Here is a 144,179-nt window from a genome sequence, read left to right on the forward strand (position 1 = left end):
GTAATTAATGTCATAAAAAAAAATGGCAAAAAATATAAAAGTAGGGCCCATCTCTGTAAACCATAATGTGCTAGCAGTTTCTTAATAGAAGAAAATCCCTTACTACCTCTAACGTAAGGTGGGTTTTTTATCTAATTAATAATATCTAATTAAAACTTTTTATATTTATATTTACTAATATAACCTTATATTAATTATTTAATATTATAGACTATAATAATAAATAGAATAATATTAACTATATTAATGGTTAATACTTGTTAGAATATGAAGGACAAAAGAGAAAGAGCTGAACCTTCATGCCTAATTAATTCACGGCAGGATGTTAGAAATGAGTTGACTTGTTGACCTAGTTGACTATCGATATGCTAACTAATTCAGCTGCTCTTTAAGTGCCACTTTGTTAGTCTGTTATTCATTTGCTATTGTTGTTACAATTCTGTTAGTCTGTTATTCAGCTGCTATTGCAGTTACAATTCTGTTAGCTGGTTACTTAGTTGCATATATAAAGTCTGCAACTGTCTTATTTCTGTAATGAAGTATAATACACACTTTCTTATCCCTGATTTTCTTATGTATTTTCTTCCCTCTTTTCTCTCTGTTTACATTGTTGCTCTTAAACTTGGTGTTAGAGCCATTGACAAACGTCACGTATGGCTGATTCCTCAATCTCTTCTCCTCTTAACAAATTTGATAAGAATTCCAGCTTCAAAACTTTATCATATGCTAGTATTCTTACTAATCCTTCTTCAATGGCTTCGTCCACTCTTCCAACCATCTCACCAAAATTGACGCAAGACAACCATTGGTTTTGGAAGTCTTAAATTCTGTTCGTTGTAGGAGCTCACGATCTTGAAGAGCACCTAACAGGATTGATCTCATGTCCTGCCCCCTTCATCAAAGTACAATCGAAAGGTTCAAACTCAGAGGTAATCAAGAAACCTAACCCTGAGCATGTTATTTGGAAGAAAACCGATAAACTCTTAGTTAGTTGGCTGCTTTCATCCATTTCCGAATCAATGTTTGCTGTTATCTCTAAATGTCAATTTGCTACAGACATTTAGCTCACTTTAGAAAAGGAATTTCTCACTGAATCTAGGGCAAAGACACTGCATGTTAACAGTTTGTTGCAAAACACTAAGGAAAACATGAGCATACATGATTATTTCTTAAAAATGAAAGGCTTTGTTAAGAATTTATCAGCAAGTGGTGTTATCATAACTGATGAAGAATTGCTCAATTATATTCTGGATGGGCTTGACTCAAAATATGATGCAGCTGTAGTAAACATAACAACTAGATTAGAATCAAAACTGGATCCTATATCTGTTTAGGAGGCGCAAATTGTGCTACAAAAACTAGAACTCGGATTGGAAAGAGCAAATAATCCAATAAATTCTACTGTTCATGGTGAATTTCATGGTGGTTTGGTCAATGTTGCTACTCTATCAATTGACAGTGAAAACAAAAAACCACAACAGTCTGGTTAGTCTTCTTCATTCTCTATACAGCAGCCTTCCACACTTAATCCTTCCAACTACCAAGCCTCTAATGTTGGTCACTCTTTATTTGATTCCAATCAAAATCAAGCCATGCACTTCTTGCCTCAGAATCAATCTTACAGTCAAAACTTTACTGGAGGATATTCAAGTGGAAGAGGTAGAGGCAGAAGAGGAGGTAGAGGGAAATTTATCTGCCAAGTGTGTGGAAAAACATGTCACTTGGCCTTAAACTGCTGTCACGGGTTCGATGTGAATTACACTAGGAATGGTCCATTTTTTTGAAACAATTTTCAAGCTCCTGACACCTCTGAGTTTATTAGATCATCCAATTTTAACTCTGGAAATCATTATCCCTCTGCTGCTATTCACCAGTATACACTAGATTCACATTCAAAGACCATTAATGTCACCCCAAAGTGCACTTTCCTTTCAACACTTTCCTTTAGCACTTGGATCTACAACTGCTAACACTAATAATCAGATAGTCTCCGCTGCTGCTAACTTTCAAAATCAAATTCTGATGGCATAGTCTTAATCACCCAGTCAGATCCTTGCAGCCATAAACTACATTGCTACACCATCTACTATGCAGGATGCAGCTTGGTACATGGACTTTGGAGCCACAGACCATGTTACCTCAGACCTCTCCCAACTTTCAAGCAGAACAAACTACTTCGGGAGTGAACAACTCCGAGTAGGAAATGGTGAGCTTCTTCCCATTACTCATACTGGTTTCATTTCCTTATTTTGTCCATTTAAAATGCTGTAAATTAAAAATGTCCTATGTGTTCCTCATATCACAAAGAACTTACTTAGCATCTCAAAACTTACTAAAGATAATGATATTTCTGTTGAATTTTTTGTTGATTCTTGTGTGATTAAGGACAAGTCCTTCAAAGCAATTCTACTCAAAGTAATGCTTAAAGGTGGGTTATATCAACTCCAAGTTCCAGTCTATTCTCTCCATGCTTCTGCTGAAGCTTTGGACACTTCTGTCAACTCCAAGTCAAAAAATTACTCTACTTACTCATCTGTTGTATCGTGTGTCAAGTCCAGTAGTTCATTACTTCCTAATCAAATGTTGCCCTCTACTGTTTGCAATACATATAAAATGTTGTGCAATATTCCTGTTAATCAAGTTTTGAGTTCAAATAATAGACCTTCTGTATCAAATGTTGTATCCCATATTGATGATGCACCTGTTTTCAATTCAATAAATGATATTCAGTCTTTTCCTGTGCAAAAAACCAATGTTATGTTATGGCACAAAAGGTTAGGTCATCCTAACATTACCATACTTAGGAAGGTTCTTACTTATTTAAAAATTTTTCTACAAGTTGAAAATGATATTACATTCTGCTCTGCCTGCCAATTTGGCAAGTTACACCAGTCCACATTTCCTCAATCTGCACTTCATGCCTCTAAACCCCTAGAGTTAGTATATTCTAATCTATGAGGACCATCTCCCATACCATCCCTCGAAGGTGACAAATACTATGTTCAATTTCTTGATGATTATAGTAAATTTGCTTGGATATTCCCATTAAAAGCCAAATATGAAACATTTGTAGTTTTCAAACAATTTCACACCTTAGTTGAAAAACAATTCAATGCCACTTTAAAGTGTGTTCAAACCGATTGGGGAGGTGAGTATAGGAAACCAGTCCCTTACCTTCAAGACCATGCCATCATGTTTAGACATCATGCCCTCACCAACAAAATGGTAGAGTTGAGCGAAAGCATAGACAAATTGTTGAGCAAGGGCTCACTCTACTTGCACAAGCTAACATGTCACTTAAATTTTGGTGGTTTGCCTTTCAAACTGCAGTCTACCTCACCAACAAACTCCCCACACCTGTCTTATCAAATATCTCACCATTCCAAATGTTGTTCAAAACAGTTCCAAATTTTGCAGCTGTCAAAGTTTTTGAATGTGTAGTTTATCCTTAGGCCATATAGCAGTCACAAATTTAATTTTCACACAACCACATACACCTTTGTTGGATATAGTCTTCATCATAAGGGATACAAATGTTTAGATACTTCAGGTCGAATTTATATCTGTCAAAGTGTGAAGTTTGATGAAATTGACTTTCCTTTTCACTCACTCACTAGCATTGTTTCAAAATCCTCGCCTGAGATAGTATAACCTCAGTCCTCTCCTCATTCTTTCCCTTCAATATGGAATGTCCCTATTTCTACTTGCGGTCCAATTCATAATCAAGAGTTTGCTTCTGCACCTCCTACTAGTTCTAATTCAAAATATTGTTCAGTTGTTCCCAATAGTCCTGCTTTAAAGTCTGGTACTGATCCCTTTTTACCGAAGACTAAATCTGCAGTTCCTAATTGTCCTATCACACTGGATTAGTCAAAGTCTCAGAATTTATCATCCTCTAGTCCACTTACAAATTCCCAAACGCACTTACTATCTCATTCATCTTCAAAGATATCCACCACACCAGTGCTATCCTCTTAGTCCATTCCACCTCAATCCCCTATAACCATACCCTCGAATGAATCCTATGACACCATTCCTCTCATAGTTGAGTTACCTTTAACTAAACCTGCAACCCTTGACTCAAGCACACTTAATACCCCATCACTGTCCTCTCAACTCACCTTACCTCAGCCACCTGTCTCCATACCATCTAATGAGTCTTATGACTCTCTTCCACTCACGGTTGACTTGCCTTTACCCAAACATGTACCCTCTGTATCCAACACACATCCTATGCAAACCAACTTGCAACCCTTGACTCAAGCACACTTAATACCCCATCACTGTCCTCTCAACTCACCTTACCTCAACCACCTATCTCCATACCATCTAATGAGTCTTATGACTCTCTTCCACTCACGGTTGATTAGCTTTTACCCAAACATGTACCCTTTGTATCCAACGCACATCCTATGCAAACCAGATCCAAGACAAAAGCTCATAACACCATTTTACTAGGCTCTTCATCCCTTGACAATAAAGAACCAGACACTGTCACAGAAGCACTTTCTCACCCTACTTGGAAGGCTGCCATACAGTCAGAGTTTGATGCACTTATGGCCAATCATACCTGGGAATTAACTCTGGCTGCATCAAATATGCACTCAATTGGCTGGAAATGGGTATTTAGAAACAAATACAATCCTGATGGGTCCATTCAAATGTTCAAGGCCAGGTTAGTTGCTAAGGGCTTTCAACAAACTCCTGGTATTGACTACTTAGAAACTTTCAACCCTGTGGTAAAGTCCCCTACTGTTCGAGTGATGTTGAGTTTAGCAACGAACAAAGGCTGGGACATCCAGCAAGTTGACATCAATAATGCCTTCTTAAATGGAGATCTCATGGAAAAAGTCTTTATGACTCAACCTGAAGGATTTGTGAACTCTCAATTTCCTCATCATGTTTGCAGATTAACAAAGGCTCTCTATGGCTTAAAACAGGCCCCAAGAGCCTGGTTTGACAAACTTAAGACAGCTTTCTTGTAGTGGGGTTTCATACATTCAGTGGCGGACTCAAGTCTCTTCATTTATCAACATCAAGGTCAAGTCATGTATGTGCTTATATACGTTGATGACATACTCCTTACTAGAAGTGATCCTAAGTTGGTTCAAGAAATAGTTCACAAGTTGAATACATAGTTTGCCTTAAAGATTTTGGGTTCTCTCAAGTACTTCCTCGGTTTTGAAATAACTAGGACTGAATCATGAATTTATATAAACCAGGAAAAGTATGTCAACGATCTCCTTGTCAAAACTAATATGCAAGATTGCAAGCCTTGTACAAAACCAATGGCTATTGGAACAAAACCAACTCTTGCTGATAGTAATCTTTATGAAAATGTTGCACTTTACAGGAGCACAATAGGAGCTTTGCAATACTTAATCTTGTCAAGACCAAACATTGCTTTTAGTGTAAACAAATTAAGTCAATTCCTCAAAGCTCCCACACAGCAACACTGGCAGGCTCGTAAACGACTACTTCGGTATCTCAAAGGAACTCCAAACTTTGGCTTGCACTTCACTAAAAGTAATAGACTTAATCTAGAATGCTACACCGATGTCGATTGGGCTGGTAGCCTTGAGAATAGAATATCAACCAACGGTTGCTGTGTCTTCCTAGGTTCTAACCTGATTCAATGGACTTTTAGGAAACAAAAAGTTGTTGCATTATCTTCCACTGAAGCTGAGTATAGAGCTCTTGCTCAAGGGGCTATAGAGTTGGCATGGTTCTGCAGTTTATTCTCTGAAATTGGTGTCACTTTATCTGAAATTCCAGTCATTTGGTGTGACAACCAAAGTGCTGGCTCACTTGCATCCAATCTTGTTTTTCATGGGAGAACAAAGCATATTGAGCTTGATACTCATTATGTAAGAGAACAAGTTACTTCCAACAATCTTAAAGTTCAATATGTGCCAACCGAGTATCAAAAAGTTGATATCTTTACTAAGGCTTTATCAGTCTCCAAATTTGTTGAACTAAGAGATAAACTCACTGTAAAAGCCTCAGCCTCTACTCCTGTTCAATAACTTGATTGTCCTCACTATAAAAGCCTCAGCCTCTGCTCATGTTCAGTAACTTGATTGTCTGAGACTTGATTGTTTGAGCTGCTCTCTTGCGAAGGTTGATATCATCATGGAGAGCAACTTGATATTTAAGCTGCTCTTGCAAATTTTGATATCATCATAATGAGGCTTAATTCACAACAGGATGTTAGAATATGAAGGACAAAAGAGAAAAAGTTGAACCTGCATGCCCAAAAGAATATGAAGAGGCTTAATTCATGGCAGGATGTTAGAAATGAGTTGACTTGTTGACCTAGTTGACTATCAATATGCTAACTAATTCAGCTGCTCTCTAACTGCCACTGTGTTAGTCTGTTATTCAGTGGCTATTGCTGTTACAATTCTATTAGTCTGTTATTCAGCTGCTATTGCTGTTACAATTCTGTTAGTTTGTTACTTAGTTGCATATATAAAGACTACAACTGTCTTATTTCTATAATGAAGTATAATACACACTTTCTTATCCCTGATTTTCTTCTATATTTTCTTCCCTCTTTTCTCTCTGTTTACTGCGATCATTGTTGCTCTTAAACTATACTTAATAGTATTTCTCAAAGAGAGAATTTTAGTTAACCGGCCACTAACCTTCAACAACTAATAACCGAAAAATTCATCAGTACATAAAAGCAGTAAAATCAATATTAAAATGATCATCTTTGAACGATCTATCTGTAAAAATATAGGATCGTTTTTTAATAAGAAAACTCATATATTTCATTAAGAAAATGGAGGAATATATACAATTTCTACATCCTGTGAGGATCTCATTTACANCTTATAACACCATTTTACTAGGCTCTTCATCCCTTGACAATAAAGAACCAGACACTGTCACAGAAGCACTTTCTCACCCTACTTGGAAGGCTACCATACAGTCAGAGTTTGATGCACTTATGGCCAATCACGCCTGGGAATTAACTCCTGCTACACCAGATATGCACTCAGTTGGCTGCAAATGTGTATTTAGAAACACATACAATCCTGATGGTTCTATTCAAATGTTCAAGGCCAAGTCAGTTGCTAAGGGTTTTCAACAAACTCCTAGTATTGACTACCTAGAAACTTTCAACCCTGTGGTAAAGTCCCCTACTGTTCGAGTGATGTTCAGTTTAGCAATGAACAAAGGTTGGGACATCCAGCAAGTTGACATCAATAATGCCTTCTTAAATAGAGATCTCATGGAAAAAGTCTTTATGACTCAACCTAAAGGATTTGTGAACTCTCAATTTCCTCATCATGTTTGCAGATTAACAAAGGCTCTCTATGGCTTAAAACAAGCCCCAAGAGCCTGGTTTGACAAACTTAAGACAACTTTCTTGCAGTGGGGTTTCATACATTCAGTGGCGGACTCAAGTCTCTTCATTTATCAACATCAAGGTCAAGTCATGTATGTGCTTGTATACGTTGATGACATACTCCTTACTGGAAGTGATCCTAAGTTGGTTCAAGAAACAGTTCACAAGTTGAATACACAGTTTGCCTTAAAGATTTTGGGTTCTCTCAAGTACTTCCTCGGTTTTGAAGTAACTAGGACTGAATCATGAATTTATATGAACTAGGAAAAGTATGTCAATGATCTCCTTGTCAAAACTAATATGCAAGATTGCAAGCCTTGTACAACACCAATGGCTGTTGGAACAAAACTAACTCTTGCTGATAGTAATCCCTATGAAAATGTTGCACTTTACAAGAGCACAATAGGAGCTTTGCAATACTTAATCTTGTCAAGACTAGACATTGCTTTCAGTGTAAACAAATTAAGTCAATTCCTCAAAGCTCTCATACAGCAACACTGGCAGGCTTGTAAACGACTACTTCGGTATCTCAAAGGAACTCTAAACTTTGGCTTGCACTTCACTAAAAGTAATAGACTTAATCTAGAATGCTACACCGATGTCGATTGGGTTGGTAGCCTTGAAGATAGAAGATCAACCAACAGTTGTTGTGTCTTCCTAGGTTCTAACCTGATTCAATGGACTTTTAGGAAGCAAAAAGTTGTTGCATTATCTTTCACTGAAGTTGATAGAGAGCTCTTGCTCAAGCGGCTACAGAGTTGGCATGGTTCTGCAGTTTATTCTCTGAAATTGGTGTCACTTTATCTGAAATTCCAGTCATTTGGTGTGACAACCAAAGTGCTGGCTCACTTGCATCCAATCTTGTTTTTCATGGGAGAATAAAACATATTGAGCTTGATACTCATTATGTAAGAGAACAAGTTACTTCCAACAATCTTAAAGTTCAATATGTGCCAACCGAGTATCAAAAAGCTGATATCTTTACTAAGGCTTTATCAGTCTCCAAATTTGTTGAACTAAGAGATAAACTCACTGTAAAAGCCTCAGCCTCTACTCCTGTTCAATAACTTGATTGTCCTCAGTATAAAAGCCTCAGCCTCTGCTCTTGTTCAGTAGCTTGATTATCTGAGACTTGATTGTTTGAGCTGCTCTCTTGCTAAGGTTAATATCATCATGGAGAGCAACTTGATTGTTTAAGCTACTCTTGCAAATTTTGATATCATCATAATGAGGCTTAATTCACAGCAAGATGTTAGAATATGAAGGACAAAAGAGAAAAAGTTGAACCTGCATGCCCAAAAGAATATGAAGAGGCGTAATTCACAGCAGGATGTTAGAAATGAGTTCACTTGTTGACGTAGTTGACTATCGATATGCTAACTAATTCAGTTGCTCTCTAACTGCCATTTTGTTAGTCTGTTATTCAGTTGCTATTGTTGATACAATTCTATTAGTCTGTTATTCAGCTGCTATTGCTATTACAATTCTGTTAGTTTGTTACTTAGTTGCATATATAAAGACTGCAACTGTCTTATTTCTATAATGAAGTATAACACACACTTTCTTATCCCTGATTTTCTTCCCTCTTTTCTCTCTGTTTACTGCGATCATTGTTGCTCTTAAACTATACTTAATAGTATTTCTCAAAGAGAGAATTTTAGTTAACCGGCCACTAACCTTCAACAACTAATAACCGAAAAATTCATCAGTACATAAAAGCAGTAAAATCAATATTAAAATGATCATCTTTGAACGATCTATCTGTAAAAATATAGGATCGTTTTTTAATAAGAAAACTCATATATTTCATTAAGAAAATGGAGGAATATATACAATTTCTACATCCTGTGAGGATCTCATTTACATTAAAAAATTCCAAGAAAAATGTTTAGCTGATAAAGAGTTTCCTTACAAAAGTTTTCCAAACATGAAATTTCTAGATTTTGCTATTTGGAATCATGACTAGTGCGATAATTAGGAATGCTATCCAATTTGGGATACCCACAAATTTTGTAATAGCCTCCCTTAGGCCTGTGCGAGTTCAGACTCCACCATGATTGCCGTTGATATTATGGGTATCTACCTTGTGCCTCCCTCAAGGTGGTGAAGAGTGAATTCCGATACGAGACAAAAACAAGTTAAATGTTGCTACACTAAGTCCCTTTGTCAGCAAGTCTACGAGCTGATTGTGGGAGGGAACGAAACTAAGAGCCAAAAGCTTTCGTTGTACATGATCTTTAATAAAATGATGATCCAACTCGATGTGCTTGTTTCGTTCATGGAATACCGGATTCAATGCAATGTGTATGGTTGATTTTTTGTCATGGAATAGGGGAATAGGTTCTGTGATAGAAAATGACAAGTCTTTCAAGACATTTCGCAACCACACCAGTTCCGTAGTTGTCAATGCCATTGATCGATATTCAACTTCGGCGAATGAACGAGATATTGTTTGTTGCTTCTTCGATTTCCAACTGATAAGAGTGTCTCTTAGAAAGATAAGCATTCCTGAAACTGAGTGTCCACTAGTTGAGCAATTAGCCGAATCTGGGTCACAATATGCCTTCAAATCAAGTGATTTCATATTGGAAAAGAAAAGACCTTGTTCAATAGATTTCTTGATATATAGCGCCATTCTTTTTGCCATAGCAAGATGAGGAGATCTCAATGTCTGCATGAATTGACTTCAAACTTGTTCAGCATATGAGATCACTGATCGAGTTACTGTCAAATAGATGAGTCTCCCCACAAGTCTTTGATATGTAGTCACATCTTCAAGCAAGTTCCCAATCTTACTTGATAAATTGTATTGTTGTGGAATAGGTGTTTGTGCCACCTTTGCATCTTCTAGACCAACTTCTCTTATGATATCTCCTACATATTTTTGTTGATTTACATAAATTCCATCTTGTCTCCTTTTAACCTCTAACCCCAAGAAATAGTGTAAGGGTCCTAGTCCTTTATTTTGGAGCAAGTCTGGAAATATTTCTTAAATAGGATACATTTATCTCCATTGTTCCCAGCGAGTATAAGGTCATCCACATAGATTAATATTGCCAAGAAATTATCTCCATCTGAAAGAGTGAACAACGAGTGATCCCATGAACTTTGCTTAAACCCATAGTTGAGAAGAGAAGTTGAGAGTTTCTTGAACCATTGTCGTGGAGCTTGTTTGAGCCCGTACGAGGATTTATGCATCTTGCAAACCAATGAATCATTAGATACTTTCATACCTTGAGGAGGTTTCATGAACACTTCCTCATCAAGTTCTCCGTGTAAAAATGTGTTGTCAACATCCATTTGATGTAGTTCCCATCCTTTAATTGTTGAAATAGCTAACAAGCATCGAACTATGGTGAACTTAGCAACAAGCGCAAAACTTTCATTATAGTCTAGTCCCTCAACTTGAAAATAACCTTTCGCAACTAAACGGGCTTTGTACCTCTCAATCGTTCCATCTGCATTTCATTTAATCTTGAATACTCATTTGCTCCCAATCGCTCTTTTCCCTTTCGATAAGGAAACTAGACTCCAGGTGTTGTTTGAGTGGAGTGCTTTCTACTCTTGATTCATAGCTTCTTCCCATACTGGTTTTCCAATAGCATCTTCATATGTATCATGTTCAACATCATGTCCTGCATTATTAGTAGAAGATGCCATGAGATTATTAGAAAGAAATGAGTATTGAGAAACCTTACCATCCAATCGATTGATTGAAGAAGTAGATTTGGTAGGGGGTTCTATGGTCTTTTTGCATGCCATTACATAATCTTCAAATCTTTGTGGCATTCTTTTTTCCCTTTGTGGTCTTGAATTCTCAACTACCATTTCTCTCTCAGTTGCCTCATTTTCTATTTTCAGGTCAAATTCTCCTATGTCTTCTTCTTCCAATTCTCTGTTTTCTTCTAACCTGGTAGTGTCTTCTCTATCTCCAAGTTGGTTTTGGGCGTGTGTTGACTCCTTAGATTCAATCACATTTGGCATTGGCTGTACTTGTACACTTTCTAAAGGTTGTATATCTTTACAAGGAAAAGAATCCTCATAAAATATGACATCCCAAGATTCAAATAACTTTCTAGTATTGAGTTCCATTACCTTGTAGCCCTGCTTTCCAGAGATATAGCCTAGAATCACACATTTTCTTTATCTTGCAGTAAACTTATCATTTGGCTTAGGTTTAACATAGACATAGCACAAACATCCAAACACTCTAAGATAATCATATGAGGGTTTTTCTTTAAATAAGATCTCATATGGAGATTTTCCATTGAGTATTGGTGTTGGATGGAGATTTATCAAACGCGCTGTTGTCAATACACATTCTCCCCAATATCCCAAGGGTAGATTAGCCTGAAATTGGAGTGCTCTTGCAACCTCTATAAGTACCTGTGCTTTCTTTCCACCACCCCATTTTGTTGGGGTGTGTATGGAAAACTAGCTTGGTGTATAATTCCTTTGTCTAAGACTAGTTTCTTGAAATTTCCATACACAATCTCTTGGGCATTATCTGACTAAACAGATTTCACTTATACATCAAACTGAGTTTGCACCATTTTAAAAAATTGTTCAAAAAGAAATGGGGCTTCACTTTTATTTTTCATCAAATGAACCCAAGTACCTCTTGAGCAATCATCAACGATAGTAAGAAAATAGTGAGCTCTAGAGTCTACTAGTAGCATAAGGTCCCTAAGTATCAATATGGACTAATTCAAATAATTTTCTTGATTTATTTCTACTACTAGGATATGACAATTGAGTTTGTTTTGCTCTGTGACATGCATCATATGGGAAGAGACTTTTATTATTTTCAAATGAAACATCAAATAAACTCTTTAATCTAGAAAATGGGATATGTCCCAACCTCCTGTGTAACAATCCTGGTTGATTCTTTGATCTCACAGCATTTGCCAATGTTTGATTTTTCTCTTCAAAAAGGTAGAGCCCCCCTTCCAATCTACCCTCTCCAATCACCCTCTTGGTAACAAGGTCCTGCACAACACATCCATTTGCAAAGAATGTTATTGAACAATTTAAATCTCAAGTATTTCTACTAATTGAAATTAGATTGCAGTTGAAAGTTGGTAAGAGAAGAACATCTTTTAGAACTATATTATGATTTAGTTGAATATTTCCAACACAATCAACTTGTGACTTTCTTCCATCTGGTAGAGTAACCTGTAGAGTTGAACTCTTGGATTTTTTTCATTTTAATAGTTTTGAATCTGATACAATGTGGTCAGATGCTCTATTGTCCAAAATCCAATTCTGAGAACAAGAAATTTTACCAAATAAGTTTACGTTAGGTGTCCCTTGTTTGTCTCCGCTAAGTACAGCCATCAGTTGATCAAACTGGGTTTGTGATAACCCGAATGGGTTTAAAACAATCTGTTGTTGGTGTGATTGTTGCTGGGAATATGCCTCCTTCATCTTAGTTTTAGATACTACTGCATTAATGGTTGTCTTTGCTGAAAAACTCTTTTTCTTCCCTTGCCAATTTGGAGGATATCCGACAATCTCGAAACAATTCTCCCTTGTGTGGCCTGTCTTTTCAATGTTCACACTTTGGTCTCTTGTTTGGATCTCGATTCCTTTCCCCATCATGTATTTTGAATGCTGTTGCCTCCATAATTGGCCTTGCCATCGTCACCTCCTCTGAACTCAATAAAGAATAAATTTTTGTTAAGGATCGTAGTGGATCTTTACAGAGAATGCTCGATCTTAAAACACCATAGGAATCATTCAATCCCATTAGAAACTAGTGTAGTTTCTCTTCTTCTTTTTCCTTGGCCTAGATACCACATGTACAACTTGCACATCCTTGTCCACAGGACTTGGAGAAACTATCAAGTTGATCCTAAAGCCCCTTCATTTTTGTATAATAAGTAGAGATCGTCAACTCACCTTGTCTGGTGTTAACGATTTCTCTTTTCAACTCTTGAATACGAGGTCCACTTCACTGTGAAAACCTCATTTCTAGATCTTTCCAAATGTCATTAGCAATGTCATGGTATGCAACACTGTTATGTAACTCTCCATTGAGTGAGTTTAACAGCCACGCGGTGACCATAGAATTACAAGTCAACCAATCATTCTCTCTCAGATCTCCTTCTGCTAGCTTCGATAATATATTAGATGTAAGGGGTATTAATGTAATTTATTCTTGCTAAGCTAAGTTAGTTTAGAATGAGTGAGTTAGTTCACTCTTCAGCTCAATAAGTAATTGAGCTACTATGTTGTATATAAAGAACAGTAACACCTTAGTAAAGACACGAATTTTCCCCAAAACTCAACTACATTTCTTTATTTCCTCGTTTATTAACATGGTATCAGAGCGACAGAATCTCCAGCCCTAATCTGAGGACGAGTCGATTTGAGTGAACCTCTTTAATTCAGATAAGTTCATTTAGCTTAAACACTTGATTTCTTTACTTCATCCTTTGAATTTTTTTAGTTCGAAAGCTTGAATTTTAGCTCGAAATCTTGAATTATTATTATTATTATTTATTTTTATTTTTTTCAACCTAAATTCTTAGCCGATTCAACTTGAATTTGATTCTAGATCAATCAATTTGATAATTAGTTAATCAAATATGCCAACATCAATAGAAGAACTTACCATTCAGTCGATTGACTCCAACTCACCCCTGTATGTCCACCCATCAGATACACCAGACTCTATTCTGGTTTCTGAATAGCTCGTTGGAGCTAAAAATTACAGCATCTGGAGTTGAGCCATGACGGTCTCTTTCTGTGCCAAAAATAAACTTGGATTTGTTAATGGTACTTGCACAAAATCGACTGTACATTCTAGCTTGGCTCCACAATGGGAGAGATGTAATTCATTGGTGCTTGCATGGATCTTTAATTCAGTCTCGAAAGAGATCTTCAATGGTATAGTTTACTCTACAAGTGCTGCACAAGTCTGGCAAGATTTGAAAGAACAATACAACAAAGTGAGGGGCACTAAAGTGTTTGGGTTGCATCAGGAAATCGTTAACCTAATTCAAGGAACTACCTCTGTAGCCAGCTACTACAGTAAATTGAAGTCACTATGGGATGAGTTGAATTCCCTAGTTAGTCTTCCTGCACCTGATAGTGCCTCGGCAAAAGCATATTTAGAGCATTTGAATCCGCAGAAATTACTGCAGTTTTTTATGGGATTAAATGAATCCTATTCCATGGTTTGAAGCCAAATCTTGCTAACGAATCCTCTACCAAATGTCAAGCAAGCTTATTTAGTTGTCAATCAACATGAAAGTCAAGAAATCTTGGCAGGGATGAGTTTGAATTCAGAAGTAACTATAGTACTTTATGCCAATCATTCTGAAAATGGTAAAGGTCAGAATCAACGCCAAAAATATAAGGGGAAGAAGCCCTACATTGAATGTGAATTTTGTCACATTCCTGGACACAAACGAGAAACTTGTTACAAGTTGCATGGGTATCCACCTGACCATCAATTCACTAAAGGGAAAGCAAACTCTAAGTCAAAAGTTACTGCCAATTAGGTGCATACTTCAGAGTCATTGGATATGGGAAATTCGGGATCAATGGTTAGCACTGGAAACTTAGATTCAGTAGTTGGTCCTGTTCTGACTACAGAGCAGTATAATCACATCCTCCAATTTCTAGGAAAGGAGAATATTTCTCCTCCCACTACTAACTTGGCAGGTAATTCCATTTCCTTGATGTCTTACCTTGATAAAAATAGTTAGATAATTGATACTAGAGCATCTAACCATATGACATTTGATTATTCTGTCATACAATTACCTACTGCTATAGAACCTTCTGCAAAATACCTTGTAGGGTTACCAAATGGAACAAGAACATATGTTAAACATAAAGGGTCAGTAGTTCTAGACAATAATTTACATCTACCAAATGTCCTGCATGTTCCAGATTTCCATCACAATTTACTTTCAGTCTCCAAACTTGCTACTTCTAACAACTGTTTTGTTACCTTTTCTCGTAATTTTTGTCTCATTCAAGATCTTTGCAATGGCAAATTTAAGGGGATTGGTAAGTGTAAGCAAGGTCTTTATTTCTTTAATCCCAATTTGAAACTTTCCACTTTTGTATTAGACTTAGGACAATTAAATAAGGTTGATTGCCATACTGTTGATTGCCATACTGTAGAATCATCACAGGTTGTACCTTTTGAGATGAATTTGAATAAAATGCTTATTTCCATGTTGTCATTATCTTCGTCTCATGATTCTGCATTATGGCATCAAAGATTAGGACATGCCTCTTGTTCATCCCAGTTTGTCAAGGTCTAGTGCACAAAGTAGTTTACACTCTATGCATTGTCATGTCTGTCCTCTAGCTAAACATACCAGGTTACCCTTCCCTAATAGTACATCTCAAACACAAAAAAACTTTGATTTACTACATATGGATGTATGGGGTCCTTATAAAACACCGACACCTAGGAATGCTAGATACTTTCTCACTATGGTAGTGATTTCTCTAGGGTTACTTGGTTGTTCCTTGTGCAATTCAAGTCAGACACTTACTCTACCATTAAACACTTCCTTCGCATGGTCCATACATAATATAGTTTGACTCCTAAGTGCATTAGGACTGATAATGGTTTAAAGTTTTTTAACAAAGATTGTCATGATCTCCTAAGTAATCAGGGTATCATTCATCAAAGTTCATGTGATTATTCTCCTCAACAAAATGGTATTGTTGAGAGAAAGCACATGCACATCTTAAGTTTGCTAGGGCTTTAAAACTTTAGTCCAATATTCCTACTCATTTCTGGGGGTACTATGTACAAACTGCTGTCTACATCATTAACAGACTACCTACTGCAGTCCTTAAAGGTCGGTCACCTTTTAAGAAATTTTTTGCCAAACCACCTTTCTTAAATCATTTAAAGGTCTTTGGATGTTTGGCCTATGCTACAATCTTACCTTCTAAGGACACATTGCATCCTAGAGCTACTCCTTCATTTTTCTTGGGTTACTCTCTTACCTAAAAGGGCTATATTTTACACAATTTATCTACTCATTCTGTGTTTGTCACCAGGGATGTCATTTTCTATGAAAATGTTTCCCCTTTTGCCTTGTCAACATCTTCCTTGGATCTTTTCCTATTGATTCAAAGTTCCTTGTTTTAGAGTCAATTCCAACTCCTTCTACATATTTTATTTCACCTCATTTTACTGCTAATTCTCTTGTGATCCAGTCTACAGAATCTATTGTTTCTCATAATTCTGTTCCTAATCATTCCACTCCTTCTACGCCTAGTATTACTCCTGTTTCACCTCCTGCTCCTAGAAGATCCAGTAGACATACCAATCCTTCTATTTGGGCACAAGACTTTGTTTGTCCTACACTACATCATAATCCTGCAGCCAATACTTCACACTATCCCATTACCAATTTTGTTTCTTATGCTAATTTATCCCCTTCTTATAAAGCATTCTTGTCCAATCTCTCCTTAGTTGAACCCACTACTTTTACACAAGCCTCTAAAGATCAGAATTGGGTCACTACTATGTAGAAAGAAATTCAGGCATTAGAAAACAGTCAAACCTGGTCCTTAGTACCTCTGCCCCTTGGTAAGACTCCCATTGGTTGCAAGGAGGTATATAAACTTAAGTATAAGGCTGATGGCACCCTAGACGGATACAAGGCATGCTTGGTTGCTAAGGGTTATACACAGCAGGCTGGGATTGATTATGAAGAGACTTTCTCTCTAGTTGTAAAGATTGTTACTATTAGAACAGTTTTGGCTTTAGCTTCTATGAACAATTGGCCCCTCTATTAGCTTGATGTGGACAATGCTTTCTTGCAAGGGGACTTGCAAGAGGAAATTTACATGACATTGCCTCAAGGTTTTCCAAGGCAAAGGGGGGCAGAATCTGGTATGCAAGCTCCATAAATCCTTATATGGATTGAAACAGGCTTCTACAAGCTGGAATTATAAGCTGACTACAGCTCTTTTGAATTGTGGTTTCCAGCAGTCTTGGTCAGATTATTCCTTGTTTCTCAAAAGAAGTCAATCTCACATTGTCTAGATTCTTGTGTATGTAGATGACATTGTGATAACAGGTGATTTTCCAACCTTAATCCGCCACACTAAACAACTGCTACACCACAATTTTAAGTTGAAGGATTTATGTGTACTGCAGTATTTTCTAGGCTTTGAAGTGGCCATGTCCTCTAAGGGAATTAGCCTCTGTCAATGCAAGTATGCATTGGAATTGATCTCAGAATCAAGTCTTTTAGGTTCTAAGCCATCTTTGGTTCCCATGGAGTCCAATTTGAAGCTCACTTCCGCAGCATTTGATCATCGGTTCCCTTCTGACAACACTAAGAATGATCCTTTACTTCCTGATCTTGTGGTTTATCAACGATTAGTTGGCAAACTGATCTACCTATTTATGACCAGGCCAAACCTTAGTTACTTAGTCGGTTTATTGAGTCAATTTATGCACCAACCCAAGCAGTCACATATGGCAGTAGCTCTCAAATTGATCATATATGTGAAGTCAGTTCCTAGACTTGGTTTATTCTTTCCTGCTCATAATACTTTGTCTTTATCTGCCTATAGTGACTCTGATTGGGATTCTTGCTTGATGACAAAGAAGTCCATCACTGGTTCTATATTTTTCTTGGCTCTTCTCTTCTTTCCTGGAAATCCAAGCGCCAAGCTACCATTTCCAAGTCTTTCTCCGAGGCTGAATATAGAGCTATGGCCTCTACTGTATGTGAGGTAATTTTGTTAGTTCAATTGCTCACGGATCTTGGTTTCCCTACTCAACTTCCTGTTACTCTTCATTGTGACAACCAGACTGCCAACCACATTGCTTCCAATCCTATGTTCCATGAGAGGACCAAACATATTGACATTGATTGTCATATTGTGCGGGAGCAACTGAAGAATCGTCTAATCACTACTGCCCATATTTCTTCATGTGAGCAACTTGCTGATATTCTTACTAAAGCACTTGGCAAGACTCTTCATCATCACATGCTGCACAAGTTGGGTGTGCTAGATCTTTACCACCCTCCAACTTGAGGGGGGTATTAGATGTAAAGGGTATTAATGTAATTTATTCTTGCTAAGCTGAGTTAATTTAGAATGAGTGAGTTAGTTCACTCTAAAGCTCAATAAGTAACTGAGCTACTATGCTGTATATAAAGAACAGTAACACTTTAGTAAAGACGCGAATTCATTTTCCCAAAACTCAGCTACATTTATTTACTTCCTTGTTTATTAACATTTTCCATTCACGAATACCAGTTTGTGTTTCGATCGCAGTGCATTGGCAATAGCTCTTTTCCACGATGAATAGTTGGTGGTCCCCTTATAGTGGATGAGACACCAACTAGTCACCTAGTCTATCTGAATTACTCAAATGATAATGGGATGGTTTCTCATTCATGGTTTTGGCAACAATTTTTGTTTGGGTTTCTGCAGGTTCTTTCTCCATAGGATCTGAAAAAGATTTCAGTATTCACAAAAAGAGAAACATGGCTCTGATACTATGTAAAAATATAAAGAATCGTTTTTTTAAATAAGAAAACTAATATATTTCATTAAGAAAATGGAGGAATATATACAATTTCTACATCCCGTGAGGATCTCATTTACAATAAAAAAAAATCCCTAGAATAATGCTTAGCTAATAAGAGTTTCATTATAGAGATTTTCCCTAGATTTTGCTATTAGGAATCATGACTAGTGCGATAATTAGGAATACTATCCAATTTAGGATGCCCATAGATTCTATAACACTATCTATCTGTCTATATAAATTTTAATTGAAATAAAGGTGTCGTTTGGTTAGGATATGATACAAAAAGTGTATTAAGTCAAACTTTCTTTGTCAGATCCCATCTATTGTAGTAAAAAAAAAATGATAATATAAAATAAAATTTAGGGATAGATAGTGTAGTAAAATATGATTATTTTGATGCCAACATTATTATAAACACTGCCGAAAAAAAATTTCTAGCCACCGCTGGTGTCCGGTGACCAATGAAATGCATTAATAGTAATTAATATAATTTAATTTAAAAGCATTTTAAATATAATAAATTAAAGTCTTTAACATTTTTATTTAAGTTTAAATTTATTATAATATAAGGGTATTTTAGGTGATTATATTTATGTATCTATAAAAAGTATCCAGATTTTAGAATTAAGACACAATTTTCTGTTAAGTAAAAATTGTTATAAATAAGATTCAAATTCTAATTTGACTTAAGATTCAAGTGTTATAAACAAACACACCCAGTGTGATCAAAGGTGTAATACTTATTATCCAAGAATTACACCTTTAGTCAAAGTGTAATAATCTTTCTAGAATTCAAAGGTTTACTCTTTCAAGTATCTAAAGGTCGTTCTAGCTCAATTGACGGTGTTCATAATTGTGGGCTCACTGGAAACAAATTTTCAGACCACTATTATTTGACATTTTGAATTTTTTTTTTTTTTAATAACTGAAGTCTGAGTTAGTTTACGCACACTTCGATTAATCTTCAGAAGAAGTATCCTGCAGTAACCCATTATCTTAGCTCTCCAAGTAAATCATGAGCAAAGATTCTACCTTTTTGCCTAATGGAAAATCAAACTTAGAACTATAAGTTGAAATCATGCACAGACGTAGCCTCCTTGGTTTGCCGTTATGATTGGGCTTATCCATGAGGGTTATTTCAAATTTATTAGAACCAACAAAATCTTCCATGTACATCTAACTATATTATAACATTTGGCATTGGCCTCTGTTACCCTTTTTGTCTCAAAATTATTGGTAGAGATGCATTTTCAGTTTTTTTTTTTTTTTTAAATTTTAATTTTATTTTATTTTTTTGGAGGGGCCATTCGGGACACAAATTCTTAAATTGATGCTTTAGATCTTCAATTGTCTGCCACTAACAACAAATGTGTGAACACATTCTCTTGTTCATATTTAATTTTTGGGCATGGTTATCTTTTGTGTGGGCTATCTTTTTTCTTGCTTTTTCACCATGATTTCAAACTTTCTTGTCATGACATTGGGTGGAAAGATTTGACAATAATTAGCCAAGTTCACATTTATTACTTTATGTTTTTTTGGCAGCGACTTTGGGTTGTGGAGAAAGTTCTAGAGTTCTTTTGACATGATCAATAAAGTTTTTATTTATTTATGATATATAATACATAAATAAGTTAAAAAGGCTCTGAAAAGTGATTTTAGATTTTCCTACGAAAATGTAGATTCAAATAAATTGTTTTCTTCAAAATTTCTTCTAAAAGATTTAATGATAAAAGATCGTTTAATATGCATGAACAAATGTCAATTTTTTCTGCTATTTAAAAATTGTAAGTTGGAAACCAGGAGCTGTGATCTGATTGGTAACTAAGCTCCCAATGAATGCTTACAAAACAAGTGTTGGAGACTCTAAATTATAATAAATAAATAAATAAATTTTGTCTTGACTGTAGATCATTGATACGAGCATTATTTTGTGGAATTAATTATTTATTGTTTTGTTGAACTAAGTGATCACCAATTTTCCTTTTTAATAAAGAAACATGGAACACTGGATGTAACCTTGAGGATTCTGGTAATTCCAACTTATAAGCCACCTTACCAATCCGTTGCAGCACCTTGAAAGGCCCATAGAACTTAGCAGATAGTTTCAGATTTTGTCTCCTAGGTAATGACAATTGTCTATAAGGCTGTAGTGTAAGTAACACCTAATCACCTTCTGAAAATTCTCTCTCTTGATGCTTTGAGTCATACATCTGCTTCATTCTAGCTTGCGCCTTTTTGATGTTATCCCGGGCAGCCTGGATAGCTTGATCATGACTCTTTAAGTTCTTCTTCCACTGCTGCTACTCTTGCTGTACCAGGAACATAAGTCAAAAGAGAAGGAGGAGGCCTGCCATAAACCACTTCAAAGGGGGTGGTTTTGATAGATGAGTACCAGTTGGTGTTGTAACAAAATTCTGCCCATGAAAGCCATCTAGTCCAATGCTTGGGTTGTGAGCTCATGAAACATCGTAAATACATCTCCAATGTTGTATTCACCACTTCAGTTTGGTCATCAGTTTGAGGGTAGTAACTAGAACTGAAATTGAAATTGGTTCCTTGAAGACGAAACACCTCTTGCCAGAATAAACTTGTGAATAATGAATCCCTATCACAAACAATTGACGAGGCATACCATGCAACTTGAAAACTTGGTCAAAAAATATTGTAGCAACCCTAACAGTTGTATATGGATGGGACAGGGCAATAAAGTGGGCATATTTCGATAAACGATCAACTACAACAAAAATAGTCAATTTACCATTAGACGTTGGAAGTTCATCAAAGAAGTCCATGGAGATGTCTTCCCAAATTTGCTCTGGAATGGGGAGAGGTTGAAGAAGTCCAGCAAGTGCCAAATGCTCCACTTTATTTCTTTGGCAGGTGTCACAATTTTTGATGAAGTCTTTAATTCTTGGACTTATGCCAACCCAATAAAAATTCAAACGGATTCTTTGCAGGGTCTTGACAAATCCTTCATGTGTATTGCCATGGAATTGATCAAGGATGGTAGGAATTAAAGAGGAATTGGCTGCCAGGTACATTCGATCCTTGAAGAACATGATATCATCTTGAAATCTCCACGGTCCTNTGTACGAGTGGCCAACTTCCTCATCTATCTCTCGACCTCTCTCCACTTCCACACATCAAGCCTATGTCACAACCACCACCAATAAAGCATCCTTAAATCAATGGCATCATCGCCTCGGTCACCCTAGTCAACGCATTCTCAGTTATGTAGTCTCAAGTCAATCCCTTCCAGTATCTAAGTCATCATTGGAAAGTTGTAACTCTTGTTTGTCTAATAAAAGCCATCAACTTCCGTTCGGTGTTTCATCTGTTACGAGTTCTAAACCACTTGAACTCCTTTACACTGATGTTTGGGGACCTGCTTCCATTACATCATTTGACAACTTTTGATATTATGTGATATTTGTTGACCACTTTACCAAATATATTTGGCCCTATCCTCTCAAAAAAAAATCAGATATCACATTGATCTTTGGAAATTTTAAGTCATTAGTAGAAAAATATTTTCAAACACAAATTATCACAGTTTATTCTGATGGTGGTGGAGAATATGAAGGACTCCATCCTATTCTTTCCAAACATGGAATTCAACACCTATATTCACCTCCATACACTCCACAAATCATGGGTACTGTGGAACGATGACATAGGCACATAGTTGAGACTGCGTTGACTCTTCTCCATCAAGCCTTTATGCCTCTCAAATTTTGGTCTGTTGCATGTCAAACAGTTGTTTACCTAATTAATAGGATGCCCACCCCAAATTTAGGTAATCAATCTCCATTTGAGAGTCTGTTTCACACACATCCTAATTACACCAAATTAAAAAAGCTACCCTTGGCTCAAACCATACACACACCACAAATTAGAACCCAAATCTTATCTGTGTGTGTTCCTTGGCTATTCCCTCTCCCATAATTCCTATATATGTTATGATCCATCAATATCAAAAATTTTCACATCACGACATGTCATTTTTGTGGAAAATGTATTTTTCAATCACAAGAATCGCGTGTCCATAATGATATTTTTCATAATTGGCCTACTTTACACCCATCCACGCCACCCACTCATATTCCTAATTTCACTCAAACACATACTGCACCCAATCCCATTTTCCTTGATATTGTCAACTCTCAAAATTCACCAGCTCATTATTCCATTCCAATCCCCACACATAATACAAAAACAATTAATACTCCACGTGATTCCCATTCTTCCACATCTAACAATATCCTTCATGATAATAATCCTACCATTTCCCCTTCACACTCAAGTACTTCTTCCTCAGACTCCCATGCTACGACCTTGGCAAGTGATCCCAGTGCATCCTCACCTATAGAGGTAAGTTCTTCTTCCACTATTCCACCTCCTTCTTCTCCAAAGCCTCAAAACCAAATTGTTACACACTCCAAAAATCAGATTTATAAGCCAAAAAAAATATTTGATTACAGTGCTACATCTCAACCAAAACTTGAAACATTTGAACCCATTTCTTTCACCCAAGCTCAAAAACATTCTCATTGGTGCTCTGCCATGAGTGATGAATTTGATGCTCTTGTACGAAATCAAACCTGGGATTTAGTTCCTCATTCTAACACACAAAATATAGTTGGGTTTAAATGGATTTTCAGGATTAAAAGAAAGCCAAATAGGTCTATTGATCGCTATAAAGCTCGACTTGTTGCCAAGGGGTTCCACCAACAACCCAGTGTTGACTTTCATGCCACATTCAGTCCTGTCGTAAAGCCAACAACGATCCATCTTATTCTATCACTTGCAGTTCAATTCGGTTGGTCTCTTCGACAGCTCGACATAAATAATGCCTTCCTCCAAGGCTCTCTCTCTGATGATGTGTATATGCAGCAACCACCTGACTTTGTCAACAATCAATTTCTTCATCATGTCTGCAAGTTACCAAAAGCCATTTATGGCCTTTGGCAAGCACCAAGGGCCTAGTATCAAGAATTAAAAAGTTTTCTTCTGGCCTATGGGTTTGTGAACTCTCACCCTGATACATCTCTATTTATCCTTCATCAAGGGCAGCCAACCACTTTTTTGCATGTCTACGTTGATGATATAATTGTCACTGGCAACAACAAAGCAACTATATAGCAGGTCATTGATGCTCTCTCCAATAGATTTTCTTTGAAAGATCTCGGCTCCTTAACTTATTTTCTTGGTGTAGAAGTGCTTCGTACTAGCCATGGCTTGCTACTCTCTCAACACAAATACATCAAAGACATCCTTGAGAAAACTAATATGACTGAAGCTAAAGATGTCCACAGCCCATTATCTACCTCAGAAAGTCTGCGAATTGCTGATGGCGCTCCTCCTGTAGATGCAACACAATATCAAAAAGTTGTTGGAGCACTTCAATATCTTGCTCTAACTCGACCCAACATCTCTTTTGCGGTAAACAAGTTGTCTTAATTTATGCATCGTCCTTCTAATACACATTGGTCTACTGTCAAATGAGTCTTACGCTACCTCAAACATACTATTTGTCATGGACTTCATCTTCGTCGTTCCTCGACTTTTGCTCTCCATGCCTTTTCCGATGCTGATTGGACTGGGAATGCAGATGACAGAACTTCCACTTCAGCATATGTGGTGTTTCTTGGCACTAACCCAATCAGCTGGTCCTCTAAAAAGCAACGAACGGTGGTGCGATCCTCAACCAAGGTTGAGTATAGAGTTGTGGCATCCGCTGTTGCTGAAGTGCTTTAGGTCTCTAACTTACTTCGTGAACTCCATATTTCTCACTCCCAGCCACCAACCATTTATTGTGACAACGTTGGAGCAACTTATCTTTGTGCCAATCCTGTGTTTCATTCCCAAATGAAACACATTGCCATTGACTTTCATTTCATGCGAGACCATGTGAATAAGAATTTGCTTTGTGTTCAACATGTTCATTCGGCTGATCAACTTGCAGACTCACTCACTAAACCCCTCTCCCGCCAGCAGCTTCAACGACATCGTCACAAGCAAGGTGTTCTTGATGGAACGCCTATCTTGCGGGGGCATAATAGACAACTTAAATGACCAATTAAATCAATTGGGTCAACTCCATAAATTGTGCCTTCTATTTATTAGTATCTCTGCTATTAGTATATAAGAATCAAGACCACATGTTTTGCCTATAATTATGAGCTTATATTTCTCCTTTAATTATTTGCTTATATTTCTCCTTGTATTATGTAACTACTGGTGTATATATACCCGTGTAATTCATGAATGAAAAGTGTGAGAGTTTATCATATAATTGCTGAATTATTATGGTATCAGAGCAATCCTAAAACTCCAACGAGTTTTATACCTCTATTTTTTCTTTTTCTCCTTCTTTTTCTCTCTTTTCCTGTCAGTTCTCAAAATGGCAGATAATGNCTCTGGATCTATAGCAACCCCTTCAGTAGTGATTAAATGACCAAGGTACTTAACTTCCCTTTGTCCAAATTGACATTTTTCTAATTTTACATATAGTTCATGAGCTTGTAAAATTGAAAATACAATATTTAAATGATTAAATTGCTTATCCCAAAACTTACTATAAATCAGTATATCATCAAAGAAAACTAAAACAAACTTCCTCAAATATTCACAGAATACCTCATTCATGAGAGATTGGAAAGTCGATGGAGTATTAGTGAGTCCGAAAGACATTACTAAAAACTCATAATGCCCTTGATGAGTTTTGAATGCAGTGTTTTCTACATCTACAGGATTTATTCGGATCTGGTGATACCCCGATTGTCAGTCCAGCTTGGAAAATACTTGTGCCCTATATAATTGATCTAAAATCTCATCAATCATAGGGATTGGATACTTATCTTTGATGGTGAGCTGATTCAAGGCCTGATAATCTACACACATCCTGGACGAACCGTCTTGTTTCTTTACCAATATGACTGGTGAAGCGTAGGGGTTGTTGCTGTGTCGAATTACACCCATGGAGAGCATCTCTGAAACAATTTCCTCAATTTCAATCTTATGGAAGTGCGGGTAACGGTATGGTTTCCCATAATTGGTACATGCCCAAGTTGTAAGGGTATTTTGTGGTTGCATGCTCACTTAGGAGGTAACCCTGTTGGTTCAGCAAGCACCCTACTGAATTTCTACAAAATTTGCTGCACTTATGGATGAAATTCTTGCTGGACATTGTTGTTCTTATCCACTGGTACCAACTTGAGCAAAATTCCTTTCATTTGCATCAACTTGTGAATTTCTTGGTCACTAACCACCTTGTCAATACTGCGTTTCAATCCATCTAAACTAATGATCTTGTCACACTAATGATCTTGTCACACAAGTCAAACTTCATTTGTAACTTAGAAAAATCCCATTCAATTTTTCCAAGTGTATATAACCATTGTGCTCTTAAGACAACATCACAACCTTCCAACGAAAGTAAATAAAAATCAACTTGAATAGGATGGCCTTGCAAAATTAATTGAGTATTTTTGCACACACCCAGGCTTGATAATCTCTCTCCAAAAGCCACCATTACCTCCAAATTACCAACTGAATTGGGATGAAGGCCAACTTTCATTGCTAACTGTTCATTGATGAAGTTATGAGTGCTACTTGAATCGATCAATACTGTGACTGGTTGGTAAGAAAGATGACCTCTGATTCTCATGGTCTTAGGATCTCGAAATCCAACAATTGCATGAAGTGAGATTTTTGGTTTGTCTTGAATTTGCTCCTCGGATAGCCCATCTTCTTCCATCTCAATATCTTCATCACTATCTTCCAAGGTTGCTTGGATTAAAAATAGCTTTTTGTACACATGACCAAGGCCAAATTTTTCGTTGCATTTGAAACACAAGCCCTTGCACCGCCTTTCATTTAACTCATCGGTGGTCATTTTCTTGATAGGAGTTGTCGCTGGGGTTTGGATGCGTGATGCTTGTTGTTGATTTTCGTAAGTGTACGAAATCATGCAAGTAATAAAGTGTATAAAATACGGATATCGAACCCAAGGGAATTACTATTATCAATTACCAAATAAACTATCCTGTTACTATTTAATCAATCCAAATTTTATCAAGGGAAACCTAAATTAAATAAAATTAACAATTGAAATTAAAAAGAGAACAATTAAAATAAACCTTTGGGTAAAAACGAGATGACTAGACCTAGGGCATAGACTTCACATCAACTCTTATTCATATGTATCGATCTCTTATGCTAATTTTATTAAGCTCTTCCTACAGGTCAAACTCCCTAAATTTCCAATAACTTTCTCTCGAACAGTTATCAAATTAACCCCTAATTACTAACCCGAATTATCTCTAATCAGATTTAAGCAATTGAAGATCATTACGCTCTATGGATTTTTACCAAAACCTCACAAGTCGCGGTAACCTATCTCTAGCGTTTTGCTCAACCTATGGTTTTACTACCATAGACCAACTAAGTATCATCTCTCGATCTCAACTTAGTCCATTAGTTCATTCAATTCTTGGGCCCTTAAGAATCAAAAGCATTAGGAATAATAGTAAAACTTACGAAGAATTCTTAATAAACATTAACAATCAAAGATCAATACATAATTAAGAGATTGGGCTACATCTTAGCCCTAGAGAATAAAATTAGTTCATAATAAACATGAAAGAAACAATCATCTTTATTAAAACATTCATCTGAGTTTACAAGAAAAGAATAAGGAAAACTTCTCTATATTGTGAATCAAAGCTCCAGAATTTCTGTTACTTCTCTTCTCTCCAGATTTTTCTCCCTTTCTTCTCACNGTTTTCCTACGAAACAACTGACTTGTCTAGCTTGTTCCATCGGTCCTGGCTTGGCCAAAAGTTTCTCAAATTTTTCTTAGTAGTCCAGTACGAAATCTATTTCTTGTAAATGGGTTAGTTCAGCAAAGAAATCCAAGTATTGATTTGGCCCATATCTTGAATTTAATCCATCTCTAAATTCTTCCCATGTGACAATGCCCACTTCTTGTTGCAACAGTTGGTATCATAGGTGTGCATCACCCTCCAAATGAAATGATGCTAGTGCAAATCGATCTTGAACTGGAATTCCATGTAGTTAGAAGAATCGCTTCGTTTTGTATAGCCAAATAGTTGGATCTCCCTTGCCTTCATAGCGAGGAAAATCAATCTTGACAGTCTTTGGAACATATGATCCAAAATTTAGACTCTCTGAAGCATTTGATCAAACATTTGATGTACTATGAATTTCTCCCAAGTCTTCACTCTTACCTAAAGTGTGCAATTCAGCAGATTAATTCCCAATAAGCTCGTTGGTTTGAATGGAAATTTGTTCCACCCGATCAATGAGTTTGTTGACTGCTTTTGACAATCTTCGTAGTAACTCCCCCTGACCCAACACCTCTCCTACGACCTCTTCTAATTGTTCCAAACGACAATCCATTCCTTTGCTCTGATACCACTTTGGTACATATGAACCTGTAGCCTTAGCTTTTCTTCTACCTATTTTGAGTAAAGTATTAAAACAATAATTTGCACTAGCTCGTTCGAGGGAGTAAGAACCTCCAAGTAGATAACAACTACGTGAAGCAGGAAAAAAAGTGCCCTACATTCATTTCATTTAAGAATAAATAGCTACAAATACAATCTCAAAAATAGGAATGACTAAACTCAACGTTCAAGTTGGTTTTTTTCCAGAACTAACAACCCAATAAACTAGGCTGGACTTATTCAAATACTAGACTAATTCAAAGTTTATTCAACCAAAACAATAAATAAATAATTCCATAAAATAATACTCTATCACTTTAGTATGAAATTTGATGAGCGCTTTAAAATTTTAAGACTTCATCTCTGAAGAAATTTCATGATATTTCCCATCACACTCTTCAAACGCCATTTTCGTTATATAATGAAATTTCATGATATGACCCAAATAAAATCTATGGAAGACATAATCATTATCCCTAGGTCCAATGTAATTTCTATATTTGCTCCTTACCATCTTCATCTGATCAAGCAGTAACAAGTAACATAGTAATTTTTTTTTAAGAATATTTCTAGACAAACAATAGCAAATGTAAGAAAACCTAGAAATTTTTACTATGCCAATCTATTAACAGATCAAGAGTTATAAAAGATTTTATACTTGGAAAGGTAAACCACTTAGGAATTTCATTTCCAAGGAAAACAAAAGTAGCACATAATTCTCGACAGATTCCTGTACCAATGAAAATGAAAAACATCACATCATAACATAGTTTTGGTTTTAGAATTTATTTTTATTTTTTATTACTCTTAAAATAGAGCTAACAACTAAAAAGGAAGAATTGTAGGTAAATCTTGCCAGAGTTTGGAAAAAGTGGCAAGAGTGACAAGAAAAGAGGCTAAGGTTGCCAGAGTATGCCTAAAAGAAAGAAGAAATTATAAAGAAGTTTTCTGTATATTTCGTACATTGTACATGTTCATTTATACAAAAAAAGTAAGTGTAAGAAAGTAAATACAATCCTACAATAAAGTCTTAATTACATAGAATTAGGGTGATAGCTTAAATGTAAATACAAAAATCAAGGCTCAATCACAGGGTTTTGGAATCAGGGCATGATTATAGCATCTTATTCTATCACTCCCCCCAAGTTTGTGGTTTGTATATGTCATAAACTTTGAGCTTGTGAAGAAGATATGAATGCTATTTGCTGCATAACCTTTCTAAAAAAATATCTGCGGGTTGTTTGAAGTACGAATGTGAAGAGTCTTAATTATCCTTCTTGAAATTTTCCTCTGATGAAGTGAAAATAAATCTCTAGTGCATTGTTCTCTCATAGAATACCGAATTTGTTGCAATGTCTTGTAGCCTGTTATCACAGTACAAAAGAACAGGTTTTCTTACTTGTATCTCTAAGTCTTCCAATAACCCAAGAATCCAAATGATCTCATAGTAGTCTTGGCCATGGCTTTTATATCAACCTTTGCAAATAAAAGTGAACCGTGACTGTTTCTTGTCTTCCAAGAAACGAGTGCTCCTCCAAGCTTTATACAAAAACCAATAAGAGGACCTTCTCATCATTGGACGTGTGGCCTAGTCTAAATCACAGTATGATGTGATGTCTAAATTCCCGTCTTCAGGTAAAAGAAGTCTAGGCTAGGACAACCTTTCAAGTATTTAAACACCTTTATTGTTGCGTCCATTTGAGATTGTTTTGGTCCATGCATGAATTAGTTGAGGATGTGAATAGCATAGCTGATGTTAGGTCATGTCATGGTGAGATAGATAAGTCTGCCGACAAGTCTTAATAATGTGAAAGAGCCCCTAGTGGTGGATTATTTTGAGGATGTCATCCCACTATCATACTCTTGAGTGGTAAGCTTGGTGTTTTGTTCAACTGGGATGATACCTGGTTTGCATGCTGATAACCCAACAAGTTCTAGGACATATTTGCGTTGACTGAGGGATATTCCTACAAAGTATCTTAATTTCAATCCCCAAAAAAATATTTTGGTTCTCACACATCTTTTATTTGAAGGTGCCTGTTGAGATGTTCCTTGAATTTTTCATTCCACTATGAGAGCGCTATTTAAATTATAGAGAGATTCACAGACGACATATTATTTCTCCCTTGTCTTGAAGTCTAGGAGGAGGTCTATATAAATCTCTTCATGTAAATCACCATGGAGGAAGTCATTGTGAACATTCATTTGATGTAAGGACCAGTCTCAAACAGATGTACCTAACAATAATATGTTTAGCAATAGGGGAGATGCCTCTTGATAATCAAAGCCTTCATGTTAAGTGAAGCCTTTTGTGACTAATTGTGCTTATATCCTTTAGTTGTCCTATCAACACGATGTTTGATTTGTATACCCATTTGCAGCCAATAGGTTTCCAGTGAGGAGAGCCAAGCACCAATTCCCATGATGGTTATGAGCAAGGGCAATAAGTTTGTTGGTCGTGGCTTGTTGCTGGTAAGTATGTTGAACAATATCACAATAGCTTGAAGGTAGGTAGGTAAAAATCTGGTTAATACATGTCCTGTGGGCAGAGAGAGATGCTCAAGATGACATAATTGGACGTGGGATAAGGTGTACCTGAGGAGGCCAGTATGGTGGGACAAATGTAATTGGCTTACCATATAAGAGGTCAAGTGGTACGGGTGGACCACCTTTCAAGAGGTGTTGAAGGTGGCACAGAAGACGTAGGAGGAGTGTTGGTGAAGAATGAGATGACTTGTTGTGGTGGACAGAGGTGGATTATAAAGTGATGGAGAGTCAAAAATTTTCAATTATAGACTGATGTCAGTGGTGATATCATGGTAAAAAAAGGATCAGAGAGGCAAATAGGTAGTCCTTAGAAACTTAGGCATTTGTTGAGAAGTTGAGTGTGTTATCATCAGTGTGATGAAGGGAAAATTCATTCATGGAAAACAAGATCTCGAGAAACCATAAATTTTTTTCAGTTGGTCATATAGGCGGTAACCTTTTTGGAAATGGGGTATCCATAAAAGTGCATCGAGTCACCTAAGGACCAAATTTGTCACGTGTCCCAAGAATGGAAGAATAACAAAGACAGCCAAAACACATAGATGACTATTATCAAGTGTCTTCCAAATAATATTTCGTAGGGAGTTTTACCATCAAGTTCTCAGCCTGGCATGTGATTAATTAGGCAAGTAAATGTGATCACACATTCACCCCAACATTTAATAAGAATATTAGCTTAGTGTTTAAGGGCATGAGTACTCCTAACAAGTGTTGGTGTTTTCATTCAACTACCCATTCTGCCAAGGAGTATAGGTGCAAGAACTCTCGTGATGAGTGCTGATGGTTAAAAAATTCATAGAGTATCAAATATAACCTGTTGGCTGACGAATGACACTGTTGTTTGATCATAGATAAATAATTCCTAATAGGAGTAAGAGTTTGTGTTTTTTACTGCATTAGGAAAACCCATGTCCCAAGAGAGAAATCATTAACAATGGTGAGAAAATATCTGGATCCATCATGATTAGGAGCAAGGACATAGCCAGAAATGAAATATGGGGGGTCAAGTTGAAAGAACAATACAATTTAAATTAAATAAGCACAAGTTTTGTATTTATAAAATTCTCATAAATACATTTATTTGTCCTCAACGGGATTTCATCTTTGAATTATTGTATAATGACTTCATTATCAATACTATCAAATACATCTTTCTCTATTACACAACTAAGTATTATTCAACTATTGATACTCATCTATTTCGCAAATGATTCTTCACAAAATTCATTTTTGAAAAAATTCTCTCTCCACAATAGTAGTGGCAACGGGTAGAATCAATGCTAATTTCATCAACAAATAAAACTAATGGAAACACTATATCCTTCTTAGTTTCAACCATCATTTTTGCAAGATCTTTAATCCCTTTCAATCCCATAAATTTGACATTAGAGTGCATATCCGAAATGTAAACATCAAGTTGAGAATCAAGTGTCATGAGTTCTATGTCAAAAAAATCTTCTATATAAAATTCGGCAAGAACATCATTTTTGTTTATCAAAAGCAACAAATAATTCATTTGGACATAAACATGCCAAACAAGTAAGTAATTAAGTGGTATCTCATTGAAATGATTATTCAACTCTTGAAGCTACAAATCTAGGACATTATAAAAAGATGGATACAATTTGTGATCCCAATGGAAATTTTCATCTTCCTATATCCTAATCTAATTTAACCTTAAACTTTCAAAATAAAAGAATACAAATATAAAATGTATTGGTATCACCTGACAAATTGAAGAAAAAAGGGGGCTTGTCGGCTTGATAGGAGGGAGGAAAACTACATTTGTGTGGATAAAGAATTTGAAATTTAGGAAAACAATGAAGATTGGCTCACAAACTAATCTACAAACTTTCTCTCGCAATCCTAACCTGGCAGCTCATAATTGGGCAAGGGAGACCTATGCGAGCAAACGGGACCCATTTGCGAGTGACTAATTGTGAGCACCACATGTCGTGTTGTGGAGAAAGTTTGTGGATTGGTTTGTTAGTGTGGTATTACCCTTAGGAAAAAATTTGAAACCTAATTTGTTGAGTAAGTTATAGGCAATAGAGAAAGACCGATTTGGGAAGTAGGGTAACAGGGGTTTAGTTTTGATAGCACAAAAAGAAAAATGAGAGTTTAACTTATTGAGGATTGGAGGTTTATGGTAATTATTTTTCATTTAGGGGAAAATTTGTGAAACTAGTAAAAAAAATATTCAAAACTTAAGTAGGGTCAATGACCCTCCTTGAACCTCCCTCCTTTGTCCGATTAGGAGTGTGACAAGGGCCCCAATGTCAAGATGGTTTAGGGTAAATGGTTGTGTATAGTGATGTGCTATGTGGGAAGGTTATGCAAGATTGTTTTGCAAGAGGGCACATTAGACATTTTTGAGGAATAGACGCACTGTGACCCAATCTTTGATGAAGAATGAAGGATTTTTTATTGATATTTGTATTACAATGAGCAGTTTTATTATTTGTAATACAAGAAGATAAACTTGGAAAATCATTTGGAATCCAGTAGTATAGACATTGTTGACTCTATCCAAGCCCATAGTTCCTAGTCGAGAGTCCTGAAATTCACATGTGTAGGAAGGAATTTTAAAATGCAATTATTATCAATGCAATTTGAGACGGAATAAGATGAAATGAAAAGTAGGGACAAAAAGGACTTTGTAAGTGAGAAGTTTTCAGTGAGGGGAACAGTTCCTATGTGGTTGGCAGGTGAGATATTCTGTTTGGCATACGAACGGAAATAAATGACATAGGGATTTATGGGAACAAAATTTGGGTTACAAATGATGTGTCAATAGCCCTTGAATCAATTATCCAACATCTTCTTTAATAGAGTTTAGGCAAAAAGATGTACCTGTATAAGATGACATGGGCGCTTGTGGAATTTGATTCATCAACTGTAGTAGGTGATTGTATTGTTCCGTGTTGATATTGGTGCTAAAGTTGATTCTAGTAGGAATGGTGGTAACTTGATGAACAGAATTGTCAGTTTGCCCTTGCTAGTCGTATTAGGACGCCCATGTAATTTCAGCAATTATCTTGAGTATGATTCCGGCACTGCAATCTTTGAATACAACTTGCTCTTTCTGGTTTTGTAGGATCATAACTGGTTGATCCATTTTGCCCATTTGACCAATTGAGCTCAGTTGTTTGGTTTAGGTCAGTTGTGGGAATTGGGCCAGATATGCAGTTTGGGCGCTGGATTTACTGTGGGTTCATTTTGCGTTTGTAAGGGTGGGCTTTGTTCGATGAGCTGTGGGGTTTGAATGGGGTTTGTGTTTTGGTTGGTTGCCATCTGGATTTTGAGTGAATTGATTAATCTTAACAGAGTATCTGTGTGTTTTTGCAGGGACATAAAACAGTGGTTAGATAAGGAAATCTAATTGGGTATCTGTTTTGATTTTGCAGGGACCAAAAAAAAAAAAAAAATTAGAAGAGCGTAATGTCACGCACTTAACTTCTTTGCTAAGTTCGTGCGGCCTTAACCCTTCGGAAATGAGTTAAGCAGCCTAACGCTCACACAACTAACAAGCTCAAAGTATAAAGTTTAGAGAGAGAAGTTTAGAGAAAATATAAACTCTGTATTGAAAGGATTCAAGTTATGACATTTACAAAGGAGGGGTGGCCTATTTATAGGCTAAATCTCCTCAAAGAAATGACTACATACATCGAATACTTAGTCCTTAAGTTACTTAATTCCTAAGTAAACACTAGGTGGCAACCTTAGGTGGCAACCTTAGGTGGATGGATAAACATTATCCTTTAAGTTTCTTTGCCACTAAGTTTACTTAACTACGAAGTATACTTAGCCACTAAGCAACGTGCAGCCCACTTGAGTCACCAAGTAAGCTGGTCGTGACAGTAAGCTGGGTTAGGTTGAGCTACTTTGATACCATGAGAGTTTGGAAAGAGTGGCAAGAAAAAAGACTAAGTTTGCCAGAGTATGCCTAAAAGAAAGATGAAATTATAAGCAAGTTTTCTGTATATTTCGTATACTTGTACATTGTTCAATTTATACAAAAAATTTAAGTGTAAGAAAGGACATACAATCCTGCAATAAAAGTCTTAATTACATAGTATTAGGGTGATTGATTGAAACATAATATATGGAATCAAGGCTCAATCACATCGTTATGGAATCAGGGCATGATTACAATAATTTATATCCCATCAAATCCAACTCAATTGAGTTAACAACTTGTAGGATAGAGAAAAAATTCAGGTTTTCCAAGGATGAAATGGATGATTCTATTTCTTCTAAGCTTGTACCGAAAGTTTCGAGATCCTCCAAAGCTTCTAAATCTCCAAAGTCATCGGGTAATCTTTTCAATTTGGAGCAGAACAAAAGATCAAACTTTTTGAGAAATTTCAACTTACAGATGCTACTTGAGAGACTCTCAAGCGATGAACAATATCTAAGGTTCAACTCAACTAGTCTAGATGGATGTTCGATGAAGGGTGATTCTTTTATTCTAGTACCCTTTAACACTAATTTTTCCACCTTACATGAGATCTTTGGAGCTATCTCAAATTCACGGCAGCCTGTGAGATCAATAAACTTTGATTGAATGCCATCTGGTTGACTAATAAGCCTTGTGCAATTGCTTAGATTCAACTCAACAAGCTTATTGAGATTTTGAATAGAAGAGGGATTGATCTCTGACAAACTTGTACAAGACTGAAGAATCAATTCCTGAAGATTTGAGGCTCTTGAGAGATTTGGAATCTCCGTCATGTGTTCGGAGAAACTGAGATCAACAAATTTCAAATTTACAAGATTCTGTAAAAAAAAACAAAAAAAATGACCAACTCAAATTAGTGCCTTGTATTTTTATAATATTCAACAGAAAGAACATTGTATATATACCAAAATACATACCTGAAAGGCATTCCAATGCTTGACTTTGTTGTCTTGCATATCAAGTCTAACAAGACTCTCTGACGGAAAATTTAATGGCAATGATTTAAAGGGGTAATTATTCCAGAAGAAGAATGTTATGTCATTGGAAAAGGATTCAAGTTCTTCAAAACCATACAACTTATTTTCATAATTATCTTGGTATTCTGAGCTGTATACTCTGAAGAATCTTAAGTTATCCATCTTTGACAAAACATGACAACTTAAGCCTGCATTGGTTATTTTTGATACGTCCAAGTTTATGCCTCGTACTGCTTCAATTCCCTAACAGTCAAAAGAGATTATCAGTTAACATACAAGATACTACCATTAATCAAACTCATCAATTAAGCTAACGTATTCTACCCGTAAAATATTAGCCTAATCAAACTAATTTAAGCTTCATACGTAAATTAAGATACACCTTTTTTTTTTTTTTTAATTAAAGATAAATTGTGAATCAATTACAAACATATACTCTAGTGAGTAAGAACATTGAGCTGACTTAAACAAATAAAGATTACGGATTTCAGTAGCAGAGAATAAAAGAAAGAGGATAAGAATAATAATAATAAAAATAACAATTGTTGTGCTAGAAAAATAAGACTATATATACAAAGAACGTATATATGATATATTTCCTTTTGATGTATTTATGTTTTCTTTGAATCAAAGCATATTATTTTAGTATAAAATCTGAACTAGAAGACTGAGACAATACATGAAAGGAAATAATTAATTGTATAACAATAAACAATTTACAAAAAGAGAAAATGTAAATATAGAAGCTTGAGTTTTAAGGAAAACAAAAATATAATCTGATTATAAAACATTTTTCTTTTTTGGCAATTCAGCCTATAGTACGAGGAAGACTTTATTAGAAATAAAATAATAATAATAATAATAAAAAGATACCATGATCTCTCAATAATATCCTTAAACCAGACATTGATTTAAAATTTGTGTAAAAATGTAAGCTCACTCTCAAAGGTATTTATCTATTTATAAATTTGTATAGCTAACCCTTACCTTATATTTTTTAAATACTTTCAAGATATCCACGTGATGACATAACCGAATGTCTTTGCAAGTATCATCTCGAGCAATTTTCCTACCCATTTCTTGAACCAAGTCATGCATTGTTATTTTATTGTAATATGTCATAGACGCCAGACACTTATCAATAAGAACTTGTATTCCTTCCCTTGTAGAGATGTCACAAACATTTAGGATTTCTATCACTGAATCTATGTGTTCCCCTTTAAAGAAACATGCAATATCTAAAAATAAATCCTTCTCCTCTTTCTCAAGTCCATCATAACTAACTCTTAATACTTTATTAATATCCAAAGGAGGACCATTTTCTAGTTTTTTTATTGCACTTTCCCAAAATTCTTTTTCCCTGGAAAACAAATAAGAACCCAACACTTTAAGAGCCAAAGGAAGACATTTGGCATATGAAATTGCTTTGTTCGAGAGCTCCATATAATCTTCAGGAGGAGAGTCTTGTTTAAAGGCATAGTGATTAAAAAGTTGATGAGCTTCCTTCTCTCTTAATCCCTCAACCTTGTATATATAAGCATCATCTACTCCACAATTTCTCAACACTTGTTTATCCCTTGTTGTTATGATAATTTGACTTTCTGAGCTCAACCAATTAAGATTTCCGATCAAATTTTCTATTTGCTGTAAAGATGTCACATCGTCAAAAACAATGAGAACCTTCTTATCTTTAAGTCTTTCTGTTGTGAAGGTGAGTCCTATATTGGGATCTCTATCCTCTAATATTGTGGAAAGAATTTCTTTTTGCAAGTGAGTTAATCTACTACTTTTCTCCGACTCTTCCCTTACATTTTCAACAAAATAGGATCCTTCAAAATGACGCAAAATTTTGTTGAATACAACACAGGCAATAGTTGTCTTGCCAACACCACCTATGCCCCAAATTCCTATTATGAAAACACCATTTGATTCCTTATGCAACAAAGACTCTATTGCTTTTATGGCAAATTCTATTCCAATCAGGTCCATATAATCACTTGGAGACAATTTATTTAGTCTCATCAAAATATCGTCCAAAAATTCATCTATAAATTTAGATTCAGACCTAAAAATAAACAACAAAACAAATTTTAATCAGTTAGAAATTATGTTTATTTAGGTTTCATTCAATTTAAGCGTTAGTAAATGTTTAGTACAATAACAGAATTAAAAAAAAGCGAAGTATTTGGAATTAAAACTCACTTTTGATTATTTATATTCCAGCCAGCAAGACTAGCTGCTTCATTCAAAGCAGTCTTCCATCTCTGCAGCATCTCTAGTTTCTCCTTAGTACGGTTTTCAAGCTCAGCAAATCCATCTCCAAAACTCCCAGTTTGATTCCTTACATCTGATGGATCTACGTGATAGAAAACCGGTATAACAATCTGCTCCTTTATTTTCTTACAGTGAAGGATTTGTTCGAGTTCTTGGAGGCACCATCTAGAAGATGCATAATTTTTTGAGAAAATGATGACTGAAATCTTTGATGCTTTAATGGTATTCAAAAGAAATGATGAAATTTCATCTCCTCTGACAATTTGGTTATCAATGAAAGTACTAATCTTTTTACGACACAAAGCCGCATGGAGATGGCTTGTGAAACCGTTGCGGGTGTCCTCGCCTCTAAAACTAAGAAAGATATCATACTTCTTTGAACGATCATGGTGGAAGAGAAAGAACCAGCCATCGACATCAATTGATGAAATGCTTTTTAGTTGTTAAGTAGACAAAATATTAATAACATTCTTCATCAATCAAAAACCACTTCATTAGAAAATAATTGAAGTAATTGAGAAATAAAAAATTATGATTTAATTATAATTCATTAAATTCCTAGTGATTCTAAAAATATAATTAAAATGATATATAAGCAATTAATAACAATAACGGTTAGAGACACTATTTACCTTTTAATTAGTCTTTGAAGTTTAGATCTAACACTCCAGCTACTGAAACACACTTTGAGACACTATAGGGTGCGTTTGGTTTAGTATTGGATAGGATTTTAGGGATAGTATTGGGTTATTGGATATGGGAGTATTACGAGGTAAATTTTAAAAATTTATAAAAAAGCCCTTAGGTTTACTAATTAAATAAAGACCTAACATGTAAAATGACCAAACACCCCCACCATCTGAGTGTCAGATTCCGGCCACCACCGCCGGAATCTGACCGGAAAATTTCGTTACGGCACGACTTGTCGGATCTGGCCGTAACACGTCGTTAGGCCTTTTCGGCTAGATCCATGGGGGATCTGGCCGGAAAAGGCCAGATCTACGGTTTGTATTGGCCGTCGACGCCGAAAAGGCCAAACGAACGGCCATCTTTAGCCGTCAGCGACGGCCAAAGATGTGGCCGTCGTTTCGTCAACGACGGCCAAGATTTGGCCGTCGTTGACGTCAACGACGCCATTTCTTTGGCCGTCGCTGACGGCCAGATCTGGCCTTTTCCGGCAGATCCGTGGTGGATCTGGCCGGAAAAGGCCACAACGGAAAACTTCCGGCCATTTCTGGTTGGAAGTTTGGCCGTTGTACAGATTCCGGCTATCACCGACGGTGGTTGCCGGAATCTGACAAGTTGGGTTAAGGGGGTGTTTTTGTTAATTTTTAAACTTTTTTTTCAGGGGGTATTTAGTAAAATTAATAACCTTAGGGGTTAAAATGTAATTAAAAAAAATAGGGTAATATTTTGAGAATATTGTACCAAACGCTATTTGAAAAATAGGATCCAGAATAGGGATAAAAATATTAACCGAACGCATACATAAATATTAGTAAATCTTCAACCAAAATTGACTATGTGTTCAGCCTGTTTGAAACATAGATGCATCAATTTCATAAAATTATAAAATAAAATAAATCAAAGAAAAAAACGAATGTACAAAAAAGCCAAGTCTATATGTTACCAAACTAACAAATGGATCTGAATGTTTTTAAATGAGATAGAATTACTCCTGAGAAAGTATGTGAAGCTAGATATAAACTAAAAGTAAAATTATTCAAAAGATATTTTCTAGAACAATATGATGAATATATTAAGTGATATTTCAAAAGAAATTAAAAAAAAAAAATGTGAAAAACTTACAGCTTTGAGAGTGTTTTTTACAAATGAACCGATGCAGAACTGCTTTATCCGATTTTCTCTCTTCTTTACTCACTCTCGAAAGAAAAAAGCTTGGTAAATTGTAGAAGAAATACCAGCAACCTTACAGGAAATTTGATGGAAATTTCATCACAATTATTAACTGATTTTTTTCAGTCTCTATCCTTTATTTCTGCTTTATCATAAGCTGTCTGCCCTTTTCTTTCTTGACTTTGACAGTGAGAATCTTAGGGACGGATTTTCTTTACTGAATTATTGCTATTAAGTTCATATAAAGCATGTGTATACATCAATACTTGCGCTACTAATTAATAATTTTATGAAAGACTCTGTGCGTGTTATAATTCACATTTTTTATTTTTATTTTTTATGGTAATGAGGGTGTCGGATCTAACTAATCTCTGAGGTCCATGAACACTCTACAAAGTTTTAAAAGATCAGATAGTACAATTTTAATGTGGTAGGTGCCCCAAAGTTTAAACCAAAAAACTCAAGAAGGAAGCTGTTGTGTGTGATTTTTCTATTAAGTCGGAGATGTCAGAAGCCTGTGAGGAATAGTTTGACTCAAAATCAGTTCGACTCAACACTTGTCTAACCCAACATTAGCTCACCAAAATATAGCTCGACAGCATAAGCTAATCGCGACCAAACCTGGCAATTATTCGACAAATCACAGATAAGCTCAGATCCCGAAATTTTAGAATGGAGAGATCAACAGCAATGATAACACACATTAGTGCTCAATCGTGAGAATATCGAGTTGCACTTTAAATTTGATGGAATCCCGATAATTTATCTCTTTCCTTTGTTAAATACTTGTATATAAACCCCCTCCAACAATGAGAGATGGGTAGAAATTTGTTCTAGGCACTTAATATTATTTTTGTAAGCTTCCTAAAGCAATAAGAAAAACAGGGGACATAGGCTTAAGTTCTAACTTATCGAACCACTTTAAAAACTGTTTGTATTCTTTACTTTAATGCATTCATACTATACAATACTGATTTTAATTAATATGCACACATTGGTTCTGATTCCATCAAGGTCAATCGGACCATTTTGATGGTGTAAATTTTGCATTAACAGGAGTAACCTCCTTGACCGCTAGATCAACCTCTTAGGGCTTATAATTCATATTATAGTTTTAGATGTTGTTTATTCGCTTGCTCACATATTTTAAAAGCAAAAAAGTACGCCTAGAGATTGCAGTTAACTTTGAAGTTATTCTTAAAAATTTTATGCATTTAGTTTCTCTATTGATGATTTTTTGCATAAAAATTGATGTTCTCAATCTTGTTTACTTTAAATTAATAAATGTGAATTTTTAAATTAATTCTCTTTTTTTTATCTCTTGTAAATTTATAATTTATCCACTGTGAGAAGAGTAAACGACCTTTTTTCCACCCAATAATAGCTTAATGAAACTTTCCATACAGACTTTAAAATATCACTAATACCCAAATTTATATTTTGTTTCCATTTGGCATCATTGCAACCTCACACCACCATAATTACCTTCCCTAATCATCACCCATTAAAACCCTTCAACCCTACTCCCATTGACCCGCGAATTGCCGACAATCGAGCAATTAGGGTTTGCATAGCCGTCCTTCTCAAGTCAAATTCTGATCAATTCCACCACTAAAATCCAACCTCCACTATCAAAACACTCATCGGTCTACCCTCTTCAAAAACCCTAACAACTTGAATGAGTTTGCTCTCTATCGTTATCGAAATATAAATTTGAGTAGTAAAATGGTATTTTAAAAGTCTATGGGTGGGAAAGTGTCATTAAACCATTATTAGGTGGGAAAAAGCACTAACTCCTTTGATGAAGGACAACTCTATTGGCTAGAGCTAATATAACGGGCCATGTACCTCGCAAAAGTGTGCTAAATTGGCCCGGTTATGGGTCTCATGCAATTTATTGAAGGGAAGTGACTCTTAGCTCCCACTATTTTCCTGTCTAACCCCATCTTCAATTTTAAGTGATGATATAATTGTAATAAAAAGAATATTCTTCTTTCTCCATTTTTTCGCTTCAAAGCTTTATATTTACAACTCTCAAAATTAAAAGTAAATTTAAATTAATCAAAATCAACAATAAAGCATGATACAAATCAATCAATGTTTCGTTATCTCACAAATATTAATTAATTTGTTTACAAAATCACTACCTTAACCCTCTTACAACCAAGTAATAGATTCAAAATCCTACGTTGACATAAGAAAAACCTATTTTCATACCCATTAAAACAAAACATTATTTATCATATAAATAGTGATTAATTTGTTTATGAAATCACAACCTCAAAGCTTTTACAATCAAATAATCACTTCAAAATCCCACATTGATAGGAGAAAACATGATTTGATACCCATTAAAACAAAACACCTGGTATCACAAATTTCAATTGAGGAAATTGTGTTTTATTGTTAATTAAAATTTATTTAATTTACTTTTAATTTTTGAGAATTATAAATATAAAACTTTGAAGTGAATAAAATTGAGGAATAAGAATAAATTATTTTATCAAAATTATAACCTCACCTAAAAATAAAGGTGGGCTAAAAAGGAAAACAATGGGGGCAAAAAACAATTCCCTTTATTGAAAAGAGTGGTGTTATTCATTATTAAATAAAATTAATTAAAAGAATTAACTTCTAAATATTTTATATTTTATTACAAAAATACCCTTCTATTTTATTCTTGTATCATTCCTTCTTAAATACTGCCTTCTAAAACACAGTATTAATCAAATACTCTCAACCTTAAATTAGTAATTGCCGGAATGATGCTGGACTGAAGTAAAAAGGTAGAATATGAGAAGGTTTTTTTTACGAACCATCATCTATCAATGCCAATTATAAATTCAAAGAAGAAGAAAAAGTTTATAAAAGCCATTAATTGTGGTCTTATTGTAGAGTCAACGAAAAAGAAATAAAAAGAAAAGTTTTTATTGAAAAACTTGACAAAATTTAATACTTTTGCTGCAATTCATAATCTTGAATTAAAATCACCTGTTTGAAAAATTGGTTATTATTAATATTTAATCTAGATGGTGGGGATATTTTAGTAATTTCAACTGATAACATACTTTTAATTAAAAAAAAAAAAAAAAATTGATAGATGGAGAATGGGGCTTAAATAACACTACTTTATTGAAAAATATCCTTGTCTATTTTACTTTTTACTTTTCATAAAGTGATTGTTACTATAACAGTATAAGATAATTGAAATTTATTTATTTCTTAAATAAATATTTAGATCAGTTTTAGATTGTTTATTCATTACAAACCAAATTCTAATAAAAATTTTATAAATAAATTTTTTATCATTTTTTAAATGTAGTGTAAAGTAGTGGCGGGTCAAACTCTGGTCAATGCTAGTAGACTCGCGTTGATCACAGTTGATTAGTGTTTGACTCTATTCTAATTCTTTTATTAAAAAAAATAATAAAAAAAAAAAAAAAAAAAAGAAGCTATCAGATTTTTTCTTAAGATGATTTTACATATGAATAAAAGATTAATAAATTCATGGTAAAATTTTTCCTCCATTAAATTATCTTTCAGTTTTAAAAATTATTTTAACTTTATTGAATAAGTGCATAAGATTTAGAGTTTATGATACAAAAGTGGGGTGTTAAAAGCATTAATAACGAATAACGAATTAAAGAAGTTTAATAATTTAATATAGAGGTAATATGTAACTATAAAAAATATTAAAAGGTGTGGCTTTTTTAGTCCAATAAAGGGCGGCAAATAGAACAATTAAAATCTAAAACGACACCAATGGTCCAAATGACTCAATAGGAATCATGGCTACCGAGAGTTGCGGATATCGATTATTTTAAAATAATTTAATTAATTGATTTAAATTAATCATTTCAATTTTAAGTTAAATCACTAAAAGTGTTTGGTAAACTATTTTTCAATATGATTATAATTGGATGTGATTATTTTAGAATCAATTTTATAAAAGGTTTCAAAACCTAGACCGGGTAGCTTTTGAAAATATTTTTTTCTTAAAGTTGATTTTACACATAGAATGTCAAATATACCTTTACATATGAATAAATATCTCATGGCGTTTGACCATAAGAGGCATTTGAGTTATTTGTGTCTATAGTTTATATCTTCTGTTAAACATAAACATAATTAGTTTGAATTATTAGTTTGAAATGCTTTTTAGTTCTGTTAAGTAGACAAAATATTAATGACATTCTTCATCAATCAAAAAACACTTCATTAGAAAATAAATTGAAGTAATTGAGAAATAAAAAATTTTGATTTAATATATAATTCATTAATATTCCTAGTAATTATAAAAATATAATTAAAATGATATATAAGCAATTAATAACAATAACAGTTGAGACACTACCTATCTTTTAATTAGCCTTGAAAGTTAAGATCTGACACTCCAACTACTGGAAACAACTTTGAGACACTATAAATATCAGTAAATCTTCAACCAAAATTGATTATGTGTTCAGCTTGTTTGAAACATAGATGCATCAATTTCATAAAATTATAAAATAAAAATAAAATCAAAGAAAAACAGAATGTACAAAAAAGCCAAGTCTATATGTTACTGAACTAACAAATGGATCTGAATGTTTTTGAATGAAATGCAATTGCTCCTGAGAAAGTATGTGAAGCTAGATATAAACTAAAAGCGATTGCATTGTAAAATTATTCAAAAGATATATTTCTAGAACAATAATGATGAATATATTAAGTCATATTTCAAAAGAAATTAAAAAAAAAAAAATGTAAAAAACTTACAGCTTTGAGAGTGCTTTTTACAAATGAACCGATGCAAAACTGCTTTATCCGATTTCTCTCTCTTCTTTACTCACTCTCGAAAGAAAACTGCTTGGTAAATTGTAGAGAAAATACCAGCAACCTTACAGGAAATTTGATGGAAATTTCATCACAATTATTAACTGGTTTTTTTTTTCTTAGTCTCTATCCTTTATATCTGCTTTATCATAAGTTGTCTGCCCTTTTTCTTTCTTGACTTTGACAATTGAGAATCTTAGGGACGGATCTTTTCTTTACTTTGAATTGATTGCTATTAAGTTCATATATAAGCATGTGTATACATCAATACTTGAGCTACTAATTAATAATTTTTATGAACAACTCTGTGCGTGTTATAATTCACATTTTTTAATTTTTATTTCTTTTGGTAACCAGAGTGTTCGGATCTAACTAATCTCTGAGGTCCATTGAACACTCTACAAGGTTTCAAAAGATCAGATAAGTCACAACTTCAATGTGGTAGATGTCTCCAAAGTTTAAACCAAAAAACTCAAAGAAGGAAGCTGTTGTGTGTGATTTTTCCATTAAGCTCGGAGATGTCAGAAGCTTGCGAGGAAATAGTTTGACCCAGAATCAGTTCGACTCAACACTTGTCTAACCCAACATTAGCTCACCAAAATATAGCTCGACTCAGCATAAGCTAACCGCAACCAAACCTAGCAATTGTTCGACAAATCACAGATAAGCTCAGATCCCGAATATTTCAGAATGGATGAGATCAATAGCAATGATAAGACAATCTTGGTGCTCAATCACGAGAATATCGAGTTGTACTTTAAATTTGATTGTAATCCCGATAATTTATCTCTTTCCTTTGTTAAATACTTGTATATAAACCCCCTCCAACAATGAGAGATGGGTTAGAAATTTGTTTTAGGCACTTAATATTTTTTTTGTAAGCTTCCTAAAGCAATAAGAAAAACAGTGGATGTAGGCTTAAGTTCTAACTTGTCGAACCACTTTAAAAACTGTTTGTTGTTCTTTACTTTAATGCATTCATATTCATTACAATACTGATTTTAATTAATCATGCACACATTGATTCCGATTCCATGAAGGTCAATCGGACCACTTTGATTGGTGTAAATTTTGCATTAACAGGAGTAAACCTCCTTGACCGCTAGATCAACCTCTTAGGGCTTATAATTCATATTTCATATTATAGTTTTAGATGTTGTTTATGTAGTAAATTAGTAAAAGTGTTTGGTAAACTATTTTTCGATATGATTATAATTCGATGTGATTATTTTAGAATCAATTTTATTTATAAAAGGTTTCAAAACCTAGACCGGGTAGCTTTTGAAAATCAATTTTTTCTTAAAGTTGATTTTACACATAGAATGTCAAATATACCTTTACATATGAATAAATATCTCATGGCGTTTGACCATAAGAGGCATTAGAATTATTTGTGTTTATAGTTTATATCTTCTGTTAAACATAAACATAATTAGTTTGAATTATTTGTGATTATCTTCTGTTTAAGCTTAATAACTCTGCATGATTATATCTTCTGTTTGCCTTCAACAAAGTCATCTAGACAATTTATTTTCTATGTTTGATTTAAAGGTCTATGTTTGATATATTTTCTCAATTTCATCCTTTAAATATTAGTACAAACGATTTATTTGAGAAAAGAAATCTTCATATATAATCTCAGATGAAAATTACAAAATAATTGAAAAAGACCTAATAATATCATAAATATTATATTGTAATATCGGAGTTCACAAAAATAAAGAATATAGAGGGAAAGACTTTTTAATTTCCTCTGCTTTACTCATTACTTTATAGCTGGTAACAGTATTATGTATCTTGTTGAGGAAACAATTTTATAGAGTCTTATAGGAAACAGTACTTTTTTTTTTAATTTATTTATAGAAATTAACACATGAAACAGACCTAAGCTTCTCAAGGCAAAGGAGAAACTAAATTTATTGATAAAAAAAACAAACTTTCTGAAGATAAGAAATTAATATTCAAAGACCAATTGCTAGAGACAATGTTACTATCACACTTCTCTTTCATTTTTTTTTTAATTAACACTTTTTTCCACCCAAATAATGGTTTAATGACACTTTTTCATCTATAAACTTTTAAAATACCACTTTTCCACCTAAAAAGAAAATCACTTTCCAATTCGGCAACGAATGGAGAGCAAACTCAGTCCATACTATTGGAGATTTTGAAGAGAGAAGACCAGTGAATCTTTTAGTGATGGATTGTTGGATTTTGATGGTCGTGATTAGTCTTAATTTGACTACGGAGGGACGACTATGTAAACTCTAATCGCTCGATTGCCGGTGATTGGCAACATTAGTAAGAGTAAGGTTTGAGGGGTTTCAATGAGTGATGATCGGAAAAGAAAATGGTGATAGTATGGGTTAAAACGATGCTAGAACCAATGATGGGCATGGTAGGTGAGAAAGTGTCATTTGGGTGAGAAAATGATATTTTAAAGTCTATGAGTGAAAAAATGTTATTATACTATTATATGGGTGAGAAAAAGTCAGTTTACTTTTTTTTTTAACTATAATTAACTCGCTTCCTGTAGGAAGATTCATGGCAATTTCGTGACAAATAATTAACTAGTTCTTTTTCTCTAATATATCTGCATTAATATCTATTTTATTAGAAATTGTCAGCCCTTTAACGAGTATGCGTTTAAACCGTGAACATGTTAACCAATTAAAAGTGGCTCTCCCAGAAATATACGAGGGACTGATTTCATATGTTCCTCTTTCAATACATTTGCTTTAATTTCTTTACTTGAAAACATGTCTGCCCACTTCACTTTGTTTCTTCGATTACATATAAGTGATCATTGGACAAATTGAATACATAGTTAAATATATAAGTGATTAAGAGATTAAGATTTTAAGTTAAAATTCTAAATTTAAATATCACAAATATATATATATATATATGCTAAAAATCGTATTGGATCTGACGAGGTCCAATAATATTATAAATGCGTCACGGCCCAAGGCTTTTCCCCAATTCCGATTAAGCTCATGCTTAGGATACTTTGTGAACTACCTACTCTATGAGTTTGATCATCCCATGTGTTAAGCTGAACTAGGTCCAACCTATTCACCCACAGTAGTCCACAATTAGAATCAGAATCCTAATCAATTTCCTCTTTTAATAAGATCCTCAATCTCACCCAAAGAGGAAAGCCTAAATCGATAAAGGCAAGAAATTTAATCTCCTTCCAGAAGGAGAACTCTTCCACTAAGGTAGGATTCACAATCCTACTAGGATTTGGACCTCTTTAGTTTACTATATAAACAAAAGGTAAACCCTCTTATTAGGCATTCAAAAATCATCCCTAAGTTCTAGTATTCTTACTCCCAAGCTCTTTACATATTCCAACGATATCCCGACGTTACTAAAGCCCCCTCAACCGCAAAGGCACCTTCCACAGGTTTATCAAGATTGTCAGTGGCTCGTATCACAAGATTCTATCTATATATATATATATATATATTTCGTTTTTTTTTTTAATATTATCCCACTTGTCTTTCATTTATTTTATTATTTTTAGATATTTGGGTTGTGGTTAATAAAAATGATTAAGATATATGTTATATAAAGAAGTCAAGCACATGTTTAATTCAAGTGTGGATCAAAATTCCAAGTCTTTGTCCACTGTTATTACATTCCTTCTAAAAAAAAAAAAAAAAAAAAAAAAAAACATGAGAGTCAAATAACTTTTACATAATGCATTTGCCAAAAGGCCACAAAAGAAGTCTAGTTACTTTAACGAGCTAATTTTATAAACAATAACCCTAGACCCACAACCTAATCTCGCAACCTCTGACGTGATAATTCGAAATTAGTCAGCTCGCAAATGGGTCATGTCTGCTTACTATGAGTCTCGTCTGCCTATTTGCGAGTTGTTATGTCGGAAATTGTGAGATTGGGTTATAGACCTAATATTACTCTTTTATAAAATATGAATTGTAAACATTATAAAATATAATGTTTTTTTTTTTTTTAAGTTTGAATGGGTTGTAAATCTAGTATTACTCTTTTATAAAATATGAATCTTGCTAGATAGTCCTCTCACAAGATGAGTTTTGATATGGGCCCAATCGGAGTTAGGTTGTGGCATTGAGCCTTAAGCTTTCGGGTCAACTGGAGTTGGGCTTTTGGCATGAACCCAACCAAAGTTGGATTGTGGTATAAAGCCATCTGCTATTGGACCAACTAAAGTTGGGCCTTGACGTGAAGCCTTTTGCTATAGGGCCAACCAAAGTTAGGCCTTAGCGTTGAGCCTTTTGCTATTGGATCTGTCAGGAATCTGATATTGATTTTTGCATCTACAACGAAAAAAAAAAAAAAAAAAAAGTATTTTTAGAGACATCCTATAAAATTGGAATGATACAGAAGATTAGCATAGCCTGCACAAGGTTGACACGTTTATTCTCTCTAGCTTCCTGCTTTAAAGCTTAAGTTCAGTTTGTATTTTTTATGCTAAGTTTTTCTTTGAACACAGGGTTTTTCATGGCAACAAGTAAAATTAAAAGTATTTTACTATTTTTAAAGTTAATTTTGTATCTTTGGTGGAGTTCTTGATGATTTACTAGTTTTAATCTACTTGATAAAAGTTTCTTATATAATCGGTGTTGGTGTGATATTGATATGTTTCTTGAGAAAGCTTCTTGATGATTTCCTAGTTTTATCCATTTCTTAATTTTGAGTAAACATTAATTTTATAGAAGAATCCTTGAGTTAGTTGGATTACGATTTAATGGTTTAGATAGGATTATGTTACTCCAATTACATAAAATAATTCAAATATGTAGTAAAATAAGTGTCAATGGATAATATATAAAGAGAAATATACTCTATTTAATTGTATTTATTTGACATAATTGAACCAACAAATACCAAAGCAATATCAAAATTGCATTTATTTACATAAATTGGTGCTGGGTAGAGTCATGGCAGCTAAGGTTTGAGAGTGTTAGCAATGTTGATGACAAATCGATAACAAATCCATAGTCATTTTTGACCATATGATAATCAAAATGACAAATCCCACAATAAAGAATCTTCATTGTTATATCATTCTTACCATTTGCCCTGCATTATTAATTGCGCAAAAAATCATACCCATTGACAGAGTTAGGATTTTGTTTTAGCGGGTAACTTGAGAGTATAAATAAATGTTGGCTATATGGATTGATACTATTTTCGTAAAACAAAATAAGGCGTATTTTACCAAGGGATTGACAGAACTTACCAGGGTCAGTGAGGGGATGAGCCCCCACTACCCATTAGTGACTCTTCTCCATGGTCATACCCATTTGATATATCATGTGTAAGAAATTAAGAACAAAAATGAAAAGAAAAAAAAAAAAAGAATTATTTTTTCCAAGTTAAAATGCCACCTTCTATTGAAATGGAAAGGATGAAGAATTCCTAAAGAATCGGAAGCTGCCCATCCAAAAGCTCTTTGCGTTTGCGTTTGCGTTTGCTAAATAAATAAATAAATGGTGGATATGAGTGGGTGAGGTCGAAGGTGTTTATATATTTTGTTGAGGATGATTTTGCAGTTGCGTTTGTTTATATTTTAGTTTTAAAGAAAGTTTACGTAATGAGGTATGTCAATTGGGACGTCAAGGGTGAGTATTTAGTAATCAATCATGTTGAACATAATAGTTCCATGAAATTTCAACCAAATTAGTTGTCTAATCTTGAATATTATTTCTTAATTAAATAACTTTTACCTTTCTTCATTAGGCTTAGCTTACCTCCTTCACAAGAAATAATAAGAATTTTTCTATGTCAATCATTTACTGATAATTACTGTTATTTTCGTTTTTAAAATTGTTTTCGGGTCACTATTTAAGAATATTTTAAATGATGAAAAAATCGTTTATTTCAGAATATTGCATTAAAAAATATTAATAACATCAATTTTTTTCGCAAATACTTTAAGAAAAAATATTTTTTTTCACAAAAACAGTTTTGTTATACTGAATTTATATTGATTTGTTTTTAAATTTGTCATTAATTTTAATAAAGTTAATTATGTCTACATTTGGTGTGATTATTTGGTTCTAAACTACTTTGTACAGTTACAAAAAATCTTACCAATTAATTGAATGCATTAAATATATNACATAATCATCTCTGAAAACGACGGATGAAATTAACACAATTATAAGTTATATTTGGTTGATGCTGGAGTTTGACACCAACTACTCTCACCTGTAAGATACTAAGCAAACTTAGAAGTCACACGCAATATGGGGATATTAACTTAAATAATGTGTGAGAGGAAATATTTAAAGTGGTTCGGATGCTAAAAAACGAATCCTACGTCCACTGCTATTGTTTTAATACAAGTAAAGTCAGGTCACATTTAGCGAGCTGGGTTACAGTTTAGAGAGAGAGAGAGAGAGAGCTATTTCAGAGTAAAATTAGTCAATCCCTGCAAATGAAAGGGAAAACCTCTATTTATAGTGGGAGAGTTCAAGGTAATGATTATAAAATCTGTAATTAGGTAGGTGCCATGCAAATCCTTCTCTACGTCTCATTGGTTACCTGCCCGAGAGATTTCCTCTACTCGTGCAGAATTTGGACACGTGGATGATCTCCAACCGCTTGCAAATCTGGCAGTCACCTACTACGCTAATAGGAACCATGCCACTTGCGCCATTGCGCATGACTGCACCTGGACAATACAAAACTTTCTTGAGCTCTGATTGACCCTTACTGACAAGATTCTACGTTAACCCTACCTTCAGGCATAACATATTCAAATACTGTAGCTTTATGTATAATTCACAAGTTCACATAACACATAAATATATTAGTAATTAAATTCAAAATTATATATGTATAATATTGTAAAAATATAATTGTTGTAAAATGCAATGGATTGTTATGAGTGATTTTTTGAAATTGAAAATTTAAGGCTTATTATGTTACCTCCCTTTGATATTTGGGGGAAATATCAACAAACTCAAAGGTATTAGAAATCATCTGCTACCTTCTCTCACATTTAATAAAATCATCACTTACCTCTCTCTTGATCATATTCATAGATTTGCTTCATGTCATAACTAACGATAAACGAATCGGCTTCAAGATGTTGAATTGCTTCATTCTTTTTGCCTGGTGAAGTGCTTATCACAGTCACCTTCATTCCTAATGCTTTGGCAAATTTAACTGCTAGATGACCTAACCCACCAAGACCAACCACACCCACATGCATTCCAGGTTTTTCGAGTCCATAGAATTTCATGGGACTAAACACTGTAATCCCTGCGCCAAGTAACGGCGCAACACCCCCTGCAGAAAGATTTTCAGGAATAGAAAAGGCAAAAGTGTTGATCAACAATAAGAATATCAGAAAATCCTCCATAGTTTTTATCCCCACCATCATCAAAGATTGTGCTGGTGTGGATCCTTTTAGGGCAATAGTTTTCCAACTCATTTTGACACTGATGATAGCTGCCACATGAGCCGATTATACCTCCCACTCCTGCCTTTTCTTGTACTTCGAATTTTTGCACTTTGCTCCCCACTTGAGTTACCACACCAACAATCTCATGCCTGTGAAATACAAAGAAATAAATCAAACTGGGTATGATTTTAGAAGGAAATTTTTCTGAAGGGATTGGTTTTAAGAACATTAACATACCCAGGAACAATGGGGTAGGAAAAAATTCCGAAATCGTTCTTGATTAAATGCAAGTCAGAATGACAAATCCCACAATATAGAATCTTTATTGTCATATCATTGTGTCCATTTGCCCTGCAGTTTAACCGGTAAAACTGAACCCATTTGGAATTTGAAATCATAAAAACACAAAGAAGAATGAGGTATAAATGGACCTTCTAGTGAAATGGAAAGGATGAAGAATTCCTGAAGAATCTGTAGCTGCCCATCCAAAGGCAATTTGACGAGAATTCTCTTCTTGCAATTCTGACATTTTAGTGTTAGAGATGAATATAAATTTCAATCTGGGTTTTTTTTTGTTGGCAGCTCTCTTATTTGTTTAGACTTTGGTTGGATAGTGACCATGGCGGCTACATTGCCTCTTTCACAAGAACTAATTAATTAATTAATGATCATTCTCACTGGGCATATGTAATATAATTTCACTTTGACCGTAGCTTGTTTATACTTTTTATTTTTTTATATTGTTATTATATGTTGATTGTTGTTTCTATATGATAATGTTTTGTTTATTTGGAATGGTATTTATTTTTAACATAAATATTATATTATATGTTAATCTAATTATTTATCACTAAAATAATTTGGAAAATAAGGTGGGTTTAGTGACATATATATAAAGTAAAATTTATCAAGTATCAGCAAAACCAAATTGTGTATATTTTAACTTAGTAAATCTCAATTCAACTAACACCAACCCTAATGAAACAAAACTTAACCAATCAACAAAAGCAATTTCATTTACTTGGGTAGAGTTGTTTTCTAGCTAAGGATTGAGCGTATTTGCAATGTCGATGACAAATCGATAACTAACATCTCCTTTAGCAAGACGATCCATGGCTTTATTTACATAATCCGTTGAAATAACTTCAACATTAGCAGTAATGTTATGTTTTGCTGCAAAATCTATCATCTCTTGTGTCTCCTTCATTCCCCCTGCCATGCTTGCTGATATTGTTCTTCTACCTGCAAGCATTAAATTTTTATAATTATGCCACCATCTTTATATGTAAATTTTAGTACATATTTAAACAAATTAAGAAGTTGAAATTGCAGGAAGCATGTGTTGCTTCTAACCAGAAAATAAAGGCATAATCGGTATCTCAATTGGCTTGGGCAAATCAGGTGGGGTTAACAATATTAGCTTTCCATTAAGCTTGAGAAGATTGAGTAATGGCAATACAGACTGAGTTGGAGAGATTGTGGCAATGATGCCATCCAGTGTACCCACAGCACCCTTCACCAATAAATAATTATTATAAGCAACAATTAACCACAAATAATAAAGAAATATCTTTCCAAACAAACTGATTACCTCCATTTGCTCCATGTCATGACTAACAACAAATGAATCAGCTTTAAGTTGTTCAATTGCTTCAATCTTTTTGCTCGGCGATGTACTAATCACACTCATCTTCATCCCAAACGCCTTCCCAAACTTTACTGCAAGATGGCTTAATCCACCAAGACCAACCACACCCACATGCATTCCCGCCTTGTCCAGTCCAAAGAATTTCATGGGACTAAACACTGTGATTCCTGCACAAAGCAATGGAGCAACTCCCTCTAATGCCAGATTTTCAGGAACATGGACTGCAAAGTGTTGTTCAACAACAAGAATGTCTGAATATCCGCCGTAGTTTTTATCTCCGCCATTGTCGAAGATTGTGTAGGTGGTGATGCTCTTAGGGCAATAGCTTTCCAAGTCGTTTTGGCAACCATCGCAGCTGCCACATGAACCTATAAAACAACCCACTCCTGCCTTATCTCCAACTTTGAATTTTTGCACTTTGGCCCCCACTTGGATCACCTCTCCCACAATCTCATGTCTGTAATAATACAATTATTCTTCAGAGTGTAATGAAATTTGATAATGGGAAATGAAAGAGAGGGTAAGAATTAATTTACCCGGGGAGGACAGCGTAGAGAGAAATTCCATAAGTATTATTGACAGTGTCGAGATCAGTTCGACAAATCCCGCAATAAAGAATCTTGAGTGTTATATCATTCTCACCATTGGCCCTGCATACTTAATTGCAAAATTATAAAGGAAACAACAGAAAGAAATTAAAAAAGAAAAATGTTGGGGCATCCATGCACCTTCTAGCGAAATGGAAAGGATGAAGAGTTCCTGAAGAGTCGGAAGCTGCCCATCCGAAAGCTCTTTGTGCTTGATTTTCTTCTTCAAATCCTGACATTTTGATTAGTGAATAATAAGTATGTAGTAAATATGCATGAGAAGTTGAACTTAAAGAATGTTTGTATATTTTAATTTCAGAGACTGTATTTATAGTTTAGTTTCGTGTGATGAGGCATGTCAATTTTGACATTAAGGGTGAGATTTGCAAGTCAAATTCTATGTTTGTACTTGTTCAAGGTTAAAAGAAAAAAAAGGGGGTTTAAGATTTGGTTAGCAATTGTTGGTTTGAACTTGAAGGGTATTTCTTAGTATTTAAAATGCCAGAATCTTAACTGTCAGACAATAAACTCATGGTGGCCAGATTAAGTATTTCTCTTACAATTCAGATTTTACAATTTATTTACTATCCAACATTAACCCACATAAAGATAAAATTGATAATTCATTGGTATACATAAGGATAAAACAGATAACTCACCTATAATATTTCTCTTATATAATTTATTTTTAGGAGGCTTACGTAAACCTTTCTTTATGAAGCATGTTTAACATGATGGTAATCCTATTTAATTCAACATAATTAGATGTGAAAAGTTGAATATTCTTAATTAGACAACTTTTAATTGTCTTCAATAGGCTACCTCTTTGACAAGAAATAGTTTGAATAGTCAAATGTTGATCCTTTACTGATAATGACTGCCATTTTCGTGTTTATTAAAATTATTTTTGTGGATAATAAAAACTGCAATTTATTACAGAATATTGCATTAAATTAAGATAAAAACATTTAAATTAGAATAACACCATTCAATATTACTTTATACAATCACAAGAAGTCTTACCAACGAAATACACATAATTCTTTTTTTTTTTTTTTAATATAATCTTAATTTTTGAAAGATCAATAAATAAAATTATTTTGCTATCAAATATATAGAAATAATTAGAAGACTCTTCCTAATATAATGGGTAGAGTCAATTGATTATAATTTTTGTTTTTTTAACAAAATATATAAGTCTAGCACAATGTTATTGACTCTTATCAATTGTCAGATTTTAATATAAACATTATGATCAGAGCTGATATTACTTCGTTAATGGAGATGATCTAGTCAAAGTGATGAAAATTTCAAATTATATTAAATTATTTTCGTTTTGATTATATATATTAAATTAATTATATGCGAATATGATTTAAATATAAAATTAAATTCAGTGAAATTATAATAACATGCATCAGTCTTGTCACAAAAATAAATTCTTTGAAGGAGAACAATTTAATTACATAGACGAAATTAATAAATTTAGTTTTAAAAAAGAAAAAATAAGGCCCGATACATTAGGCCCAAGGTTTAGCATTATGGGGCTCCAGGCCCATTGTCAACAACCCGGGTACTAGTCGTGACGAATTTACTCAATTCATTAACGTAACGTGTACAATGAGTTATATGGTTAGAAACCAACTCTCCCACATTGTCTAGTTGAAAGAACAGCGGCATATTTATAAGAAAAGAGAAGGCAGCTAGGGGTTGTCTCTTCGGAGACATCCGATAAAATTGGAACGATACAGAGAAGATTAGCATGGCCCCTGCGCAAGGATGACACGCACAAATCGAGAAATGGTCCAAATTTTTTTTCATCTTTCTCCTTTGAATTTTTCAACTGTGTTTCTGCTTCTGGGTCTGGATTTTTCAACTGTGTTTCTTTCTGCTGCTGGGTTTGGTTTGAATTTTGATGGTTACATGCTAAATTTAATGTTTTTTTTAATGGGTTTGTGTTTCTGACTTGAATTTGAACTGGGTTCGAATTTTTTTTTCTCTCAGAGTTTGGTATTGTTAGGGACAAAAATTGTCCTTGGCCCAAATAGGGAAACAGGACCACTAGTGAAGAAAAGACCAGGCCCAGTCCTAAAGAGGCCCAAGCTAGATCAGTCCCATTTGATACGAGATATCTGGGCACGGGCCCCCCAGTTCCAACTCACCTCCTGGGCCAATAGATGAGTTCGGGGGCCACGGCCCCCCATTGATCATTTTCCTGTTCCTGTTCAATCTCCTATTCGAAGTCACTTTCTTGTTCCTGATCACTTTCCTACTCGAAGTTACTTTCCTGATCAGAATCACTTTCCTAGCCGGACACTGGAAAGACAGCTTAACACGGCCCTAATTCATCTAGGGTTTGCATCAGAGTCACATTAGGACTCCTACTCCTACCAGGATTGGGAGACTAGACAGTCACTATATAAACAGAGGCCAGTCCTCTCACAAAGGACACCACATTACACCTTCACACCCGAAGCTCTTACGTGAGAGCTTCACTTCACCGCCGTAGTCACAGTCCCCGACTAGACTTCTGGTAATCTCTTACTCCCTAGCCCTCACTATATTAGCCGTTCAGCCTTGCTGACTTAAGTGTCGGAGTGCCTACGGCAAACGCCACTCCGGTTTTTCCCGTTCACTTCACGCGTGTGTTTCTCTACGTGTGCAAGTACAGCAGATCGCTGGTGGCCTCAACCTCGCGGGATCAAACCCCCCTTTCGTATAGGTAGATTTTTACATCTACAGTTTGGCGCCCACTGTGGGGCCTCTAGCAATCATTCGGCTCGACGAACTTTGCTACGTGGAGGAATACTCCATGGCTGACAACTCTGATAACGCTAATCCTGGCCTCGAGGCCAAACTGGAAGCTCTAACCGCTCTCATGCAACAGAACTTGGACAAGGTGGTTGCATTGGAAGCTGAGAACAATGCAATCCTGACGGAAAATGCGTCCGTCAGGTCAGAAAACCAATCCCTCAAGGAGAAGGTGAGTCAATTCTATGAACTAGAGTTCCTTTTCGGCCAAGTACCCCCCAATCGGTTTCGCGCCCTTGTCCCATCCATGCAACCACTCTCTACACCAGAGCATTAGCCATCAGCCTCCGGCAAAGGACCGCGTCCGTTTAGAGCACTGGCGCTTGACGACTCCGTTTTGACTAATGGAGACAAAGATATGCCAGCAGAACACCATCCAGCCGACCCATCCCAGCTTCGTGACCAAGATAGTCCGATAACAGAGAGCCCATGTCCACAAGACCAACCCATCCTTACCGTCCCGCACCACCTCCAGTCTACGACCCAACCACAAACCCCATTCGGCTCGGCTCACCCTCGCGGGTTGAATGGCCAAACCAAACCAACTCTAGCACTCGAGTTCATCCATCCTGACAGACCGAGCGACTACCAGTCGACTCCACTAACCATTCATGTAGGGCGGAACAATAGAACAGTGACAATGGGAGTCACCCAACCGGAAGGGATGAACGAAGATCCATGCTACCAAGGAGTGCACGATAGAATGATCTATCAGACTATCCCCCGAGGGATGACCCAACGGAATGTGCCGAAAACAAGTGCAGTAGCAGACCCAGTAAGACAGGGTGACCCAGTAGTAAACCCCTCTCCTATGGAACAAGTACTGGCCAAAAGACTGGCCGATGTCGAGGCAGTGATGAGATGCATTCCAGGAATACCGGTCCCAACCAAGAAGAGCAGGCCTCATTGTTACGCAGATTCACCCTTCGTAGACGAGATCGCCCTAGCTGACTTGCCGCAGAAGTTCACTATACCCAACATGAAAATGTACAACAACACAGCCGATCCGGACGATCACATAGCCTCGTATAAGCAACGGATGTTCATCGTCTCGATACCCCGACCGCTTAGGGAAGCCTGCATGTGCAAAAGTTTCGGTTCGAGCTTATCCGGCCCAGCACTACAATGGTACACGAACCTCCAAAATGGATCCATCGATTCGTTCGCTCAACTCACCGACACGTTTGTGCAACAGTTCGCCAACAACAAGAAACTCGAGAAGTTGTCAGCCGACTTATACAGAGTATACCAGAGAAGGGGCGAACCATTGAGAGAATATGTCAGCAAGTTTAACAGAGAGAAGATTTCCATCCCAACATGCAACCCTGAGACAGTCGTAGATGCTTTCAGGAAGGGTCTCCTCCCGGACAGAGAGCTATACAAAGAACTCACAAAGCTGAGATGCACAACAATGGAAGACGCCCTGGCTCGGGCAGTGATCCAAATAAGGTAGGAGGAGGATGAGATCAACCGAACGATTCACTCCACATATGAACCAAGGCGAAGCGACAAGAAGCCAGAGCCTGGACCGATAGAACACCACTACCACCCTCCAGTACGCAATATGGGCAGAGTCAGGAAGCCTTATGATTGCCATCCCTTGAGAAATGGTAACAGGCAGTTCGGATCCAACCGACCCAAAATACCGGAGTACAACCTCAATGTCGAACCGACCCAGTTCGTAGCAATAATAAAAGGATTAGGATCCACCGTCAAGTGGCCTGGCAAGCTCCATCCCGAGGCAAGGAGAGACACAACCAAGTGGTGCGAGTTCCACAACGACCATGGGCACAACACCACAGATTGTATTGCCTTACGACTCGAGGTTGCCGCACTTCTGAAAACGGGACATCTCCATGATCTGCTTACTGACAAGGGGAAGAACACCATTAGCCAGAAAAGCTCCAAAGAACCCTCACCCCCTCCGCAGGAACCCACACCAAAAGGTTTCTGTTCGCTCATCTCTGGAGGATCAGAGATCAGCAGGTTAAGTTACTCATCGGCCAAGCGGTATGCTAGAGCCAACCACCACCATGAAGTCTAGTCCATCCATCCGGTCTCGCGGTCACACTCTCATCAGGTAATTCAGTTCGAAGATGACGAACCAATCACCCTGGCCTCCTCTCATCACAACGCTTTAGTCGTATCCCTGCAGATTGCCAACATCCTAGTGAAAAGGGTGTTCGTAGATGGAGGTTCGTCAGCAAACATCCTGTTCCTCGAAGCGATAAAAGCAATGGGACTAGAAGACGCAAACATCAACAGGCGACCGACACTGTTGGTTGGGTTCAGCTTGGAGTAGAAATACACTATTGGAGAGATAGTTCTCCCTATCTACGCTGGCGGAGTGAATAAACAGACTGTCTTCCTAGTGATCGACTGCCCATCTCCCTACAACGTCATTTTGGGCCGGCCTTGGATCCACGACATGCGGGCAGTCCCATCTACCTTCCACCAGACGATCAGGTTTCCAACCAAGTGGGGAGTACGAGAGATCAAGGGCGACCCCAAAGCTTCCAGAGACTGCTACAAGAACGCCTTCAAGAGCAAAGGAAACTCCTCATAGCAATTACAGTCTCATCTAACCCCTCGGACCGAGCCTGACCAACCGACCATTGAGGATTTGGATGAAGTGTAGATACATCCGGATGACCCCGAGAGAAAGACACATATAGGTTCCCGCCTCGAACCGAGACAAGAGAGAAGCTGATAGAATTTCTCAAACAGAACGAAGACTGCTTCGCCTGGTCCCACGCCGACATGACCGGAATCAATCCAGATGCAATGGTCCACTAGCTCAAGGCAGATCCAGATCACCCACCAGTGAAGCAGATGAGGAGGAAATTCGCACCTGAGCGAAACCAGATCGTCAATGAAGAGATTGAAAAGCTCTTGAGCAACGGCATGATCAGAGAGGTCCACTGGTGAATATAGCATAGGTTTTGTATATTATTAAGTATAAGAACATAATATGAATATCAAATTACGTCATGAAACATAAATGCTAAAGACATATCTCATGTTAAATTATAAAAAAAAAAAAAAAAACACAACATAGAATAATAAGTATATAAATCATACGAATAAATCATTCAATTAATTCTTAATTAATTAAAATGCAAAAAAGCTCATTTAATTCTTAATCTAAATTAAAAAGTAGAAAATACAATAAATAATAAATTAATGGTAAACTGATAGATAAATGGCATTTGCATCAAATTAATCAAGGATGGGATTGGATTAAATCCATTTCCTCCACTTAAACTTCCACCAAACAATATAAAATTGACTAAAGGAGACAATATAAACTTCCAACCCAGAAAAATCCAAAACAAATTTCAAGCAACAAAATATGTAAAAGAAAATATACTTACCTCAAAACACAAAGATGGTAGAAAGTTTTGCAACCCAAGCAAATATGTGACCAGATCTAACGACGAATAACAGAAAATCCTCCATAGTTTTTATCCCCACCATCATCAAAGATTGTGCTGGTGTGGATCCTTTTAGGGCAATAGTTTTCCAACTCATTTTGGCACTGATCACAGCTGCCACATGAGCCTATTATACCTTCCAATCCTGCCTTATCTTCTACTTTGAAGTTTTGCACTTTGTTTCCTACTTGAGTTACCACACCAACAATCTCATGCCTGTGAAATACAAAGAAATTGGGTATGGATTTTAGAAAAGAAAATTCCTGAAGGGATTGGTTTTAAGAACATTAACTTACCCAGGAAGAAATTCCGAAATCGTTCTTCATTTGAATATTCACTAATAAATTTCAATCTGGTTTATTAATCTATATTTTCTTGGCAGCTCTCTTATTTATAAATCTAGTTTTCAAGAAAAGTTATCTCATGACTGAGGTTGCTTCTGTTCAAAATATTTCAAATATATGATGACTTTGGTTGGAATTTGGATAGTGACTCGGCGGCTAGCTGCACCCTCTTTTTGACTACAAGATATAATTAATTAATTAAATAATGATCATTTTCTCCAAGTTCCAGAAAATGTTAAACCTTTAGCTTGTTTAAACTTTTTACTTTTGTACATGTTTTTTTTTTTAATATCGTTATTTACACATTGATTGTTGTTTTTATTCAAAATATTAATTCTACATGATAATGTTTTGTTTAATTATAATGGTATTTATTTTTAACATAAGACATTATAGTATAATACGTGTGTCCGTCTTTACATCACTGTCACTAAAATAATTTGGAAAGATAAATACTCAACGTATAAATAAATCTTATAGAAATTTATATACAAACTGATGTAACAAGAAATAAATGAATGAATGAAAATGATGAATTTGACTTTTTTTATTCGCTCTTTGCCATATCAATTTATATATAAATTTTTGTAAGATTTGTTTATACGTCTTCCATTATGTCTCCGCCCCTTTGCCTTTCCTAATTTGGGAGGTAAGGATCGATAACTTTAATATCAATAACAAATCTCTAATGACCAATTTTTTTTTTTAGCAAGGCAATTTATAGCTTATGCTTCATGTTTTTAGATAATATGTCAAATTTAAATGATAATTCATAATAATTTGTGTAAGAATGTTTCAAATTATATTAAATTATTTTCGTTTTTTCACATAACAAAGAAACTTTCAAAATTTTGATTATATATATTAAATTAATTATATGTGAATATGATATAAATATAAATTTAAGTTCAGTGAAATTATAATAACGTGCATCAGACTCTCACAAAAATAAATTCCCTGAAAGAGAACAATTTAATTACATAGATGAAATTAATAAATTTAATTTTAAAAAAGAAAAAAAGAAAAAAGCCTTTTAACGAATAAGGGCAGATACATTAGGCCCATGGTACAGCATTGTGGTGCTCCAGGCTCAACATTAACAACCCAGGTACTAGTCGTGCCGAATTTACTCAATTCATTAAAAGTCAACAGATCACGTGACGTGTATAATGAGTCTTATGGTCAGAAACCAACTAATCCCACATTGTCTAGTTCAAAGAACAGTGGAATAGTTATAAGTAAAGAGAAGGCAACGGTGCATTGTCTCTTCGGAGACATCCGATAAAATTGGAACGATACAGAGAAGATTAGCATGGCCCCTGCGCAAGGATGACACGCACAAATCGAGAAATGGTCCAAATTTTTTTTCATCTTTCTCCTTTGAATTTTTCAACTGTGTTTCTGCTTCTGGGTCTGGATTTTTCAACTGTGTTTCTTTCTGCTGCTGGGTTTGGTTTGAATTTTGATGGTTACATGCTAAATTTAATGTTTTTTTTAATGGGTTTGTGTTTCTGACTTGAATTTGAACTGGGTTCGAATTTTTTTTTCTCTCAGAGTTTGGTATTGTTAGGGACAAAAATTGTCCTTGGCCCAAATAGGGAAACAGGACCACTAGTGAAGAAAAGACCAGGCCCAGTCCTAAAGAGGCCCAAGCTAGATCAGTCCCATTTGATACGAGATATCTGGGCACGGGCCCCCCAGTTCCAACTCACCTCCTGGGCCAATAGATGAGTTCGGGGGCCACGGCCCCCCATTGATCATTTTCCTGTTCCTGTTCAATCTCCTATTCGAAGTCACTTTCTTGTTCCTGATCACTTTCCTACTCGAAGTTACTTTCCTGATCAGAATCACTTTCCTAGCCGGACACTGGAAAGACAGCTTAACACGGCCCTAATTCATCTAGGGTTTGCATCAGAGTCACATTAGGACTCCTACTCCTACCAGGATTGGGAGACTAGACAGTCACTATATAAACAGAGGCCAGTCCTCTCACAAAGGACACCACATTACACCTTCACACCCGAAGCTCTTACGTGAGAGCTTCACTTCACCGCCGTAGTCACAGTCCCCGACTAGACTTCTGGTAATCTCTTACTCCCTAGCCCTCACTATATTAGCCGTTCAGCCTTGCTGACTTAAGTGTCGGAGTGCCTACGGCAAACGCCACTCCGGTTTTTCCCGTTCACTTCACGCGTGTGTTTCTCTACGTGTGCAAGTACAGCAGATCGCTGGTGGCCTCAACCTCGCGGGATCAAACCCCCCTTTCGTATAGGTAGATTTTTACATCTACAGTTTGGCGCCCACTGTGGGGCCTCTAGCAATCATTCGGCTCGACGAACTTTGCTACGTGGAGGAATACTCCATGGCTGACAACTCTGATAACGCTAATCCTGGCCTCGAGGCCAAACTGGAAGCTCTAACCGCTCTCATGCAACAGAACTTGGACAAGGTGGTTGCATTGGAAGCTGAGAACAATGCAATCCTGACGGAAAATGCGTCCGTCAGGTCAGAAAACCAATCCCTCAAGGAGAAGGTGAGTCAATTCTATGAACTAGAGTTCCTTTTCGGCCAAGTACCCCCCAATCGGTTTCGCGCCCTTGTCCCATCCATGCAACCACTCTCTACACCAGAGCATTAGCCATCAGCCTCCGGCAAAGGACCGCGTCCGTTTAGAGCACTGGCGCTTGACGACTCCGTTTTGACTAATGGAGACAAAGATATGCCAGCAGAACACCATCCAGCCGACCCATCCCAGCTTCGTGACCAAGATAGTCCGATAACAGAGAGCCCATGTCCACAAGACCAACCCATCCTTACCGTCCCGCACCACCTCCAGTCTACGACCCAACCACAAACCCCATTCGGCTCGGCTCACCCTCGCGGGTTGAATGGCCAAACCAAACCAACTCTAGCACTCGAGTTCATCCATCCTGACAGACCGAGCGACTACCAGTCGACTCCACTAACCATTCATGTAGGGCGGAACAATAGAACAGTGACAATGGGAGTCACCCAACCGGAAGGGATGAACGAAGATCCATGCTACCAAGGAGTGCACGATAGAATGATCTATCAGACTATCCCCCGAGGGATGACCCAACGGAATGTGCCGAAAACAAGTGCAGTAGCAGACCCAGTAAGACAGGGTGACCCAGTAGTAAACCCCTCTCCTATGGAACAAGTACTGGCCAAAAGACTGGCCGATGTCGAGGCAGTGATGAGATGCATTCCAGGAATACCGGTCCCAACCAAGAAGAGCAGGCCTCATTGTTACGCAGATTCACCCTTCGTAGACGAGATCGCCCTAGCTGACTTGCCGCAGAAGTTCACTATACCCAACATGAAAATGTACAACAACACAGCCGATCCGGACGATCACATAGCCTCGTATAAGCAACGGATGTTCATCGTCTCGATACCCCGACCGCTTAGGGAAGCCTGCATGTGCAAAAGTTTCGGTTCGAGCTTATCCGGCCCAGCACTACAATGGTACACGAACCTCCTAAATGGATCCATCGATTCGTTCGCTCAACTCACCGACACGTTTGTGCAACAGTTCGCCAACAACAAGAAACTCGAGAAGTTGTCAGCCGACTTATACAGAGTATACCAGAGAAGGGGCGAACCATTGAGAGAATATGTCAGCAAGTTTAACAGAGAGAAGATTTCCATCCCAACATGCAACCCTGAGACAGTCGTAGATGCTTTCAGGAAGGGTCTCCTCCCGGACAGAGAGCTATACAAAGAACTCACAAAGCTGAGATGCACAACAATGGAAGACGCCCTGGCTCGGGCAGTGATCCAAATAAGGTAGGAGGAGGATGAGATCAACCGAACGATTCACTCCACATATGAACCAAGGCGAAGCGACAAGAAGCCAGAGCCTGGACCGATAGAACACCACTACCACCCTCCAGTACGCAATATGGGCAGAGTCAGGAAGCCTTATGATTGCCATCCCTTGAGAAATGGTAACAGGCAGTTCGGATCCAACCGACCCAAAATACCGGAGTACAACCTCAATGTCGAACCGACCCAGTTCGTAGCAATAATAAAAGGATTAGGATCCACCGTCAAGTGGCCTGGCAAGCTCCATCCCGAGGCAAGGAGAGACACAACCAAGTGGTGCGAGTTCCACAACGACCATGGGCACAACACCACAGATTGTATTGCCTTACGACTCGAGGTTGCCGCACTTCTGAAAACGGGACATCTCCATGATCTGCTTACTGACAAGGGGAAGAACACCATTAGCCAGAAAAGCTCCAAAGAACCCTCACCCCCTCCGCAGGAACCCACACCAAAAGGTTTCTGTTCGCTCATCTCTGGAGGATCAGAGATCAGCAGGTTAAGTTACTCATCGGCCAAGCGGTATGCTAGAGCCAACCACCACCATGAAGTCTAGTCCATCCATCCGGTCTCGCGGTCACACTCTCATCAGGTAATTCAGTTCGAAGATGACGAACCAATCACCCTGGCCTCCTCTCATCACAACGCTTTAGTCGTATCCCTGCAGATTGCCAACATCCTAGTGAAAAGGGTGTTCGTAGATGGAGGTTCGTCAGCAAACATCCTGTTCCTCGAAGCGATAAAAGCAATGGGACTAGAAGACGCAAACATCAACAGGCGACCGACACTGTTGGTTGGGTTCAGCTTGGAGTAGAAATACACTATTGGAGAGATAGTTCTCCCTATCTACGCTGGCGGAGTGAATAAACAGACTGTCTTCCTAGTGATCGACTGCCCATCTCCCTACAACGTCATTTTGGGCCGGCCTTGGATCCACGACATGCGGGCAGTCCCATCTACCTTCCACCAGACGATCAGGTTTCCAACCAAGTGGGGAGTACGAGAGATCAAGGGCGACCCCAAAGCTTCCAGAGACTGCTACAAGAACGCCTTCAAGAGCAAAGGAAACTCCTCATAGCAATTACAGTCTCATCTAACCCCTCGGACCGAGCCTGACCAACCGACCATTGAGGATTTGGATGAAGTGTAGATACATCCGGATGACCCCGAGAGAAAGACACATATAGGTTCCCGCCTCGAACCGAGACAAGAGAGAAGCTGATAGAATTTCTCAAACAGAACGAAGACTGCTTCGCCTGGTCCCACGCCGACATGACCGGAATCAATCCAGATGCAATGGTCCACTAGCTCAAGGCAGATCCAGATCACCCACCAGTGAAGCAGATGAGGAGGAAATTCGCACCTGAGCGAAACCAGATCGTCAATGAAGAGATTGAAAAGCTCTTGAGCAACGGCATGATCAGAGAGGTCCACTGGTGAATATAGCATAGGTTTTGTATATTATTAAGTATAAGAACATAATATGAATATCAAATTACGTCATGAAACATAAATGCTAAAGACATATCTCATGTTAAATTATAAAAAAAAAAAAAAAAAAACAACATAGAATAATAAGTATATAAATCATACGAATAAATCATTCAATTAATTCTTAATTAATGAAATGCAAAAAAGCTCATGTAATTCTTAATAAATTATAAAAGTAGAAAATACAATAAATATAAAAATGGTAAAACTGATAGATTAAATGGCATTTGCATCAAATAATCAAGGATGGGATTGGATTAAATCCATTTCCTCCACTTAAAATTCCACCAAACAATATAAAATTGACTAAAGGAGACAATATAACTTCCAACCAGAAAAAATCCAAAACAATATTCAAGCAACAAAAATATGTAAAAGAAAATATACTTACCTCAAAACACAAAGATGGTAGAAAGTTTGCAACCCAAGCAATATTGTGACAGATCTAACGGACGAATAACAGGAAACTCTCATGTTTTTTATCCCCACCACATCAAAGATTGTGCTGGTGTGGATCCTTTTTAGGGCAATAGTTTTCCATCATTTTGGCACTGATCACAGCTGCCACATGCGCTATTTACCTTCCAATCCGCCTTATCTTCTACTTTGAAGTTTGCACTTTGTTTCCTACTTGAGTTACCACACCAACAACTATGCTGTGAAATACAAAGAATTGGGTATGGATTTTAGAAAAGAAAATTCCTGAAGGGATTGGTTTAGAACATTAACTACCCAGGAAGAAATTCCGAAATCGTGCTTCATTGATATTCACTAATAAATTTCAATCTGGTTTATATCTATATTTCTTGGCAGCTCTCTTATTTATAAATCTAGTTTTCAAGAAAAGTTATCTCATGACTGAGGTTGCTTCTGTTCAAAATATTTCCATATAGATGCTTTGGTTGGAATTTGGATAGTGACTCGGCGGCTAGCTGCCCCTCTTTGACTACAGATATAATTAATTAATTAAATAATGATTCATTTTCTCAAGTTCCAGAAAATGTTAAACCTTTAGCTTGTTTAAACTTTTACTTTTTACATGTTTTTTTTTTTAATATCGTTATTACACATTGATTGTTGTTTTTATTCAAATATTAATTCTACAGTGATAATGTTTTGTTTAATTATAATGGTATTATTTTAACATAAGACCTTATAGTATAATACGTGTGTCCGTCTTTACATCACTGTCCCTAAAATAATTTGGAAAGATAAATACTCAACGTATAAATAAATCTTATAGAAATTTATTACAAAACTGATGTAACAAGAAATAAAATGAATGAATGAAATGATGAATTGACTTTTTTTTATTCGGCTCTTGCCATATCAATTTATATATAAATTTTGTAAGATTGTTTTATCGTCTTCATTATGTCTCCGCCCTTTGCCTTTCTAATTTGGGAGGTAGGATCGATAACTTTAATATCAATAACAAATTCTCTAAGACCAATTTTTTTTTTTAGCAAGGCATTTAGCTTATGCTTCATGTTTTAGATAATATGTCAAATTTAAATGATAATTCATAATAATTTGGTGTAAGATGTTTCAAATTAATTAAATTATTTTCGTTTTTCAACATAACAAAGAAACTTTCAAAATTTTGATTATATATATTAATAATTATATGTGAATATGATATAAATATAAATTTAAGTTCAGTGAAATTATAATAACGTGCATCAGACTCTCACAAAAATAAATTCCTGAAAGAGAAACAATTTAATTACATAGATGAAATTAATAATTTAATTTTAAAAAAGAAAAAAGAAAAAAGCTTTTAACGAATAAGGGCAGATACATTAGGCCCATGGTACAGCATTGTGGTGCTCCAGGCTCAACATTAACAACCCAGGTACTAGTCGTGCCGAATTTACTCAATTCATTAAAAGTCAACCAGTCACGTGACGTGTATAATGGTTATGGTCAGAAACCACACATCCCACATTGTCTAGTCCCCAGGAACAGTGGAATAGTTATAAGTAAAGAGAAGGCAACGGTGCATTGTCTCTTCGGAGACATCCGATAAAATTGGAACGATACAGAGAAGATTAGCATGGCCCCTGCGCAAGGATGACACGCACAAATCGAGAAATGGTCTAAATTTTTTTTTTTTCGTTCTCCTTTGAACTGGGTTTCTGTTTCTCGAGGTCTAATTTTTTTTTTTAATTTTTAATTTTTCTCTTTCTGGATTTGAATTTTTGAACTTTGTTTCTTGTTTCTGGATGTTTTTTTTTTTTTTTTAATTTTTTGAACTGGGTCTCCCTTACTGGTTTTGTATTGTTTTGTTTGAATTTTTGGACTGGGTTTGGTATATTGATGGTTGCATGCTAAATCTAATGTGTATTAAACCGTTCATTGCCGATTTATGTGCTTATTTTACATGCCAATAATTAATTGGGTATTGGGGGTTGTTTCATGCATTGAACTTGTTGGATTGACGTTTCTGAAATATGTTTGAACAGAATTTGGCCACCCTTTAATCTCTCAATGCATTATGTACTGTGTAAATCTCATTATGTGTTCCTTCGTAATTCAGAGCTTTAAACATGTCTGCAAAATCGAATCAAACCTTTCCTAGTACTGAAGAAATATTCAGGCCATGCACTTAGCAATTGTCTTGTTTTCTGTCCTGCTGAGATGAGATTAAATTAGAGTATGTCACTTTTCAGGCATATGCTACTGGATTTCTGCTGATTGCCAGAAAGACTTTTGAGACATTTATCATACAATTGGATTTGGTTCCACATTGATACAGTTAACAAGGGCACAGTTATAGAAACATTCATTTATTTGTGCAAATCACAAAGTAAATAAAAGATTATTCTAATTGGCCGGTCTCATCACTTCAACTTCTCTTTATATGCTGTTCTGTTTTAGGCATAGCCGTTTCTGGGATGCAACAATTTGACTGGTGAATATCATTTTGAGAGTGGATTGTTAAAAATTTGACCTATTATTGCCGACAGCGAATCCGAGTTGTGAAGCTAGTCAAAAAATTGTTATAGAACTGCTTATATATCCAATCAAGCATCTTGTTTGGTGCATAGGTGCCCACATTAAACCTACCCTTCCTATCAGAATGATAAAGAGAGAACATTAGCACAACATATGCTCCAAAATAATGTGAATAAAATTGTAAAATGATCCTACTATTTTCTTCACCTCCTCCATTCTCAACTCTCAATGTCCTTACCGTAAGGCAGGATGAGATTTTGCTTATTTGCTTCTGAATTCCGGTCCTTTATTATTCAAAATTGAGCTATGAGCTTATGACCAATTCATCTTATTCTGTTAGCACTCAAAGCATGGCTGTAGCTGTAGCTGTAGCTTCATCGGCCAAAGATCGATGAGAATCATCAAATTTGTCACATACCAAATGCCTATTTTTCATGCAAAATTGTTTAGAAAAAGTATATACAAATTGTATCAACAAACTCTTCTGTTTGTAATTTTGACCCTCTTGCAAATGGACAGAAACAGAATACAAATCTTCGTCAAACAAGCAAATTTTAGTACAACGGCAAACATGAGAGAACAGAATATTGAAAGTTAAATGAATAAATACAATAGAAAAGGCCAAGGTATGGTGCCATTCCATAAGAATAAATCAATTACAGATTTTTATTAAAATGAGTTGTACAAATGATAATTATATATATTTATTTATATATACCTATTGCGCAAGCGGCATCCACTCTAGTTCTAGCTCAATTTCTCCAGATTCCACATTCTGGAGCTTCAGTAATATATTCTGTCTCACCTTCCCATCAACAATGTTAATGATGCTGTCCTCTATAAGCGCGTTGTCATCTGATTTCAACCATTTCCCGATCTGCATATTTGCAAACATTTCTGGGTCGCCAAACGCCATGGCCGATGTTAGCAAAGGCTGGATATCAATCTCTGCTTCTCCCATTATGTCATCCGACGAAAATGTATCGTGATCAAACACTCTCTTCAATATGAAAATTCATAAGGTGATAAAAAATGTCATGACCATGTTTTGCGGAAGATAAAGAAAACTTTATTATTAATAAATAGCAATGAAAGAACTAGCATTTCACAAAGATTTGATTCTAGAATGTATTTCTTTAGCTTCTGTTTATGTTATGAATAATGAGATGTCCATTTTATAATTTATTTTCCTCTCAGCTTCTAGCAAAATTTTGTTCAGTATTTAGTTTTTCTAATTCTGATACTTAACACTTTTATATGTAGATGAGATCCTCCACATCAAGCTTGAAGCAAGCAATGGATAATGCATAATATAATTGGCTCATCTTCTTGAAGAAAAGTCTTGAAAATAGGTCCAATTCCATTTTTATTTATCATATGATGGTAGTGCATTTGCAGAGGATTATTTTCATCATTATAAAAATGAATCTGTAAAGATATAGAAAAGCGGCTTACCAACTTTACAGGTCCGTAATCCTGAGGAACTGAGAGCATGAGCTCCTCATTCCAAACTGGATTCAAGTTGCTCTTGATTATAGTCGTCTGAGTGGTCTAATGACAAAAATTCCCATATCGTCATCAGAAATATGAAAAATAAAATAAAAACTATTACCATATGAATCGGGTAGCAATCATCCAAACTATTATCAGTATACAAAATAATGGACACCACAAAATGAAGATATATACGCTGTTCCCACCATGGTGGCAGAAGCAGAACATACATATGGAACAACAACAAAATGAAAACAAGGAAACAATAGGAGCTGCCACAAAAGGTGAAGCTCTAGCAGTGTTATGGTGAATCCTCAAACCAAGTTTATTTATCCATAGGCACCAAACATTCTAAAGAGACAAAAGGTCTGAAGTTTGTATAAACGCCAGAGATTCAGTTCCAAGGATAATATAACTTAAAAGAAACTAACCTGCTGTCCAAGACTCAGAACGACATAAGGATCGCTTGACATCATATCTCTGATAGCTAAATTTACGCCTTTTATCACTTTGACTTTCAATAAGCCAATAAACTCTACCATACCTACCTGTTACAATTAACAATGTTAAGGATTGAAGTTACAAATGGTACAACCATATAGCTAATGACACAAAATCAAGATGGTCAAATTGTTACTACAACCAATTTACAAAACATGAGCTAATGTCCTATGAACAATAGCGTACACAAATATGGGAACAAGGAAAAATTTAGCATTAGAACATAAGAATGCAAATGTAGGCACACACATGTATGATACATTACCATTATGGATATCTGATTTAAAAATGGCTGTATTTCACCTAAAAAACTTACCTTCCATGACTGCTAACAAGATTATGATCTCTTTTGGAGAACAGAAGGGGAAAAATTAAAGCCACAAAACCTACCGTTTTTTTCTGTGATGTATTACTTCGAAAACTATCTAAAATTTTCCGAGAAAAACTTGCTTGGAGAGAAGCAGAATTCTTTCCCGATGAAATCCGTAAGCTAGGTTTCAGAAATTGTTGAAGTTCATACTTCGACCTACACAGAAAATGGAAGTTATATAAAAAAAATACTCCCAACACCGAAGCTATTGCAGATAATTCAAATCAGGCACAATTTCACCAATACATAATCTGAAATCACAATGTCAGTTAGTCATGGAATTTTACTGGTAAAAACTAGAAGTATGAATGGGAAACATTTGTATAATAGATTGCTAGGTAGGTTTAAAGGACAACTATAGTAAGCACGTTCATATCATTATCCAGCCGAATTGTGATCAACAGAAGAGGTCTGAACTAAAGTTGCATAACATACATACAGAATATAAGAAGAGCTACAAATGTGCACATAAATGGATGTAAAGCTTTAAAGATTCTAACAATTGACAAACCTGATAAACTTTGAACGTTCCTCATGGCTGGAATCTCGTCCAGGCTTTAAAACTCCGTCTGGTATAAAAGCCTCATAAATTGAATTAGCTGAGGCATTTCCTCCAACTTCAATCATGGCATCAACTTCATCCTCAGACCACTCATCTAATGTCACAGACAAAACCTGGAGGCGGAACGACAAGAACAAATGAAATCAAGCTGGCAAGCATAACTGCCAGTCACCACTGAGCAGAACACCCTGGGAAAATCCACTATATTCGAAGGCAAAAGGAATATAAATACAGTTTGGGTAGACAAAATACTAAATTGTTCCATTTTTTTCTTCTTAAAATTTCTTTTACTGGTTAATTATTATATCTTAATCATCAAATAATTACCATTACAATCAACCACTTGATCAGAGTTAACAAATCAATGCTTTTGTGATATGAAGCCGTAATACATTAAAATTTAGGTAGGTACCTGAACCAACAAGATACTTAGAAAAACTTGACAAAGCATGAAAAAAGAGTTAATAAAACAAATTTGAATCATATATGTAACCAGAAAAACAATATAAAATCAAGTACATAAATGATTTTTTATCTTCTTTCATAACCAAATATCTGTCCCTAATTTTAGTTAACCTAAAAAACTTCTGAAAAAGGATATCAAATGAAGACCAAAATTTATTCTGGACAATACAAAGATCATTCCCTTAGAAAAAATTCATCAATCAAATAGTTGTAGCAAACATGCATAAATGTTATGACATATAACATGCACAAGCTACTAAATTAAAACAGTGTTAAATCATCAACCAGATGGTGATGGCAGCGATGCAAACATTTCCTGACTAAACTATCCGCATAGGCTACGCCTACTGAACGAGCATTTGCCAGTCAAATTCCCAAACATAATGCTAACTTAGAAAGTAATTATAGCAAAAATGAGATATGCAGAGTCCATTGTTTTTTCAGTGTAAACTTAATCACATCTATAGTATGAGAATTCATACATGTTACTATTCCTATGAAGAAATGCTTTCCCTAGTCAAGAAAATCAAAACGGTGGCAAGCAAGAGTTACCTTAGAGACATGTGTACCAAGGCTTCTGTGCACACCACAACATTTTAAGCATATAAAGACTCCAATATTAGCCGACCTGCAAATACAGAGATCAATTGATTTCTCCACACTTTACTGGCATATATCATTAGCAAATAACATAAATTTATGGTTACTTATGCTTTTTTATTACATAGTCACTTCTTGGGCTCAGCATCTATTATAATATCTTTCTGAACGTGTCCATTAGAAGACATCACCTCAACATATTATGGAAATGGTTTTCTACTTTTATCAGAGGTGTCATTCAGCCACAAAATAGGTGTAGCCTCCCCCTTCCATACCCTTCCCTGCTGCTGTTTAAAACTCAATTGAACCTCTTATAATAACATTTATAAGACCTTTACATCTAATATCATGAAAAATGGGAATCATAACTCCTCGATCTCAAAGGAAGAAAACACTATGCTATCATCAGACAATTTAATCAGACCGGCTTCACTGTGTCAACCATTATATTCCAAGCCCTATTTGAAACTAGTTTATCCTGACAATACCAAGAACTGATCAACTTAATACTATAAGTCCAATAAATCCACCATATAAATCTTATCAGTTAGGTACTCAATTAAGCTACTTGATATTTACTATTTACACTTAATGCCATCAACAATTCTAAATGAAATAAACAATCACAAAAATGAATACTATATAGTACAATTAAACTGAAAGTTATAACTCACGCCCATTTAGGATCTGGAGCACCACAATCAGCACAAATGCGGTTATCACTTTGAAGTAATAGATCCTTTAACCTTCTTTTAACTGTATAGAAAGATGCACACAAAAAAATGGTTAAAGTAAAATTAAGAGAATGAAAAAACTACTTTATTTTCAATCCTTCACTAGAACAATTTACAATCTGAGTTATAAAAAGCATCAGCTATAAAGCATGAACAAACGGACTACATTATCCATTTCATGTTTTTTGTCAAACCATAGAGCATAGATATTGTCTTCTTATTGTGTATCCAACAAAATCACGTACTAATTAATACTTAAACTATCTGTATTCTTTTCCTCTCCACAATCTAAACCTCCAATTAGAGTTTTCTCAGGTCAACTAGCACCATTGATGACCATAATGACTGTGACAAAAGTTAAAAGGGGATTTGAATAAGGATATGTGATGAGTAGTTTCCACCCAACATGATATACAGTATCCTGGTATTGCTCATAACAAAACCACCTCATAAGCATCAAGAAATAATTTCTTCAAAAAGTGCCATATATATCCTAATTATGACTTGTAATTGTTTCTAAGAAAGCAAATCATAAATTACTGCCTCCACAATTCTGCATTCCATGCAGCCTCCCAGTGGATTACATGGATTACTAAATGCAGACCTCTTACAATTAAAAAATATACACATATAAATCAAACAAAATTATTTGATCACTGTCATCACTTGAATTAAAAAAAAAAAAAAAAAAGTATGGTGAATCCTCAAACCAAGTTTATTTATCCATAGGCACCAAACATTCTAAAGAGACAAAAGGTCTGAAGTTTGTATAAACGCCAGAGATTCAGTCCCAAGGATAATATAACTTAAAAGAAACTAACCTGCTGTCCAAGACTCAGAACGACATAAGGATCGCTTGACATCATATCTCTGATAGCTAAATTTACGCCTTTTATCACTTTGACTTTCAATAAGCCAATAAACTCTACCATGCCTACCTGTTACAATTAACAATGTTAAGGATTGAAGTTACAAATGGTACAACCATATAGCTAATGACACAAAATCAAGATGGTCAAATTGTTACTACAACCAATTTACAAAACATGAGCTAATGTCCTATGAACAATAGCGTACACAAATATGGGAACAAGGAAAAATTTAGCATTAGAACATAAGAATGCAAATGTAGGCACACACATGTATGATACATTACCATTATGGATATCTGATTTAAAAATGGCTGTATTTCACCTAAAAAACTTACCTTCCATGACTGCTAACAAGATTATGATCTCTTTTGGAGAACAGAAGGGGAAAAATTAAAGCCACAAAACCTACCGTTTTTTTCTGTGATGTATTACTTCGAAAACTATCTAAAATTTTCCGAGAAAAACTTGCTTGGAGAGAAGCAGAATTCTTTCCCGATGAAATCCGTAAGCTAGGTTTCAGAAATTGTTGAAGTTCATACTTCGACCTACACAGAAAATGGAAGTTATATAAAAAAAATACTCCCAACACCGAAGCTATTGCAGATAATTCAAATCAGGCACAATTTCACCAATACATAATCTGAAATCACAATGTCAGTTAGTCATGGAATTTTACTGGTAAAAACTAGAAGTATGAATGGGAAACATTTGTATAATAGATTGCTAGGTAGGTTTAAAGGACAACTATAGTAAGCACGTTCATATCATTATCCAGCCGAATTGTGATCAACAGAAGAGGTCTGAACTAAAGTTGCATAACATACATACAGAATATAAGAAGAGCTACAAATGTGCACATAAATGGATGTAAAGCTTTAAAGATTCTAACAATTGACAAACCTGATAAACTTTGAACGTTCCTCATGGCTGGAATCTCGTCCAGGCTTTAAAACTCCGTCTGGTATAAAAGCCTCATAAATTGAATTAGCTGAGGCATTTCCTCCAACTTCAATCATGGCATCAACTTCATCCTCAGACCACTCATCTAATGTCACAGACAAAACCTGGAGGCGGAACGACAAGAACAAATGAAATCAAGCTGGCAAGCATAACTGCCAGTCACCACTGAGCAGAACACCCTGGGAAAATCCACTATATTCGAAGGCAAAAGGAATATAAATACAGTTTGGGTAGACAAAATACTAAATTGTTCCATTTTTTTCTTCTTAAAATTTCTTTTACTGGTTAATTATTATATCTTAATCATCAAATAATTACCATTACAATCAACCACTTGATCAGAGTTAACAAATCAATGCTTTTGTGATATGAAGCCGTAATACATTAAAATTTAGGTAGGTACCTGAACCAACAAGATACTTAGAAAAACTTGACAAAGCATGAAAAAAGAGTTAATAAAACAAATTTGAATCATATATGTAACCAGAAAAACAATATAAAATCAAGTACATAAATGATTTTTTATCTTCTTTCATAACCAAATATCTGTCCCTAATTTTAGTTAACCTAAAAAACTTCTGAAAAAGGATATCAAATGAAGACCAAAATTTATTCTGGACAATACAAAGATCATTCCCTTAGAAAAAATTCATCAATCAAATAGTTGTAGCAAACATGCATAAATGTTATGACATATAACATGCACAAGCTACTAAATTAAAACAGTGTTAAATCATCAACCAGATGGTGATGGCAGCGATGCAAACATTTCCTGACTAAACTATCCGCATAGGCTACGCCTACTGAACGAGCATTTGCCAGTCAAATTCCCAAACATAATGCTAACTTAGAAAGTAATTATAGCAAAAATGAGATATGCAGAGTCCATTGTTTTTTCAGTGTAAACTTAATCACATCTATAGTATGAGAATTCATACATGTTACTATTCCTATGAAGAAATGCTTTCCCTAGTCAAGAAAATCAAAACGGTGGCAAGCAAGAGTTACCTTAGAGACATGTGTACCAAGGCTTCTGTGCACACCACAACATTTTAAGCATATAAAGACTCCAATATTAGCCGACCTGCAAATACAGAGATCAATTGATTTCTCCACACTTTACTGGCATATATCATTAGCAAATAACATAAATTTATGGTTACTTATGCTTTTTTATTACATAGTCACTTCTTGGGCTCAGCATCTATTATAATATCTTTCTGAACGTGTCCATTAGAAGACATCACCTCAACATATTATGGAAATGGTTTTCTACTTTTATCAGAGGTGTCATTCAGCCACAAAATAGGTGTAGCCTCCCCCTTCCATACCCTTCCCTGCTGCTGTTTAAAACTCAATTGAACCTCTTATAATAACATTTATAAGACCTTTACATCTAATATCATGAAAAATGGGAATCATAACTCCTCGATCTCAAAGGAAGAAAACACTATGCTATCATCAGACAATTTAATCAGACCGGCTTCACTGTGTCAACCATTATATTCCAAGCCCTATTTGAAACTAGTTTATCCTGACAATACCAAGAACTGATCAACTTAATACTATAAATCCAATAAATCCACCATATAAATCTTATCAGTTAGGTACTCACTTAAGCTACTTGATATTTACTATTTACACTTAATGCCATCAACAATTCTAAATGTAATAAACAATCACAAAAATGAATACTATATAGTACAATTAAACTGAAAGTTATAACTCACGCCCATTTAGGATCTGGAGCACCACAATCAGCACAAATGCGGTTATCACTTTGAAGTAATAGATCCTTTAACCTTCTTTTAACTGTATAGAAAGATGCACACAAAAAAATGGTTAAAGTAAAATTAAGAGAATGAAAAAACTACTTTATTTTCAATCCTTCACTAGAACAATTTACAATCTGAGTTATAAAAAGCATCAGCTATAAAGCATGAACAAACGGACTACATTATCCATTTCATGTTTTTTGTCAAACCATAGAGCATAGATATTGTCTTCTTATTGTGTATCCAACAAAATCACGTACTAATTAATACTTAAACTATCTGTATTCTTTTCCTCTCCACAATCTAAACCTCCAATTAGAGTTTTCTCAGGTCAACTAGCACCATTGATGACCATAATGACTGTGACAAAAGTTAAAAGGGGATTTGAATAAGGATATGTGATGAGTAGTTTCCACCCAACATGATATACAGTATCCTGGTATTGCTCATAACAAAACCACCTCATAAGCATCAAGAAATAATTTCTTCAAAAAGTGCCATATATATCCTAATTATGACTTGTAATTGTTTCTAAGAAAGCAAATCATAAATTACTGCCTCCACAATTCTGCATTCCATGCAGCCTCCCAGTGGATTACATGGATTACTAAATGCAGACCTCTTACAATTAAAAAATATACACATATAAATCAAACAAAATTATTTGATCACTGTCATCACTTGAATTAAAAAAAAAAAAAAAAAATACCTGAAGCAGGTCTCCCAAGTTCCATTCGACTCATTGCTGTATTTTCGACCCACAGTCATCCACCAAATACTATATTCACCAAGAAGCCTGCAAAAAATTGACCCCAACAGAATTAAAGAAAGAAAAAAAATCAAACTCAGCAAAAGTGATGCTAAAGCCTAAACAATCAACGCCTCCATAAAAACTCCAAAAACTTTTGAAAAGTTAAAACCCTTTAGACAAAATCATTAACTCACTTTGACCCTTTTCCTTTTCCCCGGGAACAAAATCAACCCAATTCAAAGTTTCACAAATTAAACTGTTTGACATGATTAAAACATTACAATCCATTTATAACTGAAACAATTCAATTCATTCAAAAGGCACAGGTGGGTGTATGATATCATTGAAAATAAATCAAAATTACCATCACAAAATCAAATTTTTATCTGATTTTGATATATATTGGCCCAAAATATAACATTAAAAAAAGAAAAGAACCCAGATGATTAAAATCCAAAAGAACCTCGAAACAATGACGAAAACAACAGATAGCCACAAACCAACCTCAAATCAAAACAAAAGAAATGATTTTTACAATACATGTTATCAAACATCGAGATTAAAAAAAGTCTAAAAACAATTTCCATGGTTACAACACTGTGAAATAAACAAATGCAATCATGCAAAGATGAATAACAAAAACAAGATAAGATTTCTAACGGGGTAAAAAAGAAAGAAAGGAAGATCTGATTACCTGAAAAATAAAATGAGTAATGAGTTAGAACAAACCCTGACAGCGAATAGAGAGAGATGGTGAGAGAGAGAGAAAGAGAGAGGTGGTTTACTGGAGAACCGAAAATTCAGTTTGAATATTTGGTGATGAAGACAAAGCAATTAAGCAAAGTTCCTATAATAATAAGCCCAAGAAAATAATATTATGATATTGATTTTGCTATTTCATTATTAATATTATGTTTTGAGAATCTTATGTATCGGAAATGAGAATGATTCTCTCTCCTCTATTTCATCTTTATATTTAGAGTAATGGACATGTTCCCTCCCGACGTTTAGCAAAATCCAAAGGGTTTCATTTATTCTGTATTGTCATCCTTAAATAAATTGTATTAACAACTTTTAGAATGTAGAGAGTGTTATTATCATATTGGCCTTGATAAACAAATTAATAAATTATTTTTAACCCCTAATTCAGTAAAATTAAAAAGAGCCATTTTAAGTTCAAATTTATCATAATCCCAACCTCTTTTTCAACCTTCTTCTTCCACCTTGCCATTTTCAGGCCAAATTGGCCAAATTTCAACGTCGTTGGAACACCTCAACACCACCAAACACATCCCCTAACCTCCCTCATCAAAATCCTTATCATCTCCACCCCTCTATACTGCCAAATTGCTGGCACCGCTCACTATGGAATCGTGTGTTTCTTGCCGATTTTCGACAATTCCAAAGACAAAAATCAACTCCAACACCACCCTCTTAACCGTCGTCCCCTCTCTAAAACCCCCACCACTTTGTTACCTAGTTTCCTTTCGATCGTCGGCCGTGAAACGTTGTCCTCTCACTGTTGGGTTTTTTCCATTTGCTCATTTTGGAAGCTGATTTTTTGTAGTTTTTAAAAACAACTAATAGAAACTATGTGATACCCTCCAATTCTATTTTTATTTTTAATTTTAGGTTGAAATTTCATTATGTTTATTTAGTAAAATAAAATTAGTTGGAATAATATAATATAAAATTAATTGGTTATTTGAGACATCTCAAGGTTCTTTGGTCAAATTTATCACAATGAGAATAATAATAATAAAAAAATCATATCTAAATTAATCCTTTAGTTGACTTTCATTAATTAATTTAGTCATGACAATTTTTTATTTTTTTTTTTTAAGTTGTCATGAGATTTTCTGTACTTAAAAACACAAATTTATGCAATTAATACTTTAATGTCAACACTAGAATATTAAAAAAAAAATATTATTTTTTCTTAGTGTGTTTTCAAACAATTTTATAGAAGTGGGGTTTTATTGATATGTTTTATTCGGTAGTATAGTATGATTGATACACTGAATAAATTGGTTACTCTATTCATGAAATTTAAAACCCACTATCTTTGTAATTGCCTCTTGACTTGGCAATCACATGCTATACTACTGCTCAATCATCGCATTCCAATCATAATCCATTGACATTATCTGTCTTTCAATTTTAAATATAAAATTGAACTTAAATTGTTCGTAAAGTATCATTTGCTTTCTATCTATAAAATATACCAATTCTGGTTTTTATTTGGGTCAATTTGATGACTCTGTATGTCTGATTATACAATTAGTATACAAATGCCCACTCTTATATAAACTCAGCATAGAAATTGATGGATAGGTGGTCTACCTTTAGAGTGACCAATCTTATACAAACAACTTCATAGTCTACTCCAACCTACCCTTTAAATTTGCCTCTTTAAAAATGTATATATATTTTTATAACTACACACGATATAGAAATAAAAAGCATAAAATAAAGAAGGTAAAGAGAGTGATGTTTGGATTGTATAACACCACTTAAAAGGGCAGACAATAATATGATTGCCATTATTAATATGAATCCCATTATATTTTATTCCTCATCTCTATCGACTATGGAATATGACTTTTACTTGTAATTGATCTATTCGATGTTGCTGCTTTGTAACAATTTTCCAAAGATACAAAGGTTTTGGATGAAATATCTAGAGGCCCATGAACTCGAATTTTGACAATATGCACTCTCCCATAAACTCAAAATGTAGTGATAATAATGTAGCCTTTATTATACTATTGTAATTTTCATGCTCTATAATTTTCTGCCTTTCTTATCCCTCGAGTCTTAAAGCTTATGATGTAAATCTAAGACCCAACCTATTTCTATTGGATGTAAGATTGCAACACTCTCTCCCACCGAATCATGTAACGTCCTAACCATTGTTAAGTAACTTGATGGTAAAATAGCAAAATAAAGATTTAACATAATCTCCTAAGTTCAAGTCTCTACTGCTACTTATAGATGTAGTTACTAGAGTTCTTATTCAGTTGGTAGTTCTATTGTCTTCAGAGATTAGTTGAGATACATACAAACTGGTTTATATATTCATAGTCATAAAAAATAAATAAATAAAATCATATAACACCCTCAACACCAACCTATTTTTAGGTATTTTTATTGGATGCGGGGGAGAATGGTGGCGCCCTCGTCACCAACCTATGTTTAGGTATTTCTATTGGATTTGAGATTGCATCATTCTCTCTCATCAAATCATGTGACGTTACGTTACACTATCCTTGGCATCAATCCATCCCTTGATTGGTTTAGGGGCCTATAGATTTGGGCTGCTCCTGCTCACCCATCCTCTAACTCACCCCTTGGTTGGTTTAGGGGCCTATTGATTTGGGAAGTCCATATAATGGATGAGATCTTATTCTTGCTTTATACCACTTGTCATAAACTGAAAATTTACTGATTACCCAAACGACTAGATTACTAAGTGTCATTATACCCAACCTTATAACTCCAAGAACCAAACTTGATTCGTATTCATTCAACTTAGAGTGAGTAAATTAAGGTCCAATTAAGTCCCAATGGGTACAATTCAGTAAACACTACAATTACCACTACTCGACACTCCTCATCAGTCCACAATCTTAATAAATATAGCAAATAACAACTTACAAATTAAGAATAAGTGTCAATAACTCCAAGGCTTAAAGCCTACGCCATTGGCCAAGGATTTCCAAAGCATAAAAACTACGTCACCGGCTATGCATTCCATCACCAATCTTGACAAGGATTTGGATAAAGGATAAGTGATAAACTCTCTCAAGAATTCTCAAATTTTCATTAACAACCAGCTTAAAATGAAGAAGAGTGTCATTTAAGTAGTCCATACACTTTGGGGCGCCAAAAAACATAATGGAAAGAAAATAAATTACAAGTAATATAATCTAATGCCACAAAACAACCTAAACTTTCCCAAAGTGGAAAGAGACATGGAACCACCCAATGCTCCATCTTTGTCTTGGCAAAACGGAAAAACTTGTATCCCCCCAATGTTCCATTAACTCCTTGCATTAATGGTTCACATGCTCCCATTTGACTAGCTTTTGAAATTCCTTGTCAATTTAGAGGAAATGGTTCCAAGTAATTAGATTACACCTAAATGCATGAATCGGCCTATTGGATCAAAGCATCACACACTTGTGTGGATTAGGCTGCCCTTGGATAAGTTATCATCTTGTACTTTTCTTCCTTCTGGGCAATTGAGATGGGTTTGACATTGACTTCTTCCATGAATTTTCCTGGCCCGAATGATGAAGTTTAGGCTGTTCTTCAGGGGGTGAGCACGGGTAGCGGGTAGAACCGGAACCGGGGGTAAGAACCGGAACCGGAACCGGAACCTACCCAGAACCTGCACAGTGCGGGTAGGTTCCGGTTCAATTTTTTGGAACCGCTACTGTGCTTTTCCGGTTCCGGTTCTTACCCCCAGGAAACCGAACAGGAACCAGAACCTGTAAAAAGGGTACCCTGTTTGGAACCTGTAGGGGGTACCCTGTTTGGAACCTGTTTGGAACCTGTTTTGGAACCTGTTTGGAACCTGTTTGGAACGTTTTGGAACCTGTTTGGAACCTGTTTGGAACCTGTTTTGGAACCTGTTTGGAACCTGTTTTGGAACCTGTTTGAAACCTTTTTTGGAACCTGTTTTGGAACCTGTTTGGAACCTGTTTTGGAACCTGTTTGAAACCTTTTGGAACCTATATTGGAACCTGTTTTTGAACCTGTTTAGAACCTTTTGGAACCTGGACATAATGAAATATTTGTGAAATGTAAATAATGGGGGAGTTTCTATTATTTTACATATAAAAAAATTAAAATAGAAAAAGTTAATTTTTTAGAATAACCTAAAATAAATATACGAACAATTATACTTATTACATATAATACACCATATTAAAAGCTTTAATATACTTAATACATTAATATTAAAGTTTTGATCAATTAAGTGAATAATTGGAATTAGGATCCAATTAAAAGTGTTTTCATTTTAATGTTATTAAAAGAATTATTTTTGATAAAATAGTGTATTTGATTGAGTAATATATATTTAGTTTATTTACTTCAATTATCAAGTTCTAAGTATATCTATAATAATTAGTAATTAATTATTATATATGATAATTGAATAACTAATAATTTAATTCTAGTTAAAATCTCATGCTTAATCATTATAACATTACATTATAGTTAAATGATTACTTAATTAATTATAATTTTATAACATACTTAATTGATTTATAGTATAATTAATTATAGCATTACATTGATTGATTACTACTTAATTAATTGACTTTATTATAAACATTAGTACAAACTATTAAATTATAAAATTTAATTAATTATAATATTACATTAAAATTTATAGTATGATTATAATAGTTAATTCACTATAATATTACATTATATTATGATATATATTAATTATAACAATTACATAATTAAATTTACTTAATTGATTATAAGTTATGATATTTGTTTAAACAGTAGTAATTATTAATTTGCTACATAAACATTAGCACAATACTTTAATTAAATGATAAGAAATTAATTAATTATAACTACCTTTAAACATTTCATTATAAACATTAATTAAACATTACATTATAGTTAAATAATTACTCAATTAATTATAATATTATTATATTATGATCATTTACTTAATTATAGCATTACATAGTTAAATGATTACATAATTACATATTAGAGAATTATACATTACATTATAAACATTAGTAATTTACTAATTTACTATATTATTACATTACTAATTATTAAACGATTAAAAATTTAATTAATTATAATATTACCTTATATATTTATAATATAATTACTTAATCAATTATAACTTCTATTATAAACATTATATATTAATAAAATGATTTGAAATTTAATTAATTAAATATTAAATATATATTTATAGTATTATTTTAATTCATTATAACATTACATTATACTATTAAGTATGATCATATAATTAATTAACATTACATAATTAAATAATTACTTAATTGATTATGGTTATGATATTATATTTTAAACATTAGTAATTACTAATTTACTATATAAAACATTAGCACAATACTTAATTGAATGAAAGAAATTTAATTAATTAACATTACTTATAAACATTTCATTATAAACATTAATTAAGCATTACATTATAGTTAATAATTACTCAATTAAATTATAATATTATAATATTACATTATATTATATTACTTACTTAATTATAGCATTATATATAAATGATTACATAATTACTTAATTAGTTATAAATTTATACATTACATTATAAACATTAGTAATTTACTATACATTACATTACTTAATTAAACGATTAAAATTTAATTAATTATAACATACTTATATATTTGTATATGATTACTTAATCAATATAACATTCCATTATAAACATTAGTATTAATCAAGATTTTTGAAATTTAATTAATTATAATATAAATTATAGATTTGTAGTATGATTACTTAATTCTATTATAACATTACTTAACTATTTATAGTATGATCATATAATTAATATAACATTACATAATTAAATATTACTTAATTGATGGTTTATGATATTATATTTTAAACATTAGTAATTACTAATTTACTACATAAACATTGCACATACTTAATTAAATGATAAGAAATTTAATTAATTATCATTACCTTATAAACATTAATTAAGCATTACATTATAATTAAATAATTACTCAATTAATTATAATATTATTAAATTACATTATATTATGATCACTTACTTAATTATAGCATATATAGTTAAATGATTACATAATTACTTAATTAGTTATGAATTTATAACATTACATTATAAACATTAGTAATCTACTATACTATTCACTTACTTATTAAACGATTAAAATTTAATTATTATACATTACTTTATATATTTGTAATAGATTACTTAATCAATTATAACATCTATTATAAATTAATATATTAATTAAATGATTTGAAATTTAATTAATTTAATATAAATTCTAGATTTGTAGTATGATTACTTAATTCATTATAACATTAAATTATACTATTATAGTATGATCTATAATAATATAACATTACATAATTAAAAATTACTTAATTGATTATAGTTATGATATTATATTTTAACATTGTAATTATAATTTACTACATAAACATTAGCACAATACTTAATTAAATGATAAAATTTATAATTTAACATTACCTTATAAACATTAATTAAGCATTACATATAGTTAAATTTACTCAATTAATAATATATTATTATATTACATTATATTATTACTTACTTAATTATAACATTTATAGTTAAATGATTACATAATTACTTAATTAGTTATGAATTTATAACATACATTATAAACATTAGTAATTTACTATCTATACATTACTTAATAACGATTAAAAATTTAATTAATTTAACATTACTTTATATATTTGTATATGATTACTTAATCAATTATAACATTCCATTATAAACATTAGTGTATTAATTAAATGATTTGAAATTTAATTAATTATAATATTAAATTATAGATTTGTAGTATGATTACTTAATTCATTATAACATTACGTTATACTATTATTGTTGATCATATAATTAATATAACATTACATAATTAATGGTTACTTAATTGATTATGACATTATATTATAAACATTAGTAATTTACTAATTTGCACAATATTTAATCGAATTATTAATTTATTATTATAAACATTAATTATAAATTTATGGTATGATTATTTAATTAATTATAACATTCTATTATAAACAATATTATATACTTAATTAACATTTAATTAATTATAATATTACTTATTAATTAATAATATATTACTTAATTAATTATAACATTACAATTTACATTGTAGTATGATCACTTAATTAATTATAACATTACAATTTACATTGTGTAGATCACTTATTTAATTATAACATTACTTGTTTTCTATAAAATTTACTAAATTATATTGGTATATTATAATACCCAATTAACCAATTATAACATTAAATTAATAAATTTATAAACATTATATTTTTAACTTATCAATAGACCCCTGGCAAATGGCAATGTTAGTAATTAGTATTAGAATTGGTGTTGTTTAAATGATTTTGGGTGAAGTTATTTTATTGAATTGTGATGAATAATTGTTTGTGTTTTGGTTTTGATTGACGAATTTTATGTGAATTGTGATGAATTGATTGATTCAAGCGTTGCTTAGAGATTACAGTTATAGTTACATTGGACACAAATGAATGAATAACAAATTTGTTAGGGGTGTATTGGTAAACTTATAAGGTATTTTTGTTATTTTTTAAACTAATAGGGGGGTTTGATTTTTTACAGGGTACCCTGGAAAGGAACCAGACCTGCATTTTAGGTTCCCGTTTCCGGTTCCTTTTTTTGGGAACCTGTACTGTGCGGTTCCGGTTCCGGTTCCCCGAAAAAGTGCAGGGTACCCGGAACCGCTCACCCCTAGTCTTCATGTTGATTTCATATCACAACCTATTTGGGTATTTCTCCCCGATGTGAGATCACTGTAATAAACACGGCGGTTGGTTTAAAAAATATTGTATTGGTAGAATGTTTTATTAAATTACCTTAAAGATTATAGGGAATGTTATATTAAATATATTTGATTAGATTAAAATAAATTGATGGGTATAAATAAATAACATATTTGATTAGAAGGAATAAAAGAATTATGGGAGAAACCTTTTACTAAATTGCCCTTTTTTTTAAATTATTATTTATAATAATATTTGGATTATATTTTTAACTCGAATTTAGCCAAAACACTCTGAACACAATAAAAGTTTAAAATTTAACAAAATACCTTCAACCACCCAAGACTGGCTGTTGACCCCCACCACGCCAACCCTCACCTCCTTTGGCCGCCGGCCAACCACCCTTCGCCTTCCCCCATCGTTAGTCGTCCTCTCCATCTCCTCCACACCGTCATGACGCTTCATCTCTCCTATCGTCGACGATAATTTAGCTTCCAACGACGTTTCCTCCATTTTCCGACGCCGTTTGCCCTTCCCTAGTGTAGATCGGCCACCATAGTTTCATCTCCACCTTCACTTGAGCCCTCCCACATTGATTTTGTCAAAGATTGGCTGTGACTATTCGTATTCCGCTAACGATCGTTCAACTTCTTCATTGGATTTTGCTCACTTTCCAACGATGTTTGGGCTCCCCAGCTACCTATTTGGACTCCTTGGCACCTGATCTGCCTCGCTTCATGTTTGATCGTCATATCGCCACCAACAGTGGTGGCTCGTTTCCAATTGTGGTGACGGGTGGCTGGGGTATTAATTTGGGGATATAATTTGGTGGAAATATGAGAGTAATAATGTCTTAAAAATATTGTGTATAAAGTTAAAATTGTCCATAAATATTCTTGTAAATTGTTTTTAGAGCAGCATTACAATACGAAATTTTTATTAATTAGGGGCAAAATTGTAACAAAATTATGATTATTAACTAATCTTAGAATGTCTAAGAAATGGATGATATTCAGATTATCACCTGTATAATTTACAATAATTACTATTGATATTAGAGTTTTATAAAAAACTTTTATTATTAAACAATCAAACATGATAATGTCAATAATATAAGATGACATTGCCTCCAATCAAACGCACCCTAAATGTATTCTAAACACTTAATAAAAATAAAAGCCTAAATTTTAAATACGAAAAGTGAAGGGGTATTATTACTTGGAGGCCACTTTTCGGGAACTTAATTAGAGGACACAAGTTTCTTTTTTCTTTTTTTTTTTTTTTTCTATTAAAGACATTTATTTTCCCCTTTTTCCACACTATTTTCAGGTACAATTCTAAGAAGAAGAAGAAGGAAAAAAAAGATTCAGATAGGTTTCTGATTTTCAGTATATAAGTGGTTTTTTTTTTTTTTTTTTTTAAAGGTAAATTTAGATTACGGTACCAAATAAATTTAACAGTGATATATATAGAATCTAATTGGGGCGTGTAATAAAACGTAAATTTTAAATAATTTTTGTGGGGTTGTTTTGAATAAAGTTGGGCTCTGATATAATGGACTGTTGAAGATTAGTTAGTGGTTGATATAAAATAATGGATGATCGAAGATTAGTCAGTAGTTCATATATCTGCATATTTGTTATCTTGTTAAAAAGGATAGGCAGTACAATAGCGTGGGCTGTATAAAATACTCGTGTTAAATGAGTAATGGAGATAACTGATTGAGTAAATAGTGCAACTAGAAGGTTGGAATATTATAAGCTCTACTAAATTAATAATTATTATTATTCCAAATATAATAATCACAAAAATATTATATCTTAACTAAACAAAAACATTTCTATTAACTATCTTTGACAATAACTTGCCATATGAAATCACTCCTCCAGAATTATTTTTTGATTTGTCTTCTCCGTTTTCAAATCTATGGAAAATGAAATATCATGCACTCGTAAATGTATATGCAAAAGCTAATATTAACCCCATCATGTTATTATGATGTCATATTATGAATTAAACATTACAAATTGATGTTCAATGTTCTAATAAGGAATGATAAATGTAAAGTTCTACGCTATCGAATATACATCACTTTCAGTAACATTATCGAAACTCTTTTCGACAAGAAAGCTAATCCTTTGCAAAGAAAAACAGAAAAATGGATGGATGGATGGATGTATTATTGCGACAACACGAGTAAATTGTTTCTCCCACCCAGTAGCTATGCTCTGACATATAAATGTGACTGAACTCGACATCATAGAACAGCTTTGTTAATCGGCCAAAGTTACTTCAACAAGATGTAAAACATATTTTTCTCTGGAAAGAAGGATGTTATGTCTTACAACAACCAATCAAAACGGTTCCTAACTTGTATAAATCATAAGGATTACACAATTATTTAATCATACACGATGAATGGTAACAGCTAATCAAGTTCTTGACTGCTGGATAATTAATTAAGGAAGACTGCCATGTTACCTGAACACCGAAGCATGATCTGACAGAATGTGATCACTGAAATCTTTTTAATAGGCATCAGTGAGATTCACAACACTGCAAAATCAATACACTTCGACATGCCATTGCTTGTTCTTCTTCAGCTGTGAAAGCTTCTGATCCCAGTTTTCTCCTCTCTGATCTGCAACTCTCTTCAGTGTTTCCTGAATCCCTGGCATCATTCCCTTGAGCCCGCAGAAGTATATATGGGCCCCACCATCCAAAAGTTTGAAGATTTCGTCACTATATTCCTCAATCTTATCCTGGACATACATCTTGCCTCCATTCTTGTTCTTTTGTTCTCTACTGAGTGCTTTGTCATAACGGAAGTGATCCGGGTAGTCCTGAAGATACTTGGTGAATTCTTCATCATAAAGGAGACTGTCAGTGTTGGCCACCCCAAGGAAAAGCCATGCAAGGCCACCAAACTTGTAATTAGGAATGGATTCCATAAACATACGGCGGAGGTAGCCTCTGTACGGAGCTACCCCAGTGCCTGTAGCAATCATTATGTGGGTGGCGTTGGGATTATCTTCAGGCAAAAGCATAATCTTACCAGAGGGTCCTACCAAAACATCATAGTTTGCTGTTAATGGCAGATATCATTTCAATTTAATCACCAATCAACAGGTTACATGGAAAATTAATAAATCCCAAGAAACATTCAAATTGAACAATATGAACCTTCCTAAAATGGGAAAATTATTATATCTAAATTAAGTATTTAGGTACAAACTGCTGTACAACAAGAAGATGAGAAGCACCAAGACAAGAAGTAGGCTAGGAGTGAATATAAGCAATTCAGTTAACATGGTACCATATTATCAAAATTAATCAACACAGAACAACAAACTGATGCAACAGCTCAAGAAAAACCCAGACGGAAAAATAGCATAGCAAAACAAAACTTCTAAAATTAAAAAAATCGAAAGAACTGATCATGAAATTTTGACAAATCCAACTATATTATATGGTAAGGTGATTGGAACTCTAAAGGACATCAGTTTGAAGAAGGAAGGTGTGGAAATGCCATTCAACCGCCCCAAGGGCAAAGGAAAAATAAAACAATGTATAGAAACTAATTCAACCTTATCTCTATCCTACAGGTCATAAACAGCATCAATTTGTTAGCATGCTAGACACACAAATATAGAAGTTTGAGGAAAGTATTATTGACTTATACATACTGTCCCACCCTCTGCATGAGGCAATAGAAGATACTTTAAAGGATACCTGCCTTGAATATCTTTCACAGGAATTTCCATTGTAAACCTTCTAACCAGTTAAATAACAAGCATTAGACGCACTTTTACATCCTAAATTTCAAGCAAGATCTGGTTCATTGAATTGCTGAAGGTGTTTGAAGCAAGCTAATGCACTAACATTTCAATAAACCACTAACATCAAATGTAACAGGTTTGTCTACTTCGATACAGTCCTAACTTTACATAGAAAAGTAACCAAAAATCAACTCATGCACTAAAAGATGATTTCCCTTTGGTTGGGATGTTTACTGCCTTTGAGAAGGCTAAGTCTAGCTGATAGAATAACCTTTCAATAAGTAGTGAACATAAAACCTCTAAAGCAAATGTAGGTTGCAAGTTCTCATGGATCTTCTGTCAAATTAATTGGATCTTACCTGTGATCTGAATTTTGTCTCCAGGCTTTGAGTTGCACAGGAAATTACTGCATACACCATTCTTTGAAGGATCCTCCTTTCCAGTCAGAGAGTCATAATACACAGCACGACGAACACACAAACTGGTTGTCTTCCCATCGAAGGAATCTCCATACCTAGTAGATGCAATTGAATAAAGACGAACATTGTGGGGACTCCCAGGTTTCTTTGGGTTTTCACCCTGTGATGCAACAATACTTCCAATCAGAAACTCAAATGTATATATTGTACAAAAATCACATCTTACAAACAAAGTCAAGTCAGAGATAAAAATCTAGGATTACAAGCTTTAAATTTAAAATACTATTGTTGCAGCTGTACCTATTAGCTTAAGCTTAAAGGAAATGTAGCAACTTCACATGGTATCATAGCCAAGTTAACCAAGTGGCCTTGTGCTTAATCCCCTTACTGCATTAATTAAATTATTATGAGTTGAATTTTTGGTTATGGTTGTATTAGTGGTCTGGTCATGTCTAGTCCACATTCACTGATAAGGGAACTCATTTGAGCTTAAATATTATTATTGGACCCTTATCTGATAGGTTAAGCTTTTATGTCAAGTGGTAACTTTCACGACAAGCGATGACTTCAAACATGAAGTTGGGGACCTCTAATTGACATGACCAGACATTTCTGGCATATTAATTAATTAAATCAATCATAAACTATGTTAGCAGTCAACAAGATATGTGTACAACAATTTGGTAAAGAAAACAGTTGATTACACCTCTTAGGAGCTTATTTGATTGCCCTTCAACCCAATTTTCTTTAATCGAACGAAAAATTCAATGTATTACTTAAGAATAAGAAACTACGTATCAAAAGCTCAATAAACCTAATGACTTACCGGAGGGATGACACCATAACTCTGTCCTTCCCAGTAGGGAACATTTCCACAGTGATCAATAACTATATGGCAAGTCTCTCCTGGAGCTTTTGGGCCTACAATCCTCTCAACAGAAACAATGGTTGCTGTGTAGGGTTCTTTGGGTTTGTATAAATTTAATGGAGGCTCCTTAGCATCTTCCAGTTCCAGAGGTGAAACAGCAACCTTAGATCTGCTTGCTTGTTGCACTGACATGCATACTACATAACGATTTCTCAACCGTGCATTCCTTGATTTTAAGTCTAGAGATAACGGAGGAGCCCATGATTTATCACCAAATCTTACATTGTTTGCCTGCCACAACAAAACCAAAAGCAGTTGCCTTAGATTTGATTCATCATATGCTGCATATAGATGCCCAAATGTTCATTTCACAATTATGATGCCTTTTAACTCAAGAGTTGCACCACGATGCAACTGCGAAAAGCAAGAACCAATTGGAAACATACCAAGGGTTTATTACATAAATTTGTCAAGTACATAAACTAATCAAGAATATCTAGCATTCAAGAAACAATATTGAAACCATCTGAAACGCTCATGTCCAACAGCCCAACTGCTAACTAGTATTTAAAAGTCTAAAACAAACACACACAGAGTTAGATTACGTGAGTAGAGAACAAAATATCTTAATTACGCAGCCTAAAAACTAACAAGCATCTCTTTGAAGTGTGACAATCAGTATAAATAATGACATTTCTGGTGATACATAAACCAAATTAAACTTCACCACAATTCAAATACAGAAAATTCAAGGAAGAAACAAGTAATCAATCAACAATTTTCATGTACTAAAAATCACATCAAAAAGTGTAAAAGCAAACTGAAGACGTTTGATATTAGCATAAAATTCGATTTAAAAAAGACAAACATGTACTCCGTTAAAATCAAAGCACAAGCATCACTAAAAGATAATTAAGAAAATGAAAATTTTCAAATCTCACTTAACCAATCATGATTAAACATAAATTAAGTAGTTACCTTAAACACAGAACTCGTTCTGAGAGTCGAATCAGTGCGAACAGGAACGGTCATAGAGAGCTGAAAGAAACAAAAGAAATACAAATCATTTTCCAAAAAGTGAGTTGGAACTGAATAGAGGATTTTCCCGAGAAAGAAACGGAAAGTAAGAAAGATCGAGAGAAAAGAAATGGAAATGTACCTGAGAGACGGCCAAGTGAGCCATGATCGGATCAAAAGAAAGCGCGAGACAGAGATTTTGAGTGGATATATTTTTGGAGAATATTTAGGCGAGAAAATGAAGGAAATCTTAAGGGGGTTTTATAGAGTTTAATTGATAGGATGATTGAAATAGTATTTTGTAAATTATATGATCCTTTGGAGAGTTGCAAAAGACAGCGTTGGCTTCTCGACTCAGGCTGCTACCACTGACTACTCTATTACTTAATTAATTAATCTTCTTTGGGTAAACGGCCTGTCATGTTAAATTTACTCATATACCCCTCTCCTACATTTGTCCTTATTCATTTTTTTATTATTTTTTTTAATTTGACAGCTTGATCAAATACACAATTTGTCAATAACGTTAAAATAATAATGAAAAATGAGTTTGTCATTAAAGGAATTGGTTACTTATTTATTTCATGGTTTAGGGATGTTTTTCTTAAATTAAGAAAAATGAGAATTGTATGGAAAATTGAATAAAAGCATGTTTTAATTATTAGATGGTTTAATTTGACATTGAAAAAAAAAAAGTGCATATAGACATTGGATAATTGATATTGAGACTATTTATATGAGTACAAATAACCTCATCCTATTTGTATATTGAATTAAAAAATAGTTTTAAGAAAGTTATTTACAATACAAAATTTGATTGGAGAGATTTCTTTAATCAAATTTTTAATTATGCTAACTTTAAGATGGATTTATGATTATGAAAATTATCCCTTTTTAAATATATTCAAATATTTTGTGACAATAATTAAATAGGAAGTGAGGGTAATTTGGGAATAAAAACAAATGAAGGCACATGGGTGGCTTTCGGAGGATGTTTAGGTGAATTGGTTTTGGGGTTTGGGAAACTTGAAAGGGCTAAAATTTGGTGATTATGAGAAAACAAATTGAGGTGGGCCCCTCTTCCCTCCAAATTTTGGAAAGTAAACTCCAAAACCTGTCTGTCGGCTCTCCAAGCTTGCATGATACATTTTATATAAAGTGTTCTGATTTTTTAGTCCCACTTTTTCTTAAGTTTAATACAGGTTTTAATCTCAGGTTTAATTAAATAATACAAGTTTTTCTGAGATTTTAGAAAGAGTAAACGACATGTTCCCACGTAAGGTTTAGTGGAATGACAAGTTTTCATCACTGGTTTCATAAATTTCATATTTTCATCTTTAAATTAATAAAAAATTGTTTAATGTAATGATTAAAGGGCAAAATGATCATTTGTGTTGCATTAAATCTAAAATAAAAATAAAAATTTCAAAATAACTATTCGCATATCAAATTTCTCTCATAAGCACCCTCTCTCAACTCATCATCATTACATTGTCAACACTGGAGCTGACCGTATTCTGTGGATCCCTGTCAAATTTCTCACCCAAACCAACAAGATTTATCACCCTCAACCAAACAATCAAACTTCCTCAAACAACCAAACAATCAATCAACGAAATCAAAAGAAAAAAAAAAAACCCACCCTAGTAGTCGCCGTTTCTAGCCCGTTTTGGCCAGAATCTGACACTGACAACCCTCTCTGACTCCACCATTGACACCTCGATATCCTCCTAACCAAAATCCATCTCACCCCCACCTCTGAGCACCCACCAATCGCTGATGAACACCAACTGTTTTTTCGCATGATTACCCAATTTTTTGGTCATTTTCTAATCAAATTTGACATCATAAATTATCATCGATACCACCATTGGATTCATTGATATCTTCCCATCGAAACCCTCAATAGCCTAGCCCTCGATCGCCCGTCGTTCGCCATCTAGGGTTTGCAATTTTGTTGTTTATTGGTTTGTTCGAAGGTTGGATTTTCGGAGATTTTGAAAGGAGTTTGAGATTGTGGTTTTTCTTTTTTTCTTTTTTTGGAGTTTGTTTGCGGTTGATTGAAGTGTATTTGTGTTGATTTTTGGGTTTTGATTTGATTTCAGGAATTGGAGATTGAAGTTTGCCCAAAAAGTGCAAACCATTTGTTTGTGGTTTCGCGGACAGCAAGAAGAAGAAGGTTGAAGAAGATTGTGTTATTAAAATAAATTTGAAAGTAAAATGATTATTTTTTTTCTAATTCTACTAATTTTGAGGTTAAAATGTAATTTATTAAACTATTTGTCAAGAGTATTTTGGTAATAACACTCTCTATATTATGTCAGAATCTAAAAATCACTAATGATGTTAATTTAATGGCGAGAACCTTGGGTGGATACAATATATATATATATATTATATTTATAGTAATATATAATAGTATAGATATATATATATATATATATCTATATATATATATATAGATATATATATATATATATATATATGTTAGAGTTTATAATGTGATAGGTAGATGAATATTTACTTAATTACCTCTCTATTTTAATTCCAAAAAATAACGATGGAGAATTTATGTTATTTTTCTAATATAAGGGGATTTTCATTATTTGATTATACCTAAAGAAGATTATGTTGTAACCAAAGTTTAACATTAAATAAGAGCCATCATTATACCTCCCATGAGGTTGCATGAAATCCAAACACACCAACTGTTATAGAAACCATCAAAAACCTGACATTTTCAATATCCTCGCATTTTATTAATTGAAATAAGAATCATAAATCTAATTTAGAGGGCTTGATGATTTTTTTTTTTTTTTTTAATCAAAGAGGAACTTTATGAAGTAGCAATAGCTACCATATAAATGAAGTAGAAACACTAAATTAATGGAGTTTGTAAGAAAGAGATGAAATGAGAGAAGGGAGAGATCTATATGTAAAAATGGTAATTATCTTGTTATATAGTGATTAAGATTTTTAGTTTTGTGAGGAATAATAGAGAAAAAAAAAAAAAAAAAAAAGGAATTTTTTTTAAATGAAAATTAATTAAATAAAAGAATTTGTTTTTTATTTTTTATTAAAAGGATGGATTTTGAATCATTTACTGACATGGAATAATAATTTTTTTTTTTTCCTTCTTCTAAGAAGTATAGATGTATCATAGATAAGGAACTGAGGAGCTATATAAAATAAATTGATTTTGTTATTACATAAGAGTTGTTAAATTTGAATTAATAAATTAATAGATCTTTAACTGTTTAAAAATTATCACATTTATCTTGTTCAAAATCTTTAGTTAGCCTGCACAAAGTAACCCTGATCCTATAAAAAGTAAAATGTTTAGAGAGTGTTTGGTGCGCTGCACTAAACTGAATTAACTTTTTCGTCCTAAATTGGAATGAATTGAACAAGATTGGAGTGGATTAAATTTAATACTATCTCGTGTTCATGCAAAAACGGACTAAATTTATAATTAATTATTTAAATCTTTTAAAATATTTTTTTGAATATTAAAAAAAATTTGAACCGGTTGATTGGGTCACCAGTTGCTAACGATAACATGTGGTACGTCTGACAACACCACCAACACCATTGGGCAGATAATCGAACGATATATCCAATAGTGGTGTCGAAGAGTCTTCTGGCGAAGACAATTCAACAGAAAAAGTAGAAAAACACTATCGCCAGGGACACTGTTGGCATTATTGGCTAGATTGTTGATAGATCTGTCCAAAGGTGGTAACAAGAAGTCTCCCAACGAAACGACTTTGTCGAAAAATGTAGAAAAATATTGGTCGAATCTTTTTCATCATTTTTCGAAAAAATGGCTTTGCCAGAGGACTCCTTGTTTGCAACATTGGATAGATCATCGGTCAATCTATCCAACTACACTAACAGTGTCATTGCACTGGTCGTTGTCAATAACACCCACTATTGCCAACCATCGAGTCCACCAACCATATCGCACGTTTCCTTAATATTAGATTAATTAATATTTAATGAAAATTGTTTTTCCTATAAAAAAAAAAAATGAATAAAATTCTTTTATTAAATAGTGCAGAGTAAACCCATGTGCGGATACGAGACAATTTTCCTAAAATTAGTACTCACTTTTAATGCAGTCCCATTCTTACAAACTTGTAACAAACATTTGACTAGTTTTTTAAAAGAGCATTGTGGCGCTACTGATTATCAATTAGTGCAATGCAATACTACAAAACAAACGCACCCTTAAGAGTTTAACCGGAATTATATTGAAAACTCATCTTAACATTTGGCTCAATTAAATAACCAAATAGATAGTGACACCCACCCACACAAGCCATTGCCGACAACCAACCACTACCGTCAGCAGTCGTCATAATAGCGTATGACCGACAAGATCTGGTCGGTCATGCACCAGTAAGACTGTTTTTGGCCAAATCTGGCCGCTTCTATGGTCGTGAAAATGTCAATTTTTTGCCGTGAAACGGCTTTACTAGCGCACGATTGGCCAAATCTCGTTGGTCGTGCGCCATTACGACGATTGTCATTGGCGAGCGGCAATGGTCTTAGGTGATTGTGGGTATTTTGTTAACTTTTAAACTTTCTTGTGGTTAGAGTGTTTTAGCTAAATTTCAAATGTAAAGGGTCTGGGCTAATGGTTATTTGATAGACATTTGATGACAATTGTGTCTGAAATGATATTTAATTAAAGGCAAAATAGGTATAAAAATTAGATTAACTTGACAATCTTTTAATAACACATCCTAGTGAGACAATCTGATTATCCTCTATATTACTAATAGTAAACACTAAATATCTATAATATTTTATTACTTATAAATCAAATAAAAAAATCTTGAAAATTAAATGAAGATAGCCCCTCCGGACCCCAAACCAAACGAACCATAGAGAAACTTAAAAAGACATTGAAAATAACAAGGAAATAATTGGAATGCTTCAAAACCCGAGGAGCCTCATTTTGCAGGGAATATGGACAAGTTGTAAAGAATGGGCCATAACTTTCGCTAACAAACTCCAAAGTCAACTCCGTAAAATGCATTAGAAAGCTGACTAGGAGAGCTTTCCAATGATGTACATAGCTTGCACATTAGTTCATTCTACATCAATACCAGTTTCATTTCGAATTTTTCCTTGAATCTAGTTCTCTTGCACCATTAATCAGTGTAAGGATCTAAAGCTCATTTGCAATGACATTTGTACCCATGCATTGGAACACTTATGTGTCAATCTCCCCTAGTTGGAAAAGACTTGTCCTCAGGTCTTGGCTATTGTCTTCAACTTGGTATGGACTAAGATCATAAACATTGAAAGTTGATAAGACTCCGTAACTTTCTGGTAATTCAATCTTGTAGGCATTCTTATCAAAACGCTAGAGTAATTTGAAAGGACCATCAACTTTAGGTTTAAGTTTGGCATGAAACCTTTCCTTTTGAAGATGTACCCACACTAAATCACCTTCTTTAAACTCAACATTCCTTCTATGCTTGTTTGCCACATTTTTGTACTTTTCACTTTGCTTGATAATCTTGTTGCGAACCTGTTCATGCAACTTCTTGATACTCTTAACTCTCTCTTCAGCATCTGAGCTAAACTAATGAGTAGCAGAGGAGCTAAATCCAAAGGACTAATTGGGTTTTGACCATAAACAACTTCAAAAGGACTATGACCAGTAGTTTGACTTAAAGAACAATTTGAAGTAAATTCAATTTGAGGTAAAATCAAATCCCATTGCCAAATGTTCTTTCCAACATAACTCCTTAGAATGTTTCCCAAGCTTTTATTACCAAATTCAGTTTGGCCATTTGTTTGCGGATGATAAGATGAGATGAAATTAAAAGTTGTACCAAGCTTTCTCTAAAGTGTTCGTCAAAAGTGACTCAAGAATTTGGAATCATGATTTGAAACAATGGTTTTAGGAATACCATGTAGTTTAACAATGTTTCGAAAATACAAATCTGCTGCATGAGAAGCATCTAAGGTTTTGTTGCATGAAGCAAAATGAGTCATTTTAGAAAACCTGTCAACAACCATCATGATAGAGCCTTTGTTTCTTTGAGTTCTTGGAAATCCTACTATATGCAGATGATAAAATCTATGGTTGAGTTGAATGAGGTTAATCCTGCGAGGACCAAGCCACTAACAATCTCGTAGACTTGAAGGGACAAAAAGAGTAAACGCAAAGGCTCAAGCAACATTGGTGTGGTGTCGGTTGTAGGCATCCAATGCTCAAGTCAGCACAGTTGAAGAGAATTTAGTAAGGCTGAAAACATGAAAGGGATTACCAAGAGTGTTTGGCTAGGGCGTGACTATAGACGTAGAGTGGTCGGGGCACGACTCAACAGCGATTACAAGAATTAAAGTTAGTCGGAACTAAGCTTTATGGTAGGGAGAGGCGATGGTCCTTAGGAGCAAGAACTTAGTGATCTTGTAAAAGGGGTTGTGTGTGAATGAATAATGAAAGGCTTGACCTCTGTTTATATTGTGAGCCAAGGAAGCTTGAGTCCTTGTAGAGCTACGCATTCTTATAAAAAGAGTTTGAGTAAACAGGAAATTCGTAGTGCTAATCCATGTAGAAGTAGAAATACTAGTTCATGTAAGATTAAGAATCTTGGATGAACTAGGAAGTTAATAGAACTCTGAGTCCTATTGTGGAACGAATATGAGTTAATGGGTTGGAGCCCAATTTAGCTTAACTTGTAAAAAGCCCAACTAATGGAGTGACCCAAATTATAAGTTGGCCTGATTCGTAGAGTGGCCCTGATCGTAGAGTGATCTAACTCGTAAAGTAGCCCAGCTCGTGGAGAGGGCTAACTCGTGGTGTGAACTAGCTTGTAGAATGGGTTGGCCCATAGAACGAGTCTTCTTACAAAATGGGTCATCCCACTGGATGGTCTTTCCACAAGATGGATTTAAGTGTGATCAAACCGGAATTGGGCTAAGGCATTGGGTCATGTATAATGTTTATTTCGTTATTAGGCCTAATAATGTCCAATACGATTTTTTTTAGACCATACACTATAAAGTCCAAACTAACATCTTCCCAAGGTGCATTGGCTACTGGTAATAGAGTGTATAACCCAGTGTTTTGACCATGACTCTTCGCAACATGACCCATTTTATCCTTCTCTACATGCCTCTTCACATCATGCTTCATCTTTGGCTAAGAGAAATTCTCCTGTACAAACGCAAGGGTTTTATCTCTTCCAAAGTGACCACTAAGTCCACTTCCATGAGTTTCCATGATACTAGACTCTCAAAGAGAGCATTCTGGAGCACGTAAATGATTTGCCTTGAAGAGATGACCATCTTGCAACAAAAATTGGTTAAAAGGGCATTTCTTGCATCCATTTTTTATTTTTTCGAAGTAAGGATCATCCTTGTAGAGTGCTTTCAAAACTTTAAAGCCTATAACCGTCACTTGCATTGAGGACACCAAGAAGTGTTTTCGACTTAAAAGCATCAGCCACTACATTTTGAGCACCAGATTTGTACTTGATGGTAAAGTTGAAAGCTTGAAGAAACTCAATCCATCCTGCATGTCGAAAATTCAGTTTCTATTGGCTTTTGATAAAATTCAATGTTTCATGTTTTGAACATAGAATAAATGGTGTGGCAAGAAGGTATTGACTCCAATGATGCAAAGCTCTACATATGGCATACAACTCCTTTTCATAAGTTGGATACTTTTTGCGAGATTCATTTAATTTTTCACTAAAAAAAGCAATTGGCTTACTCTCTTGGCTAAGAACATCACCATACTAGTGTTAGATGTGTCACATTCAAGTTCAAAAACTTTGTTAAAATCTAGAAGAGCAAGAACAGGAGCTTTGGTTTCCTTCCTTTTGATCAATTCAAAGTTTTGTTGTGGTTCATTTGTCCATTTAAAAGTAGCACCCTCAAACATTCAGTGATTGAAGCTACATTAGTGCTAAACTCCTTGATAAAATGACAATAGAATGAAGGAAGACCATGGAAACTTCGAACTTCATGAATTGTTTTCGGAATTGGCCATTTGAGAATTGCTTCCACCTTGGATTCATCTTGATTCCTTCTCTAAACACAATATAGCCCAAAAAGACAAGACTATTAGTGAAAAACTCACACTTCTTTAGATTAGCATAAAGCTTTTGTTCTCTCAAAGTTGTGAATACTTGCTGAAGATGATTCAAGTATTGCTATTCATCTTGGTTGTACACAAGAATATCATTAAAATACACAACAAGAAATCTGCATATGAAAGTTTTCAACACATGATTCATCAACCACGTAAAAGTTTTAGGTGCATTGGAAAGGTTGAATGGCATAACCATCCATTCAAATAATCCATCTCTTGTCTTGAAAGTTGTCTTCCATTCATCTCTAGGTTGCATTTTGATTAGATGATAACCATTTCGAAGATCAATATTTGAAAACATAGTGGCACCATGGAGTTGGTAAAAAAGATCATCAAGTCTTAGAACAAGAAGACGATAATCAATAGTAATCTACTATCAACACATACACCAAGATCCATCCTTTTTCGACACCAAATGGGCTAGAACAACACAAGGACTCATACTTTTCGTCACTAAGCCTTTAGCCATAAGTTCTTTCACTTACCACTGTAACTCTTCATGCTCTTTATTACTCATTTTATAAGCTACTTTATTTGGTAGAACAACTTCTAAAACAAGATCAATGCAATGTTGAATGTCTCTCTTAAGAGGAAGTCCGGGCAAAATTTCTCCAGGAACAACATCATGAAATTCCTCAAGAAGATACTTCATGATAAGAGGTGGTTCATTTATGTCTTCATTCTCTTCAATATCATAAGAAACATAAACTTTACTACCTACTCTTAACTCCTTTTCACATTCAGATTGAGTGAGCAAATTATTTCTCTTCCCTTTTACAGGGCTTAGGAACACTTTCTAGTTTAGAAAGATCAAAACTAATCTTAACTTCATATTTTATAAAAGTGTAAGTGTTTTGATAACCATCATGAATAACTTTTCTATCATACTGCCAAGGACGCCTAAGAAGTAAATGACAAGCATCCATAGGAACAACATCACACCATTTTTTATCTTTATAATGCTTTCCAATAGAAAAAGAAACAAAACAATGTTGGTTTACCTTAATTTCATTGTCCTTCTAATCAGGGTTGTAGTCAAGATTTTTAGTTCGTAGGGTCAAAAGATCTAAGTTGATAAATTTATATTAAAATATATACTGAAATAATAAGCATAGAAAAAAATGTAATCTATAAATGTAATTTTAAAAGTCATATATACCAAATTATCAATTCTATAATTGTCCTTAACGGTTTTTTATATTATGAAAACGTTGCATAATTGCTTCATTGACAATATCATCGAATCTCTCTCTCTCTCAATATATGTAATAAGACAATTAATCATTTAACAATTGATATCTCATTTGATTCCGTAGTCAATTTTTCATAATCTTCATTGCAAAAAATGTTTTTTCAATACTTGTAGTTACAACAGGTAATATCAATGCTAATTTCACAAATAAATAAACCAAGTGATACACCATGTTCTTCTTTGTTTGAACCAACTTTTTAGAAAGAGCACCAATTCCATTTACTATCAAAAAAACATTATCAGAGTGCATATCAAAAATATAAGTATCCAACTGATTATCTAGTAACCTAAGCTCCACTGGTGAAAGTCACATGGATAAAACTGAGCTAGACAGATTAACTTCTCTTTGTCAAAAATATAAAATGAATCATATGGACTTAAACATGCCACACAAAGAAGCAACTATATATTCAACTGATTAAAACGATTGTTAAGCTCTTGGAGTTGTAAATCTATGGTAGCATAAAAACATTCCACCTAATAATGATGTAAATTTGTAACTTGATGAACTTTGCGTCGCGGTCATCCTTTCATTTGAAAACTATCATTCATATCTGAGTCAAAAATACAATTTTCTTTACAAAATGAAGAAACTTCAGTTAATAAACCATCACATCCATCATCTCTAAGCATTTGTAGCCTTTGTTCTAATAACTTCACTAATTTCATTGCATTAACAATAACTTGATCTTTTCTTTGTAAGGCGTTTGATAATTCATTTGTAATGCCTAACACAGTCTTGATCAAATGCAAGCTAAATATCAAACAAAAAGACTATAAACTCTAACAAAGTAGAAGCTTGAGCTCTTTGTTTAAGATCTGAACCATCTTCAACAATATTATCAAGAGCATCTACCGTAGACGGAAACATAACAATCACAGATGCAAGCATACCATAATGTGAATCCCAATGTGTATGTCTTGCTCTTTTAAGCGGAGCTTTTTGATTCAATCAACATCCACTTGTAAGTTTACCATTTGCTAATGCTTTAGAAACATGAGCAGCTTGACGTTCCCGAAGGGTATCTCACTACTTACAAGAAGCTTCAACAACATTTACTGGATCAACTACCATGTTAAAAAGACTTCCAACTTGCATATCATTTTTTGCAATAGCAACAAGTGTAAGTTGAAGCTGATGAGCAAAACAATGAATATAATATGCTGATTCTCCCTCATGGTCAAACTTTTTAACCCCTTAAATTCACCTCTCATGTTTGGAAAATAATGAATCAATTGATAACTTAAGAGAAGAAGCACTTGTATCATTAACATGAATAATGCTAAGAAATCTCTCAACTACATGTCCTCTTTTGTCAACATAACATAACACAACAATCATTTGCTCTTTCACAGATATATCGTGAGATTCATCCACTGAAATTGTAAGCAAATCATCTCCCAGATCATGAATGATAGCATTAACAGTTTCAATGGCAGAGGCATTAATAATGTCATGTTTAATATTAGGGGATGTTAGCTTAAGATTACTTGGAGAATTTAATCAAACAACAGCATCAATTTCCTTATCATGCATAGCTAGAAACTTTAAAAGCTCAAGAAAATTTCCCTGATTATTTAAATCATCATATTCATCATGACCACAGAAAGCAAGACCTTGCCTTAAATTGAACCAAAGACAACCGACTGAGGCACCTAAACAAAGTTGATATTCTTTTCTCATTTTGTTAGAATGCCTATTAAAAGCCACTTCAATATGTTGATCTTGTCTCATCAAAGCTTCACATCTTTTCCATGCTTGATTTTGGGCACTATTAGGATCTCCTACATGAATACCCAATCTGTCTTTTTTATTCCAAGCATTAAAACCTTCACTAATAAAAGAGTCAACGTTTGCTTGTTTTCCAATCTCAGGTCTAAAAAGATAACAACACAAACAAAAACAACCTCCTTTTCTACACTGTATTCCAACCAATTGGCATATTCTTTATACCAATTAGGATTAAAACGACGTATTAGATTCCCAATTTTTTGCTTTTTAATATTATGATTGTGTGGTTGGCAATGTCCTTTTTGCCTAGTAGACCCTTCTCATTTTGTTTCTATCGTTAGAATGATATTCTAAAATTTTAATCCCCAATCCAACATCTACAAGATGACTACTCAAGTTAAACTCAACATATGTTTGTCTTGAGCTAGATTTCATAAGTTCATTGTGAACACTATCGTGATGTCTTATGTTTTGTTCAATTGATGGTTCCTCATTAGAAAACTTTCTTTTGATCACAAACTTGTCCATAATTGAAAAAAGAAAAGAATTTTTATTATCAAAAAAGTAATTATTTTGCAATTACAAATCCAAAAAAAAAAAAAAAACACAAAATTCAAGAATGAACATATGTTAACCTTAAAACCTTCCAATTCCTTAACTTAAACAATAATTACAACTTAATTTATGAAAATCATCAACTATAAACTGAAGCTCCAAATCTTATAACTTAGGCTTTGCAAACAATTTCTACTAACCCAATAAAATTCAACTCATAAAATTCAACTCATAAACCCATGAAAACTCACCAAATCCAGCTATAAGTATCAAACAGTTAACCAATATATCAAAATTAAATCAAATCCCAAAATTTCTACAACTTAGGGTTTCATTAATTCTTTAAACCCATTCAAAATTAACTCAATAACTAATCAAAATTTATCAAAGTCAACTTAAAACAACAACTAATTAACCCATACCTCAACATAAATAAGATTAAATCAAACCTCAATCAAAATCTCAGAATTTCATCTTCCAATTTCAGACCCATATATTAAACTCAACAAAAACCAAGCGTATTACCCAAAATTAAGTAAACCCAGCTCATTCAATATACAATTATGTCAATAAATTGACAAAAACAACCTAGGACAACATAGCTCATGATCTTTTATCAATTAAAAAAGATAAAAGAACAGATTTTTAAGCAAAATAACCAGCATCATCTTACCTTGTGACCTCTGAAGGAGTAGTATTTCTTGATTAATCCAACCAAAGGAAAAAGAAAGTATAAGAGAAGAGACGAGGAAGAGAGAAAACATGAAAAACAATATAGGTATTTTCTAATTCCGAGATCAATAAAATATGGAAATATCTTAGTGAGGCCAAGAAAATATGGGCAATTTTATTGGGGTCAATATAAATTTTAGTGGGGTCAAAATTGTTAATTACTATAAAATATATACATATTTTTAATAATTACGGAATTTTAGTGGGTCAAGTGACCCCACTGAGTATACTTTGGCTACGCCTCTAGTTCCAAAGCCAGGATATCTTATAAGGCTAAGGATGTTTCTCTATTTTGAGGCCCAATTTCTCCACCATTTGAGTAGATACCACATCTTCAAAGCTTTCACCATCAATTATGACGTTGCACACCTTGCCATGAGAAGTACATCTAGTATGGAAAATATTCTTTCGAAGCCAATCATCTTCTAGTCCATTGACAACACTTAAGTTCCTTCGAATAAAAATAGAATACCCTTGATCACCATAAGTGACATCTGCTTCCTCATCTTCTTCATGAACTATAGGTTCAACTTCATTTTTTACCTCATTGTCTTCATTGCTCTCTTCTTTAACAAGTGTGACTATCTTGCGATTAGGACATTTAGAAGTAATATGCCTATAGCCATGACATTTAAAACATCAATGAGAGCTAGCATTCGAAGGAGGTTGTTGCTTATGATCAGCCCCACTATCACTCTTTGTTGTTGCCTTAGAAGTGGATTTCATACATGTATTAGATTTACATTAGAGGTGTTACCCCAATTACAAGTATCATCGCTGCTCACAAAATGTGAGCTAATTTCATGTGCTTTTTTGTGTTTTTTCTCCACTTTAAACGCAAACTTACAAACATGATTGTAAGACCACTAAGGTTGCGATTGCACTACATTACCAATATTTGATCTCATGCCTCCAAGATAATGAGCAACAATTTGTTATTCCACTTCTACAATATCACAGTTTATCATAAGATGATCAGACTCTATTGTATACTCCTCGACGAATAACTCCTTTTGTTTAAAGTTGTGAAACTGAAGAAAAACATTATGCCTATAGTTATCTAGAATAAATTTTCTCTTAAGTTCTCGTTTCATCTTCTCCCAAGTCACAATTCTGCATCTTTCTTCTCGATCCCTTTGTTTTTTTTGATTTTCCCACCATAAAGAAGCATACTTCTTCAAATTTATAGAAGCAAGTTTCACCTTACGATGTTTTGGAGCATCTTTGAAATAAAAAATTTGCTCAACAGTATTAAGCCAATCAACAAACTCGTTAGGTTGCAATCTTCCTTCAAATTCAGGAATATCTACCTTTACATCAAAGTCGTGATGTAGAAATTTGTTCCTTAAAGTCCGAGGATGAGGGGGAGTGTTATCACTAGACGTTTGACTGTGCATTTTGTGAATTACATTGTTATTCTCCCCATTACTGGATCTATTATTTTCTTGGTCATTCTACTCAACATCTTAAACATGGTTCTCATATAGTTATAGACGTTGTTGGAGTTGCTAGATTGTTGCCTCAAATCAGCAATGATGATATCACGTTGATCTCCATGTGATTCATGGTCTTCTACCAATCTTGTTCATGCTGAGAGGTCCCTGCGATGTGAGGTCTCCCAATGATGGTCTCAACCAAATAGAGAACCTTGCGACCTTTACGCTTTTCCCTGTCATCATGATTTTTTTCCCTCAAGGGAATTGGACCATCAACATACTCCTTGAAATGATCTTTTTAAATAAGGTCTTCAATTGCCTACTTGAGAGAACAAAATTCGTCAGTATGATGTCTGATGTCCCTATGAAAGCAACAATATTTCTTGTCGCTCCTCTTTGGCAGGGGTGCCTTCATAGGCTTTGGATATGCGAGCAAGCTAGATTCTTTTGATAAAGTTAGGATGTTTGAGATCGATGTGTTCAATGGAGTGAAGCTGTCATAACGAGGTAGCGGGGCATAAGCCTTTTTGGGCTCAAAACGTTGTTTTTTTCCCTTTCTCTGATCATCATTTGCCCATTTGCGATCATTTCTTCTACTTTTCCTCCAGGATTCATCCCTTCGAATGGGAGCACTGGTCAAAGCCTTGGGGTCGTGGTGATTTAGAATTGCCACTGAATTTTCAATTTTCAGATATATCTCTATGAGGTTGTAGAAGTGAGTAAGGGAGATGTTGTCTTCTGATTGCAGCTTATTTCACAGATTAGTTAGCAGGCGAACTCCTACAATAATTAGAGTTCGCACTAAATCTTCGGGTGTATTAGCCACCTTATTCAGTTCCCTGTGGAATCTGTCAATGTAAGACTTGATAGACTCGTTCTTCTCTTGTCGTGTGTTGCTCAAATTAGAGGTTGACAAAAATACCCGTAACCTGAACTGAATATTTTAACCGAACCAAATTTTTCAGGGACCTGAAAAACTTGGTCAAATTTGGGTAGTATATAATTAGGCACGCGGTTTTTCGGTTTGGGTACTAGGTTATATTTAAAATATAAATCGGGTACCCGAAACCTAATTTTTTTTTTTAAAGTAAAAAGTTAAATCCCAAATTGATTTGCCCTAAATCCAAATAACCTTCTTCTTCGTTTTTCCATTTCTCTCTTTCTCTCGATTTCTCCAATCGCAACTTCCCATATTCTTCTTCATTTATCATTTTCTCTCCACTAATTTCTCTATTTCTCTCCACTAATCTCTCCATTTCTCTATTCTCTCCACTGGTCCCCTGATTTTGCTCACATCTTCTTCTTCATTTCTCCATTTAGCTCACATCAGTTTTGTTTTCTCCAATCTCCACTGATTTCGCTTGCATCAATTCTTTATTTCTCCATTTTTCTAGTTCACAAAAGGTATTTGATGAATTGTCTGTGTTGGGCTCTTTTTATTGTTAAGAATTATTTCTACATTGTTTTTGCTCAGTTGGTTGACTAACTTTTCAATGTTCATGTTGTTTTTGTCTTTTTGATGGTTTTGGCAGAGAAATCTTAGTCCTGCTAGCTGCTAGTGCTGGATCATTGTGATTCATCGCTCTTACTGCTTTTTATATCAGTTTAAAGTCTTTAAGCCTTAAGGTAATGTTTTATAATTAAGCTAGAATAATTTATCATGTTTAGATGAGTTGAGTCCACTGTCAAAATAAGTTGATTATAATCTGTTTAGATGAGTTGAGTCTACTGTGAAGCAAATAACATATGTCAGGAAATAGGAATTAAATGCCAAGAATTGGATGCTAACAAGTTTATGCTGTAATATGCCAGGAATTTTCAATTTAGAATCTGTTTTTGGAACTTGGTTTGGAGTCTAGTATCATATTACTTCTAAACCGTGATAGCCTTGTCTTTAAATTTCAAGGAACTCATTCACATGACATAGAGATAGAATAATGAAATCTTAATTAAATAGAGAAGAACTAATAATGCTACTTTTAATTAAACAAATAAATGAGCCTGCACATGGCTTTTACATTTGAGATTTGTTAGAATAAAAAGAGAAATTTAAGAAATATTAAATTTGTTTGCTTATGAATTTGAATGGGATTGAAATTTTTTATAAAATATTGAATATAGAAGGGACAGTATGATTAAATAAATAAGACATATATTATTTTTATGGAAGTTTATGGTCGGATTATTAGTCTTTTCCCATGTACTATCTCTACTCTAGTGTCGCCACTATTTTGTTAAGGTAATACCTTCAATATATTTGCTTATATTAATATAATGTTAACTGATGAAAGACAAATTGTTTATGACACATTTGTATTGATATTGTAAATGTCCTCCACTGGTGACAATACTAGTACTTCTTGTGGGATCACTGCTAGTGGTAGTCAAACGTCGACCCTGGTGACAGAATGTGAGAGTCTTACTAATGTGACTTCCCCGATGCCTCCACCACCAACTAGAACCCCCAAAGGTGTAAGTTCTAGTACTACTTCTAGGAAGAATGCTTCTGAAATGTAAGACCATTTCACTAAAAATGATTGTGAGGATAGGAATAATATGACAGCTTCTTGTATTTATTGTGGGTTTGTTCTTGCTTGTCCAACTAAAATTAGTACTATCTCCCTGCGTGATCACTTAGCTAGGTGTAAAAAATACCCTTTCAATGTGGTGGACAAGAAATAAAGAGCCTTAGTATTTCAACAGCACTCGGGTGACCACTCAAGTGGTGTTGTAGCTACTTCCTCTTTCGCACATCCTTCACTTGTAGCTTGAAAATTTGATTAGGATAAGATTAGAGAAGTTGTAGCTAAAATAATAATTCTTAATGAGTTGCTCTTTAGGATTCTAGAGCATGAGGAGTTCTGCTATTTGATGAGTATGTCACAACCTAGGTTTCAAGGTCCCTCTTGTAGAACTATGGATAGAGATTGTTTGAAAATTTATATTGATGAGAAATAGAAGTTGAAGTATTTGTTGAGTAAGTCATCTCATAGTGTTTATCTCACCACTGATACGTAGACATCGTTTCAAAACCTTAATTACATGTGTCTTACGATTTTATTGATGATGATTGGAAAATGTCCAATTACTATTCATAAAGGTTTAGTTATTGGCAAGGCAATTGATAGATGTTTGATTGATTGGGGTATTTCTAAGATGTTTACCGTGACTGTTGACAATGCAAGTTCTAACAATATTGGAATACTTTATCTTAAGCATCGATTAGAACGTTGGAATGGAAGTGTCTTGAATAGTGAATTTATTCATATGAGATGTTGTGCCCATTTATTGAGTCTAACTATGAGAGAAGGGTTAAAAGAGATGGATGACTCAATATTTAGAATTCGTTCTGCGGTGAGGTACGTGAGGTCTTTTCCAATGAGATTGCAAAGCTTTAAGGAATGTGTGGTGCAAGAAAAAATTGAAAGTAAATGTCTTCTAGTTCTTGATGTAGAAACAAGGTGGAACTCCACTAACTTGATGTTGGATGTGGCTTTGAAATTTCAGAAAGCATTTGACTTGTTGGAAATCCAAGATGCTAAATATAAAGATGACCTTAGTAGTAGGGAAAGGTCAAGGGGTGTGCCTACATGTACTGATTGGGATTATGCTCAATACTTGTTGCCTTTTCTAAAAGTTTTTTATGATGCAACTGTACGTGTTTATGGCTCTCTTTATGTTATCGCTAATGCATACATGGAAGAGATATATGCCATTGGATTGCAGATTTTGACATGGACTCAAAGTAACGATCTTGGCTTACATTCAATGGCAACAAAGATGAGGGGAAAACATGAAAAATATTGGGCAAATGTTGATAATATCAAATAATGTTATTCATTGCAGCGGTATTTGATCCTACCAAAAAGTTAGAATATGTATATTGGACTATTGATAATTCGTATGATGATGTTAATGCTGATAAAATGAAAACAAAAGTGCATAACACTTTGGTTGCTTTATTTGAGGAATACTGGGTGGTTAAGGGTTCTCCTATTGCGCAGTCAAGTGAGCAATCTCAACTTGCAAGAAATATTGATGTTAGTAATCCAAATATTTCTCCTCAAGCCACTATGAAGGCTAGGTATAAACAACAAAGGGTTAGACAGCATGCTTTGGAGCCCAAATCTGAGTTAGATAAATATTTACGGGATTCATATGAAGATGACGAAGACGAGAATTTTGATATCTTGACTTGGTGGAAGATTAATTTAGCAACATATCCAATTCTTTCTTTAATGGCACGAGATGTTTTGGCTATGCCTGTTTCCACTATTGCATCTGAGTCAGCACTAGGGGTCATGTATTAGATCCATTTCGTAGCTCACTTACTATTAAGATGTTGGAGGCTCTTATTTGTTCACAAGACTGGATTCAGGCTATGTGTGCACCATTCATCAATGAGGAGAGCTTGGTTGAATTATTGGAAATTTAGTCAGGTAAAACTTTTGCTTTAGTTTCAATTATTTAATATTTTGTTTCAAATATTTAATATTTACTTATATTTAGTTTTTTTCCCTATTTTTTTTGTAGAATTTTCGTCGATGGCATTGGACAATACTTGTGGTCATCTAGATGATTGATGATTCTATGACATTTTGTATTGTTGCAGCCCTCGGAAGGTAGAATATGCAATCTCATTGCCTTTTTACTATTTTTATTTTGAATTTTTTAAATTATTGCAGCCATTAACCATTCTATCATTACAATACACTGTTTTTTTAGATTTCTACCATAGATTTTTGGATGAAGAAATCTACCGTAGATTGCTATTGGATATTTGGATTTGGATGAAGAAAGATGTTTTTATTGGATATTTGGATTTGGTGTATAACATTTTATTTTTGTTTTGTGTAAAACATTTTATGTTTGGTTTATATAAAACATTTTATGTTTGGTGTGTGAAACATTTTATGTTTGATTAAAATTTGAGGAAGTTTGAAAGAAATATTACAATTTTTGTTTAGAAGAAATATTGCAAGTTTAATTAAGATTTTATGTTTTATTAAAATTTGGAAGAAATATTGCAGGAAATTCGGTTTCACATTCGGGTATTGGTAACCAAACCAACATTTCAGGTACCCACATATTCGGGTATTGCATAAACCGATTGGTTACCGAGTACTATTTTTACACTACCCGAATATTCAGGTTAGGTAGTAGAATGGCATATTCGAGTCGGGTACCCGATTTTGTCCACCCCTAGCACAAATAGCTGAGCAGCATTGACAACTTCTTGTTCGCCTAGAAGTGCCTCAAGAATAATGAGCTCATTTGCTGCCATGTGTTGATAGACCTTGGTGGAAGTGATTTGAACCAACGTTTAGCATGGGCAATCAGAGTCATTTCAAGCAGTGACATTTTGCCAAGTTCGAGACTTGGTGCAGCTCCATGAGGTCATTAAACTCATAGAGGTGATCCTGAGGATTAGCATTTCCGTTAAATGCCTTCATATCTGGCATTCTGAATCTTGGTGGGAGAGGTGCTGTTAGAACCTTGGGAGAAAAGGGAGACGCCTCAGCAATCACTCCCTGCTCATTTGTTTGAGCTCGAATCTGGTCTAGAGTTCGTTGTAAATCCTCTAGCTAAGGAATCAAGGCTTTTAGAGGATCACTTTCCGCAATCTAGGTGTGTGCCCTACGATTGTAGTTGATAAAAAATCGTAGATCAATGCTTCCCATGCTTTGGCTGGAGCCTTTAGCATGCCTTAACACTTGTGGGCCAAAACCCTGTGAATGTGATAAGTGGTTGGGGGAGTTTTCCCTATCTTTACGATGGTCTAAACCAATGCATTGATGGTGGGTGTTTCCCTCTCGGTGATGGTTGGAACCATCGTGCCGATGATGATGGGAATCTCCACGCCTGGCACATTCATGGGCGTGCTCGTGCAATGTGCCGAGGGACTACCCTAGGCTTGAAGTATTGCCAAGCCATAGAACATGAGTTTTATCTCTTTGTTCATGGGTAGTATTCAAATGCCCTTTTGAGCCTTTCTGCCCTTAATCAATGACGCATTTACCCTTTTGCACTGCAATGCATGTGACACAAGGATGTGCTCATTTCCATATTTTTGCGCGATCTGTAGGGGTCTTTGGTAGTGATACCGCCCTGTCTGAATTTGGCAGTACTACTTTGTCCAAACGTTCCAATCGTTGGTTCATTGTTTGGAGAGTGTTGTCAAGTTTTCCCAAATAATAGATTAAAGCAAGATCCATCTGGGAGGTCAGGGGAATAATAGTTTGGGGAGTTGGAACTCCTTCGGGAGGAGTTTCCTCTTGGTTGCAGGGAATTTTCTCGTTGTTGTTGTTCGTGCTAGGATGCTTAGTTTCAAAACCACGAGCCATGAGAATTTGTGGTTGATCTTCGAAAAAGGAACTATCAGGTCAGTTGAGATTACTAGATAGAGAGTTGATGCCAACTTGAGCCCTCTTTTTAGCGCCAAACCGTTGATGCTTGATTTTGACACCAATGACTTCGTACATGCAAAATGCTAAGAAGTCAGACGTGGGCTAATTATAGTGAGTGGGTGAGGTACTGTAAGTACAATAGCATGTAAGTAAATCGATGGGTAAAAACAACGGAAAACAAAATTATTTCCCATCGATTACTCTGATTAACCCAAGATCAGGGTCTAGTATGTATATATTTTACATGCTTAAATTGAAATAACGCAAATCCAAGCAAGATTAGATTATACCAGCATTTGCAGGCTCTGTCAATATCTCTGAACACTATTTCGCTACCAATCCAAGAGTAGAATCGAACTTACGTCATCAACACGAAGACAGTATGACAGAGACCAAGGATTAACTTTGCCAAAGTTAATACTTGGCTTTAAGGAGTATGGTATTTTGGAAGGATGAAGTGAAGAGAAGAAGAGAGAAGAATTTCTCTCAAGATATATCATCCACCGCTCAAATGAGAGAATTGTCTCTCAAACCTAATTTTCCTTTCTTTATATAGAAAGACAAAATATCCATTTCACGCCCAAAGTTTAGCTACAACCAACTTAGGTGGAATCACACATAGGTCCCTGTTTAATTATTTAGTTAAATAATAATATTAACTTCAATAATTAAATTCGTAATTTTGCTAAATTACTCAAATAACAAAATTGGACACAGACTACAACCTCAGTAAATTTAATTACACTATAAAATTACCAATGTGCCCTTTCATCTTTTAGATGAATATGCCCTTCCAAAGTTTACCATCCTTAAACTGTCTCCTAAGTGTATGACCCATAGACTCCTCATCACATCGACAGTGAGTAGTATCACGATTAACACCAATTAATCGTCTCATTACACACAAACTAAGATTGGCCCCCTAGCAAGGCATCATGGCCACCCGATAGATTCAGATTTAGTGAAATAGCTACTTATCAACGATATGATTACCGTGCAATCAAATCCTTTCATCATCAGTTATCTCATCAAGGCTGAGGTATAGAAATAGTGTCAACCTCAGTTATTCTCAATGTGTTTGTATTTAATTACCAGACCAATGATCGAAATAATAAATTGGATTGGACAACAACTCAATTCCATTGTGACCACAGATTTAGTGTCATTGTCATTTACTAAATTGCGCCGTTAGATAACTTCTCCCGTACCCGGGAGTGATGAATCCTCCGTCGATCCACCATAGTCTTGATAGACTCCCTGATGCAGCCAATCACTACCATATTGATAGCTCTAAATACAACTATGTTAGACTAGTGTCAAACTACACTAATCGGTGCACACGACGCTCTGGTCGTCTCAAGTCTAAGTATCACATACACCACCATTCATGTTCCATAGACACTGGGGTTATCATCTATATGAAATCCTCCGGTGGGTCAGTCCAATTAACTTGCCTACAGCAAGCACCCATGTGTTGCACTAGGTTGTCGGTAAACAACCTCGAAAGTGAGATCAGTCACTGCCTTTCGACAAGGTCATTCAACACTATGATAGCACTATGATAGCCTTACCGTATTATCTGTGTCCTTGGTCAGAATAATACTAGGGCTATGGACATTTCTAGAATGGCCACCATATGTGATCATAAGGTTCTCACTATCAAGATTTGAAACACTTGATACCCTCGTCATGGTTCTACCAGCCTAAAGAGATATGTCAATACATACATATATGATTTACACGATATAGAATGAAATGTCTTTTATTGATCAATAAACATTATTACAAAGAGTCAATTATATAATAATTGATTGGCTGTAGGGCACCTACTCTAACATAGCATGCAAAGACATAAATATAAAGCTGACAAGCTTTATAGTGGTTCAGATGCTTAAAATGAATCCTACATCCATTGTGTTCGTTTATATAAAGATTACTTTCTGATCGCTAGACAAGCTTACAAGAGGTCGCGAGCTGCGATTTGGGATTACAAGTGTTTGGTGTTTTAAGTGTTCTTAGAGAATGTTAACCCAGTCTCTTTCTACTAGTGTCTATGCTATTTTCTTTGTTGAATGCGTGAATGTCTAACCTCTATTTTATGAAGGGGAGCTGCCTATTTATACCCGTTTAGCTCAAGGTAATGATTACACTTTTACAAGTGGCCTGGTGTCGTGTTGATCCCTCCTGCGTTCCCATTCGTTGAGAACTCAAAGAATATCCTTAAATTAAATGGGGCTTAAACAGTTGAACCAAATTTACTCAAGCACAAATTCTTAAGTCAGTTTAGGTCTGTGACAGCTATATTCCTTTTGCCTTTGGAGACGTGTCATGTTATGGACGGTGAAATGGTTTCCTAGATTGTGATTGGTGCTTGATGACATCAGCATACATTAGCCCTTATTTTAGGCATAACGTATCTGAATCTTTAAGTATCATCCCATCCATGTAGGGTGTATATAGGGTATATCAGTAATATGCTTAGATGGCAATTAAGAAAATGGTTAATGTATGGAATGTATCATTGTAACTTTTGTGATGTTTCATGTGTTTGGGCATACAACAACAACCAAAAAAAATAAATAAATAAATAGTCATAGATTAATGTTCATTACATTGATTGTCTACTTAATATAGTACAATACTAGCCAAATGAAAAGGTGTAGGATTATAACCTTTTTAACAAATTCCTTAGATACTCTATGGAACAGACCATTTTATCTACTTCTACACAGAGAACTTGAATGTCAATTTGTATTGCATTCAATATGGCAACTCCACATATCTCATCTCCATCTAGAAACCAAAAGTAGTAGTATTGATGCCTTCTACTGATGCTTGATTTTGACACCAATGACTCATACGTGCAAAGTGCTAAGCGGGCTTAGAAGTTACACGTGATATGGAAATATGTAGCAAGAGAATAAATAAAAGGACGGTTTTTAAAGTGGTATGGATGCTAAAAAACGAATCCTATGTCTACTATAGTTGTATCAATAGATGGTTATAGTCAGGTCGCATGCAGCGAGCTGAGTTACAATCTAGAGAGAATATATAAATATATATATATATATATATATATATAGAGAGAGAGAGAGAGAGAGAGTATGATAAGCCAATCCCGTAAATGAGAGAGGAGCCCTCTATTTATAGTAGGAGGATTCAAGGTATTAATCATGAGTCTGCAGTCCAGCAAGTGTGGTACAATTCCTAACCCGCTTCCTATTGGTTGTCTGCACGAGAGACATCCTTAAATTACGTAGGGCTTGGGGCAAGTGGACGATTCCTAGCCACTCGCAAGCTTGACATTCACCTGCTGCACTGATGAGAATCATACCTCTTCTGTCATTACGTGACGTAGTAGCGTTTAGACAACGTAAAACCTCCCTAAATTTTGATTGGCTCTTACTGATGAGAGTCCACGTTAGCCCTGACGTTTTAGGCATAACAGAAGCCCCCCCAGTTGTTAAGGTTTAAGGATTAAACCTTGAGAACTTCATGATTATGTCGCGACTTGACTTGTCTCGAATGACGCTTAATCGAATTGATCGAGTCATAAGGAGGTCGTAGCATAGGTCTCTAAGAGTAACACAAGCGACCTGAGGTGACTTTCTCCCACAGGTTCAGTGACCTGGGTCAGACCCTACTCAGTGCCATACTGACATGCTTTGAATCTCATCCGCAGCTCGCGACCTGAGAATACATAGCACATTTTTACCGAAAGCAAGGAATCACGTCGTCTCTAAGTCGATACATGGTGAAGAGTGTTTTACTCAAACGACCTATTCAGATGTTATCTGTTGCGCTTGACAGCTAGTCTAGTCAATAAAATAATCTTTATTTTGACAGACGTGTCTATTGCGTAATAAGTGCCAGCCAAGTGCATTAAATGCAAGCCATGCTGAAACGACATTCTTTTTTAGAGCATTAAATACGGATGAGGGCACATTTAATATGGAGGAGGTAACCACGCTGACGCTTGGTTGCTCCAATGGAGGGAAGCGTCGATTGGCATTCACGGAGCGTGGAGGTTACTTTTCCTCTCCGATTAACGACACGTGGTCATAATCAATGGCGAGAAACGTATCCTACCCAAGCGTCACTTGTCTAGGGAAACCAATCGTCATTTTTCCCCCTATAAAACCCCAGGCTCACCTCAAGTTTTGTCACAAAACTCATATTTTCAAAGAAAAAACAAAACTCTCGCGAAATCAGTGCCCTTCTTTCAGTTGATGCGCACTCTCCGTTACAACAGGATGTTCATTCCTAGCAGCCAAGAGGAAGGAAGGTACATTAGGGTTTCTTTTGCTCTTCCATGTCATCGTATGGAGCATTATATAGAGACTAAGTTATCTCTGCATGTCACCCCTTTTTCAGACTTTGGGAGTAACGGATACCTCAGCAACCAGAGTAGTCGAGGGGACAAGCTCACAGGTGCCAGGCGTCCCAACAAGTCCCATGCAAGAGACCTTATTAGTGGCCACCCAGGACAAGATACAGAAAGCAATGGACCAGTACGCACTTAGCGTGGATGTCTACCAGCATAGGACATATACAACTTGGAATCCCCCATAGGGAATGGCCGCGATCTTTAAGGCGATCTTTAAATATGGGGCATTGATACCTTTTCACCCCTTCATTAGATTGATCCTCGACCACTTTGAGGTCGCGCCATTGCAATTGACGCCTAATGCATATATGATAACTGTCACTATGTATATCGCATGTGGCGAAAATGGCCTTGGCGAGCTGACAGCACTGGAGCTCGCATGCATTTACTATCTGAAGAAGAGTAAGGATAAAGACTCTTTTTACCTCTCGAAACGATATACGATCAAGGGAGGAATATTTGGTTACCCCAGTAATGTCGGGGCTTATGAGACCAAATTTTTCTTTTTTGAGTATGATGGTGTCTGCCAGTTTAGGGAGCCGAGTAGGTTTTCCTTTCCTTCAATTTGCGAGTTGTTCTTTTTTCTTCAGCTCTCGTTTATAACAAACTTTTTTGTCTCTTTGCAGGAAATAAGACAACCAGATTGACGGCTTTGATAGATTTCAACTTAATTATGGCATTCGGTAATCTACCCGAGCATAATCATGACGCGAGATTGCTCGTGACGCGAGATTGCTCGTGACTACTGCCAACCTAAGAATGTACAATTTTTTCAATCCAGAAGCATCTTTGGAACCTTTAGTCCGAAAATATCCTCACACTTAGAACCTCTTTCTTTTGTCTGTGGTGACCTTTTCGCTAACATGCTTTCATGACGTGTAGCGACTATGCCACCCAGGGTTCCAAGGCCGACGACGAGGACCAGGGAGTTTGTATTTCCCCAAGTCGTCCTGATTGAGCCAATTGAGGCGATCCGTGGAGATATCCCCATAGGAGGGATACATATTGGCGCACGAACACCCACAGAGCGACATGGGGAAGCTTCTCAGCCCGCGGTTGCTCGCGCCGCTAAGCAGAAAACATGGGCTAGAAAACTGAGAAAAGAAAGCAGCTGCAAGCTGAGGAATCGGAGTCTGAGCTGAAGGGCTTAGAGGTGCAATCAGGGAGATCACAACCTTACCAGGCTTTCTGCTCGGGGGTGCCCTCGAGGAGTGCGCCAACACCTCAACGGCCCCCAAAAGCTCACACAGAGAAGTAGGGGAGGTCGTGGTTGCCCAAAGAAGAGCGGGCAAATAGCGGGTCGATGAGGTACCAATTCCTCCAAGGTCAGACACGCTTGTGTTGGTTTTCATAGGGCAATTCCTGGATCATCTACAACCGGTGGTGTATACCCTATTGGAGTGCCAACTGGCTACGACCTTTGAAAAGTTTGTGGCTTCCTGACCTGTGGACCTAGTGGCCACTGCACTCCTACTGCAAAGCCGAGTAAAACAGCTTGCTCTTACTAAGGATTTTCCAACTTTTATGATTCTCGGGAAAATGGAAGTTAACTCTTGTTTCTTTTCTTTTGCAGTCCCTGCTCGCTTTGCATATGACCCAACAGAAGATCAATCTAGACTCTGTTAGAGAGTTCCACGAGCTAAGGGAAAAGAATACCAAGCTAAACAGGACTTCGCGGCTCTAGATGCAGAGGCAAAGGCGATCCATATTTAGGCGAACTAGTATCTAGTAGAGAGAAATTTTGTCCTTCGCACGGTGGACTTCTAAAAGACTGAGCTCGAGAAGAGAGTCGAGGAGAGCAAAGAGTTACAAAGGACAGTGACCAGACTTACCAAAGAGTGTGGCGAGAGAGAGAATGAGCTAAAGGTAAAATCTGAGCGTGCTATAAAGGCGGAAGACGATGGAGCTCGACTATGGGAGAATTCTGAGAAGTAGAAGGGAGCTCTGGAAATGGACCTTGAGTTGTCCCAAGGGCGGGTCACTTCATTAACTGATTAGATGAAGCAACAAAACCTTGAACTCGAGAGGAAGGCCGCTGACTAGGCAATACAGGCCATCTATAGCTTGCGACCAAGGAATTTGAGGATGGACCTCTCTGACCTCCCGATTGAATATCAGGACATCCTTGCTTCCATAGCCCAGGCTGATGATGTCGAGGAGGAAGAGGGACAAGAGCCATCTCCAAAGGATGACTAGTCGGAGGCATACATCCCCGAGGACCTAGCAGTTGATTGGATGGTCAGCGACCATCCGGGGGATACAGAGGTCGCGTCGGCAGAGCTTGGAGGTGGGGACCAGTGATCGCTCTTTCTGCTTTTACACAACTTTTCTTTTTACTCTTCCTCTTTCTTTTTGTTTATTTTTTCTGCTGCCCATTGTACTTGCTTGGATCACATATATAAAAAATGAGTATTTTCGGTCATTTGTGATAGCACTTCTATAATTCGAGCACTTCACAAAACTAATGTTACATATCTGAACAAGAAACTTGTAAAATATCATAACGAACAAGATCATACAAGACAAATATTTGTTCGAGATAAAGTAGAATGATCTTATTCATAATGGTTACAAGGAAAACTTTACAAGTAAAGGAAATGGAAAATTAAGAGCAAGTTCAGAATTACTGGTAATAGGGGTGAAGATGCTCAACATTCCAAACTCGTGATATTTTGGAACCGTTAAGCCTCTTGAGGTGATACGTTCCAGGTCGTATTACCTTGGCGATGCGGTATGGACCTTCCTAGTTAGGTCGCAGTACCTTCGCACTTGATTCCCTTTTATTGAGAATGACTTCTTTTAGAACCAGGTCGTCTTCCTGAAAGTCTCTTCTCTTGACCTTAGAGTCGAAGAACATTTTCGCATGCTGCTTGTAGGATGCTATCTTTAACCAAGCCTTGTTGCGGTTTTCTTCAACTAGGTCCAAACTTGCACGTAGAAGTATTTCATTGTCTGTTTCATTGAATAGGTCTCTCTGGAGTGAACCAGTTCCTACTTCCACTAGGATCATAGCCTTACAGTCATATGCTAGAGAGAAGGGAGTTTCTGAAGTAGAGGTTCTCGGAGTTATTCTATATGCCTATAGAACTTTTGGGAGGTCATCGACCCAATTGCCCTTGGCAGCGCCAAGCTTGGCCTTCAGAATGTGTTTGATGGTTTTGTTGACAGCTTCAACCTGACCATTGGCTTGTGGTCTTGCGATTGAGGCGAACTTTTTATGGATCCCCAACTCATCGTAAAACTGCTTAAATTCCTCATTGTCGAATTGCTTCCCATTATCAGAGATAAGTGTATGAGGAATCTCGTAGCAGCACACTATATTCTTGAAGACAAAATCTTTGAGTTTCTTTGTAGTGATCGCAACCAAGGGCTCAACCTTAGCCCATTTGGTAAAGTAACCTATCGCAACCACAGCATACTTGACGCCCCCCTTTCTGGTTGGCATGGGTCCAACAAGGTCAATTCCCCACATGGAGAATGGCCAAGGGCTGGTCATTGTCATTAAATGGTAGGAAGGAGCTCGCAGGATGTTCACGAACCACTGGCACTTGTTACATTTTTTCACAAAATTGAAAGTGACTTCTTGAAGTTGAGGCCAAAGTACTCTTGGTGGATAATTTTATTAGTGAGGGATCGTGCAGTAGTGTGATTACCGTAGATCCCTTCATGTATCTCACTCATAATATGGTCTGCTTCTTCGTCAGTTACACATCAGAGGAAAGGAGTACTAAACCCTCGCTTCTATAATTGATCCCCAATGAGCGTATAACGAGCAGCTCTGGTGTGTAGGATTGTTGCCTCAGTCTTGTCACTGGGCAGAGTCCTATCTTAGAGATACTGAATGAGTGGAGTCATCTAGGAAATTGACTCTATTGTAGCTACAATCTACTAGGGTGGACTGATTCTAGGAATCTCTATATACCGGATTGGAATACTTTCTGGCACATCTGAGTCTAGCGCTGAGCTATTCTTGCCAAGGCGTCCGCGACATAGTTACTGTCTCTTAGGATTTGCTTGATCGTGAAGTGCTTGAAAGACTCGAGTGCGGCCTTAGTTTTCTTCAGATAGCTGAACATGTTCCCTTCCTTGGCTTAATATTCTCCCAAGATCTGATTAATAATCAGCTAGGAATCACTGTGAATACTGATCGCGCTCGATCCCATTTCTCTTGCTAATTGTAGACCGGTGAGCCACGCTTCATATTCGGCCTCGTTGTTCGTAGCTTGGAACCCAAATTGAAGAATTTTATAGATGCGAGTCCTTTCGGGACTGAGGAGGAGAAGACCTTCCTCGACTCTTTTCTTATTCGAGAAACCATTGACATAAAGGCTCAAAGTCGATAAGTTCTAAATGATTTTCTGGATGACTTTGCTAGCTTGCTGCTCGGATTCCTGATTCGGCTAGTATGAGAATTCCAAAATGAAATCAGCAACAGCGTGCCCTTTGATGGTTGCTTTCGGTCTATAATACAAATTGAACTGACTCAATTCCATTGCCCATTTGAGTAACTTACCCAAAGCTTTCGACTTTTGAAGAACTTGCCTGAGCGGGTAGTTGGTCAGAACATGGATTGTGTGGGTATAGAAATAGGGTCACAACTTCTTAGAGGCGATCAGCAAGGCATAAGCTAATCGCTTCATTTTTGGATACCGCATTTCTGCATCCAATAGTCGCTTGCTCACGTAATACACTTGCCATTGAACTCTGCCCTCTTCCCAAATGAGAGCTAAGTTGACCGTATGCTGAGAGACAAACAGGTATAAGAGTAGAATTTCCTTAGGAAGAGGTTTCGACAGGAGAGATGGCTTTTTGAGGTGTTCTTTTATACTATCAAAAGTTTGCTCGCACTCTAAAGTCTACTCGAACTTTTTGTTGGCCCTAAGTATATTAAAAAATGGCAAGCAATAGTATGTTGCTCTCGATATGAAGTGACTGAGAGTCGCTATTCTCCCATTTAGGCTTTGAACCTGTTTTCGGTTGGTCAGGCTTTTCATATCAAGCAGAGCTTAGATCTTCTCGGGGTTAATTTCGATTCCCCTTTGGTTAACCATATACCCTAGAAACTTTCCTAAGGATACTTCGAATGAGCATTTAAGAGGATTGAGCTTCATCATATACCTTCGGAGTACGTCAAACATCTCAGCGAGATACACTATGTGATCTGAAGTGACATGCGACTTGACCAGCATGTCATCAACATAAACTTCCATCGACTTTTCGATCTGTTCAGAAAACATACGGTTAACTAGCCACTGGTAAGTTGCCCCAGCGTTTTTTAAGCCGAAGGGTATGACCTTGTAATAATACAATCCCCGATCTGTAACGAACGAGGTATGCTCTTCATCCGGTGCATACATCGGGATCTGATTATATCCTGAGTAGGCATCCATAAAACTCAGTAGCTCGTGCCCAGAGGTGGCATCGACGAGCTAGTTGATCCTTGGTAAGGGAAAATTATCCTTCGGACAGGCTTTGTTGAGGTTGGTGAAGTCAACACAAGTTCGCCACTTGCCATTGGGCTTTTTTACCAAGACTAGATTGACAACCCAGCTCGAGTAAAGCACTTCTCGAATGGACCTGTTCAAAATGAGCTTATCTACCTTAGTTTTCAAGGTAGCATAGTGCTCAGGGTCCATGACTATTCTCTTCTAGCGAACCGGCTTGACTGCACTATCAATGTTGAGCGCATGACATATGATATTTGGGCTGATCCCGATCATGTTAGCATGAGTCCATGCAAAAACATTGACATTCTCTTTGAGGAAGCTTGTCAGGCTTTTGGCAAGCTGGGGGTTGAGATTACTCTTGATTCTCAACACTCTAATCGGCTCGTTTTGATAGATTAATACCTCAGATAGGTCCTCAACTGGCCCACTATAAGGGCTCTCCTGGATGCGAGGATTCATGTTATCCTCTACTAGGTCAGGCTGTGGCTAGATCCTGCTGATTACCATAGCCTACTCGGGGATGCCTATTAGCCTTCCATTTCCCTTTCACGCCATCTGCACTGCTCTTACATAGCAGTCACGAGATTCGCATTGGGATCCTTTTACTTCCCCAATCCCTGTCAGGGTAGGGAACTTCATTTTCAGGTGGTAGATGGAGGTGACTGCCTTGAAATTTCACAGTAGAGGTCATCCCAGAATGCCATTGAAGGCAGACAAACAGTCTACCACTTAAAACTCTGTCATTTTGGTCATTTCATTGCTTTCACCCAACATGACTAAGAGTGAGATCGTTCCCCTAGGAATAAGATGATCCCAAGTAAAACCACATAGAGGGATGGAGGCAGGCTTCAATCTGCCTCGTCTAGTTGCATTTTTTCAAAAGCTTGTTGAAACAAGATATTCACAGTGCTTCCATTGTCCACCAACATTCTATGGACTTTGCACCGACCTATTTCAGGCACAATGACAAATGGATCCTCATGGGGATCATGTAGTCGCACCGCGTCTTTTTCAGAAAAGGCGATCTCCTCTTCCCTGCGAACTTGAGTGGGTCGCGTGGCCGTGCTCATCACACTCACATGGTCATGATGAGCTTCCCGAGCATACCTCTCTTAGGCACCTCAAGAGTTCCCCGTGAGGTGCGGTCCTCCAAAGATTATCCCTACATAGTAGAGGCCCTTGTAACCACGACGCTTCTTCCCTTATTCCTCTTGATACTTTTCTTGAACAGGAGTCGAACCATCAACATACACTTTGAAATGCCCCTAGTTCATGAGGTCTTCAATTGCTTGCTTGAGAGCCCGACACTCATTGGTGTGATGCCCATTATCCCGATGATAGTGACAGTACTTTTTGCTGTTTCTAACTGAGAGAGGATTCTTCATGGGCTCTGGCTCTCCAAGTATGCTGACCTCCTCTGACTTATCCAGAATAGGCGACATTGAGGCATTCAAAAGAGTGTATTGACTTTTGTCGCGATAGCGACGAGAAACTGGGGCATAAGATTATTTGGGCTCAAATCGTTACTTCTTTCCTTTCCACTGATCGTCATTAGCCCATCTACAATCAACCCTTTTACTATTTTCCTCCCGGTCGGGAACACTGGTCGAGGGACCGGGGTCGTGGCGATTAAAAGTGTTAGGAAACGACCCGGTTGCGCAGCGAAAAAACAAAAATTTTTAAAACCATGGATCGTTCCTTAGAACCCAGAATCAAGGCACATAAAATTACAGTTTATATATAACAAGAATCTACAGAAAAATAAAACTAGAGTTTTAGATCCATACCCACGTTGGAGGCTCCTCCAATATTGTCTCTGAACGTGTTTGCTACCGATCCAAGTGTAGGATCGAACTCACAAAGTCCACACGAAGACAATCACAAGGAACCAAGGAGGGATTTGCTAGTTCCTCCTTGGCCTTAAGAAATCAAGAAGAAAACTTTGATTTTGGCACAAACCAAAATGGCGTGGGAGAGTGTTTTTCTTTGTGTTGTGTGTGTTTTCTTTTCTCTCAAAAGGTAGATTAAAAATCTTATTAAAATCACACAAACACTTTTTCTTTTATAGGCAAACTTAGTTGCCCTATTCCAATATGGAATGGGCTTGCGCTCCAACCCAAACACCCCATGTTACCAAACACTCCCAATTAGATATTTTATTTAATTCATCATTATCTCAATTAAAATCAATTAATATTTAATTAACATTTAACAATAACGATGATTTAATTAAATATGTGCGAACACACATTTAAACGTAATTTCACTTATTTAATTTTTCTAAAAAATTAAATAAAGGCTACAATCCCAGCAAATTTAATTGCACTGTAAAATTACCAAAATACCCTTTCGCCCAAAGAGACGAAAACGCCATTCTTTCTTCCTAGCTCTTAAATTATTTTCTATGTGCGTGACCCATAAGCTCCTTATCATACCGGCAGTGTATAGTATTGCGATTAACACCAATTAATCGTCTCACTAATACACAGACCAAGATTGGCCCCTAGCAAGGCATCATGACCATCCGATAGATTCAAATTCAGCAAAGTAGCTACCTGTCAACGATATGGTTACTGTACAATTCGATCCTTTCATCATACGCTATCTCAACGAGACGAAGGCATAGAAATAGTGTCAACCTTTGGTTACTCTCGATATTATGTATTCAGTTTTTGGACCAATGACCCGTATTATAAACTGGATAGAGCAACAACTCAATCCTACTGTGGCCACAGTTTTAGTGTCATTGCCATATACTGAATTGCGCCATGAGATAACTTCTCCTGTACCCGAGAGTGATGAATCCTCTGTCAATCCACCATAGTCTTGATACACTCCTTGATGTAGCCAATCACCACCGTATTGACAGGTCTGAATAGAATTACGTTAGGCTAGTGTCAAACTGTACCAATCAGTGCACAAGGCACTCCGGTGATCTCAAGTCTAAGGATCACATATACCACCATTTGTTAGAGGATTTGTTCCATAGACACTAGGGTTACCATCTTGCTGCGGTATATCCACCTACAGCAAGCACTCATGTGTTGCACCAGGTTGTCACTAAATAGCAAGCACCCATGTGTTGCACCAGGTTGTCACCAAACAGCCTTGACAAGTTAGATCAGTCACTGCCTTTCGACAGAGTCGTTCAACACTATGATAGCCTTATCGTATTATCTGTGCCCTTACTTTAGAATAATACTGGGGCTACGGACGTTTTTAGAATGGCCACCATATGTGCTCATAGGGTTCTCACTATCAAGATTTGAAACACTTGATACCCTCGTCACGGTTCTACCATTCTAAGGACATATATCAATACATATTGCAATAATAATGATTTACGCGACATAGAATAAAATGCCTTTTATTGATTAATGAACATTATTACAAAGAGCCAATTCTACAATGATTGATTGGCTCTAGGGCACCTACTCCAACAATCTCCCACTTGCACTATAGCCAATCATTCATGCATTCAACATTGAATGACCCAAGTGCCCATCATGCTTTTGCTACAACAGAAACTTCAATAGTGGGTTAATAGGTATTCTGCAATTCTGCACGTTCCCTTTCTTATCTATCCTTCAGATAAGATTGAATCAACTAAGTAAGTCTTTGGATTACTGGTTAAACCGTGATTCCTCAGCCACAACAATGTCTCTATTGTTATCGCAGCACAACTATACTGGATTAGCAATACTTGGAATCATCTCAAGTTCAGTAATGAACTTCTTGATCCAAACCGCCTACACGACAGCATTAAAAATGCGATACACTTAGCATCAATTGTAGAATTCACTGCAGTACACTGATTCAAGCTCTTCCAGCTCACTGTAGTTACATTGAGACAAAATTGTGTGATCCCAAATTGCGAACTATGATCATCCTTTTCCTGTTTGGAAATAGCGTCACTGTATTCTCTTACAGTGAGCTCATCTTTCCTCCATAATCCAAGAACATATATTCTTAAGCCTTTTTCAAGTACTTAAGAATGTCAATTGACACTCATCCAGTGTCATTCACTTGGATTTAGTTGATATCTTCTACTAGTGCTAAATGCACATAAGACATCAATCTAAGTACATAACATATTGCTCACTTGAGCTTGATTGATATCCACTACAAGTGCTGAATGCACATTAGATATCAATCTTAGCATACAAGATGGATTCACTTGCTGAAGCATGTGGGATCATCTTCATTCTATCTCTCTCATTGTGTGGTTAAGGACACATATCCTTACAGAGATAGACACCATATGCCATCAGAAGAAATCCTTTCTTGGATTTTTTCTATACTGAATGTGTTCAGTACCTTGTCTATGTACTCTGACTTAGTTTGAGCAACCTACCCGATCTATCACGATAGATCTTTATTCCAAGGATATAGGCTACTTCCCCTAAGTTCTTCATGGAGAAGCACTTAGATAACCAAGTCTTTACCAACTGCAAGTTCGGTATATCATTCCCGATCAGAAGTATATCATCGACGTACAACACTAGGAATGCTACTGCGCTCCTATTCACTTTCTTGTAAACACAGGGCTCATCTTCGTTTTTGATAAAACCGAATTCTTTTACGGCCTCATCAAAACGAATGTTCCAGCTCCTTGAAGCTTGCTTGAGTCCATAAATGGATCTCTGCAACTTGCATACCTTATTAGCTTGACTATCAAGAACGAAACCATCAGGTTGTGTCATATACACATCCTCCTCAAGGTTTCCGTTCAGGAAAGCAGTTTTGACATCCATTTGCCAAATCTCATAGTCATGATATGCAGCAATTGCAAGCATAATCCGGATGGATTTAATCATGGCAACCGGCGAAAAGGTTTCTTCATAGTCAATGCCATGAATTTGTTTGAAACCTTTGGCAACCAGCCGTGCTTTATAAGTATGCACGTTGCCATCCATGTCAGTCTTCTTCTTGAAGACCCATTTACACCCTATGGGTTTTACCCCTTCAGGTGGTTCCACCAGAGACCACACTTGGTTCTGGTACATGGAGTCCATCTCAGATTTCATGGCTTCAAGCCATTTTAACTACTCTGCTCCTATATAGCGTCTCGTAGGTTTTGGGTTCATCTCATGGTAGACTAGTATGTCACCATGTTAGTCGCAAGATAACTATCCCTCTCGGGCTCATGGTGTACCTCCTAGATCTACGTAGCTCCTGTGCTACCTGAGGTGGTTTACTTTGATCCACAAGTTATAGAGTAACCTCCTTTTGATGTTCAACCACTTCCTGTGGCACATCATCCTGTCCTTCGTCTAGTAATCTCGTGATTCTAGAACTTCATCCAGTTCTATTTTCTCCTACTGTACTTCTTAGAAATATTCCTTTTCTAGGAAACACCAGATCGAGCACAAAAAATTTTGCGCTCTCTGGGTGGTAGAAATTATCCTTTGGTCTCCTTTGGATACCCCCCAAATATACATTTACAGGATTTTGGGCCCAGCTTGTTCGAAGTCAATTTCTTAACATAAGCTTCGCAACCCCAATCCTTAGATAAGACAAGTTGGGCTTTCGCCCCCTCCATAGCTCATATGAGTCTTATCTATAGACTTTGACGGCACATGGTTCAAAACGTGAGTCGCAGTCTCTAGGCTAACCCCAAAATGATGCAGGTAAATCATAAAACTCATTAGAGACCCAACCATGTCAAGTAAGGTCCTATTCCTCCTTTCTGACACTCCATTGTGTGGGGTGTAAGTAGGGTGAGTTGTGATATTATCCCACATTCCTTCAGGTATGTTTAGCTCAACTTGCCAAAGTTGGCATAGTTGTCATTTTGAGATTATCCTTGTTGTCTTTCTTAAGAACATATTATTATGGAACAGTTCCTAAAGATATTATTTATACTCAAGGACATAATCCATTAGTAAACTAATATTCTCATTTTTCCATGTGGATAGAAAATAATTTCTAGAAACTGAAGAAAAACCATAATAATCCACAAGTTCCAAGAAACAAGTCCATCGGCTAATTCAGACGATAAGATCCTACAGCAAATGCAGCAGCACGTGCTTCATTTCCACCTCGTAGGTCCACCTCTCCCTTGGCGAGCAATCTACTCTACCGTAGTTTCCACAGATCAATCAAATGTAGAACCATATCTTGTGTCAACTAGATATTTACAGGAGAATCTCAATAACGTACCTGACGAAGAAGTAACATTCTTCTTCCCTTTTGCTAGGAAGGCCTTGCAATGTTTCCTCCATGGATGGGATTCCCATAATAAGGACAAACGCCTTTCCTTTCTGCAATAGTTCTTTCCATTGACTTCTGAGCCCTATCCTTTTCACTTGAGTTGCTTCAACCAACGTCAATGTTTCTGACATTTTCATGCCTGACTCAGAGCCTTCAACAAATCCAGAAGCTCAGAAAGGGTATTCTTCTATCTTCCTCAATAAAGTCATGACAAATTGAGAAAAGAATCTGCAAGACTGTAATATTAAGTTTATCATTAAACCTTCATTAGTCCACATCCCAAAATCTCAAGCTTGTTCATATACTCGGTCCACTTGAGTATATGATCGCCATTTTGGTACCCTCTTCCATCCTACATTTGATAACGACCGAGACACCATATGCTTCTCTTTCTTCGAAGAAGTGAAGAATAGAAGCTAAATCCATTTTCTGGCACTGCTGTCGCAGTAATGGTGCTATTGATGCAGCACAATGTATCTAGTCATTTCTGCTTTTGCATCATGTGTATGCTTCACTATATATAACCCAGTCTCATGGATAAACTATCAGCAGGCTCTGGTGATAGAGCCTGCTCAATGGTGTATAATCCATCGCTTGACTGGAGTATATTGTTTATGCTTCTATACCTCAATGAAATTTCACCATCCATTTCTCTCCCAGTTTGTGATTTGTCGCCGTTGTTGGATCATTTTGCTCAATTTTAAGTGAATCTACAAGTGCAGAATAGTAACCGTTATACCATGTTCATTATTTGTTTAATATGGTCTTTTATTAAACGAGCCCACTATTTTACTCAAGTCAATAGCCCTTGCCATTACTTGGGAAAGCCCGTTGACTTTCCTAGTGGACCGAGATCCCATCCTTCCCATTTCAAACCTTCGCTTTGCCGAACAAGCCAAAATGAGTTGTTAGGTAGGCCAACAAACTTAATCTATACCAGTTCATAGCTCCTACATCAACCTCAAATGTGAAAAAGCCAACAAGCCAATCACACAATCCAATGGTCACTACATGCCATCGTTCTCAATGTGATTCTCAGTATCAGTAAGTGGACACTACAGTCACCACGTACACACAATATGTGTACTGCTCTACTATGCCTATGACGCGTGTTTATCAACCTTCGCTTTGGCGAACAAGCAAAACCGTCATTTTAAGTCGACCCATCACCATTAGGAAAACTCCAATGCATTTTACCTCCCACTGGAGAAGTGTACCCTTCGCTTTGGCGACAAGGTTCGACGAACAATGGTTGATTAAAACCATGGTGATGGAGGCTTACGTGACTTAATATACTTTATTGAGGTTTTGTATATTTAATGTCTCACCAGATTATTATCTTTGTTGAATGACATTGTTTGCCATGTTTCAACATTCAACCTTAGCATGCATTCTAAGCAAAATTTAAACATGCCGGTACATGGCCCAACTAAAACCGATTTTCTCGAGCCTAGAGGAATCGGTGGGTCACCTAGGGGTCCGTGTAATAAAACTTGAGTCTTCAAGTAGGATCGTCTCTTCCTTGATCCGTCTTCAAGTACATTATAAAGCATCATTCAAATTTTTATAAAATTAATCTAAAACTAATTTTACATCAACAAATATAGAAACCTCGATTTACTTCAGGGGGAATAAGATGAGAAAAGAATGTACACGGAAGAGAGATAAGTAGGACACGCAGGCCCTATTTAAAATATTACAACCTACATACTCAAATAATTTAAAACATTCACCCTAGGTCTAAAGCTCATGTACCGGACACCATGCAATATACAAACAAGTACATAGCATATTTTCAAAAAACAATCAATTTTTGAATTGGGTGGGTTATTAATAATTACCCTCTTAAATGTGCAGAATGATTATTGGCTTTATAGGTTCTTAAAAAAAACTACAGTTCAGTCCCTTTGTGAAAAACAGAAACTAGGAAAAGCTACAGACTTGCCGCGGAGAAGATAAAACCTTTGCCGCGCGAAAATTTCCAGAGAGAACTTCGTCGTGGCGAAGCTTTCCAAATCGCAGTTCGCATTTTTTACAGTTTTTGTGTAATATCACGAATCCCAATCATCGAACACAATACGTTCAACCAGGATACAACCAACCAAATAACATCCACAACACATTATTAAACCTTTTACATTTGAATCAATCAATCAATAGTAGATTTACAGATTTAACAAAAACAAGGTTTCATGGCAGATTCTCAGGCAACATGTTATCAACAACACTGTAATCAACCATCATAAAAAACTGTAAAATCTAGTACCCTAGGCTCTGATACCACTGTTGGGAAACGACCTGGTTGCGTACAAAAAAACAAAATTTTTACAACCATGGATCGTTCCTTAGAACCCAAAATCAGGGCAATATAATTACAGTTTATATATAACAGAATCTGCAGAAAAATAAAACTAGAGTTTTAGATCCATACCCACTTGAGGCCCTCCAATATTGTCTCTGAACTTGTTTGCTACCGATCTAAGTGTAGGATCGAACCCACGAAGTCCACACGAAGACAATCACAAGGAACCAGAAGGGATTTGCTAGATCCTCCTTGGCTTTAAGAAATCAAGAAGAAAACTTTGATTTTGGCACAACCAAAATGGCGTGGGAGAGTGTTTTTCTTGTGTTGTGTGTGTTTTCTTTTCTCTCAAAAGGCAAATTAAAAATCTTATTAAAATCGCACAAACACTTTTTCTTTTATAGGCAAACTAGTTGCCCTATTCCCATATGGAATGGGCTTGGGCTCCAACCCAAACACCCCATATTACCAACACTTCTAATTAGATATTTATTTAATTAATCACTATCTCAATTAAAATCAATTAATATTTAATTCATTTAACAATACCGATGATTTAATTAATATGTGCGAACCCACATTTAAACGTAATTTCACTTATTTAATTTTTCTAACAAATTAATAAAGGCTCAAACCCCAGCAAATTTAATTGCACTGTGAATAACCAAAATACCCTTTCGTCCCAAAAGCAAAAACGCCATTCTTTTTCCTGGCTCTTAATTATCTTTTATTTGTGTGACCCATAGGCTCCTTACATACCGGCAGTGTATAGTATCGCGATTACACCAATTAATCGTCTCACTAATACACAGACCAAGATTGGCCCCTAACAAGGCATCATGGCCATCTGATAGATTCAGATTCAGCAAAGTACTACCTGTCAACGATATGGTTACCGTACAATTCATCCTTTCATCATACGTTATCTTGACGACGAAGGCATAGAAATAGTGTCAACCTTTGGTTCTCTCGATATTATGTATTCAGTTTCTGACCAATGACCCGTATTATAAACTGGATAGAGCAACAACTCAATCTTACTGTGGCCACAGTTTTAGTGTCATTGTCATATACTGAATTGCGCCGTGAGATAACTTCTCCCGTACCCGGAGTATGAATCCTCTGTTAATCCACTATTCTTGATACACTCCTTGATGTAGCCAATCACCACCGTATTGACAGTCTAAATAGAACTGCGTTAGGCTAGTTGTCAAACTGCACCAGCGGTGCACAAGGCGCTCCGGTGATCTCAAGTCTAAGGATCACATACACCACCATTCGTTAGAGGATTTGTTCCATAAACACTGAAGTTACCATCTATATGGAATCCTCTATGTGTCCCAGTTGAACTTGCTACGGTATTCCTCCATAACAAGCACCCATGTGTTGCACCAGGTTGTCACCAAACAGCCTTGACAAGTGAGATCAGTCACTGCCTTTCGACAGGGTCGTTCAACACTATGATATTCTTGCCGTATATCTGTGCCCTTACTTCAGAATATACTGGGGCTAACGGGTTTTTAGAATGGCCACTATATGTGCTCATAGGGTTCTTACTATCAAGATTTGAAACACTTGATACCCTCGTCACGGTTCTACCATTCTAAGGACATATATCAATACATATTGCAATAATAATGATTTACGCGACATAATAAATGTCTTTTATTGATTAATGAACATTATTACAAAGAGTCAATTCCACAATGATTGATTAACTCTAGGGCACCTACTCCAACAAAAAAGTGACCATGAAATTTTCAATTTAGAGATATTTCTCAGTGAGGTTGTAGAAGCAAGTGAGGAGAACATCATTCTCGGATTACAGTTCCTTCTACAGTCAGTCTGTGGGCGAATCCCTGCGATATGAGAGTCTGAACGGACTCTTTGGGAGTATGAGCCACTTTGTGGAGTTTCTTATGGAATTTGTCTATGTAAGACTAAGGGATTCATTCCTTCATGCCGTATGTTGCTCAGATAGCTCAATGGCATCGAGAACTTCCTGCTTGCCTGAAAGTGTCTCACGAACGATGAGCCATTTGTTGCCATGACTGATTAATCCCGCGGAAGCGATCTAACCAGCGCTTGGCATGGGCAGTTAGGGTTACTACTAAGCAGCGACATTTGGCCAAGTCCGAGACTTGGTGGAGTTCCATGAGGTCGTTCAACTCGTAAAGATGATCCTGCGATCTAAATTCCCATCGAATGCCCACATGTCAGGCATTCTGAATCCGATGGGAGAGGAGTAGTTAAAATTACTAGAGAAAAGGCAGATGCCACTGTGATCTTCCCAAGCTCATTATGTTGAGCCTTAAGCTAATCCAAAGCTCGATGTAGTTCCCCAATCTGAGGCAACGAGCTACCAACGTGGGTTTAACCCTCACGGTTGAGAAAATACCATAATCGGGCTCTTCCGCAACTTGGCCAGAAGTCCTGGCGAACATCGACACATACTGGCTGGGCCTGTGAAGGCATTAATGGCTCGAGGAGTTTTTCCGACCTCTGCGGCGGTCTGAACCGACTCATAGATGATGAGGGTTTCCCGCATGATGACGATCGAGGTCATCATTTCGGCGATTTTGAATCTCCCTGCCTTGCACTTTTGTGGGAGTGCCCATGTGATGTGGCGTGGGATAGCCATGCTGCGACATGTTGTCGAGCATAATGCCACTGGTATTCGTTGGTCCCTCGGAGCCCTTCGGTCCACTGCTCGCCACTTGCTTTCCCTTACTTTTTTGCACTGCAGTACGCGTAGTACAGGCTTTTGCCATTTTTTCATGCTTTCGAGCAACCTGCAAGCGTCTTTGACGATGCATCGCTTCATTGGACCTAGTGGTACGACCCGATACAAACAGTCCAGCCTTTGGCTACCTTTGGAGAGTATTATTGAACCTCTCCGGTAACTCATCACGGTTGGGTCGAGCTGTGAGCTTGAAGGAATATCGGCCATGATACTTTGTTGGCTGGCGGCACTTCGGGAGAAGTGTCATCCTGTACCCGGGGGATTTCCTCATTGTCAAGGTTGGTTTGCTTAGTTTTGAAACCGTGAGCCATTTGCTTATGGGTAGGACTGATTGGTCGGAGGTTTCTAATGAAGAGCAGATACTAAATCAGACCCTCCTTCAGCGCCAAACTGTTGATTCTTGAATTTGACACCAACGACTCATACGTGCAAAGTGCTAAGTGGGCTTAGAAGTTACACGTGATATGGAAATATGTAGCAAGAGAATAAATAAAAGGACGGTTTTTAAAGTGGTTCGGATACTCAAAAGCGAATCCTATGTCCACTGTAGTTGTATTATAGATGGTACAATCAATGTATATATATATTATAATATATATATTATCTATATATATATATATATATAATATATATATATAGAGAGAGAGAGAGAGAGAGAGAGAGAGAGAGAGAGAGTATGCTGTTTGAGACTAAAAATAAGTCAATCCCGTAAATGAGAAAGGAGCCTTCTATTTATAGTGGGAGGATTCAAGGGATTCAAGGTAATAATCATGAGTCTGCAGTCCAGCAGGTGTGGTACAATTCCTAACCCGTTTCCTATTGGTTGTCTCCACGAGAAACATCCTTAAATTGCGTAAGGCTTGGGCAGGTGGACGATTCCTAGCCACTTGCAAGCCTGACATTTACCTGCTTCACTGACGAGAACCATACCTCTTCCGTCATTGCGAGACGCGGCAACGTCTAGACGACACAAAACCTCCCTGAATTTTGATTGGCTCTTACTGACAAGAGTCCATGTCAGCCCTGACTTTTTAGGCATAACACATTCTATTCTGGCAATAGAACTATAGCTTGAATGGATTGTCATTAGACTTGGATATTCCCTTGCAACCTTTCTCCACACCTGCACACTTGATTTCAAAAGCCATGACTCCTCTCAATATCAAAAAATTCAAGCAGTTTTACTTATATCAAAGATAAGTAAAAAAGAAAAATGTTTTGATTAAGAATATCATGTGGTGTAATGGTTGAATCCAAAATGTTTATATAAGGTCTTTGTTAAAAAATTGACCGTCAGAATGCAAAGTTAGCTAACTTTTCAAATTTTAACAAACCATTAAAAAATTCAATGCAATTCAATAATGACATGATCACTCTGAATTGAATTTTGGGCAAAACGGAGATTTCAACTTTTAAGTTAGTATTTTCTATTAATAAATGGTGTGTAGGGGGGAATTTGGGTAAACAGAAAACCACAAGGGAGGTTTTTGAGAGTTTATAAGAATGAGTGAAATCTCATAAGGGGCGTTTAGTTCAGGAATGTTAGATTACTGGGAATGTTAGATTACTGGAAAGATAGATTACCTTGGAAGATTACTAGGAATCTTTAGGAAAGTATGTTTGGTTAGTTGGTGGGTATATTATATTAATATGTTTGATTATGGGGAATAAATTGGTGGGTATGCTGTTTACATTACTAAATTGTCCCCCTTTTAAATATTAATATAATATTATTTTTATTATTTATTTTTGAATAATTTCTTTTAACCCCCAATATTTCAGATTTAGCTAAAACACCCCTGCTTATATAAAACTTTAATTTATGATGAAATCACCCCCACCTCCTGCCGTCGCCTGCCGCCACCGCGAACCACCGCCGGATGTCTCCGAAAGTCCCCGTGAGTATGTCACCATGACCAAGACGCTCCAATATGGCTGTTTCTGGCCATATTGATAGTCGAAAACGGCCATATCCGTTAACGGCCATGTTCGTGGCCGTGGCCGTTAATGGCCAGATCTGGCCCAGACCTAGCCGTTAATGGCCAGGGATCTGGCCGTTAACGGCCAAATGATGGCCGGAAACGGCCATATCGAAGCCTCCCGAAGCCTCCCACAAAATTTCCTTCTTTTTTAAGGACTCCGACGATTTTCCGGCGGTGGTCCGTGGTGGTTGGCCTGCTGTCAGCGGTGGTGGCTGGGTGGCAGTGGTGGTCAGTAAATGATTTTAAATATAAGGGCATTATTGTCCAAAATTTAAATTAAACAAGGGTAAAATTGAAATGGGATATTAATGTAAATTTGTTTTAAAGTAGGGGTATTATTGTCCAAAATTTTTATTAATAAGGGATAAAATTGTAACAAAAAAAGATAATCCTGGTAATCTTAGAATACCTAAGAAAATGGAAGTAATCAGATTACCTCTGATATTACCAATAGTAACCACTATTGGTATTTGAAGATTACCGATATCTTATATTACTTGACAATCAAATATAGTAATCAAGTAATATAATATGACTAGAGGTAGGCAAGGGACCGATCCCTTGCGGGCCCAGGCCTGGGCCTGTTTGGGACTGGTCCCAAATGGGACCAGTCACTCATCGGCCTGGGACCGGTCCCAGGCCCATGAGAAAAACTAGGACCCGGACCAGGCCCTAGGCCTGGTCGGGACTGGTCCCATGGGCTTGGATAATTTCATTTTCCCCCCTCAATTTTTTTAATATTTTGGGGGCAAAACGAAATTTTATAGGGGGTTTTTAGTATTTTTTAGGGGTAAAATTTATAAATTTTATAAATTTTTTGGACCTGGAAGATTTTTTTTTTTATAAATTTTGTAAAATTTTTTTTAATCCTCGTAATTTATATTTATTTTAAAATTAACAGGGGGTTTTATGTAATTTGGCAGGGGACTATATTGAAAAAATACAAAAAAATTTGGCCCAGGCCCGGGCCCTCATCCTTAGGCCTGGTCCTGTTTTGGGACCAGGCCTCCTAGGACCGGTCCTCTCAAAGACCGGTCCTAGGATCGGATTTTAGAGCTGAGCTTTTAGACTCGGTCTCAAATACTTAGCTCTAAATATAATATTACTCCAGTAATTCAACTTAACCCCCAACCAAACGCTCCCGTCTTTTGAATAGACCTTTGTTAAAAAATAAAATAAAGCGAGCTTAAAATCCTTGGTGATCGGAAATATAAAATTTAAAAATTGTTAAGCGTAGGGCCCTCCCAGATGAGGTGGCAGAATGTGGTTTGAAACAGCCACAGACGTAGCTCACGGGACCTGCATTCCGAGAGAGAGTATGCTGTTTGAGACTAAAAATAAGTCAATCCCGTAAATGAGAAAGGAGCCTTCTATTTATAGTGGGAGGATTCAAGGGATTCAAGGTAATAATCATGAGTCTGCAGTCCAGCAGGTGTGGTACAATTCCTAACCCGTTTCCTATTGGTTGTCTCCACGAGAAACATCCTTAAATTGCGTAAGGCTTGGGCAGGTGGACGATTCCTAGCCACTTGCAAGCCTGACATTTACCTGCTTCACTGACGAGAACCATACCTCTTCCGTCATTGCGAGACGCGGCAACGTCTAGACGACACAAAACCTCCCTGAATTTTGATTGGCTCTTACTGACAAGAGTCCATGTCAGCCCTGACTTTTTAGGCATAACACATTCTATTCTGGCAATAGAACTATAGCTTGAATGGATTGTCATTAGACTTGGATATTCCCTTGCAACCTTTCTCCACACCTGCACACTTGATTTCAAAAGCCATGACTCCTCTCAATATCAAAAAATTCAAGCAGTTTTACTTATATCAAAGATAAGTAAAAAAGAAAAATGTTTTGATTAAGAATATCATGTGGTGTAATGGTTGAATCCAAAATGTTTATATAAGGTCTTTGTTAAAAAATTGACTGTCAGAATGCAACGTTAGCTAACTTCTCAAATTTTAACAAACCATTAAAAAATTCAATGCAATTCCACAATGACATGATCACTCTGAATTGAATTTTGGGCAAAACGGAGATTTCAACTTTTAAGTTAGTATTTTCTATTAATAAATGGTGTGTAGGGGGGAATTTGGGTAAACAGAAAACCACAAGGGAGGTTTTTGAGAGTTTATAAGAATGAGTGAAATCTCATAAGGGGCGTTTAGTTCAGGAATGTTAGATTACTGGGAATGTTAGATTACTGGAAAGATAGATTACCTTGGAAGATTACTAGGAATCTTTAGGAAAGTATGTTTGGTTAGTTGGTGGGTATATTATATTAATATGTTTGATTATGGGGAATAAATTGGTGGGTATGCTGTTTACATTACTAAATTGTCCCCCTTTTAAATATTAATATAATATTATTTTTATTATTTATTTTTGAATAATTTCTTTTAACCCCCAATATTTCAGATTTAGCTAAAACACCCCTGCTTATATAAAACTTTAATTTATGATGAAATCACCCCCACCTCCTGCCGTCGCCTGCCGCCACCGCGAACCACCGCCGGATGTCTCCGAAAGTCCCCGTGAGTATGTCACCATGACCAAGACGCTCCAATATGGCTGTTTCTGGCCATATTGATAGTCGAAAACGGCCATATCCGTTAACGGCCATGTTCGTNTAAAGAGAAACAGTTGAGGAAAAAGTTGAGAGGTGAGTTGTACATGAATTGGTTGTGATTAGTTTCCTTGTTTGCATTAACTGATTGAGAGTAATTGTGGAAAATGATGAAGAGAGATAAATGTCATTAACTCTACTTTATTTTATTTTGTTGCTTCCTAAGTTAGGTATGAATATGCATGGATTAAATATTGTTGCTTATGCATCATGATGGTATTCTTGATATGACTTGAGATGATGGTGTTCTTGACATGACTTGAGTGTAGTGTTTGTTTGAATTAGTTTGCCCGAGGACTTGCAAAAGCTAAGTGTGGGGGAATTTGATGAGAATACAAAATGTCATATTTACCCCCCTTAATGTCTAGTCTTTTATACTTATTTGCTGCCTAAATATACTCATTATTATTCTATTTTTATTTAGGATGCAAATGGAGGCGTTAATTACAAAACGGAACTAATTAGGTGAATTCGGACAGTTTCAAAATTGTTTCGTAATCTGGGCATAACTCTCTCATCCAAGCTTTGATTGAGATGATTCAAAATGTTGTGGAACGTTAAGAAAGAGATCTACAACTTTCATGATTTGAGTTTATTATTTGTTGCAATCTATTGCTAAGTTAGATATCATATCCATAATTGTTTGATACCTTTAACTTGTGAAGTAATTAAGGTTGAAGAGTTTGCTGCGTCAGAAATTATTAAGTCTTAAGAAGAACATTTGACTGAATTAAATGCAACCGCTTGAGTTTGTGTTGTTTAGCTTCATTGATCTCTCTATGTCTTAAGGCTGCCACTAGATTAAATCTTTAGCGCTTGTCTAGGGTTGTTCAGTAGTAAGGTTAATTAGAACGCTTGTTTCCTAATTAATTACAACTAAGGAGAGATAGGAAAATAGTTCCAACGGTGAATATTCAGAGTATGAATTGATTTATTTTTGCATCGATGATCAGTTGTAAGATTCCGGTGGTGGATGTTGACTTAGACCAAGGTTTGTTATTTTGATTGATTAATTAATTTGAATTTTAATTCGGGGTGCCTACGACAGCACACCAGGAGTCGTGAGTGACATAGTCCCACATGCACGCCGCCTTTAGTGAGCAACCTTATAATTCAGAAAGAAGAATTGTACAGTTCATTAGAAGTGTGTGTGGATGAGGACTGTACCCAGAATTAGAGAATTCGCTCACACGGCCAAGGCTCCGAATCCATGCCTCAACCAAGTCCGATCGGCAAGAATAGAAAAGAAAGAAAGACTAGAAAAGAAAGGAAAAAAATAAAGAAAAAGAAACAAAAAACAGAATAAGAAAAATAGAAAAGAAAATGCATAATTTATGCATTTGCGTCATGAATATGCATAATACCATGCTCATTATCATGGGTAGTGAAAAAATTAGAAAACAAAGAGAAAAACAGAGAAAGAATAGAGAATACTCGGGAAATGAGTTGTAAGGAAATAAAATTCAGGATTTAAGCAATGGAGAAAGAAGGGTAGCATAGCGGGTTTACTTACTAAGCCATCAGTGTTCACTCTGTTGTTTTTAATGTTTTGTAGGTAATAGGTGAGTGGCGGTCACTCGGAATGTCACGCAGTGGAAGGGTTGGGCTACACTGTCAGTTTGCTATTTTTGAGAACATTTTGTAAATATTTGTATATAAAGAAAAATTAAATATGGGCCCATACTTTATTACTCGTATATATGTGTGTATTTCTTATATATATTTTAATGAGTTTTAGTGATTATTTTACGAGTATACTAGCTAGAAAGAAAGTATTACATTGAGTGATAATATCTAGTTCATGATTAATATTAATCCTATATAAACATGCCACTTTTTAAATTGGATTCTAGAGATTTCATTAATAAATGATTCTTCAGTTTCTTCAATAATTTTTAATTCTGATTTGAGGTTGATGATTGTTTTATAGTTTCTTTAGAGGCTTTTAAACATAATAAATTTGTCTTAATTTCAAAATTATCTTTTTGTAATTCTTTAACTTGATTTTTCAGAATATTAATTTCTTCTTGTAAGTCACTTAAAGTGACTTGTGTGGGTTTTTCAAATCTTTTTAATATCTTTTTTAAATTATAAGAATCTACATCTTTTTGTTTTTCTTCAAATAAAATTAATTCTTTAAGTTTTAATAAATATTCTCTCTTAAAACATTATCATCATCATCAAGAAACTTTTGGTCAGTGTCCTTTACTTCCTAAGTGGCATCAGGATCAAGCTCAGCCATATAAGGATTGTCAAGGATATATGATGAGACTCCCTGCACTGCTAACAAACAATAGCCAAACAGTACAAGATAACAGAATATGTTCACCACAAACAAGCCTCAACCAAGTATATTAATGGAGAAAAGCAAAGAACAACCAAAACAATTGATAAACTCAACAGATAGATCCCAGCAATTCGAGGAGCTGGGGACCTCCCACAATGACACTATTTTTATCTCCCCCCCTTCACCAACACTGACCTCCTTTATTTATACTAACTTCCAGACTACCCATTCTCTATGCTAACAACCTGATTCCCCACTCACACAAATAACAACTTGATTCCCTACTCACACGTGATTGTAACTAATTCCCCTAACAACCAACAGCAAAGCCCTCACATTCCCGATTGTCCCTTATGCCCCTTGTATTGGTAAACATGTTTAATGGGAGGTCTATCAATATACAATTTCCTTTTGAACTTCAATACAAGTCGAAGATTTCGATTATCGTTCGTAGGTTGGTATTGCTCATTTTAGTGAATCTACAAATGCAGAAAAATAAATGTTATTACAATGTTTATTATTGTTAAATAAGGTCTTTTATTAAAAACGCTCCCACTATTGTCCTCAAGCCAATAGCCCTCATTGTTAATGAGCTTTCCTAGTGGACTGAGATCCCATCTAGCCCATTTCAAATCTTCACTTTGGTGAACAAGCCAAAATGGATTGATTAAGTAGGTCAAAAAACTTAATCCACATCAATTAATAGCTCCCACTACCAACCTCAAATGCGAAGTAAGCCAACAAGCCAATCACACAATAGAGTGACCGAAGCCATTGTCCTCAAGTGTGATTCTCAATAACAGTGGAGTGGACACTACATGTTGCCACATACACACAACAATTGTACTTCTCTATTATGCCTATGAATGCTTATCAACCTTCGCTTTGGCCAACAAGCAAAACATATCATTTAAGTCAACCCATCACCATTAAGGAAAATTCCAATGAGCTTTAACCTCCCACTGGTAGAAGTGTACCCTTCACTTTGGCGAACAAGGTTCCAACAAATGTGGTTTGATTAAAGTCATGGTGTTGGAAGACATTTTAATTACTGACTAAATATCGTTTATTTGAGAGTTTTTATTTTACATCTCATCAATTTATTATCTTTGTTAGAATGACATTGATCAACATGTTATTAAACATTCAACCTTAGCATGCATTCTAAGCAAAAATTAAACATGCTAATACATGGCTCACTAAAACCAATTTCCTCGAGCCTAGAGGAATCGGTAGGTCAACCTAGGGTTTAAAATAAAACTTAGGTCTTTAAGTTATTCCTCTTCATTTCTCCTTCGTTTCTTCATCACGATCATTACAAAGATTTTACAAAATAAAATCCTATTTTAATTTACATTAATAAAATGGAAACCCGTGCTACATACGAGGGGAGTAAGATGAGCATGGAGATATTAGAATGAGGTAGGACACGCAGGCCCTATTTATTTAAAAAATTATAAACAATAAATAGTAGTCTAAGGCTCATGTATCAGGCACCATGCAATTATCAAACAAGAATATTGCATACATTCAAAACAATCAATTTTGAATTGGGTGGGTTAAAATATTAAATTACCCTCTTAAATGTGCAGAATATTTATTGGCTTTAAAGGTTTTGAAAAACTACAATTTGATCCCTGTGCAAAAAACACAAACTGGTCCAGCAGCTATCTCACCACAATAGAGAAAATTCTTCGCTGCGGTGAAGTTCAAATACAACATGATTGCCACGGCGAAGTTTTATTTTGCCGTGCCGAGATTGAACCACCAGATAGCTCCAGGATTCCAAAATGCATCTTGCCAAGGTGAAGTTTTATTTCACCGCAGCGAGATCTATTTTTTTACATTTCGCCGCAGCGAAGTGTTATTTCGCAATAGACAGAAGCCACAATCTCACGGTTGCCACAACGAGAGCTACAGATTTGTGAATGTCCAATTCATGTTTTGTAGTTTTTCACGATTCTAAATCGAATCAAATGCATCAGCATACAACCAGGATATCAACCAACCAAACTTTCATTCATCAACAAATAGATTATCATTTGATCAATCAAATCATGCAATTAACATAGATTTTAAAAATATTTTATACAATAACATGTTATCAACCAAATCTCATGTTATCAAACATCAAATAAAATACTATAATCATTTACCCGAGGCTATGATACCACTGTAAGTAATTGATCTCCCGTACGTAGTGGAAAAACAATAATAAACTAGAAAAATCAATTACTTTTGCGCCAAGATTTGGGCATTGATTACAATACTTTTCATGTTAAAAACATGTATAAAACAATCAATTAATCCATTCAAGGATTAGAAAAACTTACAAACATTTGAAGGCTCCTTCAAGGGTTTGATTTCGCTTATCGATTCAAGAACGGAATCACACAAACGTTGATCCACACGAAGACGGGATTACTCACAATGATTTAATTTGCTAGATTAAATCAATGCTCTAAGTATAATGGTGGGCAGAATTATTCAAAGAAAAATTCTCTGTTTTCTCTCTAGTAAAACATGAGGGAGGCTAGGGTTTTAGTTTAGCGAATATTATTTTGTTTTAATCGAATATTATTTTGTTTTAATTTTTAAGTTGCACTTATATAGTGCAACAATTAAAACCCTATTCCACTTAGGAATAGCCATGGGTATCAACCCTAATCCACCAAACACCCCTTTAACGGTATTTTAAATTTAATTAATTAATTATTATCATTATTAAAATCAATTAATATATTAAAATATATTAACATTTAGTTAATAATAATTCATTTAAATATATGCACACATATATTTAAATATAATCTCACTAATTTTAATGTCAATATTAAAATTGAATACAAGTAACAACCTCAACAAATTTAATTGCACTATGAGATTACCAAAATACCTTTTCGTCC

General features: G+C 35.6%; 9 protein-coding genes, 1 long non-coding RNA gene and 4 other non-coding genes across 16 annotated transcripts in view; 8 read left to right on the plus strand and 6 right to left on the minus strand.

Moving 5' to 3' along the window:
- Nucleotides 1–2,068, plus strand: part of LOC116104959 (protein WHAT'S THIS FACTOR 9, mitochondrial-like) — a 15,914-nt gene extending 13,846 nt beyond the window's left edge. Inside the window, exon 5 of the mRNA XM_031391384.1 lies at nucleotides 2,050–2,068. The gene's annotated coding sequence lies outside the window, so the exon portion shown is untranslated. The remainder of the gene's footprint in view (nucleotides 1–2,049) is intronic.
- Nucleotides 2,069–5,288: 3,220 nt separating this feature from the next.
- LOC116104963 (secreted RxLR effector protein 161-like) lies at nucleotides 5,289–6,026 on the plus strand. Its single transcript, XM_031391387.1, has one exon. It carries the CDS (start codon nucleotides 5,289–5,291, stop codon nucleotides 6,024–6,026), a length of 738 nt encoding a protein of 245 aa, XP_031247247.1.
- A 1,661-nt stretch (nucleotides 6,027–7,687) lies between these two features.
- On the plus strand, nucleotides 7,688–8,424 carry LOC116104965 (secreted RxLR effector protein 161-like). Its single transcript, XM_031391388.1, has 2 exons — nucleotides 7,688–8,123; nucleotides 8,174–8,424. The coding sequence occupies exons 1-2, from the start codon at nucleotides 7,688–7,690 to the stop codon at nucleotides 8,422–8,424; spliced, it is 687 nt and encodes a 228-aa protein (XP_031247248.1).
- A 27,373-nt stretch (nucleotides 8,425–35,797) lies between these two features.
- On the minus strand, nucleotides 35,798–40,686 carry LOC116104966 (TMV resistance protein N-like). Its single transcript, XM_031391389.1, has 3 exons — nucleotides 40,604–40,686; nucleotides 38,054–38,557; nucleotides 35,798–36,094 (listed from the first exon to the last, which is right to left on the minus strand). Exons 1-3 carry the CDS (start codon nucleotides 40,684–40,686, stop codon nucleotides 36,070–36,072), a joined length of 612 nt encoding a protein of 203 aa, XP_031247249.1. The 3' UTR covers nucleotides 35,798–36,069.
- Nucleotides 40,687–49,132: 8,446 nt separating this feature from the next.
- Nucleotides 49,133–49,230, plus strand: LOC116104979. The gene has a single exon (XR_004124001.1). It is a non-coding gene; the product is annotated as a U6 spliceosomal RNA (small nuclear RNA).
- Nucleotides 49,231–51,765: 2,535 nt separating this feature from the next.
- Nucleotides 51,766–52,959, minus strand: LOC116104972 (probable mannitol dehydrogenase). The gene is made up of 4 exons (XM_031391399.1): nucleotides 52,634–52,959; nucleotides 52,440–52,553; nucleotides 52,176–52,351; nucleotides 51,766–52,087 (listed from the first exon to the last, which is right to left on the minus strand). The coding sequence occupies exons 1-4, from the start codon at nucleotides 52,729–52,731 to the stop codon at nucleotides 51,810–51,812; spliced, it is 666 nt and encodes a 221-aa protein (XP_031247259.1). The 5' UTR covers nucleotides 52,732–52,959; the 3' UTR covers nucleotides 51,766–51,809.
- LOC116104971 (probable mannitol dehydrogenase) lies at nucleotides 52,547–54,977 on the minus strand. Of its 2 annotated transcripts, XM_031391398.1 has the most exons (6): nucleotides 54,579–54,977; nucleotides 54,387–54,500; nucleotides 53,794–54,307; nucleotides 53,556–53,715; nucleotides 53,224–53,444; nucleotides 52,547–52,724 (listed from the first exon to the last, which is right to left on the minus strand). In XM_031391398.1, exons 1-5 carry the CDS (start codon nucleotides 54,674–54,676, stop codon nucleotides 53,245–53,247), a joined length of 1,086 nt encoding a protein of 361 aa, XP_031247258.1. In that variant the 5' UTR covers nucleotides 54,677–54,977; the 3' UTR covers nucleotides 52,547–52,724; nucleotides 53,224–53,244. The 2 variants fall into 2 exon arrangements, with proteins under 2 accessions (XP_031247258.1, XP_031247257.1); XM_031391397.1 differs by lacking the exon at nucleotides 52,547–52,724 and having other exon boundaries at nucleotides 53,115–53,444; nucleotides 54,579–54,976.
- A 1,172-nt stretch (nucleotides 54,978–56,149) lies between these two features.
- On the plus strand, nucleotides 56,150–56,252 carry LOC116104976. Its single transcript, XR_004123998.1, has one exon. It is a non-coding gene; the product is annotated as a U6 spliceosomal RNA (small nuclear RNA).
- A 4,365-nt stretch (nucleotides 56,253–60,617) lies between these two features.
- Nucleotides 60,618–61,144, minus strand: LOC116104975. Its single transcript, XR_004123997.1, has 2 exons — nucleotides 60,979–61,144; nucleotides 60,618–60,898 (listed from the first exon to the last, which is right to left on the minus strand). It is a non-coding gene; the product is annotated as an uncharacterized LOC116104975 (long non-coding RNA).
- A 1,144-nt stretch (nucleotides 61,145–62,288) lies between these two features.
- On the plus strand, nucleotides 62,289–62,391 carry LOC116104977. Its single transcript, XR_004123999.1, has one exon. It is a non-coding gene; the product is annotated as a U6 spliceosomal RNA (small nuclear RNA).
- A 5,981-nt stretch (nucleotides 62,392–68,372) lies between these two features.
- Nucleotides 68,373–68,475, plus strand: LOC116104978. Its single transcript, XR_004124000.1, has one exon. It is a non-coding gene; the product is annotated as a U6 spliceosomal RNA (small nuclear RNA).
- Nucleotides 68,476–69,785: 1,310 nt separating this feature from the next.
- LOC116104968 (ADP-ribosylation factor GTPase-activating protein AGD12-like) lies at nucleotides 69,786–79,396 on the minus strand. Of its 2 annotated transcripts, XM_031391393.1 has the most exons (10): nucleotides 79,103–79,396; nucleotides 78,367–78,453; nucleotides 77,613–77,694; nucleotides 76,891–76,966; nucleotides 75,823–75,986; nucleotides 75,355–75,467; nucleotides 72,326–72,345; nucleotides 71,250–71,366; nucleotides 70,780–70,875; nucleotides 69,786–70,324 (listed from the first exon to the last, which is right to left on the minus strand). In XM_031391393.1, the coding sequence occupies exons 2-10, from the start codon at nucleotides 78,398–78,400 to the stop codon at nucleotides 70,043–70,045; spliced, it is 984 nt and encodes a 327-aa protein (XP_031247253.1). In that variant the 5' UTR covers nucleotides 78,401–78,453; nucleotides 79,103–79,396; the 3' UTR covers nucleotides 69,786–70,042. The 2 variants fall into 2 exon arrangements, with proteins under 2 accessions (XP_031247253.1, XP_031247252.1); XM_031391392.1 differs by lacking the exons at nucleotides 71,250–71,366; nucleotides 72,326–72,345 and adding an exon at nucleotides 74,872–74,988 and having other exon boundaries at nucleotides 69,790–70,324; nucleotides 75,332–75,467; nucleotides 79,103–79,388.
- A 9,727-nt stretch (nucleotides 79,397–89,123) lies between these two features.
- Nucleotides 89,124–93,415, minus strand: LOC116104969 (ferredoxin--NADP reductase, root isozyme, chloroplastic-like). The gene is made up of 5 exons (XM_031391394.1): nucleotides 93,190–93,415; nucleotides 93,009–93,068; nucleotides 91,989–92,321; nucleotides 91,103–91,322; nucleotides 89,124–90,028 (listed from the first exon to the last, which is right to left on the minus strand). Exons 1-5 carry the CDS (start codon nucleotides 93,211–93,213, stop codon nucleotides 89,529–89,531), a joined length of 1,137 nt encoding a protein of 378 aa, XP_031247254.1. The 5' UTR covers nucleotides 93,214–93,415; the 3' UTR covers nucleotides 89,124–89,528.
- Nucleotides 93,416–110,173: 16,758 nt separating this feature from the next.
- On the plus strand, nucleotides 110,174–111,183 carry LOC116104967 (zinc finger BED domain-containing protein RICESLEEPER 2-like). Its single transcript, XM_031391390.1, has 2 exons — nucleotides 110,174–110,618; nucleotides 110,720–111,183. The coding sequence occupies exons 1-2, from the start codon at nucleotides 110,174–110,176 to the stop codon at nucleotides 111,181–111,183; spliced, it is 909 nt and encodes a 302-aa protein (XP_031247250.1).
- The last annotated feature ends 32,996 nt before the right edge of the window (nucleotides 111,184–144,179 follow it).

This window comes from Pistacia vera, unplaced genomic scaffold (assembly GCF_008641045.1).
Source record: "Pistacia vera cultivar Batoury unplaced genomic scaffold, PisVer_v2 Contig49, whole genome shotgun sequence".
NCBI lineage: Eukaryota > Viridiplantae > Streptophyta > Magnoliopsida > Sapindales > Anacardiaceae > Pistacia > Pistacia vera.

Coding starts and splice junctions, on each gene's coding strand:
- LOC116104972 (XM_031391399.1), bottom strand. CDS start 52,731: ATGTCAGAATTGCAAGAAGAGAATTCTCGTCAAATTGCCTTTGGATGG. Junction 52,352..52,439: donor TCCTACCCCATTGTTCCTGG/GTATGTTAATGT, acceptor TGTATTTCACAG/GCATGAGATTGTTGGTGTGG. Junction 52,088..52,175: donor CAGCACAATCTTTGATGATG/GTGGGGATAAAA, acceptor ATCTTTCTGCAG/GGGGTGTTGCGCCGTTACTT.
- LOC116104968 (XM_031391392.1), bottom strand. CDS start 78,400: ATGAGTCGAATGGAACTTGGGAGACCTGCTTCAG. Junction 75,987..76,890: donor TTGGTACACATGTCTCTAAG/GTAACTCTTGCT, acceptor TTCCGCCTCCAG/GTTTTGTCTGTGACATTAGA. Junction 75,468..75,822: donor GAACGTTCAAAGTTTATCAG/GTTTGTCAATTG, acceptor TTTTCTGTGTAG/GTCGAAGTATGAACTTCAAC.
- LOC116104966 (XM_031391389.1), bottom strand. CDS start 40,686: ATGTGTGTTATCATTGCTGTTGATCTCTCCATTCTAAAATTTCGGGAT. Junction 38,558..40,603: donor ATTTGTCGAATAATTGCCAG/GTTTGGTCGCGA, acceptor ACAACTAAAAAG/CATTTCATCAATTGATGTCG. Junction 36,095..38,053: donor TGGAATATAAATAATCAAAA/GTGAGTTTTAAT, acceptor TTTGACTGTTAG/GGAATTGAAGCAGTACGAGG.
- LOC116104967 (XM_031391390.1), top strand. CDS start 110,174: ATGAGAGAAGGGTTAAAAGAGATGGATGACTCAATATTTAGAATTCGT. Junction 110,619..110,719: donor GATTTTGACATGGACTCAAA/GTAACGATCTTG, acceptor TATTCATTGCAG/CGGTATTTGATCCTACCAAA.
- LOC116104969 (XM_031391394.1), bottom strand. CDS start 93,213: ATGGCTCACTTGGCCGTCTCTCAG. Junction 91,323..91,988: donor GTTATGGTGTCATCCCTCCG/GTAAGTCATTAG, acceptor GTTGCATCACAG/GGTGAAAACCCAAAGAAACC. Junction 90,029..91,102: donor AGACAAAATTCAGATCACAG/GTAAGATCCAAT, acceptor ATGTTTTGGTAG/GACCCTCTGGTAAGATTATG.
- LOC116104965 (XM_031391388.1), top strand. CDS start 7,688: ATGGCTGTTGGAACAAAACTAACTCTTGCTGATAGTAATCCCTATGAA. Junction 8,124..8,173: donor GCGGCTACAGAGTTGGCATG/GTTCTGCAGTTT, acceptor CTGAAATTCCAG/TCATTTGGTGTGACAACCAA.
- LOC116104963 (XM_031391387.1), top strand. CDS start 5,289: ATGGCTATTGGAACAAAACCAACTCTTGCTGATAGTAATCTTTATGAA.
- LOC116104971 (XM_031391398.1), bottom strand. CDS start 54,676: ATGTCAGGATTTGAAGAAGAAAATCAAGCACAAAGAGCTTTCGGATGG. Junction 53,716..53,793: donor ATGACATGGAGCAAATGGAG/GTAATCAGTTTG, acceptor TTATTGGTGAAG/GGTGCTGTGGGTACACTGGA. Junction 53,445..53,555: donor GATTATGCCTTTATTTTCTG/GTTAGAAGCAAC, acceptor TAATGCTTGCAG/GTAGAAGAACAATATCAGCA.